The following is a 110,389-nucleotide window of genomic DNA, read 5'->3' as shown; positions in this document are numbered from 1 at the left end:
TTTTTTTTTCGATAGGGAAGCGCTTGACCACAATCTTGCCTGAGCCCTGATGTTAAGCTGAGATGTGGTCCTACATGGTACGCGCTTCCCTAGAAGGTACTTCACTCTACGCTTGAATACCCCCATATTGTACTCGTCGGGGAACACAGATTCAGGAAGCATGTTCCAGTCCCTCGCGGTTCGGATAAAGAATGTGGAATCGAACCGCTAAAAGGCACGAATGCTATACAGTCACGAACTTACTATCACAGAACATATACACACCGGCACAATTAGCGGAACAGAAAAAAAAAAGTGAGACTATGAGATAATAACGCATATATTTGACGAAAAATTAATTAGACACAAAATAACAAATCGATTAACATCTTTTAACAACGACTTTGAAAAGTCTTCGTTATTTTTTATTGAAAAATAAAGAAATTTGAAATAAGCGAAATTTTTAGATGATTATGAACCATCACAAAAAATAAAAAAAGTAAGCATTAAATGATTTAACAATAAAATTAAAGCAAAATTACTAATAATGAGTGTTTCCCCCTCTTGCTCTGATTACGGTTTCCATTCGTCTGGGCATGCTACAGATTATGTTATCGATGATTTCTTGAGGCAACCGCTCCCACTCCTCAAGTAATGCGTTTCCAAGTTCATTCAGATTGTTGGGGAGTGGCATTCTGGATTTAACCCTTCTTTTTAGCAAGTCCCAGACATGCTCTATCGGATTCATATTGGGGGAATTTGCTGGCCACTGCATCACCGGTATACCTACGTGGCTAAGATATGCCTGTACCGATTGTGCACTACGAGCACGAGCATTATCTTGCATTAGAATAAAGTCTTCACCAATAAATGGGGCAAATGGTACAACATGTTCTTCTAAAATGTCTCTGATGTATCGATCTGCTGTCATGGTCCCTCCTGTGACTATCGCTAACTCCGTGAGAGCTCCCAAACATATCCCTCCCCAAACCGTAATCGAGCCGCCACCATAAGCCACTGTGTGTTCAAAATTAGACTGTATGTGGCGTTCTCATTTGTGTCTCCATATTCGCTATCTCCCATCGATCTGTTTTAAAAGAACTCTGCACTCATGAGTAAAGACAACCTGCTGCCATTCGTTCAAATCCCTGACGATGTTCTCGCGCATCGGTTTCTGTTCCGCTAATTGTGCCGGTGTGTGTATATACTCAGTTACTATAGGTACTTACAAATATTTAAAGTTTAAAGAATGATATACGATTACTTCCAGTGACCTTCTTTGTGATTTACGAAAAAAAATGAGCAGAAACTAAATTCTACATTCAAAAAATATAATCTAGTTTGTTACGTCAGTTTTCAGTCGAAAAGTGAAGCGTGAAATTGAGACCCGAAATGTTGGGGAAGAATATGATTAATTTATTTGTTCGTGCGAAAAATAAACCAAAGTTCCATGTGCCTAAGCGGAACTTTGCTCAAGTTGGAGTAGGTATAGCTACACCCCCAAGAGCACCATGTTCCTACTTTGTACGTAATTAATTAATATCCGTGCATGAGCATAATATTTTCAATTAATTATACATAAGATAAAAATCGTAGCATAATGCATATTTTCCTAAAGTTACCTATATTTGCTAGCACATTGATCAGCTTCATAGTAATTGTATTCTCTTTGAGCTTCATGCCTTTTCCCATTAGTTAACTTAAAGACTCATATTATTATATCCTCTATGCTCTTATCTAAGACCGAATTGATTTTTGTTTTTACACGCTTTATATTAGCTTCACCTGTATGTTTGTATGTTTGTAACCGACTTCTTTGGGCGCGATTTTGGCCCACTTTAAATGGCCAGATTTCGTTCAAACTTTGTAGATTTATTGAGGACCGATGACAATACACTAATTTGATAAAATTTTCTATTTTTTAGTTCGGTTTTCTATAAAAAGCGTGTTTTTTAGTTTTTTTAAACTATTATTATTTTCAGGAAAAACTGTTACACATGGCGTTTATTACAACTTTTTGGCTAACCCCATGTTTATACTTCTTGACACAGATTAAAGTATGGCGTCGAGAATATATTGAAAATAAATAAAAGTATTTAGCATAATATTATGAGTATGTTTTAATTTTAATTTAAACTAGTGGTCTGCCTTTTACAAAAACACGCTGTTTTTCGGTACCATTTTAACTTAAAGCAATTACACGTGAGAACATAAAATAAAATAAAATAAATAAAAATAGCCTTTATTACTGATAACATCATTACATTACAATACATTATACATTACATATAATTTCTATCTCTCTTGTAATAAATAATTTTCAATATATTACAATGCCATTCATATTTATTTTAATACAATCAGTTTCATGCACATTTAGCAATTTCATTTTTAATTTCAATTATGATAAGATTACATGCACTTTTAATCATTAATAACAATATTTAATTAAATAATATAAATATAAATTAGATTCATTTTACATCGGTCATACATCGGTAACTTAATTATCAGTTTGCCTTTTGGCATAGGCCTCCCCTAGGCTTTTCCATCTATCTCTATTTGTGGCTTCTCTTTGCCATGTTGTTCCAGCTACCTTCCTAATATCATCCTCCCATCTTGTTTTCTGCCTTCCTTTCTTTCTTTTCCCATCCCGAGGATACCATTCAGTAACATCTTTTGTCCATTTTCCCTTATTGTTTCTTATCATATGGCCTACCCAGTTCCATTTAAGCTTTTTCACTGTGTAAGTGACATCCATAACTTTTGTCTTGCTTCTTATATTCTTAAGTTTAACTTTGTCTCTTAGCTTGAGGTTTAGGATGCTCCTCTCCATTTTGTTTTGGCACACTCTGAGTGCTCCACTCTGTTTGCTAGTGAGGGCCCAGGTTTGTGCTCCATAGGTTAAACTTGGTAGTATGCAAGAGTTGAACACTGTAGTCTTATCTTTAAGGGGCATATGTGGATTCTTCATAACTTCCTTTAGAGACCAGAATCTTTTCCAAGCTTTATTTATTCTGATGTTAATTTCTTTTTGCATTTGATTTTCCGGTGCAATGATCTGTCCTAAATATGTATATTCATCAACATATTCTATCTGATTTGAGTCTAACAGTATAGGTGTTTTTATGTTGTTTGTCATTAGTTTTGTTTTGTCTAGATTCATAGTCAGACCCACCTTTCTGCTCTCTCTGTCTAATTGCGTTAACATTGTTTTTAAGCCCTCTTGGTTTTCGCTAAGCAGAATCAGGTCGTCTGCGAACCTTAGGTGGTTGAGCTTTTTGCCATTTACATTTATCCCATATTCATCCCAGTTAATTTTACGAAATATCTGTTCTAGTACAGATGCGAATATTTTTGGTGAGAGGGGGTCACCTTGCCGTACTCCCTTTTTTATTTTAAAGGCCTCTCCTTTCCTTTCAGTCTGAATTTTTGCCGTTGATTCTTTGTATATGTTTTTTATTATCCTGATATATTTTCGTTGCACTCCTTGTGAGTGTAGAGCGTCCCAAATGTGTGAATGTTTCAAAGAGTCGAATGCCTTACTGTAATCTACGAATGCCAAGTAGTATGTCTTTCTGTATTCATTGCTCTTTTGGATAATTTGTTTGACGACATGAATGTGATCCATTGTTGAGAAGTCGCTTCGGAATCCAGCCTGTTCTCTCGGCTGATTTTCGTCCAATTTTGAGCTAATTCTGTTCAATATTACCTTTGCAAATATCTTATATAGATTGGAGATCAGGCTGATCGGTCTGTAGTTGTTTATATCTGCCCTGTCGCCTTTCTTATGGAGCAATATGATGGTTGACGATGTCCATTGTTGCGGTATTGTTTCTTTAGTCAGAATATCGTTGTATATATTGGTAATATCACTTATTATGTAGTCTAGGCATTTCTTCAAAATTTCGTTTGTTATTCCGTCCTCTCCGGGGGCTTTGTAGTTTTTCTGGGACAGTACTGCGGTTCTTACTTCGGATTCTAATATTGGGAGGGTAGCTTCTTCGTCTTCTTCCTGTGGGTATTGAGTATTTGTGTAGTCTGGATCATCATATAATTTACTATAAAATGTTGTTGCTATTTCCATAATTTCGGGTCGTTTTGTTGCTTTCTTATTAGATGTCTTGCTTTTGATGGATGGGATCCAACAGGTATTCTCTCTCAGTTCTTTCAGAGCTTTCTTTATGCCTCCAGATTTTTCAATGTGGAATTGGATAGTTCTGTTTCTAATTTGTTTCCTATGAGTCCTAATTTTTTCATTTATTTGTTTACTTAGCTGGGTTATTTGTGTTCTATTTTGTTTCTTATTTCTTAATAAAGTTTTCCTGGTCTCAAGTAGATGTCTGGCTTCGTCTCCTATTTTATCTCTCTTGTTTTTTAGAGTATATAATTTTCTGGATATTTCTTTCAGCGCTTTTTCTATTATATTATATTTTTCTTGAATATTTTCGCTCTTGTTGTTATTCAGTAAATTATCTTTTAATGTTGTCAACAAGTTTTCCGGGACGTTGAGAGGGATTTGACTTGGTGTAATTACTTTCTTAGTGTACTGTCTCCTCTTTTTTATCTCATTTAGGTAAATGGCTCCTCTTACCATACGATGGTTTGTGTTAAAGTTGAACTTATTAATTGTGGTTATATCCTTGAAGAATTTAGGTTTATTTGACAATATGAAATCAATCTCATTTTTCACGTTCCCATCTGGAGAAATCCAGGTCCACTTTTTATTTTTGTTTTTCTTATATAAACTATTTAATATCCAAAGGTTATGTGCCTGTGCCAGGTGTACTAGTCTTTGTCCGTTATCATTTCTTTTTCCTGTGCTGAATTGGCCTAGTATGTTATTTTCGTTTGTTAATCTTTTACCAATCTGGCCATTGAAATCTCCCATCAGTATGATTGCCTTGTGTGCATCTGCCAGAGTCCTGTCCAGGTCTTCGTAGAAATTATCCTTTATGTCTTTTGGTGCCAGCTCTGTCGGTGCATATACTTGAATTATTGACACAGTTGCATACCCAGGCAAGTTGATATTTAGTTGTGCAATTCGTTCTGATATTCCAATGAAGGACTGTATGTGTTGACTGTAGCATTTTTTAATAAGGAAACCGACACCGTGTAGGCCTGGTGTGGTTCCTATATGGTATAATATGTAGTTTTCATGTTGTTCAATCTTTTCTCCCATTCTCCTCACTTCGCTTAGGCCAATAATGTCCCACTTTATTAGATCTAAGGCATATTCCAGTTCTTGTAAAGATTCGTCTGTTCTTAGAGTCCTGGTGTTAAGCGTTGCTATGTAAATACTATTTCTCTTATCTTTTATGACATTTATTTCTTTTCCGTTGTTTTCGTGTGTATTGTCTTGTTTCTGTATGTTGTGTTTTTTGGGAGGGGGCAATCCTAGGGGGTATTGGTCTCTTGCCCCACGGTGACCAGCCGGGTTGGGGCGATTTTCCTTTTCCAAATGTTCTGTGCTTGTGATTGTTGTTCTTGTCCAGTTACCGATGTCTCGAGATTCCTATGCTTTTGGTTTTGTTGTTTCAGTCAAAGAATGCGATCTAGACCTCATGTATGCGAATGGGTCAGTTCTTTTCAGTTTTGCAGGGGCTACTATATTTTTGTTATTATCTCCTGACACTTGTTGATGTTGTTGTGTGGGTGATAATGATGTCTCCCTTTTTCTTTTTTCATTCTCTTTTGATTTTATTACAACTTTGTTGTTTTTAATGTACACATCATTTCCCTTTTCTTTTTCTCGGTGAAGTTCTTGTTGTAATTCTTTGCGTTTCTGCAAAGTTTCTTTAGAAAAATCCTCTGTAATGTATGTTGGTTGTGACATTTTCTTTTTATTTTTTAGAATCTCGATTTTTTTGTTGTATGTTGTGAGGGTAATTAATACTGGCCTTGTTTTCCCATTCGTTTGTCTTCCAATTCTGTGTAATTTGTTTATATCGTAATTATGAATTTTTATTCCCAAGTTTTCAAGTAATCCTATAGAGTTGTTATATAATTCAGTATAATTTTTTTCTGTCTCGTTAAATCCATGAATTATAATGTTGTTCCTTCTGGTTGCATTTTCTAGGGAGTTTATTTTCTTATTAAGTACTTCGATTTCCATTTTTAGGATCTTATTTTCTTGAATTAATGGTTTGATTTTATCGTCTATTGTCATCATAATTTTTTCTGTATTATCCTTTATCAGCGTAGCTTGTTTATCCATTTCTAGTTTCATCATATTGTAGAGTGTGGATATTGACATTTCTTCAGTCATCGTTATGCAGTCTATTTTTACGGTGCAATAACAAAACGTTTCGCAACTGCTTGAATTGGAATCCTAGTGATTGGAATGCAACTTTTTATGTTGGCTGCCCTTCAGATATGTCACTCGTGAAAGTGGATGACAGGCCGTATGGTTTATTGCTATGGTAACACTGCGTTCTTCCGTTAAGTTGGTACTGTGTAAAGTTATCTATGACTTGCTGGTATTTGTCACTTGTTCGATAAGGTTATGTTTACTGCGTGTTTCGTTTATCTTGTAATAATCACAATATAATGATGAATAATGAAACACGTGAGAACATAGTAATATCTTAATTTAAAGATAATATATTCAGCTCTACGTTCATCTTATAAAAATTGTACGACGTCATACAAAATTGTCGCTGAAATACGTTTTTTCCATCACAATAAACGCATAAAATGCAAAAAAATGGGGTCTAAACCGGTACCATTTTAGGAAAATTAAGAGCCTAATCTATCTTCTTAACTATATCTTATTGAGGGATATATAGTCCTTTATATATGGTGTAATTTTTATGAATCTAAATCAAAATTTTATTTCAATAATGAGCTAAATTAAAAATACTTGTCGATTTCTTCATACATTTTGTTCTCGCGGTTCGTCAGACCGCGCTCAGAAGCGCTCTTGGAAGGACGGGTGTATCGCTCCTCGTGCCAAAAATAAAAACGAAATAAAAAAGATTATTGTGCGTGCACTGTCTTTTTCGTGATTTGAAATATTTGATACTTTTTATGAGTAAACTGTATAAGTTTCATATTCCAATTATTTGTAATTTAAAATTATGTTTTTAAAATTACCTTGCCTGAGATCCTCTTTTTTATGGGTTGTTGAATAGATTGGTGGGGTAAAACAATTCAAGATGGCGTCGACGAAAATTTGGCTTTTTTTCGTGATGGGTGTCATTTTCATAGTTTTTGGGGTAGCTATTACCGAATATGAGGTCAAAACTGAAATCCAAGATGGCGCCGACGAAAATTTTACATCTTTTCGTCATAGGTGTCATTTTCATGGTTTTTGGGGTAGCTATTAAGTATTAACGAATATGAGGTCAAAACTATAATCCAAGATGGCGCCGACAAAAATTTTACATCTTTTCGTCATGGGTGTCATTTTCATGGTTTTTGGGGTAGCTATTAACCAATATGAGGTCAAAACTGAAATCCAAGATGGCGCCGACGAAAATTTTACATCTTTTCGTCATGGGTGTCATTTTCATGGTTTTTGGGGTAGCTATTAACGAATATGAGGTCAAAACTGAAATCCAAGATGGCGCCGACGAAAATTTTACATCTTTTCGTCATAGGTGTCATTTTCATGGTTTTTGGGGTAGCTATTAACGAATATGAGGTCAAAACTATAATCCAAGATGGCGCCGACAAAAATTTTACATCTTTTCGTCATGGGTGTCATTTTCATGGTTTTTGGGGTAGCTATTAACCAATATGAGGTCAAAACTGAAATCCAAGATGGCGCCGACGAAAATTTTACATCTTTTCGTCATAGGTGTCATTTTCATGGTTTTTGGGGTAGCTATTAACGAATATGAGGTCAAAACTATAATCCAAGATGGCGCCGACAAAAATTTTACATCTTTTCGTCATGGGTGTCATTTTCATGGTTTTTGGGGTAGCTATTAACCAATATGAGGTCAAAACTGAAATCCAAGATGGCGCCGACGAAAATTTTACATCTTTTCGTCATGGGTGTCATTTTCATGGTTTTTGGGGTAGCTATTAACGAATATGAGGTCAAAACTATAATCCAAGATGGCGCCGACAAAAATTTTACATCTTTTCGTCATGGGTGTCATTTTCATGGTTTTTGGGGTAGCTATTAACCAATTTGAAGTCAAAACTAAAATCCAAGATGGCGCCGACGAAAAATTTGACATCTTTTCATCATGGGTGTCATTTTCATGGTTTTTGGGATAGCTATTAACGAATATGAGGTCAAAACTATAATCCAAGATGGCGCTGACGAAAATTTGACATTTTTCGTGATGGGTGTCATTTTCATGGTTTTTGGGGTAGCTATTAACGAATATGAGGTCAAAACTAAAATCCAAGATGGTCGTCGAATTTCAAGATGGCGTCATGGTAATACTGTCGCGTTATGGAGCAAGGCGGCGATTTTGGTATCTATGAATCTCGCCCAAGAAGTTTCACTCCTGACACGTTTTCTCGGCACACACGTTCTTTTTTATTTTATTCTCTTTGTTTAAATGTTTTAGATAAACTTTTTTTTAAATAAAGTTTAGCGAATATATTTAAAGAATATATTTAAAGTTAATAATATCTGTCAGAATATTAACATTATTGCCACAGAGTTGCGTTTTATATTAAATTTCTAAATATGCATTTCAATGTTCTTTAAAATTGTTTTTTTTTTTAAGACTTTCTACAAAACTGTGGTTGTTAACGTTTTTGTTATTTTATTTAAGTTTACTTTAAAGAAGTAAGAAAAATATACCTAATTATCGACGGTTACATTGGGGATTTGGTAATAGCTGTCTCAAAAACTTTGAAAATGACACCCATGCCGAAAAGATGTAAAGTTTCGTCGACACCATCTTCGATTTTAGTTTTGACCTCATGTTGGTTAATAGCTACCCCAAAAACCATGAAAATGACACCCATGAAGAAAATATATAAAATTTTTGTCGGCGCCATCTTGGATTTTAGTTTTGACCTCATATTGGTTAATAGCTACCCCAAAAACCATGAAAATGACACCCGTGACGAAATGATGTCAAATTGTCGTCGGCGCCATTTTGGATTTTAGATTTGACCTCATATTGATTAATAGCGACTCCAACTCCTTGAAAATGACACCCATGACGAAAAGATTTCAAATTTTCGTCGGCGCCATCTTGGATTTTAGTTTTGACCTCATATTGGTTAATAGCTACCCCAAAAACCACCCACATTTGCAAATGTGTTTGCTACTTAGGAAAAGTTCAGATTTAAAGATATAGGTAATGTGAATGTGTGGTAACGAATTTAATTTATTTCATTCCGACTGTTTCTCGAAATAACATACATTTACTAAGAATTGCATACAATGCCGGGTTTAATATATTGCCGGTAACATAATATTATGTATGATAATAATTCTTAAAAAAGTATTTTATACATTTCTTAAAAAGCTTCGATATTGTATACAATAATACAATTCATATTCAAATTGTTGTAAAATAGTCACACTTTTTTAAGTTGGTTGAATACACTAAAATACTTATAAGGATCGTACCTACTAATAATAGTAACAAAATGAATTTTTAAAGTTCCCAGTAATCTTCTGGAATCAATTTCAATAAAAATATAAAAAAAATTAATAATATCAAGTATGAAGATGGTCTATAAAATGGAATGCGCTATGTTTACGTCTTTTACGTGAGCGTGATGTTCCCGCGAACCACGTGGCGACGTTAGATACCTAAATTTGAGTAACGCAGATTTGTGACAGCGTCCTTAAGACGTTATCACGTAAACATCTCGATCGTAAACCTACTTTACAAACAACCAATATTTTTTTTATATTACTGTGTTACATGACTACAATTCAAATTTCAAATATTTGAATTTGTTAGCATATATATTTTGTAGAATTTGATTGGCGGACTTGCTCACAGATAACTTTATTATGTTGGAGAAAAGCTGACCTTGCTACTTCGTTACGTGTACTTTTAAATTTGTTTCATCAAAATCAGTCCAGTAGTTTTATATAATATTGTGTATACCTCAGAGCAAGCCATATTGGTATACCTGTGTACCACACTGACCACTGTGTACCAGTTGTAACTAATTCCAATTTTTGGATCAATGTTTTTGGATTGTATGGTACCGAATCGGGCTCGCGATGTCTTTCGCACGTGAGATTAGGTTTAAATATATTTTTGTATCTATACATATAAATAATAAATCTGTAGAAGGGTCAATTCTGTACATTGAAAATATTGAAAAAATAAGTACCAGGGGGTGTTACTGGATCGATACCAAACCCAAATATGTTATTAAAAAAATTTTTGTCTGTCTGTCTGTCTGTCTGTATGTGAAGGCATCACGTGAAAACTAACGGTTCGATTTCGATGAAACTTGGTATAATTATACCTTATTATCCTGGGCGTAAAATAGGATACTTTTTATCCTGGAAAAATACGTAGAAAAAAATTAATCTTAATTTTTCAATTTTATCCATAGACGTTGTTCTGTAGAACCGCGAACACACGTTGCGTATTATTATAGGCCTAGCTCTTAGAGTATATATTACAATAGTATAGAGCGAGTGTATTGCACATATTGCATAGTGCGCATCGTAGGCAGATGAGCTATAGATACTATATAGATGTGTGTGTGACAAATAGGGATGGGTAGATATCAATTGCGTGTTAAACTATCGATAAGTTATGTAAATAAATATGTATCATAAGTAAATTTTATGTTCAATAAGTTATTAAAGGAAAAATATGTGAATAAAGTATAAATATGTAATTTTAAATTTGTTTACCAACTGAATAAAGTTTGTTTATTCCATTTGAATATTAAATATTATATAAGAAATTTTCTTGTATTAATTATAAGTACTTTAAAAAAATATGTTTGATTGGAATATAAGAAAAACGTGAGTACTTTTTAAATAATAAAGTTAATAAAATAAAGGATCGGGTTTAGTGCTATTTATTAATAATAAATCAAACAATAATAATAATGTTTGAAAAATGGTAAAAAATATTAAGGAATAATTAATAATTTAAAATGATAATATAATAAATAATATTAATAATTTCTTTATTTAATTTTATCCATTCTACTATCAAAATCTTCAAAATCAATTTAGCGGTTCAGAAAATATATCGTAACATTACATACTTTACATTTACACTATAATACATTCGCATTCATAATTTAGAAAGTGTATCGTACAAAACACACCACAAATTTATTTATAATACATTTTTAAAAGAGTTTTAATTTTAAAGTTAAATAAATAATTTGTTAAAATATAGTTCTTCTAGTAAACTTTATATCGAGTACAGCGTTGGTCAGGTCACATCACTACGATCACGTGGCGGCAGTGAGGCGCGCGAGCGAGCCTGCGCGTGTCCGCCTCCCACCTACTCTTCACCCCCGCGATGCTAGATTTATTTTCATAAAATTATGTATAACAATCGACTTACTGATGAAATGTGATAGTGGATTTCAATTTTGTGTATTTTCTAGTATCGTTTTTGCAAGATAGAACTGCACATTTCACCACTTTTATTCGTAAATATGAAAAAAATCCAGAGCAACGCACTTCGTGAGCACTCAACCACGACTGCGAGCGCTCGCGGCGGGAGCGTCGTGTTGTTCCCACCTGTGCCTACTGTTCCCACTTGGTTGTTCGCACTCTATAGATAGTATATATACTCTAAGGCCTAGCTGCTAAGCCTAGCTGTATTTGGGTTCAATAGATATTTATAAGATGTCATTGTCAGAGTTAGGTACTCAAAATGGAGAAATAAACCATCCACGCGAAGACCGACATCCGCGCGGACGGAGTCGCGGGCGGAAGTTAGTATAAAATAAAGCCTAAGTTACCGATGACGAATAGCTTTTTAACAAAATTAATAATCAAAATCTGCTCAAAAATTATTGCGTGAATCGAGACAACAGACAAAATAATAATGTTACCGCTTTACCACAGATAGCATTCCAATACCTGTGAATATTATCTGTGGTTTGTGTTAAACGTACTCTGTGGTAGTCAGTATAGGTTAATTGCTCTTAGATATTATTTTACTCTATGGTACAATCTGTCAATAGGTAATTGAAAAGTGAGGTTACCTATGTCTAAGTTTGTTTACTAACACCGAATCGAAAGATTAATTATGAAAGAATCAAAGGTCCAAGGCCAGACACCAATAGAAGATCTAAAAGAGCTACGTAACTATTTCGCAACACACAATGTGACCAGGGAGTATATAGCGCATACTTCAAAAGTACATTCCGTTGGCTGGTCATGCGATGGAAGGCGCTTAGCGTCAGGTTCTTTTGATAAGACCGTTGTTATTTTCAACTTGGAACGGAGTAGACTGGTAAGTACAAAGAAAAATCACTACTTGCTTGTAGAAAAATAATATGAGTGACATTAGAAAAGTTATACTTATCTTTTATAGAACAGACATGCATTTAAGTGTAAGAATTGAAAAAGTTGTGGTCAGAATTTGCTAAGGAGGCTCATTTAACTAGGTATGTATTTCAATTGGCATATTAGTTTTAGGTATTTCTTTAGAAATTTGCGGCACGAATTAAGGGGGGGGAGGGGTGGGAAAGGGAGGGGGGAGGTAAGGGGAGACCCCCTATAAAGTGGGGGGGTGCGGAAACCACCCCTTCTATTTTTTTCGATATTATATTTATAAATGTAGTTAGAAGTATATCGAAGATTATGGGCATTCTTGACTGCTGCGGCGCTGCAGAACGTGGCGCTTGCCCCCGTGTACCTCGTTGCAGGCAGGAGTCTTCACTCGCCTTCGTAGCTTCGGCTTTTTGGTCGCCTTTGGCGACCAGCCTCAGCCACTCCAGCTCGCTTGACTCTGCCTGCTCCTCAGCACACGCGGGCGCCACGCTCCTCCGCGCCTCCGACTTTTTTAATACTCTCTAGTGTATGACAGACAAGTACCACGTGGATTCGGGGTTGACAGATTCGGTTCTGTTACTAAGAATTTGTGTGCAATATCAAACAATAATTTTTTTTTTAATAATTATTTATTCTAATTATTTGTACATCTAATATATAATGTACATGTTTGATACAATTTACAAGGGTAATGAATGGATCCATTTTATTTTTTTCCACCCAGCGTCTCCACATATTAAATTCTTTTATAATATCATCGAATTTTGGGTGGTTTGAGTTATCTTTTTAAAAAATCTTTTTACAATCAAATCAAATATTTTCCATCAGGGGCAACAAATGGGTTGTCTGGGTCTGAGTGATTAACTTTTTTATGAACATACCAATGTTGCCCCAATCATATACCTAAGTACTACTCGCCAATAATCCTTATGAATTGTTGTCCCTCAGCAACATGCTTTTGAATGAACTATGAAGGAACTATGGTTTTGAATGTACATTTTGACATTTGTTATCTCTTTCAAACACAATATTCTTGAAGTTTTGTCAAGGTTTTTCTAACAATTTTGAACATAACCTCAAAGATTAAAATTAAGATTTCTGTGTAATTATACGTTTCCGCACGAAAAGCCGCTAATGTATGTTTCAGGCCATTATTATCGATCGGAAAAAATAAAAATCACGCCGAATTTCGTGCCGCAAATTTCTAAAGCCAACCCTAGTTTTACTTTAGAATAGAATAGAATAGAAACACATTTATTCCCAAAAAATGATACAGTACATTAAATTACAGACAACACTTGTAACTAAAAAAAAAAGTGTAGACGTAATAATATTACGTCTGCTATACTTTCTGCTATTTTTGTACTGATGTTAAGAAGTTTTCTATATTTTTTAATCATTTATATTGAACAGGTACAAGACTTCGTGTTCCGCGGCCACACAGGCTCGGTGGACCAACTGTGCTGGCATGCCTCACATCCAGATCTCCTCAGTACAGCTAGTGGAGACAAGTCTGTTAGAATATGGGATGCACGGTGAGACAATCCTATTAATATTATAAGCTGCACTTCGCGGTTTCACCCGCGTCGCTCCACTCCTGTTGGTCTTAGCGTTATTATATTATATAGCCTATAGCCTTCCTCGATATATGGGATATCTAACACCGAAATAATTTTTCAAATCAGACATGTTGTTCCTGAGATTAGTGTATTCAAACAAACAAACAATTGATCTGGTAGGCTATAGTGGAACAATGCGGGTAAAACCGCAGAGCACAGCTAGTCTTACATAATAAAACATGAAATAACTGTGGAATGCTTGATGATTGTTAAATCTGGCTATTGATACTATTGATGTAAACTGATTATTGCAAATAGCAGTTAAATAAGTATAGGTTAAAAATTAAAATTTGTTTAATATTAGTTCTTCTAACTTCATTATAAATTGCTCTTTAAATTTGATACATTATTAATTTGAAGTTCCTTGGTAAGTCTTCTCTGTAGAAACTGCTTTCTGAAAACAATGGTTAATAATTTATTTCTGTATTTTTTGATCATTCAAAAGCGTGAAATTTAAATCTATATACTATAATATTATAAAGCTGAAGAGTTTGTTTGTTTGAACGCGCTAATCTCGGGATCTACTGGTTGGATTTGAAAAATTCTTTCGGTGTTAGATAGTTCATTTATTGAGGAAGGCTATAGGCTATATATAATCACGCTATGACCAACAGGAGTGGAGCCACGGGGGTGAAACCGCGCGGAGCAGCTAGTAAAAAATATGAAGCCATACTTCATTATTATTTAATTTCAGGTCCCACAAATGTGCAGCAGCAATATCTACAAAAGGAGAAAATATAAACATAGCCTGGTCTCCAAATGGCTCCACTATAGCAGTGGGAAATAAAGAGGATCTAGTGTCCTTTATTGATGCTCGCACATATAAAGTTGTGAGTATTTTGTTGCTAAAATATTTTTGCTTCCACAAAATTGATCCGAAATTGTCAAATGAGAAAAATGTTTTAATTTATTTCTATATTTGTTGAACGAGAAAAATGTTTTAATTTATCTCTATATTTTCTTATTTGTTTTTTGTTCCACAAAATTGATTCTATATTGTCAAATGAGAAAATATGTTTCAATTTATTTGTATGTTTACTTACTTAGCAAATCTGTTACAAAAACATTTATTAAATATTACTATTTTATATCTGAATCCACCAAAGAATAGGAAGTAGTGTTTTGCAGGCCACTCACATATCTGATGCAGGTCAATATTGGAATTGCACCCTTGATTTGCTCATTCATTGTAAAGTCATGTGTATAGGCAAGCAGGGGCAATTTAGAGAACAGTTGAAATGGCTCTGACAGCCGTGCAACCGAAATTGTCCCTGCGACATGTGTGTGAGTCGCCCGCTTTACTATAATACACCTTACAGTTTAGCTTTTCTGTAAATGTGAATGTAAGTAATGTATTCCGGCTACTCACGTACCTGCCGTAGGGGCGATATTGGTACAATCTCGGTTGGTCGGCGGACAGAGCAATTGTTCTCTAAATTGCCCCTGCTTGCCATCAAAATTAAGCGGCCAATTAAAGGGTCCAATTCCAATATTGCCCCTGCAGCAGTTACGTGAGTAGCCGGCCTAAGCAATGAACACTTGCATTGCTAGTATTCAAGTATCAATTTATTTATTTATGTTTCAGGTGACAGAAGAGCAATTCAATTTTGAAGTAAATGAAATATCATGGAACATAACATCAGATCTCTTCTTCTTAACAAATGGACTGGGATGTGTTCATATATTGACGTAAGTTTGAATATTTAAACTATCTACTATATAAAAATAGTCGGGTTTTCCTTCCTGACGCTATAACTCCAGAACACACGAACCGATTTCCATGGTTTTGCATTCGTTTGAAAGGTCTCGGGCTCCGTGAGGTTTATAGAAAAGGTTCAAAGAAAAGGTGTCTCTGGTGGCGAAACGAAATTCGCCGGGTTTGCTAGTTTTTTAATATTTTTCATGGTCCATACACTGTCTGTTTACAAATTTTTGTCAAGTCTCTTTTAGTTACTAATGTACTACAAATACTTTATAGAACTTTATCTCTAACAACCTGAGAGATTCATAATTAAATTACTGCTTTATAAAGCACTAGTTATGTTGAATTTATTTTGATTTTTTTTCCAATTTTGTGACTTTCAAATGGTGGTAGTCACTTTAATTTTGTTTTAAAAGTAATAAATTTCGTTTAAAATACGATAAGAATTAACATAAGTTTAAATTATATTGATCTCGATTTTCTACGCTTTCGTTTTATTTCGAATGCTCAGGCGGGATTACGGGTTTACGGGTGGCCGAGAAGCTAGGCCCCGGAAAGGGGAAAGGACGCGGGTTCAAATCCCGCCTCGTGATCGAAATTTTTATGAATGTTATAAAACTAAATATCAAATGTTCTTCGTCCAGGTATCCATCCCTAGAACAGCAAACAGTACTGAAAGCGCACCCGGGCACTTGCATATGTATAGAGCATGCCCCCGGCGGTCGGTACTTCGCGACCGGATCTGCGGACGCGCTTGTTTCACTATGGGACACTAGTGAATTGGCCTGTTTAAGAGTGTTTTCTAGGTAATATCACAGATAATCCATACTTAATATTATAAATGCGAAAGTAACTCTGTCTGTCTGTCTGTTACTCAATCACGCCTTAACTACTGAACCAATTTGCATGAAATTTTGTATAGAGATATTTTGATACCTGAGAAAAGACATAGGCTACTTTTTACCCCGGGACATAGGATAGATTTCATCACGGAAATGGGAACTATGCGGGTTTTTCTTTGATTGCGCGGGCGAAGCCGCGGGTGGAAAACTAGTATAGGTAATAACCCCTAAAACACACATAAACACACACACACTCTCACACTATGTGCCATTTATGAATGAATACACGGTAAGTATACAAGCTGTGCAATATGAGTGTACTGTATTGATACAGTACACTCGTCACAGTACATTAAACACAACACATACTAAACTAGCTCTAAAACATTCAACAAACTACACTGGTAATAAAGCGAACAGTACTAAAAGCGCACCCGTTTGAATTTGCCGAATTTGCAACCCGAGTTGATTCTTGCCAAAGAAGTTTCACTTCTGACATGTGTTCTCGGCACTCGCGCTTTAATCATTTATTTATTTAATTACTAATTTATTACTATTTATTACAGATTAGAGTGGCCAGTACGAACTCTATCGTTCAGTTTCGACGGAAGACTGCTCGCGTCAGCAAGCGAAGATCACATTATCGATATTGGTGACACGGAAACTGGTAAGTATTGTTTTTTTTTTTGTATAATTCTGCTTGTGAAGTCTTTTTGAAATATGGATTTGTAATTTTTACAACCTATCTGTATTGATTATCAGGGTTTGATTTAACTTCTAGAGCATACAATTTTCTCGATTGATTAAGTAAACTTTTATATATAAGTAATATATTATATTTTATATAGAACTAATAACACTTGGTGATACATATCCAACGCGAACGGTGTAGGAACTCGGTCCAGTAGTTCCTAAGGTTAGCACTAACAAACAAACTCTTCAGCTTTATGCTGGTAATTAGTAGAAGTAGATTTTTTTCCACCAACTATTAGTATTCACCACTTATTATATGGCAACAAAATATTTTTTTTTCGTTTATTAGGAGAAAAAGTAGCAGAGATCCCCGTACAAGCGGCGACATTCACAGTGGCATGGCATCCCTCGAGATATTTAATAGCTTACGCGTGTGAAGACAAAGAACCGCCAGAAAGAAAAAGAGATACTGGCAACCTTAAACTGTGGGGATTGAGTAGTAACTAGCAACATTAGTATAAGCAGAAACTAGGCAACATTAAAAGACGTAATCCTTTTTTGTGTAAGCACTGACGGATGGATTATGAAATTGAATAAAAGTTAGATATAGTGCTATTTTCATCAGTAACAATACATTTGATGTTGTTTTTTTGTATTTATAATTCTAAATATTGATTTATTCATTAGTTTGTATCGAATCAATCTAATATTAGATAAATTTTGATGAGATTATTGAATAAACTGCTCTTGTTTGCCGATGGATTTACAAGCTTTTTTTTATGTAAGATTGTTTTTTTATCTGATTCGTATCTATTTGTTCCTTGACTATAACAGATATGTATAAATAAAACTGTATGATATAAGAAATTGTGATTAAATTGTAAGGCAGTTAAATAAAACAATACTTCATCTAATAAGCATTTTATTGATATTTACACCTACATAAATAATAACTTAATAACAACCAATCTACTTAAAAGTGATTAAGTTACAGCCCGTTCACACATGTCTCCGTTTTACTGTTCCGTTTTATCGTGTACGTTTTTTTTTCGTCGATGGCGTATGTAATTGTATGAGCGACTTCACACATGGCACAGTATACTGTATACAGTAAAAAATATCGTTCCGTAAAAAAATTACATTCCGTTTTGTCATCGAATACTGGACGACAGAACAGTAAAAATATACGGAAACGTAGAATTTTAACGGATAGGTCCTGTGTGCGTGAAGAGCGGTGTGTGCGGGGTGTAGAAGGGGGAGTGATGCGACAGGTTTTGACTCACATTTTTTATTGTACATTCAAAGAGAACGCGTGCGTGCATTGTGTGTAATAATTATTATAATCATTGATTTATAGAATAACGGCGGTATACTGCGAGAGATTTCTGTTCACACATCCGATCCAGTAATGACGGATCCGTTGAACGTTATACGGTGCCTATGTGTGAACAGACAATAAATTTATGACGTATCCGTTAAAAACGTTCAAGTTAAACGGACTCCCATGTGTGAACGGGCTGTAATACATAAAATATCTTCAAGGCATTCATTTTGAATTCCTTCACCAAGTTTCGGTTTGGAATCTTCCAGAATTTGTCATGTTTTGCATGAAATTCTTAGCGTCATCTATTTCTGATAAAACTTCATCTACAAAAGCGTCTTTTACATTATTGGGCATGTTTTTAGCGTTTCCAGCTATGTAAATGTATGCTCCTTCGTTGATAATAAGACTGCGTAGTATTTCTTTGTTTTGTGCAATTTTGTGCTGTACGTACCTGAAAAAATATGAATTATTTTTAGCGTTTATGAGCAGTTTTACGAAAACATTTAAGTGTAAATAGGTAGTTAATTGTAAAGAACTACATAATAAAGAATTATAGTATGCTTTATTTTGTTTTGGAAAGATTTAATGTTGACGAAAGTTTAACTCGTATATTTTAACTAGGTACCTATTCTTTCAAATAAAAGCAACTGGAATAATTTTGACATGTTCAGTATAGGTAAATAGTTTTAAAGTATATTAACGAAAAAAAAATCAAGTCACAAAAGTTTAATCAAAAATTTTATACAAATGTTTTTTTTTAAATTCAAGTTTTTTACGCTTTTTTAGCTACCTAGTTCAATTATAGATACTTCTATATTGTAACTTTTAACATATTTCGTATCAATTTTACCACATTTTTATCACAAAAACTCACTCTTTATCCTCCTGGTCCCTCGAAAAGGCGCAATACAATGATATCTTCCCCTCCTTTTCCCACCCCTCCAATTCCTCCCTGCAGTGGAAGTCCTTCTCTTTGTACCGACAGCCAAAGAAAAGGTGTATAATGTTTCTGTCGGCTATATCCAGATTAACTCGCTCTTGTATGAGGCTACGGAAAGGGGCTAACCCTGTTCCGGGACCGATTAGAATTATTGGAATGTTCTGGAATAAAATATATTTGGTTTTAAATGACTTTTGTAATTGCCTCTTTTCGATATTTTTACACTATTTAGGGTTCAACAAATTTAATAAAATTTTAAGTACAATAATTTTACGTGGTGTCTAATTAATTATCTATAGTCCTTTTCAGCTATGATGATTCCTGTGACACTTCATCGTGTTACGAATTACGTATTTTATGTTTAAAACGCCAAAAAAATTTTAGTGCATAATATTTTTATTTTATAGCGGCAATATTACCAAAAATATAAAAATGAAACATCTTAAGCTTATAAATCAAAAACAGTATTGTTTAGTATAATATAATGAAAAATAAAATAAAATAACACAAAAATATAATACATACGCAATTCGTGTACATGAAATGGATCGTTGAAAAATCATAGAGTTGGAAAATCATATAATCGGCGCCCATCTTGTGTTCGTTTGTCAATCGAGTCAATCGTATGTACGAGTGCGTCAGCCTTGTATACAAGTTGCATTTTTATATTGATACTTTACATACTATTCTTTTATTGTTACTAATTAAATATTTTTAAATTAAATATTTTATTTATTTTTCTCATCACAAATGTACAATCAACACATACATTGTTAATCTATATATCTTAATACTAACATTTGTGAGAGACTGGTGCCCGCGATAAGTACAAAATACTTGTGTTACGGGTCACCAGGCCCCCAAGCATTAACAATCACAATCTATCAGATAAACAATGAACGTGAACATTAAATGAGAAAGAATTAATCATAATTAAAGATGGATATATTATAAATTATTTTATAGATGAGATGAAAGGTTAAAATGAATTAATATAGTTAGTGTATAATGTGAGTGTTTGTGTATGTGTGTTAGTGTATGCGTATGTAGGTGAGTGTGTGTGTGTGTGTGTGCGTGTGTGTATGCGTGTGTGAGAGCGTATATATGTGTGATTGAGGGTAGGTGTAGATGCGTTTTTGCGATAGAGTATGCACGATTCAGTTTCTCTACTTTACCGAATATTATGTATAAAATTTTCTGAAGTTTGATAGTCTAAGTCTTTCAGCCATTTACATACCGACGTCTTACACCTTGATGTGCTAAGATAGTATATTGAAATAGACTTATTGATTTTATTGTATAAAAATGCCCCAAGAAAATAGTAAAATCTATGTGACAGACATGTATTAAAAGAGTTTTTTTTACAAATAATATCTTTTCTACGCTTGTCCCTGTTGAAATTCGGATCATATTTTAATTGTGCATGTTGCCTTATTATAATGGATAAGATAAAAGTCTGTCTGACAGTTAGTACATCCCAACGTTTGTATAGTTCGCAAGTAGGATAGCGAAATGGTAAACCAGCTCCAACTCTGAGTATGGCTCTTTGTGCCCTTTCAGCTTCTATGAGGTGTATCTTGCAAGCGCCTCCCCAGGAGCTAATACAATAATTAATGATTGAATGACATAGAGCTGAGTAAACCATTTTTATTGTCCGAAAATCAGCAATATGTCTCAAAATTTTAAATATATATATCAGTTTGCGAATCCGTGTGACTAAAATTTCAATGTGAGGCTTAAATGTGAGAGTTTGATCCAAGTAAACTCCAAGATATTTGATAGTGTCAGTTCTTTGTATAGAAGGACAAAAGCAGGTTCGGTAAGTCATAGGTGTGCATGTATGTGAGGTAATGTTGTAACTTGCAGGAGGAAGAAGATTTTTTTTCGACGCAAAGGCAATATATTTAGTCTTATCCACATTTAACGTTAAAGCATTACATTTTAGCCACTCACAAATCTGATCAAAGCCTTTTTGTGTACTTTGAAACACTTCTGTCCATGAGTCACCCGAGAATAAAATTGCTGTGTCGTCTGCAAAAGACAGTATTTTACCATGGTTCAGTTGAAGTTGGCATAAATCATTTAGATATACCAGAAAAAGGCTAAATTGTTATTGTTGACTTTTTGTTGCTGTTGTTAGCTAAGTATCCTTAGTTAATTTTCGGCGAAATGCCGAAAAAACTAATTTTGGTACTTTATTCAAATCGATTTCATTTCCATATAAAATATTATCGATTAACGGAAACAATTGATATGATTTCAGTAAAGACATCTCTACACGTGTCAAAAATCGATGTGTCACAGGAATCATCTTAGGTGGAAAGGACTATAGTTATGGTTTCAAAATATGACATTTTTTAAACAATAATTGGTGAACTGCTTTAATCTGGTAGAATAGGTATAATCTAAACAGGTAAAAGCTGAACAGATTTGGATGAACTGTAAGAATATCTACAGATTAAAAGGTTTCAGTTCAATGCAGTTTTTTTATTATTGGACAAACAATATTCAATTACAAAGTAGGTGTACAATTATATAATACTACTAGCTTACCGCCCGCGGCTTCGCACGCTTTCTCTAAAACGATTTGAGATTTAAACTATCCTATCTCTCAAGTTGGATCGAAATGCACATGGTGTGCGAATTTTATTATAATCGGTTATAAATTAAATAAACTTACAGCAGCAGGAAACCTAAAGACTCCCTTCTTAATCCATCCATACACCCTATCACCAACATTTAAAGTTTTAAGCCACTGGGAACACAGCCCCTGCCTGGGTTTCTTTATCTTAGTCTGATATTCCACTACTGCTACAAGAATGTCAATTTTTTCACCTGAAATGTAATAAAAATAATAAGATAATATTTATCTATACTTATACTAATATTATAAAGAGGAAAGGTTTGTATGTATGTATGTATGGTTTTCACGCATAAACTACTGAACCAATTACAATGAAATTTAGCACACATATAAAGGGTAACACGGATTAACACATAGGATAGGTTTTATCCCCGAAATCCCACGGGAATGGGAACTATGCGGGTTTTCCTTTGAAAACGCGGGCGAAGCCGCAGGCGGAAATCTAGTACATCGTAATTAGCTCGATATAGGATATAGTCGCTATGTAAGCAAGGCTCTAGTTTATAAATGAAACTAGTAAACATAATTTAAAGAAAGAAAAATTTACTTTGTATTGCATTTAAATCCTAACATCTATTGCATAATTCTACCGTAAAATAAACCTTTATATGATTACACCACTTTTTTATAGTTTTCGCATATTTTACACTATACCTACCTCGACTACAGTCATGTAGGTACAGTGTGTATAGGTACACTTTTCAGCTTAGGTACTCTGAATTATATAAATTCTCTTTTTTTCCAAATATAAAACGAACAAAAAATTATAATTTATTTACATAGATTTTATATTAAGCTTATGTTAAAGAAACAAAGTATTTCACAGAAATCTAATACAATACATTTTTTAACGTAATATAATATCAAACTTACCCTGAGAAGGCAAGCAACTACTAGCAATTGAGAACGACCTGGGTTTGATCGTAGAAAACAATTCAAACAGAACCTCTATAGTCAGTTTTGCAGCTGACTTGTGGAAGTCGTGGAGGACCTGAAATTAAGCAGATTATTTCAAGAAATTGTGCATTTTTGTGTACAAATTAAAAGTTTTTGAAGTAAACCGTTAAACTTCTTTAAGCGCGTTGAGAGTAAAATTTCAAGGGCGCGTCATGGCAATACCATCACGTCATGGATAAAGGCGACGATTTTATTGTCTTTGAATCTTGCCAAAGAAGTTTCACTTCTGATACGTGTGCTAAGCACACACGCTCTTTATTTGTAAGTGTCATAAGTTTAAGAATTATGATATTTTGTAATAATGAAAAATAGGGATGTTAGTGTTTATCAAGAATATAATTTATCAAGAAAAAGCTTATGTAGAATCTATGTTATACAATTATCCATATTTTTGTTACAATTAGCAGAAAATAAAATTGTTTATAACATCTTCTAAAGTTTTTTTTATTTATTTATATGAGATGGAATTATAAGAAACGCGTAAAAGATTTATAATACCTCCAAAATAGTCCTCTTAGGGCGCCTGCAATAATTCAGCCATTCCTCTTGCCCCTCAGTTGAACAGAGCTCAATACATTTGTCTCTCTCCAACTTATCATCTGATATTTGTGCGAGAAGAGAGAACACATATTGTGTGGGATACGCCTTCAAGTCCCAGTACTGTTCCGCTATTATGTATAGCGGTAGCGGTTGTTGCAAGAATGGCGGGACTGGCATTTCTAAAAATTTCAGTTTATTTAAATTATTTATTTATTTTATAATTTAATGTGAGACAATGTGGTTGCGTTTAATGTTTTTTTTTATGACCTAGATAACGAAGTAGCTTTTGAAATATAATCTACCTACACTGTTACGAACATGACATGATAAGTAATTAGCTGTTATAGTTATATTTTTCGAAAGTGCATTCAGTCAAAATTCAAATAATTAGGATTTTTATCATTATGCTACTTCTGTGTGTATAAATAATGTCTGCTCAATTTTATCAGTGTTTAGCGTTTTATCGATACAAGAATAAATTTTAGGAAATAGGGTTGCCAACAAAAAAAACACAAATAATAAATCTTAATAGTATATTTATTCTTCTTGTTGCCACCCGTCTTCATCACTTAAGAAGCGTCTTTTAGCCGCAGTATTCATGTAGGGGCGAAGCGCCCATTCAGTGTCCGCTGCATCTAGGGCTTCGAGTGTCCCTAGTTTTATTTCGTACAGCTTCATTTGGAATCGGGGACCCACTTCTGAGAGCTCTATGTCTTTACCTGCCTGTGAAGAAATTATTTTACATTACATTATATTTTCATGATGAAAAATTATTATTAAATATTGATATATTTTTTAAAATATTGTTATAGAAAGAAATGTGTTCAAAATATTATCCTACTAATATTATAAATGCGAAAGTTTGTGGGGATGGTTACTCTTTCACGCAAATACTACTGAACCAATTAAATTTGGAAGGTCGAAGACCTAGAATAATTAGAACATATTTTGCTACTTTTTATCCCGGACATCCCCACAGGAACGGGAAATATGCGGGTTTATCTTTGAAAACGCGGGCGAAGCCGCGGGCGGAAATCTAGTGTTATTAATTTAAGATATTTTGCACATGACACTTCGTAAAAAAAAAATGATTACATGAATTCTGTGAATTATACTTACTAGGGACATAGGTTAAGTAATGATGGAAATAATTATTTAATGATAACTAGCTTACCGTCCGCGGCTTCGCCCGCTTTGTCTAAAACCTAATAAATTATATACTAAAACCTTCCTCTTGAATTACTCTATCTATTAAAAAAAACCGCATCAAAATCCGTTGCGTAGTTTTAAAGATTTAAGCATACAAAGGGACATAGGGACAGAGAAAGCGACTTTGTTTTATACTATGTAGTGATTGTGAGAAAATGGTTTATATGTTTTGAGTGTTATCATTTAAAAATAATTTTAATCCGTTTAAAACGCTACTTTTTCATAAAATGTATAAAAACATACAGCTTACCTTCTTATAAGTATGTTGTCTAAAACATATGTAATCGTCATGATTAGCAAATGTGATCACTCTTTTGGAATCTGGCTTCGGAACTGGGAATAAATATTTCAGTATACTCATTGTTCTTAATCCTGAAATAGAATAATATAGTTTTATATTTTTATGAAAATTATTTACATAAATAGTGATTTATGAAATTTTGGCTAAGATAAGGATATTTGAGTTTTAAATTGCAGGCATAGCAATAAAAATATTTGAATACTTCTTCAAAATTTTAAATAAATTATGAAATGTGTGTGTGCTGAGTGTTGACAAATATATGTCCATAGTGCAAAGCATTCTAAACATTTTCATGTATTGGTCTGTCTCTGTGTCATTTCAAATAAAGAAAAATTTAAATAAACTATGTATAACAAAACAAACTCACCCAAATCAGTTTTAAAGTTATGAAACACTAGGTGCGGATACTGTTCGCTCATGGGACCTATATCTGGAATGTCGTGTCTCATCACCACGCCAGAGAGTGTGAAGGATGCTGTTGGCCCGTATGGTAAGTGGCATATAACCTGGTGGATTATGTTTTATTAATATTTGCGATGTATTAAGAGGATACTGATTAACCAAATAGCCAATTATCGGAATCGGTCCTAAGCGTAATATAAAAAAACTGACCAAACTCACAAACTCTTCAGTTCTAAAATGTTACTTTACACTTTATATACTTGCTTCTGCACGCGGCTTTGCCCGCTTTGTAAAAAACGTAACAACTTAGACACTGAAACTTTCCTCTTAAATCACTCTTTCTAAAAAAATATGGTTCAAAATCCATGCTTAGTTTCAAAGATTTCTAATAGATAGAGTATTCAAGAGGAAGGTTTTTGTATGTAGTTTATTATATGTTTTAAATTAAGCGCGTAAGGGCGAAGCTGCGGGCGGAAAGCTAGTTACTATTAAATAAGAGTTAAACAAAATAACTTACAAGACTATCAGGAACGCCCCTATGTTCATGCACCACAATGAAGTCGGTGACGTCGTTCGCGCGACACGCGTGTATTAGTTGCGACATTTCATAGCCACCTCGATTCATTCGCTGGCTGTTTGGGAATATCAACCTAGAATATTAAAAACATTTTACTTACATCCATCCATACTTATAAACTTTTGCATTAATAATATTTATAGAATGTAATAAGGAACAAAATTAATAACTCAGATAAATAGATAATTAAAAAGTAGACACAAATAACATTTATTTCTATCTGAAACCATTTAAATCTTCAGATAGGAATAAATCAAGATTTAAATATTATTAACATAAGGGTGATTATACAAAAATGGGGTAGCTTTTAAGGATATTTTGTTTACTATATTTTTTATATCAGATTATTACAAATTAGGGTGTATGTGATAGCTAATCTAATGAATATATTGTTCCAAATCGGGCCAGCCACTTTTTTAAGTAGATTGTGAGATATTTTAAATTTTCTGGATTTGGCCTCCAGGGGACTGACAAGGCTAACATAGTACTGATAAAAAACACAATTTTGTAATATTCTTAAAGAAATTCAATGAAAATTACTACAAATCTCTCAGTTTTAATAATGGCACATGTCTTTTAAGTATTAAATCACTTAGTTACATTTAAAAATGATAATTGATTATTATCAATAATTTTTTCCCAGTATCACAATATATATATTGTGACTAGCTGGTGCGTTGTGCGCGGGCTGCAAGCAGCCCGCGAGCTCCTTTTGCCCCAGGGTTGAAGCAATAGGGCAGTCATTAGAAAATGTGTTGGAATTCCCAGTCCATTTGTAATTTCCTGCTAACAGCGATTCCACAGTCAATCGGAAGTGCTTATAAATTCCCAATTCAAATATTTTCTATTCTGGAATGCTGTCGACCTTCGAGGGTGCGTGGTGCGCGGGCTGCAAGCAGCCCGCGAGCCCCTTTTGCCACTGAGTTGAAGCAATAGGGCAGTAATTTGAAAATGCATTCGAATTTCCTGTCCATTTGTTACATCTGCTAACAGCGATTCTACACTCAGTCGGTAATGCTTATAAATTCCCCATTCAAGTATTTTCCACTCCGGGAGGTTGTCCACCTTCGAGGGAGCGTAGTGCGCGGGCTGCAAGCAGCCCGCGAAGCATCCCAGGGCAGTAATTTTCAGTCATTTGAAAATGCATTAAAATTCGCCGTCAATTATTTGCTATTATCTGCTAACAGCGATTCCACAGTCAATCAGAAATGCTTATAAATTTTCCATTCAAATATTTTCTATTCCGTGGGGCTGTCCACCTTCGAGGTTGCGTGGTGCGCGAGCTGCAAGCAGCTCGCGGCTCATCCCAGGGCAGAAATCTTCAGTCATTTGAAAATGCATTCGAATTTCCTTTCCATTTGTAACATCTGCTAACAGCGATTCTACAGTCAGTCGAAACTGCTTATAAATTACTTATTCAAATGTTGTTAAATTTTTGAAACGTCTTATCGATAGCGGGCAGTGACTTTTCATAATAAACTGTTCAAGAGTTAACCTAACACGCTCGTCGCTTCGCTCCTCGCTGCCTATTTGAATATTTACGCCGGCCACTGCCGCGACTCGCTCGCTTCGCTCGCTTGGCTCGTACGGTAGGTAGTTCAAAAGTTAACCTAACACGCTCGTCGCTTCGCTCCTCGCTACCTATTTGAATAATTAGGCCTGCCACTGCCGCGACTCGCTCGCTTCGCTCGCTAGGCTCGTGCGGTAGGTAGTTCAAAAGTTAACCTAACACGCTCGTCGCTTCGCTCCTCGCTACCTAATTGAATATTTAGGCCGGCCGCTGCCGCAACTCGCTCGCTTCGCTCGCTTGGCTCGTGCGGTAGGTAGTTCATAAGTTAACCTAACACGCTCGTCGCTTCGCTCCTCGTTACCTATTTGAATATTTAGGCCGGCCGTTGACGCGACTCGCTCGCTTCGCTCGCTTGGCTCGTGCGGTAAGTAGTTCAAAAGTTAACCTAACACGCTCGTCGCTTCGCTCCTCGCCACTATTTGAATATTTACGCCGGCCGCTGCCGTGACTCGCTCGCTTCGCTCGCTTGGCTCGTGCGGTAGTTCAAAAGTTAATAAATATTTTCTACTCCGGGAGGCTGTCAACCCTCGAAGTTGCGCGGTGCGCGGGCAGCAAGCAGCCCGCGGTGCCGTCTTTTGCCGATGCTATTCAATTACCCTTCCTACTATGGAAATTTCCATACAAAATTATCGAAAAAAAAAATTTCGCTTTTTAGCAAAAATTTTTATGTGCCTGGAAGCGGACCAAGTTTTTGAACATTTTTTACTTCGGCAACCCCGACCTAAGTGCCACCAGTTCAGAGAGCCGTTGAATTTCGTGATGTATGGAAAATGGAAACCGGGGGTCGGAGAGAAATTCTGAGTATGCAGTTTTGTAAATCTGACTAATCAGAGCACAGAAGTCAATTTTCAGACCGATCGTGACGGAACCGGCGCCACCATCTTGCTTTGAAAAATTGGCCATTTTTTGAAAAAAAATTGCGTCCAATTTGAAATTTCTCGATTACCCTGGTAGCACCCCATCTTCCTGATCATTTTTTAGTTCTACACCCCCCACCTATCTCGCACTGTTTCGGAGAGCCGTCAAATTTTGCGTTGTATGAAACTCGGAAACCAGCGATGGAAACTCAATTATGAGTATGCCAACTTAATATGCGACTCGACTAAAGCCCCTGTGCCAAGTTTTAGCGCGATCGGACCAGCGATGGCCGTTTTAGAATTTGTATGGCGGCGGCCATTTTTTCCGCCATTTTGAATTTTTTTCACTATCTGTGGTAATTGCTCGAGGTCTACTACAAGTTTAGTTCGAGCACCCCAGATGTATCTGCTACCGTTTGCGCGGGCCGTTGACCGTCTTCGAGAGATGAGGGAAAGTTTAAGATTTCGGATTTTTCTGGATATCCTGGGAGCTAAGCGAGTACGAATGCGTCATTGGTGTATTTCTCCATTTCACCACCTCGTCTAAATTTACGATTTTATGTTTGCGCCAAAAATGGAAAAATTCCAAAATCGAGCGACCCACTATGGCTCCCTGGTAGCGCCCCAGGGTGGTGATCATTTTTAGTTCCGGGACCCCCCACCCAACTCGCACCGTTTCCGCGGGCCGTTGGATTTTGCGTTGTATGAAAGTTGGAAACCGGGGCCCGGAGCCACTCGAACGGGGCACCGATCGATTCGCCGGCTCGAACAGAGCACGTGTGCCAAATTTGAGACGTAAGGATTCATAAACGGCGATTTTGGCAAAGTACGGCGGCCATCTTGTTTTCGCGAAAATCCCCATTTTTCCACCTCCCCTGGTAATCGCCACCAGTTCCGAGCATTTTTTGTTCAGACACCCCCCCTCCAGGTGGCACCGTTTTTGCGCACCTCCAGGGGTCCACTTGGTATTCGAAGATGATCAAGATCGCTATATTTTTCCTCTGGTCACTCGGCGCACCTCTATACGATCACGTCAACATCCCCCCCACTTTCCACGTAGTTTCCGAGAAAACCGATGTCAGTCAGTGAGTCAGTGAGTGGTAGTGTAGCTTTATATATTATAATAATACTGGGAAAAAACAATGTCTCAATTTTCAAAACAGCCTTCTGACATTTAACGCAACGTGAATATTCTTACTCTCTTACTTAACTTACTACTTTGACTTAGTTTTACTTAATATTTTAAGTAATTCACAAACAATAGAAACAAAAAAAACGGCCAAGTGCGAGTTGGACTCCTAACAAACCTATTTTTATTATGTTTGTAACTTAAAATTTACACTTTTAGCAATTTTTCTTTATCTGTGTTATAAGACGTTGCTTTTTACCATATTTTAAGACTGTATACACGGCAAGCATCCTGTGTATTTTTTTATTCCCTTGCGAATATTTAAATTTGCGGAAATTTGCAGTATTAACGGATGTAGGTATCTTTTAATTGCGTTTCGTTATAAGTTTAATTTTTTTTACAGCCCCAAGGGTTCTTAATGTTGAGTATTCAATATAAATTTCAAATTGATACCTCCACGCGCTTCAAAAAAACGTCTTAACAGACAAACGGACAACAAAGTGATCCTATAAGGGTTCTGTTTTTTCCTTTTGAGGTTCGGAGCCCTAAAAATCTAACATTATTTATGTTAAAAGTACTAATTTTCATAAAATGGTTCAGGGTTTTTAACCTAAGGCTTGAATGAAAGTCTCATCTGAGTTTTCATAAGAGCCTTTTGACATTTTTATAATGTTATTAAAATAATTAACTTGTATGTTATTTTAAGGTAATTTTACTTCACAATATTATTACACAATATTTATCTAATAAATACATATAACAAGCTATGCCCTGAAAGCATCAAAATCAATAATTAAAATAAAATAAGATCTTTTAAATAAGATTATTAGTAGTTTGTTTCAATAGCTCTTTTCTTTGCTACTCTTTTTTAAATGTTTCTTCACTAGTCAAATTCAGTTTCTTTTAGCGTGGCGCATGATGTTTTAAACTGAAATATCGAATAGAAATGCTTATATCAATAGCAATCAAGATAAAAGTTCTCAAAAACGATAGAATCATCAGTACTATGGGGTCGCGTCAGTCCACTGGCGCGATATCTGACATAGGACTGATGCCAGCGGATTGATAAAAAGGGACTTAATATGAGATTATAATCACAAAATATGTTTTTTTGCCTTATTTCTTATATCAACAAACTATATTTTTACAAATCATACTTAACCATGTATGAATGAAAATAAAAATCAGTTTAACAATAAAATAACGACTCACCATAGGACTGAAATGTTGACTGGCGCAGCACGAATTTAGAGGACAAACACAACCCTAGCGCTGGTACAGTTATAATGACCATCAAAATATGGGATGCACAAGTAACTTCATTACCAACATTAATATTTAGACAGGGATTTGACCTCGACTTGGTGATATTTAGCGAGAATTTCAAATTTAAAAAACACACAACGGACTGACCAATAAAAACGATGACAAAGTTTATTTTTATTTTTTAAATAAAATGTTAAACATTTCGTTATGAAAGTTATACTATATAATACTATGTATATCAAAGATTGTCCTGAGTTAGTAAGTTTTCTCTAATCAATGATAATGTTTATAAAATAGTCACTTGATTGTTGGTTTTCGGAGTTGTGACATGCCAAAGTACTGATTATTTAAGTATTAATTTTGTTTTTTCATCAATTTGTATTTTAAATAAAGAAGTGAAAGTGAGTGACCAAATAAAGGACACTTTATTGTTTTAAAATAGATTGTTATTTGATTAAAATATAATAAGACTTTGTATAAATTGGCTGGTGACATTGAGTTACCCCATTTTTGTATAATGACCCATAACAGAACAATAAATAAATGGAATTACTGTAGCTTAAATTTTAATAATTTAAGTTATGAATACAAAATACTGCGTTTTAACTAAATATACAAAATATATTAAGCAACTTACCTCAATTCTTTTACAAACATCTTCAACCTTGCACTAGGCTCTCTTGAAGTTGTGATCATAATCTTAGGGTCTTCCACACCAGCATATCTATATTCATCATCTTGAGAATTCAATGTGTTCGCTCCTCCACTAAAACCACCGATAACCGCAGCCTTTTCCGGGCCTGAGAATATTCAAAATACAAATAACATACATAGGTACAAATTATAAATTTGATTGAATTAAGACGATAAAAACTGAATAATTCAATCAATTTAAGAATTTCAATCTCAGACAACGTAAATTGTAACGTTTAATACCGTTATACGAAAAAAATCACGACAAATTAATCCAAGTTTCGAGGTTATAATAACAACCACAATAAATATACATTTCCATTAAATACGTAAGCCTTTCACTTACCTTTATCTTCAAACTCTAATCTTTTCTGTAATGCGATAGCTTCCTTTCTCAAATCACCATGGATTGGAATGTTTTCTTCCAAGCATCGTTTCAATTGATCCTTCTTTGCTTGTATACTTTTCTGTTTTTCCTCAGCGGACTTTCTGTATAGATATTCACGGCGCAAACGCGCCTGTCTTCGCAACATATTTAATTTTATCACAAATTGTATGCACTTTGTATTTTTTAATCCCGATTCACTATAGAAGAACAGTTTATCAAAATCAAACAATTTTCGCACATGGAGCTGACATTTGACAATGACAAATGACGTTAATACATGCGGTTGGACAGTTGACATTTAATATAGTTGACATTGTCGCGAAAACGTTTAGAAATCGTATTATTCCTAAACGCACTTTAAAAAAACGACAAATACACGGAAATGATCAATCGATAATATAAGATACAAACTGAAAAACAAATTCTGTTTTTTTAATGTTAGAATTTCGAAAATTCTCTTTTTTTTATGAGTTCATAATATGGATCCGATTAGAATTTCAAATCGCGTAACTATTTGTAATTTATTATTTGTTTATGAATTGTTAATCGCGCGCGCACATAATTATTCCTTAGAAATCTTAAATTAGCATTGTAATGAATCACTCATACTTTGTAACTAGAAATAATGTTGCCAGTACATAGGTATAAAATAAAAAGCGTGCATAGAAAATAAAAAGAAGCTTTAATTTTTCGGGGAATTAACTTACCTTCATGGCATTCTGCAACATGCAGCATATAGTGAGGTTTAATATCAATCCCATGACTTGCCAATATATTAAACAGATCTGCAATGTCGTCCTTACTATTTCGAGGCCTAATGTTGAATACATCACCAGGATTATAATTTATATTATCATGAGTTACTGATTTGAAAACTGTTAATCTTACATCCTAAAAGATAAGGAGCACAATTAATAAGCATAATAAGTTTATTACTGCCTCCTGGCTGCAGACTTCTTTTCATTTTGCCAATTTGAGTTAACTTAAAGCTCTTGCAACACAAGAAGGTGTATTTGTTGCAAGTGTTCACTAAAATAATAATAAATATCCCCTCTTTTTTACTGACTTAAATTTAGTAGGGAAGAAATTTGTCAATTGTAAGAATATTGATGTGAAATGCATAATACATAAAAAACCAATAAAAGCTTACTTGAAAATGACTCTCATGAGTAATACGCTTGTTGCTTTCAATTTCCAAATGCAATGGATTCACAAAGTGATCAGTGTTGCTAGTACCAAAATAGATGTCTTTAGTGATTCCATTTTCTTTGATGGCAACATCAGTTTTAGTGAGGGATACCTTCCAACGAGGTACAAATTTTAATGCTCCAATATCTGGGGCACTTATGTCCGGTTTTATTTTGCCCAAGAAGGTTTTAAGCCATGGAATCATTACTGCGTCATGGCCTAAGTCATGTTGATAGTCGCATAGTGCTAAAAATATAATATGTATTTAGAACTAGACAATCGCTGAGCATGATTTAAGAATTAACTAATAGCTTTCACTCAATTACTTAGGAATGATGTGAGTTCCTACTTTTGATTTTTTAGTCATCTAAAAGTTATTGAGTTTCAGTTTTTCTCTTTACTATTAGTCAAAAAAGTATAGAAGTACAAAATCAATTAAAATAGCTAGTGAAGACGGATAAAAATAATACAAAATTTAAAACATAATACCAACTTGTAAATTTGAATCTTTCATTATAAAAATACTAGTTTTTCGTATTTAGCTTGTCCTGCGTTTTCAAATAAAAACAGGTCTATGTGTGGCCAAATATCATGAAAATCGGTTCAGCAGTATTTGTGTGAAGGAGTGACAAACATACAAACTTTTGCCTTTATAATATTAAATAAGATTGACTCATGGTTTAGTCTCTTAACTTAATTGACCATAATATAAAATAACTTTAGAATTCAATTACAATTTTTGTGTCTCACACAATGGAATATAGATCATTTACGTCTTACAGTATCACCTACATTGATAGCTAAATATTTTACTTTTTATCTAATCAATAAAAAGGAAGCCTTTTATTTATCTGTCTAGTTTTTTAAATAGAATTATCTATAAGCACAATGACCGGTGTAAATGTGATTTAGGCAGGTTTTTTGATACTTAATTATAATAGTTAATAGGATTTTTATGAAAAGGTTGACTTGCTAATAATTTAAACTTTTTGAACAATCATTTGGAGGATTGAATAACAGTAGATTACTATTTCACTGTATAATCAGTAATTTTTTAATGTGTTTGCAGTTGTGTTTTGTGTCATTTTTTAATTATTATCAGTAGGATTTTTTTTTGTTTTGATATAATTAATAAAATTGAACTACAGTAGTATCAGTAAAGAGGTAAAATGTTGCACCAACCTTAGCCTCATTAAATTAATTATGAGATACTAATAAATTAAGTGCTTAGAACAACTTAATACCTATTTCATGTAAAGCCTGAGCTCCTAATTGCAGTAAACGTTTATGCAGCTTCTTAGCCGCAAAATTGAACTTGGAATACGAAGAATCTCCCAAGCCAATTACGCCAAATTTAAGATTCGTGAGCGATTTCGCAGGCAGATTTTTCCGCAGCAGAAACTTCCAGAAGGTCTTCATATTGTCTGGTTCGTCTCCCTCACCGGTTGTTGAGCAGACGAACAAAGCGTATTCCTCATGAATAAGGCGAGAAACTGGATAGTCATCCATTGCCTGCACCGGCCCTTTCAGGTCTAATAATTTGGTGGTTCGCCATATTCTCTCGGCGTATTCTTGGGCAGTATAAGTCTGGCTCCCATACAATATCACGATCCTATTCGCAAGCGTCATTTTTGTGTTCGGGACTGAAGAAATTCGCTTTTAATAATGTTTTAATCAATAAAACACAACACTCGATGACAACACTGCACCCACCAGATGACAATTCTGCACTAAATCAATAATTATTGACATTATCAGCTGATCGACAGATGACAAGTGACATTGTAGACTTTACAGTTTACCTTGCAGTTTACAAAAAAAAAAAATTTTTATCGAAAAATCGTGGAAAAATCTCTAAAGGTAATTTAATAACGTTTTATGTTCCAAATTTTTTAAGAAATATTTAGATTTCGTATTTATGGTTACTTTTTAGTTATTAGTTATTACTTTAGTTATTAATGAATCATTTTTAGCAATGACAATATTTGAACGGAAGTTGATTCATCATATACCTACAATATGTCTTATAAAAAATTTCGAACATGTACAACATACGAACTGCAATAAAATTTCCATGTTCATTTCAATTAGTGTTTAATACATACACCGATACCTATACCGATAGACATTAAGCATGCAAGGGTCCAAGTCAAATGAAAAAAAAACATTGTTCTAAAAATAACTTACAACCCATCTCACGTAAACCACCCCAATTCATCCCTCATTCGAAAATCTCGTTCAATACGTGCGAAGTCTGCATCTCTCTATTGCTCTCATACAGAGCTAATATTCCCTCTCTCTTTGAATTGGCGCACGGCAGTCTCGCGGTCCGTGTTGGCGGGCTTAGTCGCCCCATTTTAAAAAGGCGGGAAAAATCAGTGTAGTGTCTAAAAAAATTATATCATAGTAAATTGAAGAAAATCGATTGATAACCACGAAAATGTAAGTACTGAATAATATTTAAATTTTTTGAATAATTATTTATATTAAATTCACCTCTGATATTATATTTTATATTCAAATAGAAAAGTTCGCGATAATATCTTCTCTCAAAAGGTTATCAGTGCGACAGTATTTGGTGATTATGCTAATAGTTCAATTTATGATTGGTCGAAGGTCATCCAGCCGTATATAGTTACAGCAGGAATTTGTTAATAATTATATAATAATTAAATATAAGAATATTTAATAATAATACACATTTTATATTATTTTTATAGCATAGAAAAATACGATGGTTTAAATAAATGACAAATTTAAAAAAAATAGCAAAATTCTAAGAAACTAATTCGTAATTCTTAAGTGCACCCGCGTGTCTTCACAAAATTTCGTCAGCTATGATCATTATAATAAATTGAGAACTAGAGAAAGCAATGAAAAATGTTCTCATTATTGCAATTTACAAAGAAATATCTTGTCATTATCTTACAAAGGCAAGATTTTACAATAAAGACTTGCAGAATAGGAGAAAGCTTAGCATTTTTTGGAGATGAAAGACCGTTTTAATTTGCGCATCCTTTCAAATCCACGTTGGGTTTAATATCCTTTCTAAAATATTATGTCGCTACGAAGTATTTCCAAAATATAAAAAAGTAAGGCGAGTAGGTATATTTTTACACAATTTTTTACTGAGAAAGTATAATAGAAGTATATAATATATTACTTACTAGCTTTCCACCCGCAGCTTTGCCCGCGCAGTCAAAGAAAAACCCGCATAGTTCCCGTTCCCTTGGGATTTCCGGGATAAAACCAATCCTATGTCCTTTCTCGGGTATCAAAATATCTCTATACCAAATTTCATGCAAATTGGTTCAGTAGTTAAGGCGTGATTGAGTAACAGACAGACAGACAGACAGAGTTACTTTCGCATTTATAATCTGTGATAGTATTAGTATGGATTACTAATATTATAAATGCGAAAGTAGGTAACTCTGTCTGTCTGTTACTCACGCCTATCTACTGAACCAATTTGCATGAAATTTGGTATAGAGATATTTTGATACCCAAGAAAGGACATATATACTACTTTTTACCCCGGGACATAGGATAGGTTTTATCCCGGAAATCTCACGGGAACGGGAACTATGCGGGTTTTCTTTGACTGCGTGGGCGAAGCCGCGAGTGGAAAGCTAGTTATATTATAACTTATTTTCCGCCCACGGCTTTACTCACGGATTAGCTAAAGAAATTCACATGGGAATGAGATGTTTTACCGTAGTTAAAATATCCAACTCTACAGGGTGGAAGGTTAAGATGGGGCATGAAGGGCAGGTACGGTATATGGCAATGAAAATAGTTTTTCGCGATTTCTGACTTTTCTAGTACTCATACCTCAGTTGGTCTTTTAGAGTGTTTTGATCCCCATGAGAAACTGGATCGATTGGCATCAAAAAATTTTTTTTGGAAACTGCCGATTTCCTTGCTGACCCGTACATTTTTTCAAAAATCTGTGAATGCAGATTAAAATTTCTCAAAAATTTAAAGATAGTCTCCTAAGAACGTTTTCATGTAGCTACAACGGTTAAGGTACCTGTCCTTCATGCCACATCTTAACCTTCCACCCTGTATACTCCTAATTATCGCGAGATTCAAAAATAAATACGGTAGGTATTACGGTAACTATAAAATTTGCCATCGAGCAATCTACACTAATAATAATAATATTATAAAGAGGAAAACTTTGTTAATTGTTTGTTTGTTTGTTTGTTTGATTGCAACGAATAGGCTCATAAACTACTGGACCGATTTTAAAAATTCTTTCACCATTCGAAAGCTACATTATCCACGAGTAACATAGGCTAGGTTTTATCCCGGAAATCCCACGGGAACGGGAACTATGCGGGTTTTTCTTTGAAAACGCGGGCGAAGCCGCAGGCGGAAAGCTAGTTTTATATAAAAGAAAGACAAACACACAAACACTTTCACATTTATATTATTAGTAAGGATAGTGCTCTTCTAATAATGTTTTCATAGTAATTTGGACTATGCCATTGCTGCTTACGGGATTCTATATTATTTTATATAATAAAAATAATAATTTATTAGTTAACTATGTAACATAATAATATTATCATTTGTCGTTTTTCTCTGAAATGGTTACCTCGTGTACTTTTTACTTTGGCCTATTTTAAGTAATTAGCTTTTAGAGAATTTGAGATATATTTTATATCTACTATTTATATTATCCAAAAATGTGTTCCATATTTTAAATAAGGTTGTGTTCTATATTAAAATTGAAGTTCTTCTTCTTCTCTTCTAAACATAAACAACGTATAAAATACATATAGATAGGTTATTGTGTAGGATTTTTTGTCTTACGTAGATTGTAAGTCAGAACTTCCTCTATTCGTTCTTTTGCAAGGAAATTCATAAAAGTTCTTGATATTAATATAATAATATTATATCAAGTACAATATTCTGAAGAATATCTAATATCTTTATATATTCTGTACGCACATAAGGTTCTGTAACCATTATAACCCCAAAGTCCAAACCCTCGCCCACGTGGTATCGATCGTAAAATCTGACCTCTGACCTCTGTAACACGTGCAGGGTCTCTTTACCTTTCACCTCGAAGTACTATAATATATTAAAAAGCCTTAGCTGGATAAGGGATTAGAGAATTTTAAGGCTTAGGGCACTTAAATCGAGATTCATTGTTAATCGATTTGATATGATTTGATGTAGTATTTTAATTGTGGATATTTAAAGATGGACATACCTAAATGATAATAACAAATGCAATACACACATTATAACTATAAAAATAACATTTAATTTTTAGGGTCTTTGAATATTTTTGAAGTGAAACTTCTTTATCGGGGTTGGAAAACAATTTAGTGTAACTTTTTTTCGTTACGCGTGACATTTTTCCGTTACGCGCCATCTTTTTCTTATCCCTACCACGCGTGATTCGACGTATTTCTGTAAAGTTGCATATTGTAAATTATTTTTTGAGAAATAAGGTAGAAAGAAGTTTCACTTCTTACGTGTGTATACTAATTACCTACTAGTACACGCACACATTTTTGAAGTGAAACTTTATCGGGGTTGTAAAGAAATTTAGTGTAACATTTTTTCGTTACGCGTGACATTTTTCCGTTACGCGCCATCTTTTTCTTATCCCTACTACCATGCGTGATTCGACGTATTTCTGTAAAGTTGCATATAGTAAATTATTTTTTGAAGAAGTTTCACTTCTTACGTGTGTAGGTACACTAATACACGCACACATTTTTTCTTACGCTTGACTTCCAAGAATTAACATGTAACTAACTACTTTATAATGTACCACGATTAAAAATATTGTTTTATGTTTGTTTGTACGAAATAATTTCCAATTCATTCGAACTGATTTTGAAAGTTATTCTTCCAGTACAAAGCTATTGTTCTTGATTGACGATATTTTATTGGTATTTTTATATCCCGGCTCAATCCGGGTGAGCGGCTTATTAAAATAGTTTCTGAGATTAGCGCGTTCAAACAAACAAGCAAACTTTTCAGTTTATTATTAATATAGACACAGTATAGATATGTTTGTATGAAACTACAACCTCCAATAATCCGGCCATAAATCATAATATAACCGCCGACCGCGATCATAAGCTAATTTTCTGCCTAATTTTGTGGATTACGCATATTACTTGCTCTGTGGATTACGCTGCGTAAAGAAGTCTTTTCTTTTCATACTTTATGTCATTGAGTATCCTTTATCTATTGTATCTGTTGTTATTATTGTATTGGTATTATAAACAATATAATATAGTACAAGACACAATACTTAGTATAAGAACAATAAAAAAAAACAAAACCATAATATGACGACATTACAGCATGGTATTTAAACAACTGCTGAAAAATTTATATTTCGTAACGCTTATTATTTACGTATTATTCACACCTTTAAAATTTTTAAAGAACTAAAGCCCTATTTACATGATAAAACGTGTTTAATACATATGTATTTACGTCATACAGCCTATTACTATTATATTATATTGAATGGTGGATTGATGTTGGTTATCCTTTACCGCAAAAATGGAAGATCAGATCCTGATGAAATTTTTCACAGAGATAGATCCAAATGTGTTTTATGTAAACGGACCGAATATATTTACCTACTAGGAAATTTATTATTAATTATTTATTTAACACTTACATAAAGTTAAACAGAGAACTTTAGATGAAATTTAACACACAAAAACTTCACAACTTGACTCTACTTAAGCTGTGGTAATCCATACTAATATTATAAATGCGAAAGTAACTCTGTCTCTCTGTCTGTTACTCAATCACGCCTTAACTAATGAACCAATTTGCATGAAATTTGGTATAGAGATATTTTGATACCCGAGAAAGGAAATAGGCTACTTTTTACCCCGGCAAATAGGATAGGTTTTATCCCGGAAATCCCACGGGAACGGGAACTATGCGGGTTTCTTTAACTTCGCGGGCGAAGCTGCGGGTGGAAAGCTAGTACACTATAAGTACATAAAGAATATCAATTAGTAACATATCATTTTCATGTAAATAATATCCCATTATATAACCCATTTTATGTAGGTAACTTAACCCTTGTTATCCGATTCTTTCGACCTTTCCGAAACAAGGGCAAGTTAACAATAGATTCTATATAGTATTTATTGATTTTATTGTTCTCATGATATTGGAAACATACCTACATGTTACAGTCACGAAAGAAAATCATTTTATTTTACACTAGCTTACCGCCCGTGCTCCCGCTTTGTCTAAAACCTAATAAATTATACTAAGTCTAAAACCTTCCTCTTGAATCACTCTATCTATTAAAAAAAATGTGTGCGTGTACTAGTGTACACACGTAAGAAGTGAAACTTTTTTATGACCTTATTTTTCAAAAATTAATTTACTAACTATATGCAACTTTACAGAAATACGTCGAATCACGCGTGGTAGGGATAAGAAAAAGATGGCGCGTAACGGAAAAATGTCACGCGTAACGAAAAAATGTTACACTAAATTTTTTTCCAACCCCGATAAAGAAGTTTCACTTCAAAAACCGCATCAAAATCCGTTGCGTAGTTTTAAAGATTTAAGCATACAAAGGGACATAGGGACAGATAAAGCGACTTTGTTTTATACTATGTAGTGATTAGCTGCGCTTCGCGGTTTCATCCGCGTGGGTACGCTCCTGTTGTTCTTAGCGTGATGATAATTATAGTATAGCCTATAGCCTTCCTCGATGAATGGGCTATCTAACGCCGAAATAATCTTTCAAATCGGACCGGTGAGGTTAGCGCGTTCAAACAAACAAACAAACTCTTCAGCTTTATATGAACCGCACCGCGAATGCTTGAACCAGTGCCTTACGCAGGAAGACAATAAGATTGCATCACAAGTAACTTGAGTGTAATGACCTCCGATCTCCTGTACCTTCCTAATTGACCAGGAATGATAAATTGTCTACAATTACATAAGGTTGTAAAAAGACTAACGGAACCGCTAATTTTGGCAAGTCTGGGATTGTCATATTTAATTACGTGTGGTTACTTTTTGTGGTTCTGCGAAAGTTTTTATTCACTTACGTAGTATTTCAATTTTGTATTCAGCGAAATAATTTATAATTTACGTAGGTACTTATAAGTTAAAAGAATTTTCATTCATTAGGACTTCTTACAAAATTACGTTGTAATCGTAATATTATTTAACCAATCTCCCAAGTACCACAGACTAATAATAATATACTATCTACGTATACAACAAGTAGGTACGTATATAAAATTGAATCCTGGATACCTAGCTTTTTTTTTTTTTTTTTTTATAGTGGGGAAATCTTCCAAAGATACCCACGGCCCCCGGGGAAGCAGCCAAGGGTTATGTCGGATTCTTACCGACTAAAACCCCACTGTGTTCCGTCGAGCCGCGCAGTTAGCCGGGGCCGCGGGTACTCTTAGAAATCGTCCACGACTCCGGCAGTGGATACCTAGCTACGGCAAGGTGTATAAAAAAGTTTAGAACTTTCAGATCTACTTAGTATAAATATTAAATTTCATACAGCTAGTTACCGAGTAGTATGTCAACTGAAAATTTTATGATTTATACGCCGCGGCCGCGCGCGTATCTACTTGAATTAAAATATGGAGAACGCACGTGACATTATCTAATTAACATTTTTTAAAATTAATCATTGCAATACGATCGTTTTTTTATACACGTAAGAACATTAAAATTAATGAATGGAAAGACAGATTTAAATTTTTTTCTTAATAATTTCCCCGAAGTATTGCAATATCATCAAATAGAATCAAATGGTATGACCTATAAAAAGAAATACTCTGAGGCTTATGCAGTTCCGCTAATATATTGCATCATGTGAAATATGTAGTTCAAACAAAGCTTACATCAGCATTTATTCTACAACATTGTCATGTCTCGGGAGGATATATAGTGTCGTTTTTATATGAATAATTATTTTTACTATTCATTCGCCCCGGCTCCGCATGGAAGTGATTTTCGTAATGTTATAAATTTCAAAAGCAAACGGAGACAAATCCAAGAACCATTTGACATCAAATTGAAAGGACAAATATTACAAAAAAAGAGTATTTTCTTGAACCCTTGTGGCTTATAGATTAAATTGAAACATATATTCGAGGCCTCTTTTCACCCCTTCTGTTATCTTCCTTTATTAACCTGTCTGCTTGGTGCTTGCTTGCATGCTTGTATGTTCAAGAGTAATAGCTACTTAGGTTATAGGTATGCATTGTTGTGTAAACGCGTGCATAGCTTTTATTTTCAGAAGGTTCGGCAGACTGGTCATCGATTGCAAATACTTATAAAATTAGGTAAAAGATTAACACTAACTTCATTTAATGAAATATGAAGGTTTTAATACGTCAAATTCTCGTTTGTCGGCTCTAAGGAAACCGATAATCTAATTTAGTCTTCGATACATAAACTTATGAAAAAGGATGTACCAATAAAATAGGTCACAGTCGCGCAAGTAACTTATCAACAGAGAAAGAAGTCGGTAATTTAATATCGTCGCGACACAGATGACGTAATTGAAACTCGAAGGACCTTTTCGTAAATTCTTGTAAATATAAGTCAATTTTAAACCGTATATTAAAATCACCAAGAATAGAACTAGTTATTTGGAAAGTTTTAAATGGTTTTTTTCGTTCGTTTTGTAATGTATTGCACTTGTAGTCTAGATGATGAAGTCGTCTTTATTCGATGCAATTTATTGTAATAGATGAAAGCGTTGCCACAATAGAGCGGTGGGTTGTTATCACTGTAAAAAAATAATACTCTGCAACAATACTTTATTTACTTCGCCTTACAATTTTCTTTTTTATTGTTCAATCTTAAGTATTTTCAGACTTTCGACGATTTGTGTATATTTTCTATCGTAAACACGACTAGAAATATTAAACTGACTATAATCGATCCCAAGACGATAAAAAAAATAAAAAGTTTTAAATTTAAATTTAGATTTCAATTACAGAACCAATTTTCGAGAATTCGAGCAGACAGCACTTAATCAAATTACTTATTAGTAAATTATTATACATATAGCTATCGATCATTTTTAAACTAGTGAAGTAACCAAACCATTTGCCGCCAAAAATAAATAAGATTTAGACCTTAATCTCGACTAATTAGAATTAAACCAAAAATATATAGACTCTATGTAAAACACCTAAATCAGTGACGCAAAAGTATAGTTTGAAATGGCCCAGTTTCGTCAGATCGATCGAGACAAGGTCACAACAATTATCTTGAAGACAATAAACTATCGTACAATAAATAATTATCTGTACATAATAATTGATTGTATGAATGAGTTGTGAGCTTTAAGAATTTTTTTATACATACAATAATTATTTCAATCAATTAGTATAAAAATGATTTATTATTTGTTGAGGAGATGAACTTACTTATGATGTGCCTTATGTAGGTTTCTTTTAAGACTACATAATATAAAAAATATATCTGTGAATGAGTTGCTAACTGCCTACGATTTTATAAATTATTTCTCCGATTTAACACATTAAAAAAAAATTCGTCAAAAAATTACTTTATGGCAAGAAACTGACTATTCCTAATAATTCCTGATATTATCAATTTGCTAATAAAAAAAAAATTACTTGGCGCCACAATCAAAGCTTATTTTTTACCAAAATAACTACATGAGGTCAAACATTATCTGTTTGTATATCATTGTTATCACCAGTCTTTGGAATAATATTTACTTCGAATACATACATTTTCTATAAACAATTATCTGTATTGACAAGGCCAGGGTGTCATAAAACTTATAAAGGCATCGGAAACTGCTAGAGAGCGCAGTTAGAATGTAGAGACATATATAAGTATATTAAGAAGAGCTGGAACGTCAACACATTTACACATTGCACATGTTAGGCCGGGAGATACTGACACCAAATTTCGGGTCATTTGTAACAGGATGGCGGTCTAGAGGGGTCTTACTTATCCGACGAGTGTGACTTACGCCCACGCGACTAGTCCGCCGGTACCAGCGTTCTGACCATCATTTTTCTTTTTGTCATTGCGTAATAAGACCTCTGTAGAACCGCCGTTCTGTTACAAATGACCCGAAATTTTGTGTCAGTATCTCTCGGCCTATGTATGTGTCATATTTTGCAATTGTTTATAAATACAGGGTGATGTAATTGGTGTAGTACGAATATCTAAAAATCTATGAAGAATTTGGTGATACAGTAAATGGAAGAATTATATACTATTTTACAGTATTTAATAAAATCATTTAATTTTTTGTTCATTTTCATTAGAAATGTCAATTTTTCTCACCAAGGTGGAAATTTGGATGATAAGGATCTTGTTAGAAAAATATAAATTTTGACTAAAATCGGCATTTTTTTTTCAACAATCAAATTACTAATTAATAATCAGAGTTATCACCATTTACATTAATTTACAAACGATATCGGTTGTTCTTACTTAAAATTGAATACCAATGTCTTATTGCGGTAGGTATGTGTTCTTTGGAAGTGTTCGTAAAGTTGTTGATCCGTAATTAAATTTTGCGGAAAATCTTTTAGAGCGCTTAGTTGTGACATATCCTAAGCATATTCAATAGAATTAAAAGACGAGCGAATATGCAAGCCAGTCTAAAACTTGAATATTTTGGTCTCGAAGAGCGGCCGTTCCCTGTCATGTCGTATGCGAAGGGACATTATCATTCATGAGTAAGAATTTCTGGTCCATTTTTACTTTGTATGAAACAATACTTTTTAATTAAAGGGAAAGTAGCATCACAAAATGTGAACTTTAACTTGAAAACTGTGGAAGAATTATTTAGAAAGGAAGCAAATGCTATTAGTCTGGATATGTTAAGTGACGTTTGGAGAAAGACGCGAGAACATGAGGAAAAATATATTCAATTAGAACCAAAAGTAGATAATTACACTGACTCATTTATAATAACATTAAGAAATTCCGACGGCGAAACATCGAGTTCTTCGAGCGATGAAAGTTTCAGTGAAGTAGAAGATTACGATTATGATTAAATAGATTCTTCTTCTTCTCTATAGATACTGCTTTTTGAATTGGTGGTAAATGTTAAAACTGTTAAACTGTTATGACGATTCAAAAGTGCTTCTAGAAAAAGTCTAATTGTATAAATGTTTGAGTTTGAGTTTAAAACCAATAGTGTGAAAATTATACAATAAACATGTAACACATATTTGTTAGCGCGTATTGGTAGGTATTACGTATACTTACTACAAATATAATATTTCTTAGATATTTTTACTCGACCAAAGTCAGGACAAGACTGCTCCGCAACTGCAGATGGTTGTTTTGGTAATGATTTAAATAACGTCCGTTATTTAAATCATATTAGATACATATCAAAACAACCATCCGTGTGTTGGGACTTGGGAGTGAGCGCACGTGTTATTTGTATTGTTTTTATGACCTGAAATTTAATTATTATTTGATAATTGAATGATTATTAATACTTTTATCCAATTGATTATTTTTAGAATAAATAATTAAGTTCATCAATTGATTTACTTTTAAATTATAATTTTACAGGTAAATTATGAAAGCTTTCATAATTATATTTGCATATATTTATCTACAACGCACCCATTTTACAATTCAAGTCTAAAATGAAACTAGAGTCGCATTTATTTTTGAACATACTGTAAGTGAAATTGCATAAGTGTGAGTACTGTGAACATGCCAGCTTTCCTTAATTGACCTGTACTTACTTCTTTTCTGCATATATTTTACCAGAAAAATTTTGGGACCTAAATGTAATACGTCAAATCCCTTATGCTAAATATTTTATTAGAGATTCACTTTATTCGAAAATGAACTGTATGTATGTGTTCATATAGTTAATCTGCATTATATTATAAAAGTACTAGAAAGCTTTTTATTCCGCCGTCGTAGTCCATTGTTTCCAGGAATACCATCTCTTAATTTTTAACTCAATAAATATGTTCCACTTTTTCGCTAAAACGATTGAATTATTGATGTGTGAAATTAAAAATAGACCCTAGAACAAAGCCATAGGTTACTTTTTATTGCAAAAACAAAATTTCAAAGGGTTTAAAAAGAGGGTTGAAATTCGTATAGGGAGAAGTCGTGCCATATCTCTAGAGGGCATGCATATGAAGCAGAGGGTCGAAATAAAGTTTTTATAATGCAAAAACTTTTTACGCTTTTCCTAGCAAAATTGTAGTTCCTTTAGAAATAATGTGTAAGCTGTTTAAACCCTATGCCATTTTTTAAGGAAATTTGAAACTACATGTATATCGTTCGATAGGTCAATTGCATGATGTATCTTTCAATGAGTACAGCATAATATTTTACTTTTATGTATACTATTATACCCCGCGGTTTTACCGACATTCCCCCGCTCCTATTAGTCGTATCGCCTTACACGATAAATGAGCTATCTAGCACTGAAATAAATTTAAATTTAAATTCCTGTTCAAACAAAAATAATACATCTTTATATATTAGTACTTTGGGTAATAAAAATGTGTATCTTCTTCAAAGTCCAATATGAAGTAAACCAAATCAAAAAAATATTCGCAATGCCGTGATAAAGTGCAGCGAACTTCCATTGTTCCGGAACAGAGCAAGGACTTATCAGTCAACCTCTGACTCCGATAAGTGAGGATCGTCAATTGGTGACGCTATCAAACGCTGCGGTGAAATCTGTTCCCCTTTAATTAGAGACTAGACTTAAGTTTATAAATACATTGTATGCTGAATTGATATTGTATCTGTAGGTATATAGGAATAATGATTCGTCTTCTCTTACGCGTGTATTTTAAAGTTTTGCTTCCAGTTATCGCTATATGATATCATTATCGTTTTTTCCTTATTACAATGTTTAGTTTTTGAATGAATTTTTCTGCGTGATAAGCTCAGTGGATTGCAAGAACGAGTTATAAGAATAAGACACTTTTATTTCAGCTACGAACTGCATTTTATATTATATAATAATTAATTCCTGTTGTATATCTTACAGACCTATTTAGTAAAGTTTATACCGCTGTTTTAATATATTTGATTACTACAATGCAAATTTGCAACGACTTCCTTTCCACACTTCATACCGTCATACATTCTATAAAGTATAAAGCTTTCAGCATAACATACCTTGAATAAAGCTTTATACCAAAGCCAGTATTTATGTAATAAAATATCATGAGCAAATACAATTCTACTTTATTTCACCAATTCTGACCCTAACAACAGCTATAACATATAAAAGGAGACCAAGTGTACGTCCTTGTGTGACCCCATTCGCTTACAATAGCCCCTTTGAATGCATTCCTTTGAGTGAACTAAATAAAAGCCTGGGAATATGTTCCTTATGGCATTCGCAGATGGTCATTCAATTGCTAATAGGAAATTTTTTCTTGATGGAATTTTACTGTGTATCTTTAAGACATCTATTTAATATTTATTTACATATTAAGAGGGCTTATTCAATTTAACGCAAGTCAAAATCTCCGCGATCTATTACGATAGATCGCGGCTTGCGCTATCCTTTTACTATGAACAGCATAGGTCCACAGGAGAGCGCCGAGCAACATGTCCTCTCTCTGGGAAGGCTCGCTGCCGACTGATTTTAATCGGGTCGCGCGCAGTGTTTTATAGTACTTTAAAAAAAATTGTAGAAAAATAATAGAGGTACCTTAGTTGATTTTTTAAATTTAATCTTATAAGTAAGACGTTCTTTTATTGCAATATGTATAAATTATATTCAACTAAGTCAAATATCTTGGTGAAAATAATCATTTTGTCGACTATAATTTCTAAAAAAATTCACATTGCCATGGCCAATTTCGGTGTTGCCAGTGTTGTCAAAAATATTAGAGAAAATTTTACACACGAGATTAGAAAAATATTTAGACTCATTTAATTTTATTTCAGTGCGTCAATACGGTTTTAAGCCAAAAAGTAACACTCTGTCAGCGACTATAGACCTGACTACTAAAATAAAACAGAACATTGACGCAAAAAATTTAGTTTTGGGAGTATTTATTGACCTACAAAAGGCCTTCGATACCGTTTCTCACGAACTTTTAATAAAGAAATTAGCATCCATTAACATTACTGGTAAAGCACTAGACATGCTGAAATCATATTTAAAAAATCGATCACAAATCGTTAAAATAGATAACTACAATAGCATTCCCTTACCAATTACGTGTGGCATACCACAAGGTTCGATTCTAGGCCCATTGCTTTTTTTAATTTATATTAATAATTTACAAGATTTAAAACTAAATGGTCATCTAACACTTTATGCGGATGACACCTGTCTGTTTTATTTTGGTCCCTCTATACATGACATGATAAAGCAAGCACAAAATGATTTAAATAAATTAAATAAATGGTTTCAATACAATCTACTAACAATAAATATATCTAAAACGTGTTATATTAAATTCAAAGCTCAGAACAAAATTATTCCACCACACGCTCCACTTAAAATTAATGGTGTTGTATTAGAACATAAAACCCACGAGAAATACCTAGGTTTGCGAATCGACAGCTCTCTAAAATGGAATTATCACATCGACCACCTAAAAAATAAATTATCAGCACTTCTTAGATCTCTGCGTAATATCACTTCTTGCATTCCTCATAAATTACGCCACACCATTTACAACACGTTAGTCAAACCTCACCTAATGTATTTAATAGAAGTATGGGGTAGCGCTTACAAAAATAAATTAGCGCCACTACAAATTTTACAAAATAAAATTATTAAAACCATTTTTAAATATCCTTTTTTAACTTCTACAAATAAAATCTACGACGATACTAAAATAATGAATTTAAAACAATTATACTTTTATAATACGTGTATGTTCATCCACAAAGCGCTACATAAAAACATAAATACAAATATAATATTCTCAACATCAAATCGACACTATCCTAATAGACGAGCTAGCTATCTTGCCCTCCCGAAGATCCGAACGAATTATGGAAGGCGAACGGCAACATACGAGGGAGCACGTTTCTATAACGGATTGCCAAGCAAATTAAAAAGTGTAAACTCATTCATTGTATTCAAAAAACAATTAGCGAAACACATCCTGGAAGACCACACGCTCAAACTTTGAATGCAATGAATGAGTACCTAACGTAAACTTATGTTTATAGTATGTAACTTACTCTAAATTTTTATCTAACGAATGATATTTTTTATAAATACCTATGTTTAAAATTTAAGTTTCTCATGTAAGTGACTTTATGTCTTAATGGGAATAAATGTCTTTAAACCTTACATTGTTCGGATTTTAATTTCGTAAGTTAGGAGTCCAAAATAAAAAAATCTTTTAACTAACTATTTTAATAAGGATTTTTGCAGTTAGTTAAAAAAAATGTGTGTTAGATCTGTCAGCAATTTCAGATATTTTTAGCTTCGAAATTGACACTAAAAGTGAAATCAAGTAATCATCGGCTCAGTTATCTTGATGGTATTCACAAATACTGTATTAATTGAAAAAAACTCTTAACTAACTATATAGACAATAAAATTTCCTAAAATTATTAGTAATTCATATGTTTGTAAGATAAGTGGTTGATGGACAATCTGGTTTGAAAAATCACATATTTGAGCCAAACAGCGCACGGACCGCGTACACGGCCTTAATAAACAAAATTAACGATTAATTATTAACTCAATTGTACTTTAGCTCAAAATATAAATTATAATTAATTATCTTAACATGCATTATTGGAATATAGGTATATCAAATTCAAAATCTATAAATTTGAAGAAATAAAAATGTTATGCTTGTTCTTACGTAGAGCGTGCGACGTGCGTAGCATAGTGCTACGATATTCGATGCCAGTGAATACCCTTGAAGCTTTCGTTTATTTTAATAAGCCATTGGGTTTATTATCTATAGATTTGTGGATGGATTGGATTTGCCCTTGGTGAATATTATTGTTTCTATTGTTGCATATAAATTTGAATATAAAGTAAATAGTGATGATATACCGTTTAAAAACAATATCGTTGCGTCGATTTTGGTATAATTTTACCTACTAGATATAATGACAAACTTTCGCAGATTGCTATATCTATTCTTATAATATATATAAATCTCGTGTCACAATGTTTGTCCTCAATGGACTCCTAAACCACTTAACCGATTATAATAAAATTCGCACACCATGTGCAGTTCGATCCAACTTGAGAGATAGAACAGTTTAAATCTCAAATCGTTTAAGAGAAATCGGGCGAAGCCGCGCGCGGTAAGCTAGTATTCTATAGTTCTATCCATCTATAGTTAATATCTATCAGCGAAGGAAACCATCGCTGAAGAACAAATTATGAAAAAATATAACATGATAAGTAGTGATAACGATAATGATGATAGGGAATTACTTTAAAAGCTTTTTCTATAGGATGGATAGATTAACCTTATTTCTGTACGGTTATGTGACCGTAAACTTCTGAAATTAAATGAAACGAATTTATTGGCATGAAAAGTGGTTATACAGTGCTGGTATGAGTAAAACATGATCTGCACTCTGCACAATAAGCCATGCACAGCTATAGTACTTAAACTTGTACTCTAGATCGTGTTCCTAAAGATGCTGATATTGTTGTTATGTTAATTGTTTAATTGATAAATATTATTGTCCACAGGTCACCCAAAGCGAAATCCGGTGAGGAAGAGTGCGATACAGATGCTCTTAAATCTGACAATGAGCAAGATGACAAGGGCGGTGCGTTGGAAGCGAAGATGTCCTTGCTAAATGGCATCACAGTGATCGTTGGTTCGATTATTGGGAGTGGTATCTTTGTGTCACCATCTGGTGTCTTGAGATATACGGGATCTGTGAATGCTAGTTTGCTAGTGTGGATCATATCTGGAGTTTTTAGTATGGTAAGTTTGGTTGGTCAGTTATAAGAATATCTTTGTCGGGGATGTTAATTTATCAGTTAAAACAATCTGTCACTTATTCTTTGATGAAGATAAGGACATGGTTAGTCTATTAATTATTTTGAAGATTCGATGTACATAGCAAATAAAATATTTATTTCATAAACTAGATCATCGCCCGCGGCTTCGCCCGCTTTGTCTCAAACCTAATAAATTATATACTACAACCTTCTTCTTAAATCACTCTATCTATTTAAAAAAAATCCGTTGCGTAGTTTTAAAGATTTAATTTTATATGACCACACAAACGGACATAGGGACAGAGAAAGCGACTTTGTTTTATACTATGTAGTGATAAGCACGTACGATTACCCTTCCGAAATATCTGTGAGCAAAATATAAAGATTTATAACAGATTTAAAAAACGGGAAGTCGATGAAGCTCACGTGATATGCAGAATTATGTAAAAATATGTATGCAATAGTACAGATATAATAAAAATGGTAATTGAGTTTTTCATCAGACATAATCTTCTTCAAACGGCATTAACCGATGACAATATATTCGTCCTTTTACTGTAATTAAACATTTTATTGCCTCTTGTATTTTGCATTTTTATAACAATTCAAAGATCGATTCTAATATACCTGATACATTTATGACATACTAGCTTTCCACCCGCGGCATCGCCCGCGTAGTCAAAGAAAAACCCGCATAGTTCCCGTTCCCGTGGGATTTTCGGGATAAAACCTATCCTATGTCCCGGGGTAAAAAGTAGCCTATGTCCTTTCTCGGGTATCAAAATATCTCCATTACAATTTTCATGAAAATTGATTCAGTAGTTTAGGCGTGATTGAGTAACTGACAGACAGACAGAGTTACTTTCGCATTTATAATATTAAAGTATGGATTTGTATTCATTATGCTAATTAATAAGACGAATTTCACCATTCTCTTCTACATTTCCTTGCGTACATAACAAGTGATTATGTAAACGATATACTATAAGATCAAGGTTCATAGTGTTGTGTTATGTGACCACAGAATGACCTTGGGCCAAGTGGTCTTTCTAAGTTTAAAAATATCCTGTGGTATTTAGGGTTGTAATTAATAGCAGTATATTCTTTAACGTCTGGAATTAGCTACTCTTAGATACTCTTAAACATCAGAAGTTGCTTCATTACCCCTATATATTGCAAACGTATCTACTGTCGTCGTTTAGCTGTGATGTATTATGTATAATTCATTTATCTCTTGGTCAATATAAGGTCTTCAGAAAGATCGGACACTTGCTTGCACTCCACTTTGGTGTCCCTCTTTTAAGTTTTATCTGATTCCCTACGCTTGGTATTCTTAAAGGTTTACCATGTACCATGTACATACATTAGCCATGGTATTAGAATAGTCTACTATACAATATATAAGTATTGTATAAGTATGAAGACCACCTATTGTTTAACGAAGCGACACATTTTGCTATTGTTCTCAACAGTGTTAGTTAATTAGAACTTAGAAGTAGTAGTCTGTAGTAGTGTAATCTATGATAATTTTAATAGCATTAAACATGAAATCATGAAGCTCTTAAGAGGCGAAAAATCAGATAATGCGCAGATTTGAACTGATACTCAATAATGGCATAGATAAACAAAAATATAGAAAAGTTGTTCCTGTTAGATATAATTTTGATTGAACCAATAATCGAGATGAAGGTACTGCAACTAATTGAGCTACTATTAGTAGTCCTATTTCCTAATTTTATAACAACTGTTCTTGTAAGTAACATAAAAAAGACGCTTATGGTATTGCAGTTACTTTATTGACACCGATCTTTATCGTTGTCAATACAGTAATAAGAATACATCAAGGGATAAGTGTACAAAATTTTAAGTAAATCTACCCGTTTAAAGTGGGGCAAAATCTAGTCTAAAGGAGTCGGTTACATACAATCCCCGTCATGCCCGTTCTTCCATCGATCGTCGAGGCGCACAGATTCTAGGCATCGCCATATGGTGGATGTTCCATGTACCCGGACTAAGCGGTCTGATTCCACATTCTTTATCCGAACCGTGACGGACTGGAACACGCTTCCTGAATCTGTGTTCCCCGACGAGTACAATATGGGGGTCTTCAAGCGTAGAGTGAACAGGTACCTTCTAGGGAAGCGCGTTCCATTTTAGACCACATCTCAGCTTAACATCAGGCGAGATTGTGGTCAAGCGCTTCCTTATTCCCAATAAAAAAAAAATACAAACTTACAGGTGAAGCTAATAAAAGCGTGTTAAAAATTAGTAGAGAATTATTCTAAAATCAGGTCTGTCAATGAAATGTTTGCGAATAACTTTCTAAGAGGCTGATAATGACCTAGTTTCGATCAGCGAATTGTTATGAAACGATGAATTAATTATATTAGGTCTGGTTCAAGGAATTTTTATCTATTGCCGACACGCCTCTCTCGCTAAGAACATTTTCCTTATTAAGAGAGGGATTAATTATTCTGCCAATTTGTGTGGTCTTGAAGCGTTGATCAATCATCATCATTCTTATCGATTTTGTTGGTTTTATAAAAAATATAAGAAGATAATCAGATCACCCATCTTCTCATATTACACTCACTTCATCATAGAAGTGAATAATAATTAATACCTTCGAACTTTGGCTAATGTTAGTAGGATCACTACTTACGTAAAAATCCTCATTTTAACCATTCTCTATACCTAAATTAGAACAATTCTTCACTACATAGTATAAAACAAAGTCGCTTTCTCTGTCCGGATTTTGATGCGATTTTTTTTAATAGATAGAGTGATTCAAGAGGAAGGTTTTATTATATAATTTATTAGGTTTTAGACAAAGCTGGCGAAGCCGCGGGCGGTAAGCTAGTAATATAATATTATGGAGATTCCCCTTCTTTTAAATTAGTTACAAATCTATTTTTTTTATATCCTTACATAATATTTACAAATTCTGTATTACTTTCACAATGTTCCTCATAAAAATTTAATTACCCAAGGGAATTTCTTGACAATAGCTTAAAAATTGTATTTAACGAACACTTGGTTTGCTCCCTTAGGATTATCTTGTCACCTGTGTCTTCATCAATAATTTATAAGAGCCTCTCTTTTTAAAGTTCGTTTCATTAAAATTATCATGACCATCAATTTCAGGTCGTTTAATTTCAAAAAAATACAGTTAAAAATGTTATGTTTCTCTTGTTTTATTACATTTGGTTAAAACATTTGAAAGCAAGCAACTTCCCTGTCGAAACCCCTTAAATGCAAAGTATCTTAACAATACATTTTCGTTATATTATTTTCTTGTTTCATCTTTCAAATGTAAATTGTTCTCAAGGGTGTCTTGACAAGGGCTTATAAATTCTAGTTGGAACTTGATTGTAATACTCATTTAACAAGTACTGTTGGGAAATCAGATTAAAAGGCTTCGGTCTTCTCTTTATATTGCGTAAATATTAGGTTATTTTGTAACTATAAATAGATGTGTCAACTTTATTCACGAAATATATACTAGCTGTGCCCCGCGGTTTTACTTGCAATGCTCCGCTCCTTTTGGTCTAGGTGTTATGTATAGCCTTATAGCCTTCCTCGATTAATGAACTACCACCGAAATAATTTTTCAAATCGGACCAGTAGTTCCTGAGATTAGCGCGTTCAAACAAACAAACAATCAATCAAACAAACAAACAACCTCATCAGCTTTAAAATATTAGTAAGTATATATTTATTACATAGAAATGGTCAGTGATAGATATTTGTGTACATTTTACTGATAACACTACCAGATGCCCACACATAACACAATTAAAGTACTTTGGTTTGAGAGGAAATGCAAAAATATGTAAATAAAACGTTATTTTAATATTGTTTCTATAATGTCGTCGAAAACTAAAAAGAGCTTCAGCTTATGTTATTCAGAGTCGCGCATCGTTCTTATTTTATCTTTTCTTCTTATAAGATGCTTATTGTTTTATGATGATCTTCTTTTATAATGTAAAGATCTCTATCTCTTTTGACATTATTTATAAAAGAAATATCACCACAAAAAATACCACTACTTGAGATGCGATCAAATCAGCAAAATGCGACCTTGAAATTCTACTCTCAAGTCTCAACGCACCTAAAGAAATTTTTAATTAAAAAAAATATTCCCTCCTACTATAAGGGCCGATTTTTCAATCCTTGGTTAAAACTTGTTCATCGAATAACGTATGAAACTACCATTTCAAAAATGTTTAATTGTCCGTCTATGACAGTTTACAGGTGACATTTTAAAATGTTCGTGTAATACTTTATTGGACGGATAAATTTTAACCAAGGATTGAAAAATCAGCCCTAACTACTTATTAAATTCTCTATCTAATCTACAGGTAGGCGCCTACTGCTACGCTGAACTCGGCACCATGATTCGTCTCAGCGGCGCTGACTACGCATATATCATGGAGACGTTTGGTCCATTCGCAGCTTTCATCCGGCTTTGGATTGAGTGTATGATCGTGCGACCGTGTTCTCAGGTGTGTATTTAGTTATTTACTGTTTAGTACTAGATTTCCGCCCGCGTTTTCAAATAAAAACCCACATAGTTCCCGTAATTCCCGTTTCTGTGGGATTTCCGGGATACATTAAAGTAGCATATGTATTATTCAAACTCAAACTTAAACATTTATTTATACAATTAGAATTCTTATAGCGGCGCGGCTTCGCCCGTGTTTTCAAAGAAAAACCCCACATAGTTCCTGTGGGATTTCCGGGATATAAAGTAGCATATTATTCAAACTCAAACTCAAACATTTATTTATTCAATTAGACTTCTTTTAGAAGCATTTTCGAATCGTCATTACATATATTTAACATTTACCACCGATTCGGAAAGCAGTACCGGCAAGAACTCCATAGTTGCTCTTTTAAAATCATGTCAATATTACAATTTAATTTTACATAATATTTATATAACTCATATCTAACTTCATAATATGCCATAGAAAAATTATTCTAGCTCTTCAGCTACCTACATACCAAATTTCATTGTAATCGGTTCAGAGTATTTTCGGTAAAATAGTAATAAGCATCCATCCTCACAAACTTTCGCATTTCGATTTTCGTTAATGCTCCGTTCCTATGAGTCTTAGCGTGATGAGATATCCCTAAAGCCTTCCTCGATAAACGTACTATCTAACAGTGACATAATTTTTGAAATCGGACCCGTGGTTCCTGAGATTAGCGCGATCACGCAAACTCTTCAGCTTTATAATATTAGTGGAATGGAAATGGAAACAATCACCGACCTCATACATGACATAAAAACATAACTAAATTGTACAGCTCATGAATAGTTACTGCATCTAAGTAAGAATTCGTTCGACTGTAAGGGATTAGCGTAGGTGTGACGTCAGACAGTAAATAGGTCAATGGTTTGATGGGTAACTATTATCGATGCTAAGCTATAGCTTAGACTTTAGAGAATAGGATTTATTTCAAAGAAATTTGGTGTGTAGGTAGCTAGCTGTAGGTAGCTGAAGACCCAGAATAAGTCATAGGCTACTTTTTATTCCGGAAATCCCACAGAAACCGGAGCTATACGGGTTTTTCTTTGAAAATGCGGGTGAATCTAAAATTAATATTAGAGATAATCCAGCTAAAAAGGATCTTTTCCTTGGCCATTATCTACTTTCAGGATTAAAGAATTATTCAATGTTTAGACGCTTAGAACTCTGTTGATGAAAAATATTTTCAATTTATATTACCTAAGTACCTACCTGCTAGACTTCCGCCACAGTTGACAAATACATACTTCCGACCGCGGCTTCGCCCGCGTTTTCAAAGAAAAACCCGCATAGTTCCTGTTCCTGTAGGATTTTCGGGATAAAAAGTAGCCTATTTCTTATTTTGGGGTCTTCAGCTAGCTACATTCCAAATTTCTTTTTAATCGGTCCAGTAGTATTTCGTGGAAGAGTAACAAACATCCATCCTCACTATTATTCGGATTATATTTGTGGTTTGCACGACTTTTGCAAAATATGTCTGTAAGTAGTTAACTTTTTAGGTTACGCAGTAACTATTTAGTAATCTGCGGTTAGTTATCTTTTACCTAGAATAGGTCGGTCGAAATTCGACTTTCTGTCTAACAATAATTCTGACCTGCGTTTCACTGCACTGCACAATGCAGAATACGTCTGAATGTTATGCAAAAATAACGATGTTTGCATCATCTCAATAGATAGAGAGATTGGTGTGTTTGACTGTTACCATTTGTCTCAAAATTTAAGCGATCGTTCAACATTGTTCGCGATTAGGATGAAACATAATAATTAAATCCAGGATAGAAATAAAAGATGATATCTCTAATGCATTTATTGACATCGTAGTCACCAGCAGAATTTATCTCCTACATAAATGCAGGAACTGCCTTCAATATCAGCCTAATTGAATCCGGGAGTCGAAGTTGGATTTGCTTTATTGAACTGCAAATTGGTTCCTTTGTATTGAAATAAATGGACTCCAGGCGTTTTATTGGTGTTGAGATATCTGATCTTTAATGATTGAGTTCGACTTATGTTTGCATGTGATTTTGTTGGCAAGGATTGATTCTAGCTTATGTTTCATTAAAGACTAGCTGCTCCCCGCGGTTTTACCCCCATGGCTCCACTCCTGTTGGTCGTAGCGTGATGATATATAGCCTATAGCCTTCCTCGATAAATGGGCTATCTAACACCGAAAGAATTCAAATCGGACCAGTAGTTCCTGAGATTAGCGCGTTCAAACAAACAAACTCTTCAGCTTTATAATATTAGTACTATAGATGTGGGTTAAGAAAAAAAATAGTTAGGGGTTTTAGGGTTAGGTTTGAAATTGATATAGGTCAATATCTACTATAATATTATTACAAAGTACGCGGGACAGGATTTCTTGTTATTGTCGTAGTTATACAGTAATTCTGTGTAATCCGATGAAGCCCGATAAAAACGAATTAATAACTGGCACCTTTTCTCAAATCAACTACTTACTAACAAAATTGTATATTAGGTATTAATAAGTGAGATTTCGAATAAATGGCTTATTTATTATTTATTTATTATTATTTCTCAAATCAATCATTTTTATGGGCACTATAGAAATATAACATTGACAAACCTTTTACAATATTAATAAAACTTTCCCAATCGTAATATTAAAAGCATTTAAGATTGATTATAGTCGTGATAAAAATAAAACGGGTGATTTATTGAAACTCATAATCCATTCATAAATCGATATCCAAATCAATGAATACCTTCTGAACTTACAGAAATAGGCATCTAATCAGTCCCATTGTAGGGCAGAAACCTTCCAAAGGCCAAGGCTTAGTTTCCATTTGTCCTTCAAAGGAAAAACGTAATTATCGTTACGATAACAGTCCATTAACAAAATTGGTTATCGATAATCGTTTTAATTCAAGTAAGAGGAAATTTAAGCTTTGATGTTTTAACTTTTGAGTCGTCAATATTTCCTGAGATAATATTGGTTATCATTAAACAGTGTGGAAAGTTTGCATTGGCTCTCTAAGAAAAGTACTTGGAATATTGGTGTTAGCAAATTTTGCTGAATGGAAACATTTCTGCTTATATTTTTAAAAATGACAGATTATTAATTAGGCATTTAAAGATTTTCGAATATTCACTTCCATACCCGGGAATCGAAGTAGTTAAAAATCCAAAAAATAAAATAAATACTCGCTACATCATTCTACAAATAGATACAAACAATCTTGAAGATAATATTTCTCGTAATAATAGTTCGTCTAGAAGTAAAAATATGCTGGATTCGAACATTTCTATTATATCATCGAAGACATGTAAACATCAGGACACAATTTAAACACTGTTTCAATAACTTGTTCAAAATTTATTCCTTAATTATTTAGTCAGTCAAGTTATCAATTAATTTTGTAACGCATTTACAGGCAATAGTAGCGCTGACTTTCAGTGTGTATGTACTGAAGCCGATATTCCCGGAATGCGACCCGCCACAAGAGGCCACGAGGCTGCTCGCTGCTTGCTGTATATGTAAGTTATTTAGCTATTGGTTATATTATCTGCTACTAAAAACCGGCAGTAATGTAAATAAATTCCCGTGATATCCCTCTCTTTCCTTTTTGAGGACAGCAACACATCCTCTTCCCAGTGGAGTGGATGCTTATGGGTGGCGTCTGCTCGTTTGATATCCTAATGCATAAAAAAAATACTAGCTGTGCCCAGAGGTTTCACGGTCTTGGCGTGATGATATAATATAGCCTATAGCCTTTCTCGATAAATGGGCTATCTAACACCGAAAGAATTTTTCAAATCGGACCAGTAGTTCCTGAGATCAGCGCGTTCAAACAAACAAACACACTCTTCCGCTTTATAATATTAGTATAGATTTGACTGAATGACTAGCGCGCTCATTGAATGACGACGATTAACCAAACCAACTGACTAAATGACGTTTAGTCAAGACGTTGAACGCATTCAACAACTTGACGAGTTGTCATTAAATGAAATGTCCTAATTCAATGAAGGCGCTAATCATTCAATCAAATGACAAATTCAACCAGATGACTGCGGCATATAAATGCTTGGATATTTCTCTTATTTAAGAGTTGCAAGGCGCTAATGATGATATTATCTGGCCACCGATTGACAGCCTTGGAATTCCTTTTAAACATTTTTCCTAGATTTTTGTAGCATTCCGTACGTAAAAACATTTTTGTATTAACACTAAAAATAGCCTTAATTGGCTTAAAATTTGCATACCTTCTTGAATATATATTTATAAATTGAATGCCATAAAACCAAAAATATAAATACCTTCTTGAATGCTTAAGAATTTGACTTGCTCAGTAATTACTAATCAGAGCATTCTTAGAAATATTTAATGCCTAGACTAGAAATTCCGCTTGTGATAAGAATACCATGTGTTCATGAGTTTATTATAAACAACCATCTTTTTAACCGACTTAAAAAAGGAGGAGGTTATCAATTCGGCCGGTATGTTTTTTTTTATGTATGTACACCGATTACTCCGAGGTTTCTGAACCGATTTACGTGATTCTTTTTTTGTTCGATGCGGGATGGTGTCGAATTGGTCCCACAAAAATTTTATTCGGATAGGCCCAGTAGTTTTTATTTTATTAGCATTTTTGTCTGTATTTGTAAATGTTGCAAGTGCAAGTTTTAAGTCGGTTGTTTTTAACGCAGTTATGTCTTGTTTGTCCATCTGTTCCATCTAACCTATTGACGTACAAATCATACAATAAACAACATACAGTCGCCTATTTGAACGTCCTCAAAAAAAGGTCTGAATGTTGTTATAAAAATATTCATTGAAATTAGCACGATACTAACTTTTTGGCAAAAACGTTCAAAATCTATGTATCGCTCACACGAAAACTCTACCATCTCAATACACGCGCAGAGTTTTGCTTGGGAATTGAGCGCGATTGTGTCTTTTGTTTTATTATACGTCGATTATAATTAAGTTTTTTTTTTATATGTAATACCTTAGATTACAAAATAAAGTGTAATACTTATTTGATAATATTTTTATTATCGATATTAATCACTATATGGCAAAATACATAGTTTGCTTCACGACTTGCTTCACAAAGTCTGTCAACTGTCTGTCTGTCCCTATGTAGGTATGCTTAGATCTTTAAACTACTAAACGGCTTGTTATGCGGTTTTTAAATAGATATAGTGTTTCTTTTATCTTTCTGTATGTTCTAACCCTCAAAACGATTACAGTACTTCTAACGTTCGTCAACTGCTGGTCAGTACGAGCGGCGACGCGCGTACAAGACTGGTTCACTTACGCTAAACTCCTGGCTTTGTTCATCATTATTGCCGCGGGGATATATCAACTTTGTTTGGGTATGTAACAGAATTATTAAGTGTATTATATTATATTTTTAATAAGATATTTATCTATACGATAGTTATTTTTTGTAATTGTGAAAAAAAAATTCAGAAATTCACAATTATCTTTAAGTTTACACATTGTCTTAACAATAAGCTAATAAAGCTCAAGTAGGTACATAATTCACAATTGTTGTGATAAATTATTTTGGAGAATAACTAATAGGATGAAACTCACTCATGAACTTTGAAATAAATAAATAAATAAATAAACGTTTATTGTCAACATAACACAAATACACCAGAGCATGAGATTTTACACAATATAAACACACACACACATATACACGAAATATTGTTTCTACTTGTTTTTGAAAAAACTTTTCGCAACGTTTTTCATGAATGCTGTGCTAGGTCATTGATGTTATTTAGGTAGGTAGCCTTTCTTGATGAATGATTTGTCCAACAAAAAATATTTCAATTTAAACTGTAGGTACGTAAGTACCTACTTGACTGTTCAAATTGAAATATAAGCGTGGTCAACCTAACAAAAATTCGGTTTTATACATATTATTTGGATAGTTTGTAATGCAAAAATTAAAAAATAAACAATAACAAGTACACACAAAAACAAACACAACAAACAACAAAAAACGCAAGTTGTCGACCCCTATATATAGGTACATTATACTCTTTGTTGTCGACTGTGACAAGTACCTACGAATGCCACTCGGAACACTTCTAACTCATAAATTTTGTATTAAAATTTCCCTGCCAAAAAGTGCTCATCGCATCTTTTGAATTTTCCCTTCAAAAACATATCTTTCACATTATTTAAAATTCTTCTATAATAATAACTACATAGAATACAAAGACACCGCAAGGGTCGGAAGGCGTCGGCGACGGAGATCTTATTAGATGATTGCTTTTATCCGCTCCTGTTACATTATTTAATTTGCTAAATGCATACAATGTTAGTTTCGATAGCCATGTCAAAGTCAAACTTATGAAGAAACATTATTTTTAAGTAGATTTTAGGTCATAGGTATTGTTTATTAGGTAGTATGTTTCACATAATATCGTGATATTGTTTATTAAAAGTCGCGCACATATCACGATGATATTTTCTTAGCAATATTTTCATGTTTATCCATGCTATATTATAATATTTGAGTTTTATCACGATTCCTACAGTACAACGTTAAGTTTATCTATAGACTATAACTACTTGCGATTTCCGGTTTCACCCGCGTGGCTCCGCTCCTGTTGGTCTTAGCGTGATGATATATATAGCCTTCCTCGATAAATGGGCTATCTAACACCGAATAGATACGGGAAGGTCGTAACACAAATTTCAATCACTGGGTATAACTCCTCGACTTGTTGATTCAATTTTGTTGCTAAACAAAATGTTTACCATGAGGCTTAGAGCCGGCAGCTTTTCTTCAGAGAAAAGCCGACAAAAAGCCAGGGCAAAAAGGTTTCTCAATTGAAAACAGATAAAATATAGGTAATTTATTCTTGTTTGATTTTCGCCACTGCTATAAGAAAATCTACCAAAGATACAATTTATCCAATATTCTTCTCTTTTCATTAAATACACTTTATGTTTAAAACATAGTGTCAAAAATACTTATAAAAAAGCTCAAAATGACTTAAAACCTCGCTTCCAGGACACACGGAAAACTTCTCGTTCGAAGGAACTACAGACGATGTGACGTCCATCGCTTTGTCCTTCTACTCCGGTCTTTTCGCGTATAACGGATGGTAAGTTTTATTTTTATATTGCACTAGCTGTGCTCCGCGATTTTACCCGCAGTGCTCTGCTCCTGTTGGTCTTAGCGTAATGATATATAGCCGATAGCCTTCCTTGATAAATGGGCTATCTATAACTAAAGAATTTCAAATTTTAAATCGGACCAGTAGTTCCCGAGATTAGCGCCTTCAAACAAACAAACAAACAAACTCTTCAGCTTTATAATATTAAGTATAGATTAGGTAATAGGTACAATAACATTGATTTTTCTATGATGTTCTAGGTCTCGTGTAAAGAATAACTTATCCTAACCTATTCAGTTTTCACGAAGAGAGAGTTTCTAGAAAAAAAAATTTCAATGTAAAAAATTCAAATAAAACAACCTTGTATGAATACACCTTTGTGTTAAACTTTATTTTTGTTAATATCCGCCTTCCTATCTATCAAAAAAAAAACAGAAAAAATATCTCTATTTAAACACCCTCTATAAGTAAACAAATATAAGTATAAAAAATCGCTCCAATCAAATAAAAACCCTTATTTAAAACGTGATTTAAAGCCGTTAATATTATCTTTCCAGGAACTACCTAAACTTCATAATCGAAGAACTAAAGGACCCAGTTCGCAATTTGCCCCGCGCCATCGCTATTTCTTGTACATTAGTTACAATAGTGTATACTTTCACTAATGTGGCGTTTTATACTACACTGTCGCCGACTGAGGTAAGAAATATTTTTTTTTAAATAATAACTAATTAACTGACTATTTCCATTTACATAATTTGTCGAAAAAAATATTATGGTAGTTAAAAAGAGAGCACACGTGTCAGAAGTGAAACTTCTTTGGCAAGATACAAATGTAACAAAATCATCGCCTTACTCCATGATGTGACGGTATTGCCATGACGCGATGTTAAAATTTTACACTCAATGCGCCAAAAACAGTTTCACTTCAAAAATTAATTGAACTTTTGGAACTTTTGGAATTTTTTTCACGAGCATACAGCAAAAAATAATTTAATTTCAATTTTAACAATGTTCCGGACTGCGGACAAGGTTGCAAAATGAGATTTATTGTCGTCCCAATGTACCATTCACTTGACCGAAGTTTGAAAACTTTTGGAATTATTGTGAATTGATTGTTTTGACTGACTGCAGTATTAAATTATTATTACAGTAAGGTAAAACGTAGCTTTTTTCGGAAATTTTAAGGCCATTTGTTATGTCAAGAAACTAATAATTTTTTAACTGCTTTACGCGGTTTTCTAGCAACCACAATGTAAAATTAATGTTAAAAATAACCAGTGCAGATTTTAACAAAGGCTAGGGATGTGATACAGTATTTTGCCATATCGATATTATTCTGTTTCCAAAATGAAAGTAGTTAGGCTTAGAAAAAAACATTCTAAAAACTATATTAGTTATGACATAAATTTGTTCATGTAAACATAAAAAAATTTCATACAGAAATATCATAAAGATAATTAAGAAAAGACGTTAGAGATTTAAACAGGGTTATTGGTATGGAATATCGAGAAGTAGTTAAAATGAAAAACTGTGATAGTACATATTATAAGCTTTTTATTTCGTTACTTTTACAAATATTTCATACAATTTAACTTAACACTTAACACTTTATATATATATTATGTATAATACAAAACAAAATATAATAATTATACAGGTATTAAACTCAGCGGCAGTAGCAGTGACATTCGCTGAACGACTGTTCGGTTGGTTTGCACTCGCGATACCAATGTTCGTGGCTGCGTCCACTTTTGGCGCTGTTAATGGAGTGCTGCTTACGTCTTCCAGGTGAGTTATTTAAATTATAAACTCATTATCATTAATGTAATCATCATCATCATCATCATTATACATATAGATATTATGATACTTATACTGTCAGTTTAAACAAAGATCAGTCTCGAACGTGCAGGCTGTTGAGGTGACGTAGCGCACCGAGCAACGCGAATTACTTGCAACTTGAAATTTATCCCATTTTTTTGATGTCTGGTAATAGCTGTTTGCCAGACAACAAAATTATATTCACAACAGTTAATGTTATACAAACTGGTTACCTACGGCTAGCACTTGGCAATAAACCATATTTTTGTGTTTCAACTTAATTTTGTTATTGTATTGTTAGACGTAACTTTTGATTTAATATTTTTGTGTATGAATAGTTGTTAATATAGTTGTCACTATTTCCTATCTGAACATGCTTAGCGTTTGACCCAACTACCCTAACTTTGTTAATAGTCGTTGACTTGCTAGTTGCTGCGATTTGTTATCAACTGTTTACATCAATTAGGCAGTTGTGTAGAATCGCAGTACATTCTTATTACATTGAAACTAATATTTAACCCGGCCTCCTGTGTAATTTCTAAAAGTATTATGAGAAAATAACCCTTTCTTTAGCCAGTTATCTATTCTGTAAGGTTATTTTACGCGGGCTTGTTATTAAGTATATAGAAAATAACCCTTTCTTTAGCCAGTTGTTCATTCTGTTAGGTTATTCTACGCGGGCTTGTTATTGTAGAGAAAATAACCCTTTCTTTAGCCAGTTGTTCATTCTGGTAGATTATTCTACGCGGGCGCTGCGCAAGGCCAAATGCCGGGCATGCTCACGATGGTGTCGTCCCGCGCCACGCCCGCGCCCGCCGTGCTCGCCGTCGCGCTGCTCTCGCTGCTCTACCTCACCGTGTCCGATATACAGGCGCTCATCAACTACGTGGGCTTCGCGACTTGGGTGAGTGGCTGGTGGGGAAATATAGGTCATTCTACATTGATGCGGTGTAAATAGCAGAAAGTTAGAAAAAAAATGTGTGCGTGTACGTAAAGTGTACACACGTAAGAAGTGAAACTTCTTTATGGCCTTATTTTTTAAAAAATAATTTACTATATGCAACTTTACAGAAAAACGTCGAAGCACGCGTGGTAGGGATAAGAAAAAGATGGCGCGTAACGGAAAAATGTTACACTAAATTTTTTCCCAACCCCGATAAAGAAGTTTCACTTCAAAAACAGATAATTTTCCACTAGCACGGGGTAAAAGATAAGAAAACAAGTTATTCCACACTAATAGGCAATAAATTCCAAAAAATGATGGAGTGAATAGTGAGAGAAAACAAAAATATAGTAAAACGGGTTAGGTGTATTCTACGCCTTTTTTAAATGTGTGTTCGAAGAAGGATTTTTATCATTTTGTTTGCTTATTCAAGTTTGATATTCCAGCTAAGTATCGGAGCAGCTGTATTATGCCTACCAGTGCTACGCTACACTCAACCAAATTTGGAGCGGCCCATCAAAGTGAATTTGTTCTTCCCAGGTAAACTTTCTTCTATAAAAAGATATTTTTTATCATTGTACTCCAAAAAGCATTATTTCATAAAAAAATAAACATATTCTTTATTATAGTTGGTCATAGATAAAATCTATTTTTTTCAAAATTGCAGTTCTAAGCATCATAACTCATGTTTAAAATATACACAATATTAAACATTTTTTTTAATAACGTGTTCATTCTTCGTTTTAATTTTTCAGAATTATCTCACGTTCTTCCTTCAAAACAGCAGTTGTTCATAGTTTGTCACGTTTTTCTACACGCTTTCCACGTTCTAGTTTCATTCTTTCAATGCGTGATAATTTGGGTTGTTTTCAAAATTAAAATGCATAATGTTTTTATTATTGTGGCTAAATCTATCTATATTTCTCCATCATTTTATTTGAAAATACAAAACGTTAATAGGTACATAAAATGTTACACACAATTCCACACGACGTGCGCACGGCACAGAAAAAAAATCACCCGTTCCTTTTCCAAACATGGAAATGCGCGTTATAATTAACAAAAAAGAGTGTGTGTACCTACTTATGTACACGCGTTAGAAGATAAACTTCTTTGGCTTATGGAAAAAATACTAGATTATACAACTTGAACTAACTTCATGCTGTTAAATTTAGGTGTCGGTGTGCGCGCGCATCGTAAAAATTCACTCTCATCACTTTTCTCCATCGCGCCAAAAGAAGTATAACCTAAAAAAATCTGTGTAATAATTAAATAAAAAAATAACACCTTCCATTTTCGAACATTCCAGTATTATACATAATATGCACAATACTGGTGGTAGCCGTACCCGCGGTCGCGTCTCCCGCTGAGACCGGCGTCGGTTGTCTGATGATACTCACCGCTGTACCCGTGTACTTGCTGTTGTTGGAGCCACGCACGAGGCTCAATGGACTGGGGTATCTCACTGGTATGTATTCAATATGGTATATAGTATGGTAATATGGTAGGAATAAATACAAACCAGTGAGATATCACTGGTATGTATTTATTTCCTAGCGGTCCGCCCCGACTTCCCCCGTTCTACATGTTTACGTTTACTCTCCATAAGAACCTCATACTTCAAGGAATATTGTAAAAAAGAATTAATGAAATCGGTTCAGACGTTCTCGAGTTTTGCAAGCAACGCATTTGGCGATTTATTTTTATTGTATAGATTGATTAGCTGTGCCCCGCGGTTTTACCCGCATTGCTCCGCTATATTGACCCGACTTGTTAGTAATATTCGTGTAAGATTTGAAGTAAATCCTTCGGACAAACATGGGATTGACATTAGATAGACCACGTGATCTAACGCGACGTATGTCAATCCCATACATTTTTGCGATTTCTAACTTCGTTATCGTTTTGTAATTGTTACTTTGTCTAAGGCCCCAGTTTCGACATTCCTATAAATATTATTACGGTTTAGCTAACGTGTTGGAATGTCACCTTGTTTACATAATATTAGTTAGTACATTTAAAAAAATATTTTATTCGTTACAGAGGCCGCCACTTGCTTAATGCAAAAATTGACTCTCTCAGTACGACCAAAGATGAAGGTAACGTATAATTAAAACCAAATGAAATAAAATGAATATTTTTATTTTATAATAATTGTTTAATTTATATTTTCTCTTTCAGTAAACGACCAAAGCTGACATATCCGGACATTGCACACATCTCAATATTTACGTTTTCTGAACAAAAAATATTTAAATAAGACTTATCGAATATCGATAGATCTGTGTACATCACTAGTTGAGCTTTGTAAGGGCGGTTCTACATTAAATACATCTGAGTTACTAGTTGAAAATAATGTACAATGGCGGTTCTTTTAAATTTGACAGTGTTGCTAGCAAAAAAATATTTTAATTTAATAGTGTGGTACTGGCATTATTTAAAAATGTGCATTTATATTTTAAATCCCTGAGCATTTTTGTAAATAATATATTTTGACGCATGCTAGAAATATTTTCAAAATGTAAATACATCATGCATATGAATAAAAGAAACTGTTTTATACATAAATCGCTCAAATAAGGGAACAAAAGAACATCGTAGTCGAACAAAGTCATTAAATTTTTACTGGAAATGTAATTATTAAAAATGAAATAATCGATTTTGCATTTAAATTTAAAAATTTAATGTCAAATGTACCACCAACAGAACAGTATCTCCATCTATGCTACAGTAAGGCTACAGTAAATAAGCTAAACGAAATATTTTTATAATTTGATAAATAAATAGGTTTAATTTTTCCCACGGATGTTTCATAAATAAACAAAATGTCTTGCCAGTATCGATAAATCAATAGGAATACAAGAAAGTTATGTGGATTTAGTTTTTGTATGAATACAAATGGATGAAGTGTGTCTTGTATAGATTTAAAGTGTTAAATGTTATGAATGTTACAATGTGTACTTTTTAATTTTCCAAAAATACGGATATTTATAGAAAAATATGAAATTTTGTCCAATAAAAAAAATACCACCGAAAGAGAATGCATTAAAACATATTTTAGAAAATTTTTGTAATAGTGCTTTGCGGATTTATGGCGTGCTGTGAATAGCAAGAATAATAATTATAAAGCGCCCATTCACGGTACTTCCCTCATTTATCGCCCAAAATAAATTAAAAATATTTCCTTTAAAAATAATAATTATAGGGCGTGCCCATTTTTACTATAAATAATCAAATTATGGATCTAATATTTTTTTAAACCATGTTTAGTTTATAAGCTTTTTTGTGTGATTTAGAAGTGTATTCTGTGTATGTAGGTACGTCGAAGCCGAAAACTATTTCTAAAGGACAATACTTGAATAAGCAGTAGCTTTTATATATTCATAAAATATTTACCAGGAAACAATTTTTGGTAGTAACATTAGATTTTTTTGTGTTAAGATGATGATTTTCAGTGACTTTTTATATAATTTACAAATATGGCTGTGTTTATTTTAACATTCCCAAATATTCTCATTGAGATCTTATTTTTACGGTTATTAATTTTATTCGAATGCTATTTTATAATATTTTTGTAACAAAGAAAATATGAACAGTTCATTAATTATACTATAAACTGTTTATGTTGTTATTTGTATATTTTGTACATAAAACTTTTCATACGAGACATTCCAATTTTTAGCTATATATAGGTTTTTTTTTTATAGCGGGTGCTTTAGAAGCGTAGTAGATATGCCAAAATTAGGAATTGAAATATGTTTAATTTATTTAAATTCCAATCAACTTTTCCTATAAAATATAAACGAATATATTCTTACAAATATTTTAAGTTTCATGTGGAATACTGTATTAGTAGCGAATATCGAGCGTTGCATTGTTATTGAATAGGTTTTAGAAAACGTACTATTTGTAAGAATGTATCTTCAATTATTGTGTAAAATGTTGTTGTATGTCGTTGTTTCCTTGAGCAAAAGGTTGTCTCGCAGACACAATGTGACAATAATATATTATTCAGACGAATTTTGTGTTTTATTTCACCTAATAAAATAATTAGTTATTATATCATATCTTGGTTGGTTCTCTACCTTAGGTAACCTGGAAGAAACCGCTTTTAAGCGATAAGGTTACCTTTTGTACTTTATCTCGCATCCATACAAATATAAATATACTGTACATTGTAAAATATGGTGTGGTACATACAATAAATGTTTAAATAAACAAAAATAACAACACTCATATGAGTGGTGTCTTTCTTCTGTCTTCATAAAAATAGGGAAAAGTTAGGTAATAATATTATGAGTATGGAACGAACAAGGTAAATCAGTAGTTTTATTAAAAGCCTAGTTACCTAGTGGCTAGTATGACCTGAATGAGTCTTGATGAGCATGTTTGATGCGACAGAATAATATATTTAACTACCTATCTGCCTAGAATAGAAATTCAATTCGTATTTTAAAATCGCAATGCTTTGTGATAAAAAATATAGAGGCACTGGTATCTCTGCCTTTTAATTATATGGCAAACTGATTTAAAAACATAAAAGTGAATGTCAATTGTCACTAAAATATGTCATTGTAATTTGTCAAACACATAGTAAACATAACCTCGCGGCTCGCTAAATTATTCTCAAATCTCAATTCATTTCAATTTAAAAGAAGCTTACATATTTTATTTATCATAAAAATTAATGTAAATTGACATTATCAATAAAACATATAGTTTACGAATTTTTATGGTGCTATATTAGTAGAAACATGGTCAAGTTTGGGAAAAATAAGTTAAAAATATTGAACAAGTTAGCTAAAAAACAAAATGCAAATCCAAATACTGGGAACACAAATAAGATTTTAAAGAAGAAAATAAATGCGGAGAAAAAAGTAACATTCCAAAAGGAGGTTTTATTGAAGGAAAGTGTTAAAAGTGATGTTCTTGTGAAAAATGTAACTAAAACAGGTTTGTTCAATAATTTAACGAAAAATGTAGAAAAAGTGAAACCAAAGCAAGATGAGCCCACAAAGAAAAAATTAAAACCTGTAGAAAAGCAAAAGAAGCGTCAGAAAACACAGATTAATGATACTAGACTGTTGTTAAACCTAATGAAAAAGAAGAGTTAGTTTGCTAACATACAAACCATTTACATCTCCCGTCATCAGATTTTAAGAATTGTGTTCTAAGAATAAATGTTAATTGTAAATAAAAATGTTTGTTTCATTTAACTTCCATTGTGTCTCTTATCTTAGATTATTTTTTTTAGTTTTTTACTGATAGGTAGGTACCTACATACATACAGGTAGAATGGTTCTCAATCATAAAATGATTTCACATATCCTGTCATAGAATCTTGAATATAACAATAATAAAATAGAGTAGAATAAAGTTTGCTACGGGGCCCACAGCCCACTTTCTTGCAGTGTTGCTCTATGACCTTTTGACCTATATCTATAGACACTAGACATTGGTCCACATTTTTAAACTAAATTGGTTAAGCCTGTGTAACAAATGAACCTTCTAGGTGTACTGCACGGTTTCACCCTTGGATAAAAATAAGTATTTCTAGTGTTTTCTGGTACATAAGCTACAGCAAGTATCATCAAAATCTGTGGATTTCGTCTGAGAGTATCAAACATTCTACTAACTTTCGTGTTTATTACTCTGAGAGCTGTACACATACAGTTAGTTAGTACCTAATAAACAATGTCTTGGATTTGAGTATAATCTATTTTTGTGATCCTTAATTTCTGTTTTCTAATTCAAGGTCATTTCATATATTTTCACACGAATAGTGTAATTTGCTTTTTGCATACAGGCCAGCCCAGCAATATTAAATAACAGTATTTTATAGCACAGGGTAAAATAATAAAAGACAAGTTTCATAGTAAATATTTATTGTAAGAAAAAGAGAAATTGTATAATATAACTACAATCTATTCAAGCTTCGAGTTACAGTCATACTTCAATTATCGCATTATTATAATCAAGCCACCTTTGTCCCACGAGACTTACATACCATAATTACTAGAGAAAAAAGATAGAGTAATAAACTCTAATCTATATGAAAGATACCAGTAACAATACAAAATTTGGTATAAATCTTGATGAGTTGTTAGGCATTTTATTTTGCACCTAAAAAAGGCAGTAATTATTTGTATACTAGCGCTCCGCCCCGGCTTCGTCCGTGGTACATATTTCGCAATAAAAAGTAGCCTATGTCCTTTCTCGGGCATCAAAATATCTCCATACCAAATTTCATGCAAATTGGTTCAGTAGTTTAGGCGTGATTGAGTAACAGACAGACAGGCAGACAGAGTTACTTTCGCATTTATAATATTAGTATGGATTTTCTTTTTAGTAGTACATATTTTTAAATTCAAACTTTCACATTAGTTTGAAATTCAACCTTTTGGTTTTTTTGAGTTAAAAATTTTTCTGAATAGGTAGGTAGGTACCTATATATATTTTATAGTTTTTCTATATTACCACTTGATTATTCATCAAGATTTATACCATGTCATTTATTTGGTTGAAAATCTATTTTCTATCTTTAGAGACGAAATAAAAAAGAGATTTTCAACAAAACGAAACTATTTTTACTATTTATAATATATAAAGAAAATTACTTTAGCATTGTATTGAAATACTACAAAACCTTAATATACATTTTATGACCCTAATAAAAATAATTTTCTTTGTCCAATCAAATTATAGTTTTCTATCTCACTCTTAGCTTATATTACATAAGAAAGTGTGAGACATATTTTAATATAACCAATAAATAAATTGTACATTTATTCAGTGTTGAATATTATACTGTACATTTACAGAATTTTTACATTAAACATAACATAATAATTTACGTATTGGTATCTAAAAACAATAATATGTTTATTACGTATTTACTACATTTTTACTGTATTGATTATCTAGTCTATTTCAATCTGTAATTGCTTACATCTATCTTTTGCTAAATTATGAGCTTAATCACATTGAGGTGTTATTACTACGTATAGAGAGGACACGTCGAACAAAATTTGTGCGACAAGCGCGGCGGCTAGTGAGTCATACACTTTGTAGATATTCTGCCTCTAAACTTATAAATTCAAACCAATCAATGTAAGAAATAAATATTGTTTATCTTATTTAAAAAAATATGAATAAACTTATCAATTAAAACCAATCAATGTAACAAAAAAAAAAAAACATGGTTTGAGACGATTGACTCTAACTCGTGTTACAAATAGTGTAGTAGCGATGTCCTCTCTAGTACGTAGTACATAGTAACTCAATGCTTAATCATAACTTTTCCTATTTTTTATTCTTTTATAATTTTTAAATTCAATCAAATCCAAACTATTCTTTGTATAAAACAATATTTGTGGAATTTTTCTAATAATTTATAATCTATTATTCTTTTACGTATTTTGATGTAAGATCTATTTCAGCAAATATTTATTATCTAAATCTAGCTACTAGTTGTATTTCTATATTTTATTATTATGCGATATACTACTTCTATTTATAGTCAATTTAATTTATGCAATTTTTAATTCTTGACCACCGAGCGGCCCAATGAGACCACGACACAATAGATTTTCTATATGTGGTTTTACAATTTATTTTATTACATTTGAAATAGTCGGATTGTTTTTGCGCGTTCTCCCCGTGTTCAAATAAATTTTATGTTGTCTAAATATTTTTAAGGATAAAAACAATGTTTTGATATTAAAGCCAGTCGTCAGGCAGTTACTTTAACAATTTTATTTTATTTTTAACTATACTTCAACTATTATAACGAATATGTATAATTGTATATTTTTAATTTAATCTGATGAATTTATGAAGACGCCGACAAGAAATTTAGAAACTTCTCGTCGAAGTCTGATTTGTACGTACGTGTCGTTGTAAATTGTACAACCAACAATTTTATTAATTCTGTATTACATATACGAACTTTATAACCGATATTCGCAAAAGAATGACTATATTTTGTCATCAAAAACCATATCGAAATTTTATAACAAACAAAAAAAAGCAGCTTCTAAACTTTGCCTCGCCCATATACATTAAAATAATCGACTGTTCATATACTTTATTGTTTTTCTCGTTTATTATTTAGCATACATATTTAGAAGCGTCTAGGTCTTCCTCTCCCGCGGCCTCTGGGCGACGAGCGCGGCGTGTTTTTTGCATTGTTAGTGTTTTTGTTCTCAGCTGCATCGCTACTCTGTTCCTTGTTCTCTTGCGTGTTCGTTTGTTCGTCTTGCTTCGTCTCTGGCGTCTTCGGCTCGACTTTCGGTTGCGCTTGCTCTGCTTGTTGCTCCGGTTCTGGCGCTGAAAGTAAAAATGTTCAATTTAAAATACATTTTAAAGTAATTTCACGCTATACAGAGTGAAAAAAAAAACACGAAAGTGGAAAATGTTAAAAAGGAGTAAGTAAATGCATATTGCACAGAAATCCGAAATCATTCATTCACACATACACTTCCGTAACCATTCACTCCTTCACACACACCTCCGTAATAATTAAATCTATATTATGACGATTCAAAAGTGCTTCTTGAAGAAGTCTAATTGACTCTAGCTCTAGCCTCGCCGCCATCTTTCTTTTGTTCCTCATTCCATTCATTCATTCTTGCACACACCTTCCAAATCATTCATTCATTCGCACACCTCCATTCATATCATTCATTCATTCATTCTTACACACACCTATGAAATCATTCATTCACACACAGACGAAATCATTCACTCCAACAGACACCTACTTCAAAATTCGCACACACGAAATCATTCATTCCTACCCACAGCACCCCAAATTATTCATTCAATCATTCATTCACGTACCTTCCTTCTTAACCTCCCGCAGTATCTCATCTACCGACTGCTCCCAATCTTCAAGCTCGTCGGCTGCAGGTAACTCAGTCTCGCCATCTTTCTTCGGCTCCTCTTGCTTCGACTGTTCTTCTTGCTTCACCACCGGTGTTGGTTCTTCTTCTGAAATTGATGTGGTGAAAATTTACTATTTTTTTTTCAGACAATGTACAATCTATTGTAAATTTTAGACAAGCAAATTTCTAGATAGATCATGAATATGGATGTTAGAAAATAAGAATAAAATGTGACATTTATATTTAAATTTCCAAATTACAAAAAAGTTATTTTGGGGCTATTTCATATATTTTATGTTAGTTTTCATCCTGTACTCAAAAGTTTTTAAAGCAGTTATCGCTTTCTGTTCTATTATTCCATGTACATATATTTTTTTTTGATTTATATTGTTACAAATTGTAAATAAATAACCGTCTCACCCTTAGCCTCATGTCCGTTCTCAGCGTGATCATCCTCGTCCAACTCGGGCGATGTCTTGCGCCGTTTCCAATTGCCCGACTCTTCGCTGTTGTGAGGACGTTTCGTGGTTTCTGCGGTCGTCTGTTGATAATTATAAGAATAAAATTTATTACGCTCACCAAATTACCGCTCCCATTGATTTTTTTTAACAAATATAAAAATAAATATTTCAAGACAATTTCACACACGGCACGATCTGATCCCATACTAAGCTTTCGCTTGTGTTATGGAAAAAAAAATACTTGTATAGATAATCAACACCCAGACACAGAGCAAACATCTATGATCATAACACAAATATTTGCCCTGGGTCGGAATCGAACCCACGACCTCTGTATTGGAAGGCAGGGTCACTACCAACTAAGCCAACCGGTCAGTCTATAAAATAAAAAATAATATTATGCATATAATATGTGTGGCGACTGGAGACCTAAAGTTACATTATTACTAAATAGTTTATTATTTTTATAGTCTGTTGGTGTATGAAATTATAATCTTACATTATTGTATATTTGATTATTTTTTAAGCTATTTAATATAATGCGTTTTTAGTTTGTTACAATATATTGCTACATTCTAGGTGTTATTCTTAGATTTTCGCTTATTTTATGATTATATGTTTAGTAAAGTTAAATTTGATAGCTTTTAAAATGTGTTTCTGTTTCTCAACATAATTTTTTTCACATTCCTTAAAAATATGAGTATTACGAATTATTATTATTTACATATTACATATCATACATACTTAAAAATAAACTTACACAAAAATACTTATAATTATGTGCTTAAAAATATAAATAAAATTAGCAATTAAACAAACGATCGCAAAAATAAACAATGTGCTCATTTTGATTTTTTACAAGAATAATTTAACAAAAATTCTCCTCAAATAGAAACTGAAATTAATATAATGTAAAATAATTTAAAACACATTATGATTATTTAAAAAAATACATCTATTTCCTTGAAACACAGTTCCAGAAACCAAAAAGAGCACATACCACAAAATAGTAAATATAAAAAAAAAACGAATACTAGCTCTAAACGAATTATTCCTCTTCCTTTTCATTGGTCGACTGAAAATATTCTGTTGACCGCCATACCACGGATTACATCCAAAATTCGCACCGACATTATTTTGTCCATTCATAAAATTATAATATTGTGTATTTCCATAAAAGTGCATCCAATAATTTCTAAAATAATTGTTGTAGTGTGTATTGTATGCATTCATATTACTATATTGTGAATAATATTGGTTATTCATCCATCCACTTTGACCATACGAATTGTTCATCCAATATGGGTTACATCCAGAGTTATTGTATGTTGAATTATAACTATAATTCCACCAATCGTTCATATTCCTGGCATATGCAGTATAACGATTATTTGCATTTTTTCTGTTATTTATCTTTTGCTTCGCCCAATTAACATATTTGGAACCAGATTCAGTGTTATTCTGTGGTATTACCTATATGTAAAATGCTGTTATTTACATTTACAGTTTTCACACATTTAAAATATACAATGTCTGACAGTTTAATAAATGATAGGTACACATATGCTTACAAACAAATTAATACAAAAAAAAATTAAAATTATTATATTTTTATTTATCATTATTTTACGACATTATAATTACACATATTTTTGAATAAACATACATAAAAAATAAAACTTAATATTAAAAAAAGTAAAATACCTGATTCCTAGCTACAGTATTATTCGATACAATACTTTGTTCAGGTCGCGCCGGATTCATATTATTATTTACTTGCACTTTTTCAACCTTAATATTTACATTTTCTGTGGTTTGTTGCTTTGCCCGTTTATTTCTCGACCTCACACGCTATAACAGAGTGAAAGGGAAAAGGGCAGAGGAAATTTGGAGTTATCATTTGTATAATAATAACTCAAATTAATATACCTTGTTTTTTTTAATACACATATTCTACACGTCCTACGTACAAGTCTGTATGTGAAAAACGCAATTTTTACAGGAGAAAAAATAAAATGTAATTCATAAGTTAGTCGCGTTACGATGTCTTATGTTGAATATACATAATCGTAAGTCAAATTTTATGTTTCATGTTTTATGTTACACAATTACTATATATAGAAATTATTAAATACAAATATTGCAGATGCGGTAGGAATTCAAAATGTCAATATTACTTAACTGGTAGTAACTATGTTTTATATACGACATTTACATAGGAAGTATCATTTTATCACATACAATTTTTTTTTTTTTTTTTTTTTTTTTTTTTTTTTTTTTGTATAGGACATTATTACACAAATCGACCTAGTCCCACAGTAAGCTCAATTAAGGCTTGTGTTGTGGGTACTAGGCGACGATAAATATAATATTTAATAAATACATATATAGATAATAACACCCAGACCCAAGAACAAATAATTGAGTTCATCACACAAATATTTGCCCTGACCGGGGATCGAACCTGGGACCGTCGGCTCAGTAGGCAGTTACTATACCACTGCGCCAACCGCGTCGCCATTCAAATTAATATTGCTCTCGATTTAAAAATTTGCATATAAGTAAATCGTAAGTCAAACTTTATTTTTCCTGTTGTATCTCACACAATTATTAAATAATTAATAATAAGAAATATTGCAGATACGGCAGGAAGCCAAAATGTCAATATTAACTGGTAGTTACGTATATGTCAGATCCGACATTTTACATAGGAAGTATCATTGTATCACAAACATAATTATCGTATAAGAGCCAGCGCGCACGAGCAACTTTGTCTCCGCAACTATTTTGTCTCTCCCACCCATGGGCTATTATGAAAGTGCGCGCACGTAGCGACGCAACTCCCCATACAAATTGATGGGAGAGACAGAATAGTTGCGGAGACAAATTTGCTCGGGCGCGCTGGCTCTTATGGTGGCCGACGATACTCCTGAGCCGCGTAATAATGCGAAAGTGACAGATATGTCTTTTCTATGGAGTTTCTTTGCCCGGATTGTAGTTGCCGAGTTATACGCTTAGCGTATCTCTGTAGCGTATCTTAGTAAGGTACGGAGTGTATGAAAATAGCATAGGTAGTCGTATAACCACGTATCTATCCGATACAGACTTATTCGTAGAACGTTTCGCAATACAAGTTATTTTTGCTTTAAAAAAATAATTTACCAAGAAATACAGAATATAAAATTGTCACAATACCTTCTTTTTTACAACAATTAATGGACTTTCCGTTTTAATTATGTCTTTAACATATGTATCCAATGGCTACAAACAAAACATTATTTTCATAAGTTTCTTCTTAAAATATATATTGATAAAAACATTGATTTTGTGATTATTAAATACACAAAACATTATAAAAAAATAAAGTAAATTACTTCCTCTTTCTTTACAACCATTGACATATCATTCTGTTGTTTATTATATCCATTTGTAGGTTTAGTTCTATCACTTGTCGACTCATAATCATCTAAAGGCTACAAAAATATATAAATTTATATTAATAGAAATTAATACGGTTTCTTTAACAACAAATTTAATTATAAATACCTCCTTTTTAATAGCAAGCAATGCATTATTGTTATGTGACATATTTTTGTTTGTATCAACCAATGCTGGTTGTACATTATCTTTATAATCTTCTTCTATAGGCTATAAAGAAATATAAAGTTATAAGCAAATAAAAAATAACTACGTTAAAAACAACCGACTTCAAAAACGGAAAATTAAAAATTAAAAAAAGATTTGATATTATTAATTACTACATAATATTATTTAGAAGTGCTTTTTACTAAATAGGTTTGATGTCGGTGCTAAGCAATTCACATCCTCCTTTTTTGAAGTCAGTAAAAAAAATGTAAAAAATATACCTCTTGCTTAATCACTACATTAGGTACTATACAATTGATTTGTTCGTTATTTTCATAATTTTGTACATCATTTCTATTTAAAATATCACCTAAATAATTATTTGTTGAAGTACTTGGTACAACATTTGCATTCTCATCACGTTTTGCGCCCTCTATAGTATTATTTGTATTTGTTTCATTGCTTTCATTATTACAATTTGTATTAAAGCTTCTTGCGTTATCTCCTAAATTACTATTTTCATCATTCGATTTCTCACTATCAGTACTAAAAACGTTATTATTACCATCTCCATTAACATTTTCAGAAACATCTTTATTATCAATATTACTATTATTTCTCAATTCATTTTCACTGGGAATCTTTTTAATATTGGCCACTAAGTCTTTTAAACTAGTTATTTGTTCCATTACATTTTCATATACAGATATTTGTTGAATTTTCTTGCTAACAATATATAATGTACTATCATTTGACATTATTTCACTAATCGAACTATTTCCTTCAGACATCGAACTAAAACGTTTTAATCGTAATTGTTCATTTTCAAATTCATTAGCAATGTTTTCATCAATGCTATTTGGATTACTATCTTGAGAAAATACATCGTCAGACATATTTTCTTTACGATTTTTTTCTATTAAAACATTTGTTACATCACTATATGTTGTATTACTTTCTTCTGTAGTTACATTATTTACGATATTTTCATTTACGTCCATATTTACACATTTCTCAATTGTATTTTCATTCATACACTTATTTAAATCATCTTTTAGTTCATTATTGTTTAATTCATGATCACATTTGTTACTATTAGTTTCACAAACAGCAGATTCTTTTCTGTTTTTAACATTTTCTACTACATTATTAGATTGTTTTATGTGTTTTTTATTCGGACACATTTCAGACAACGATCTCAATAACGACATATAGCTATCACAGGAACTATCCGAATGTACTCCTTCCACACTCTACAAACAAAAGGAAGGGAGAGGACAGGGCGTTTAGTGGAGTCGAGGATTTTGTATTAGTATTAAAGTATGTACTATTCAAAAAAGAACAAAGGCCACTATTGTGTATTTATCTAATAAAAACATAACTTTGAACTGTTGGTATAAATTAAATGAAATTAATCAATTTTTAACACTTCATATATTAGAAAAGTTAAAAAGGTGGCCCTTTATTTTAATTTGAATGATATATATAAAATAATATGCAATGTTTCAAGTCTCTGTAAATCCATAATATGAATTATGAATATTATGTAATAAATATCAAAATATGTGACCAGTCTTATTTTAAAAACATTATATTATAGATAAATTTTAGCTTAAACAGTAAACTCATAAAAAATATCTACTACATACAATTTTTATAAATTATTATTCTATTAAAAACTACATACTTCGTTTTCAGCAATTAACCTTTTTTTCAACACAATTTCCAAATAGAAATACTAAAATTTAAGAAATACATCTACCTCCTTTGCTTCTGTAGTATAATTTTTAGCGTGCTCATTTAAATGATTATCATTCATATTATCATTTAGTTTTCCACTCTGCAACTCTGAATTATCCATACACTCTCTCTCATCGCTTTCTGACTCCTATAAATATACATAAAATTATTCCAATACTCAACACTTAATTTATTAATAAAATAAATGTGTGCGTGTACTAGTGTAAACGTAAGAAGTGAAACCTCTTTATGACCTTATTTTTCAAAAAATAATTTACTATATGCAACTTTACAGAAATACGTCGAATCACGGCGTGGTAGGGATACGAAAAAGATGGCGCGTAAAGGAAAAATGTCACGCGTAACGAAAAAATGTTACACTAAATTTTTTTCCAACCCCGATAAAGAAGTTTCACTTCTATTAGCCAATGCCTAATTACTAAGATAACGACCGCCTTAACGCGTTAACGCGTGAGCGTAGAACCGAGGAGTCCTGGGTTCGATTCCCGGTGGAGACGATAATAAAGAAATGTCTCGGTCTGGCAGGACACAGAAGGCTGATCACCTACTTGGCCCTAAAGAAAATCGATCAGTGAAATAGATGTATCACATAATGCATCTGCCCTTTACCCCACTAGGGGACACGGAACTTCACTATCTACTAAAATATAAGTCAGAAACATTGGTTCTTTTTGTATTGCTGATAAAAGATGGGAACACCTTTTTAGAATCTAGTTATTTTTCTTTTCAATCATTTATGCAATACATGAAACTTTAAAGTTAAATAATCCTTTTAATAAACTAGCTTTCCACCCGCGGCTTCGCCCGCGCAGTCAAAGAAAAACCCGCATAGTTCCAGTTCCCGTGGGATTTCCGGGATAAAACCTATACTATTTTCCGGGGTAAAAAGTAGCCTATGTCCTTTATCGGGTATCAAAATATCTCTACCAAATTTCATGCAAATTGGTTTAGTAGTTATGGCGTGATTGAGTAACAGACAGACAGACAGAGTTACTTTCGCATTTATAATATTATAGTATGGATGCAATTTTTTGTAAATAACAAACATAATACAACGTTTTACATCATCCAACCATCCAAAATACATTTCGCCAAATTTATTACCATTATAAAATAAATAATTCTCAAGTACCTCATCAGTAGAACACTCGACATGCACATAACCGTTCTCAATGAGCGTTTTAGACAACTCTAGTACCAATAACATAACTCTCTCGTCAATCACACTCGCTGTATCTTCCTCAAACTATGAACAATAATGTTTTGTATGTATTTCTATAATTCGGGCTGCGAAATAAAATTCTAACTACTTTATGAATAATCAACTTATAAATATATACATAGTTTTTAAGATTTAAAAAAATGTGTACATGTACTAGTGTACACACGTAAGAAGTGAAACTTCTTTATGACCTTATTTTTCAAAAAATAATTTACTATAAATATATGTAACTCTTCAGAAATACAACTTTACATAAAGATGGCGCGTAACGGAAAAATGTCACGCGTAACGAAAAAACGTTACACTAAATTTTTTTCCAACCCCGATAAAGAAGTTTCACTTCAATAACAACAACTATAGTATAAAAACATAATTACAATATGTTGTAGGTATTAATAATTATGTAAATTTGATATTATAATACACATATAGATTCATTACTGTTTCACAATGTTTTTTTTTTACTTATTGCATTATTGCACTTAACAAATATTAAGAATAAACATACGAAATATACAAATATACTTTTGTAACATATTCAAACAAAATTTAATAAATTTCCATCTGTTTAGCAACATTTGACAAAAATTCTCTAAACCCACATAAATTTAATTGAAAGTCTGTAATTTCAAAATAATATGCTTTCTCAAACCCTTTTACCATTATAATCACAATACGAGCATACAAACAATCTTTATAATAAATATTTTGTCTTTCCATTTGTTCATGTAATCTTTGGAACGGCTGAACAGATTTCAACTGGACTTGGACATTAAAGAGTTTCTAGGGCAATATTATAGTATGTGAGATTTTATCTCTATGTCAAGACATGAGCGTAATACATAGTTGATAAATATGTTTCATATTACCGCATGCCATATTAATTTCACGTTTTATATTAGTTGTAGTGACATAAAGGTCTCCATGGAAATGGAGACCTTTACACTACAACTAACTTAACTTGTCTTGGTCTTAACTTGTCTTGTCTTAACTCCTCTTAACTTGTCTGGCCGGCCAGGAGTTGTATTTTACTTGGAAGGGAAAACATTTTCACTTACACTATTTAGAGAAATGTAATAAATGAGACTTTTGCATGTTGTAACGAGGCAAATCTATTATGTACCTATTTAATTGAGTATTATGTGCTTTTTATGTCTTTCTGTCAATTTCGTCTGTTCAATTTCGATTAATTTATTCTAAACAGCTGCAGCCGGCCATTTTTCTTGTGTACCCGCATAAATTAATGCTTTCGTACACAATTTATAGGCACAATCACATCTCATCTTGTTACTTCATCGCGACGAGGTAGGGCAAACCAACAAACTGTAGTTTTTATTATTAGTTTAAATATTTAAATGTTTTTTATTTGTTATTTTTCATATCCCATGAAATCCGTTTCAAAGATTTACAGAAACAAAGAGACGGACAAAAAATAAAAATTGAATAAAATATCTGGTCTTATATATATATCTAACTTTGGATTTCTGAACAAGAAATATGTATCTCAATACATTTTCTATGAATTAAAAAAAATGTTAATTTGACATCACAGACTTACAGAAAAGTGTACCATTTATTTTTGTCATATTTTTATCAACTTTTGCTAAACAGAATATCAAAAGAACCATATAAATTTACAATTTAAAACCAATTAAAAAAATTATAAAACGAAATTTTTATATTTGTTTGATTAGTCAGCCACTTTTACAATAAACAATAAAAAAATAATTACCTTTCACAATTTATGTATTTTTACATAATTTGTTATATTTCACATATTATACCTTACCACTATCGTCATTCCTTATTCTATGAAGACAGTTTGTCATATTACATAGTTATTACATACAAAAATTGTAATTTCAATATTCCTGTAAAAATATTTATAAATAAAACAGGTAATGAACTTCATTGGCTCCAGATATAGGTAAAACGTCACACTGATTAATCACATTACCATAATTTTCATCTGTTATATATATAAAAATTTCATTCAATTTTCATGGTGACAGTGTACCCTATCTACATCTATATAGATACACCTATCTTTATTACTTTTTGTAATAATCACATTTAAAATATCATCTATATTCTACTTATACACATACTATTATAGGTATCTATACAAACTATATCATTATTCGCACGGCTGCTGTTAAAAAAACTTATTCAGCCTAACTAACCTTAAACCGTATCTTAATTTACATGGATGGTAAGAAAAAAAAACCTATCAAATGTCAAACTGAATGTTCATGAGCCTAGCCAAAAAAAAAAAAAAATCTAACGTCATTTTGTATCATCATTAGGCCGCGTTTCCATCTGCAAGAAAACTTCCGCAAGAAATGTCCGACAGTCTGTCTGACAGCAGCTTGCAAGTCTACTTGCAGGTGGAAACGCGGCTCTCTGGCTGGAAAAAAAAGCCTATTCTGCCAAACTAATTTCAAACCGTTTTATTTTTTCAATTTGACTGGCTGGCTGGAAAGAAATAAAAAAAAAAATCTGTCACACCAACCTCCTTGCCGGCGCGGTCGTGCAGCGCGCGCACGAACAGCTGGTGGTGGCGCCACGTGCGCAGGTGCAGCTCGGCCGTCTCGCGCGTGTCCAGCAGCTTGCGGCACAGCGCGCACTGCACGCAGCTGAACGGCCGCAGGAACGAGCGCCCGACGCCGCGCTCCGTGCTGCCAACGAACATACACATCATCATCATTAACCTTTAGGCTGGTTGCAGAGCTTGACCGACCGTCAGTGCGTACCGTCGGTCCTGACGATACGCATCAACAATTGTATGACTATGACACTAATGCGCATGACAATACGCGTGCGTATGGTCGGTCTAGCTATGAACGGTTTTATGAATTTCCATACATATGACAAGCGCGACTGACGTACACACTGATGGTCGGTCAAGCTCTGCAACCAGCCTTAGCCACACCCTGGACACTCCATACAAAATTATCGTTTTGACAGTCACACTAGCATTAGACATTTGTACAGAGTGCAAATGTGTGTGTTAACGCTTTAGGGTTGGCACATTTGTGACTTGCGTGTTCATGTCACATTATAATAATAATATGTTGTCAAGCGTAATTTTCGCTCCATATCATCCTTGCGGTCAACGCCAGCCTCATGATCGTGCGGGGTGACGTTATGTTACCGACTCTTTTAAAATCGAATTTGACCCACTTTTAACAACCAATAACAATACAATAATTTCATGAAAATAAAAATAAATATTGTTCAAAAATTTTTTTTTTTCTAAATTTAAAAATAAATTGAATAAAAGTGAAACAATGAAACAACATACCTATACTCCGGGAACCTATCGCTGCTGACATTGGTCAGATCATCGTCCTCCTTGAAGTCAATTATGGTGTCTTCCTTGTCCACCTGTTCCTTTTCAGCTTCCCCTTCCTTCGGCTCTTCAGAACCATCGGCTTCTTTCTCTTCGCCTTCCTGTAATAATAATGTATGAATTTGATATTAATTAGTGTTTTATAGTACATATACATATGCTTTATAAATATAAATTTTTAAAGAATAGAAAAAATTCGATCACAAGGCGGGATTCGAACCCGCGTCCGTTTTTTTGCAATTCTAGTAAAGTGACAAATGATAGTGAAAAATTTAATGAACAGTTGGTTATTTGCTTACAATTAAACACCAAGCGAATAAATTACTGAACTTCTGGACAAGCAAAACACACCTTATCCTTATCTCCATCCTTTTCCCTCTTTTCCCTTTCCTTGTCATCGTGCCTCTTGAAACGCTGTCTGTCGTCGCGCAAGTACAGTTGTTCAGTATGCAGAGTTGATATTACCATCACTGTAAAAACGAAATTAGATTAATATAGTTAATTACAAATATATAAATAGAAATCTATAAAATGCCGTATTCTACGTTTTTATAAAACATTATCTTTTATTATCTTTTATTTTCTTATGTTAAATGTTATGTTTAATTTATCTGTGAAAATACTTCACATTTTTTGGCAATTTATCAAATTAAATCGACTATTCATTACAACTTTTTTACAAATCCAACTAGTTTTTGTATTAACTTCCATTACATTAGATTATTTACCTACTTGTTAACTCTCTACTGTCCATAACATATGTATATAACCAAGAAGCGCAACTCAGGGTCCCAAGACACAAGTATTTCACTTTGTTTGGGATCCACTGTCGTACTTTAATTGTAAAACATAAAATGGACAAATAAATTTATTTCATTTCATTTCAGTTCTTAACAGAAGGATTGACGTTAGAGATATATATCTAATTAATTTTCCTGTATTAACTTAACTTTCATAATTATCCGAGTTATCTCTACTTATTAATCTTACCTTCCGGCTTCGGCTTGCCCACCACCTCTTGCTTATCCTGCATCATGCCCAAGTGCTCCGGAGTGAGCCTGTGCTCATCTAACTCGATCCTCGTTGGCATTTCCTTGTGACAGGACGTGCAAGTTGGATGCAAGTACTTCTTCAGCTTGCGATGGCCCACGGTTGTGCGGTGAGCTGAGCCGTCTGCTGCATACATGTCACACATTGCGCAATAGAAGTCGCGGACTTGTTGCTGGCCCGTTTTGCGCGTGCGCTTCATTTCGCGGATCTGTAGAATGAGGTTGGTATGAATATAATGATTCAAAAGTCTGGTCAAATAAATAAATGTTTCAGTGTACGCGTGATATAATAAAACGGGTAGGTTTTAGAACATTGAAGTTAAGCTATCTTTCTTGTATTATTTAGTGTATATTCTGTTCTATATTGTAATCTTAATTTTGGTTTTGAAAGAAGTAAAGAAATAAAATATGTAAAAAAAACACATTCAACTCGAAGCTTTTATTTTCAATTTTATTAATTTTAATTGTATGATGTGGACAAAAATAAGTTATAAACAACAGACTAACCTTAAACTCCTGTCTCATAGTGTCCGCAGTGAGTGCATAGCTCTCCGCAGTCTTCTGCATCATGATGGCATGGGCCCGTCCACTCAAGTGGTTCTCAAACGAGCGTCCATCCCACATGCTCTTGTTGCATATGTGGCACTTCAGCAGTTGGGGGTTGATGTCATCATAGCGAGTCTTCTGTGGCTCCTTCTTGTCGTCTTGCTTGTTATCTGACTTCTCCGTGGAGTCAGAGTCTTTCTTGTCTTGCTCACTAGATTAAACTTAGGCATTTAGTAGGTTGTTTTATTTTTTAGGTGAAGTCTATAAAGGTGGTATTTTTAAATGATTCTTGATAAAGAAACAAATGTAATTTTTTGCTAAAGTCTATTCTAATAAAATGAAGTTTAAGGCTGATTAAATGTGCTAATTCAAGAACTAGGAATGAGTCTAATTTAAAGAATATCTTTAAAAAGTTCTTATTTTCATTTACAATCCAATTTCATGAAACAGAGCGTGAAATGGCCGTCAGTAAATGCTTATGCATTACCTGCATTACCATTTTCTACGAAAAACGATAATCACAAATCCAAAATAATAAAATTACTTTAAGTCAATTTGATTAATGTTGTCAATCTTCGTTGCGTATCGTCCCTGTAGAAAAATATGGACCATTTTATGTCTGATCGTGCGGGGTGAGGTAAGTGTTTAATTTTGGCGGGAGGCGGAGTGTCCGTTCTGTAGCGTTTAGCTACTATTATGTATTCTGTGGTTATACGGAGTTTGACGTTAAATGGAGTGTCGTTATATAGAGTTTACACTGTATTTACAAAATGATTAATTTAAAATATAGAAGGTTCTTTGCTGTTGTTCTTTGGTCTTCACTTTGATGCATTTATTTATAGAAAATAATAATTATAATGATATGATAAATGATGTAAATTACTATAAATACCATGGAATGTATATGGTGAAATGAACATAATTTCTATTCGTTTTTATATAATAAATTCTAGAACATTTCTCTTCTGTTAGTTTAATTAAATGTATAATCAAATATACTAAATAAGAAAGTATAATCATGTATTTTTAACTGTGAATTTGAGATTAATTTTTAATCGTGTGGCCAAATGGAGACTAACCGTTTAAGAAAAATTCAGTTTCATATATTGAAACTACCGCAACAGTTATTCTGTGAAGACATACGTAAAGTTGGTAACCCAAAAAAAAAGAATTTTGTTGCACAAAGAAATTTAATGTTTCCGCAATGGAAACAAAACAGTATGTGGCTAGCACGCCGGTGAACGCCTCGAACAGTATATCTTCATATAGAATAGGTGTCTAGGGCTTTGGATACAGTCGGTAGTCACACCGGAAGGAAATGCACAGGGTGCCTTACCTCTCCTTGGATTTACTTTTAGAATCGGCCTCCTTTTTCGGGGAACTCTTGTTTTGTTGCCTTTGCCCATCATGGGGCCTGAAGGGTTTACGATTGCTGTTGATACGCTCACCAGCGCGATTGTAATTTCCCGAACGCCGGAAATTACTCTGATTGCCCATCTAAAGGGAACAATTGAGATTCCATGTTAGTAACAAGTGTACGCCTCTATGGGCCTCACGAACATTGTTTATGCAATAAACAGACATTTAAATTAAAGTAGACATCGAAGACCTGTAGGTATAGAAGAGTGCACAATTATCATTAGTTAATATAATGCAGAAACTATTGCAGTAATTAACTTAAAATTAAGTGATTTTAAATGGGCAATTAATAATAAATTGATGTACTATTATTGCATTATCTCAAGGAAATTGACTGATGTTTGTCAGACAATGGAGACATGATAATTTCTATTTTGCTTTACTGAGTCTTACAATGAGAAAATTATTTTTTCGACAAAATATAGTGCTGTTGTTATTCTGTTGCGAATCTTACCCGATTGGGCCCATATCCGCGATCGTAACGTCCCATAGAAGGGCCGAAATCACGTCGTATGGGCATATCTAACAGAGACGGAACAGGATTCTGCCTCGGTTGGAGGAGATTAATGATGTTGCTCGCTAAAGCAAGGGTTGCTTCAGTTGATCCGCCGGCAAGCGGCAGTAAGTTGGGAATATCGGAGCCTGGAGCTCCACCCTGCCATGGTGATACGCCTGGACGGAAGCTCTTCCCACGATCATTTCGAGAGAAGTCCATGCGACGTCCTTGCGGCGGTCTTCGGTTGGCCATTGCGATCTGCATAGAATATGCGTGTTATTTTCGACAGTTTGATGACATGGCTGCTTATAAATTTTCTTACTAATTAGTAATTACGTATTAATCTATTATATTTTTGTTAACTATACACACAGTTGATTGTTGAGATGTTTTTTTCAGAACTTAGTAAAAAGTAAAAACTACAAAGTAAATTACTTTTTATCTAGATCTAACATTCTAACAATAATGAAAAAGAAAGAAAAACTTACTTTTTATTACAAGAAACTCAACCAGCTATGAAATCAATGAAGTTGTTGTTTTGGTTATTGTTCTATCCAAACGAACGCCTCAAGAAGAAACAGAAATAATTCAGTGTTCAATAAAATACAGAAATGCGATACGCGACCGACGCCAAAAAAGAAAATGGCATCCGTTGAAATGGCACTTTTTGCCGGTGGCGCTGATAGCTTGACGCATGTCACTAGAACATAATTTCCAGTGGCTGGATACAGGTAAATTTGAAAGCTGAAGACTTACATGCACATGACGTGCTTACATGCATTTTATCTTGAACATAATCTTTGAATCACTTTATATTGTTTCATTATTCAATGGTTTAGATTGAACGACATCAAAAAAAAAAATGTGTACGTGTACTAGTGTACACGTAAGAAGTGAAACTTCTATATGACCTTATTTTTCAAAAAATAATTTACTATATGCAACTTTACAGAAATACGACGAATCACGCGTGGTAGGGATAAGAAAAAGATGGCGCGTAACGGAAAAATGTCACGCGTAACGAAATAATGTTACACTAAATTTTTTTCCAACCCCGATAAAGAAGTTTCACTTCAACTATCTAAATATTTAAAATTTAAAAACAAGAAATGAATGACAATAAACGAATGTTTGCTAAAGGTTTGCTGCGTAAAGGCTGCGTAGGTTTGAACAAAGTGAAAAACTATGTAAAAATCAAAAAACATTTGCAAATGCATTTATCTTGAAGAAGTATTTATATTTTAGCGCATAATTTATATTCATCCCCTTTACTTTAGAAATTTTTCAGTAGTGTTACAGGTGAGAATTTGGTTATTATTACTGGCTTAGATATGATCTAAATCTAAGATTACCGGTCCCGCATAATTTTTCGTCTTTTCAATTTTCCAAATAGACATGTCTTCATCACAAAGAAAAAATATATCTTTTTAATTTCCAAATGTCAAGTGTCAAATCATTAGTAAGTCGCTGTTGTTGAAAATAAGTGGTTGTTGAATTTGTAAAGGAATTCCAAAAATTAAATCTTATTTGATTGTACGATACCCATATGTTTTTAATAACTTAGCCGTATTAAGTGATTTTAGTGTTTTTTGATACAGACCCAAAATGTCTCAAGGAAAAATAGTACTGATGGCTTGTGGCAGTTTCAGTCCTCCAACTTATATGCACTTACGTATGTTTGGTATGTGTCGAATTTACATTTTTTCATGTGTGCTTCTCTTTACCGGCGCGGGCGTTTCTGGAAGAAATTTCTGGAAACCATATTTTTATCTTTATTCCATACTCACGTACTTTTAAAATATACCAATATCAGTGTTATCATAATTTCTAGTGTAAATATTGAGGAAAAAACTTTAAGCGTGTTCCTCGTTCTAGAAATTTTTATTTTTTTTCCGTATCGATAAATTATGTTATGTTTTTTATTGACTATTTATGTGCGGTGAATGTGTTACACAATGTTTAAAAAATAGAAGTCAAGTAGAGGACAGAACAAGCTTTAAGAAATCCATACTTGTAACTTGTATTGTATTACTAGCACTGGGCAATGTTCCATCTTATCATTTATGTAAAAAAAAACGAGTGAAAGAATTTTTAAAATCGGTCCAGTAGTTTATGAGCCTATTCATTACAATCAAACAAACAAACAAAGTTTACCTCTTTATAATATTAGTGTAGATTAATTTAACCTATACTTAAATGTGTTATTATTATATTATATGTATTTGTTACAGAAATAGCCAAGGATTACATACATTCACTAAGCTTAGGCACAATAGTTGGAGGTATTGTGTCTCCTGTACATGATGCGTATGGCAAGAAGGACCTTGTCGCTGCCAGTCATAGGTAAGGTATTTATATAAATAGCTTTTATATATATTTCATATACTTACATATTATATAAAAGTATATACTATATCAAGTGACTAAAATCTTCAATATATAAAGATGAATGCCTATTATACTTGGTCACGCTCACCACATCACACGTGAACAGCTGGGCTTTTGATTTGATAATTCTTATTTTGATCTGTTGGTTATCGTTAGGAGAAGGATCTTATGAAAGAAAAGAACAAAAAAATTGCGCCTGAAATTAATAAAATGCGGCTATTTAAACTTCACGGTTTTGACAATTTATGCGAAGATAGGACAAATTGTTTTGGGCCAGCTACTAGTATGTAATAATAGTTCATAACAAGATTCTGTGGACTATTAAATTTTTAAATGTTTCTAATAACTTTTAGTAGGAAAGATTAGGTTGAGGTATGATGCAAGTTCAAAAAATATCTAATAACCTTGCTTGTGATTTATTAAATCTGTCAATTTCAGGACAGCTTTCATTTAAAATCTTTCTTAATTGGCTTCTACTAAATATAAATATATTCCAAAAAAAATTTTTTTAATATTACAAATCATAGAGATATTTTACATTAAAATTATATATAATATTTATATGTATATAGCTTTATAAACAATAGCATTTAATCTTGCATCACACTTTGATAAACTATTCAAATACTATAATTAATAATTTATTTATAAATGAAACCAAATACTTATCTTTTGTTTACATATTTAGTGATGTCATGTTATGTAAAGACTTATGAGTCGTACATTATTGATATAATCTTTTTTACTTCCGTAGTGTAAATTAGTTTAATTTACAGATATGATTAATATTTTAAAATCACTATGATGTTTTCTATGATGTTTACTTCCATATTCTCCAAAGCTGGCTTGATTCATTCAATACCTAGGCATGACGACAGTATCCATAAATGATCGTATTAGTGTTTTTAAGGGAAAATGTATAATAAATAAATGAAATATAGTGACTTAAAAATCTTAAAAACATTAAGATTAATAAGATTATCAATAAAATAAAACCTTGAAATTCTGCAGTTGGCCATTTTGACTAAAACGCGCGTGACGTCACGCTTAAGTAAACAACTCACGTCAGATGTATTTTGTTGTTATGAATATGTTGAGAATACGCATTTTTCTTTATTTTCTATTGTTTCACGTATGCTTTAACGACTCAGAACAGAAATAGTTATAATTGCGAATTCACGAATACGTGGTTTCGGGGTTCTCCGCGCCAACTTATAGGTACACACATTATCGAAGAGGATTTCAAAATCTTTCGTCATGCCTATTGCATATAAATTTAATCATATTTTCTTATCACAAACAAATTTTTCTTTTAATTCGCTCCTCACAACCCTGATTTTATCAATTTAATAAAGTATGATATAATTTAAGTTATATAGTTACTTTTTGTAAACCAAGTTTGATCCAAATCTGTTTAGTTATTTTCATATTTATTGGTACAGTCATACATTTAATTTGTTTTGGTTATTATCAGGATGTAATAATAATAATTCATTTATTTCTTCCTTTTACAATACATATGTAAACATTGTAAAGACTAAAGTCACCAAAAAAGAATTTCTGTAATGAAATTTAGTGATAATAAGATAATGATATTTCCGTCCCATTCTTATTTTATTTTTTTCGTGCATAAAATTAAATAAAAAATATATTTATACACTATTATTCATATTAATTAAAATTGGTACTAGATAAAAAGATTTTATTGTTCCATCATTTATCGAAAATAGTTCTAGTTTGAAATATAATTTTCAGGGTTGCCATGTTAAAATTAGCGTTGCGATCGTCAGCATGGGTCAAGGTGTCGGAGTGGGAGACGCAACAAGCGGGATGGACGAGAACTAGGGCTTCTATGCAGCATCATCAAGTTAGTTTCTTGATAATTTATTAATAAACTAGCGGTCCGCCCCGGCTTCGCCCGTGGTACATGTTTACGTTTTCTCTCCATAAGAACCATCCTCGTACTTCAAGGAATATTAAAAAAAAAGAATTAACGAAATCGGTTCAGCCGTTCTCGAGTTATGCGCTTACCAACACATTTTGCGATTCATTTTTATAGTATAAAGATTAGGCTAAGGCCGCATACGACGTTAAAAAATAAAAAGCCGCGATTATCGCATTTCACAGTTTGAAGATCGATTTCAAAATATGTGTTTGGTTTCTTAAATACAAGTGAAAAATGAATTGTTAAACTTACTACATATTAATTCTACTCATGGTTGCCGCCTCAAATGCGTGCAGTTTAGCTGTATTACGTCCTTAGCCTTATTTAACAAATCAACATAACATGTGTGTACATAGCTTTATGCATTATTTACTATCAACACGCAATACCTTGGAAAGTTATTAATTAGATTTTGATTAAGCAAATTGCATAGTGCACAGTGCAATGAATAAATACACCTCAATATAGAAATGAGTCATCCAGATCGATAGCCTTTTAAATGTCAAGGCTAATCTACAAGGACAGAATACCTAGGTCATAATATGTACCATCTTTAATACAAGGTCACTTGGAACAAAGCATTGCAGTTGCAGGATTTTTTGTTATTATCTTTTATGTACATATATTGTGTATTTTATTGAAACAGGTAGGTATTTAGGGTAATAGGTAGTAGGAAATTAATTATTCTAATAAATGCTTTGATATAATCTATAAATACGTGAACATTAAGGTCATAAAATCCCGTATTCGATTTTTTTCCTTAGGGCTGTCAGAATGTGTAACTGAAGTCAGAAATATCAGATAGTTTGTTGTAAAATGAATTAATATATTTAAGTTTCTCTATATATAACATTCATAATATTTTCAATTTCATCATAACCTTTTATAATGAAATCTACATCTACACTAATATTATAAAGAAGAAAACTTTGTTTGTTTGTTTGATTGATTGTAATGAATAGGCTCATAAACTACTGGACCGATTTTGATGAAATTTGGCACAGACAATCTTTAGACCCTGAGAAAGAACATAGGAACATAGGAACATTTATTGCGAAATATGTACCACGGGCGAAGAATAAAGTCGTTATTTATTAGGTGATTTACAAAATAGCTTCTTAGTATATGACATTGTATATGCTACAACAGTTTAATCCTATCATGATAACATTAAAAACAATCATAGAATATATGTTTTTTAATTCCAGGATATATTAAACAACCACGCGCACCTAACAGATCCGCCATCTTGGTTGCCGGATGACATATTAAACGTCAACAACATTGACGACTACAACTCGAACCAGTTAAATGGCAACACTGATAATGTCACTGTCAAGCTATTGTGTGGCGCTGATCTATTGGAATCCTTTGCTACGCCCGGCTTGTGGTCGGATGAAGATGTAAGAAATTTAAAGATTTTTTTTTATTGCAGTTGCCAAAAGATTATTGTCAAAAAACAATTATGTAGAGACTTTTTTTTATGAAAACAGTAGAGGGTGGCATCATTCTATGTTTTTATTTCATTACATAAAGTAGGAAAATATGTATGCTGATAACTTGATAAATATTTTCAGAACATTTCGTTTAATTGAGACTAAAAATTTTACAAACTACCAGTACTAAACATTTCTTTATGAAACCTTCGGTTTAAATTAAATTTATGGAAAATTATAAATATATCGATTTGAAATTTTCAGTTGGAAACAATATTGGGACAACACGGAATTGTAGTCGTATCAAGAGCGGGTAGCGATCCGGGCAGGTTCATATATGAATCGGATATGCTTTATAAATATAGGGTGAGTATTAGTGTTTGTGTATTATATAGTGTAAAGTGTTTACATTTAAATACAACAGGGCCTGAGGCTAGATTGTTTATATTAATTTTACGAAAAAGTTAAATCAAAGAATCGTTTATGTAAACAAAAGCTTAATAAAATATTAAAGATCATCATTTTGATTAAAAAAAAAGTGAGTTAATATTGCATGTTTGTGTTCGCAAATTACGTGTTTATACCGTGAATATAACGATTATTTAAAGGCAATTAAATTGTTGTCAACAAGCAATATGTAATAGCATTATGTTTTTGTATATTTATGTTTTTTATTCCAATTGCAGAGAAACGTAATCCTCGTAACGAACTATATAGTGAACGAAGTGAGCTCGACGGTGCTCAGGCGGCTCGTGCGTCGTGGGGAGAGCGCCAAGTACCTGACCGATGACGCGGTGCTCGCTTATATACGGCAGCACCGGTTGTACGGGGCCACGGCGGGTGTTACGTGAGTTTGGGGGTCATGGGGGTCACAGGGGTCGGTTGGGGGTCACAGGGGTCGGTGGGGGTCAAAGGTTTTGGGAGGGGTCGACGGTGTTGGGCGTTGTTTCTAGCTTGTTACAAGCTTGTAGCAGTTAGAGCGTGTTGCAAGGTGTTACGGGTGTTGGTATGACGTCATAAGATGCTATTAAATATTATTACACAAAATATGAATAATGACAGTGACCCGTTGTATATAAAAAATATTAATATAACCTTTATTTGATGCTAGAATAGTTAAGTAAAATAGTTAAAAGTTTATTTTTTACTCTCATTTCCCTTTATACAATACTATCTCATGACATGACTAAAACATGACACCAAAAGTATATTTTTGTTCGACAGAAACTAATAAAACATTCCCTCTACGCACGCTGCCCGGACACAGTGAGTATAACACAGACATAGCATACGATAGATCACCGCAGGACGTCATCATGAAATCACCCGAAGTGACCAGCTTCAAGAACATACTCATATCCATACGCGACAAACCATCGATAATAGACGAAACCGTGACCATAAAACGCGCTAAAAAGTCCATATTAGCGCACACAGATACAGTGACGCCCATGGACAATCTGAAACCCAAGATGGCGTACATAGACAAGGTGTCGCCGAGCTACGTGCCTGGGAAGGCTGTCAAAATCGTCAGTGACGTCACACAGCACACGTTCGATAAGGTGAGTACACACGATACCCACTCGCTTGACAGTTTCCTAAACGACAACGACTTGAGCCAACGCAGACTAAGTGAAGGCAGCGTTGACAGAAAAGTCCCCAAGAAAAGATGCTCCTCTTCTACTATAAGAAAGTTGAAGCCAGATGACATGAAGAAAAGTAAGAGCGAAGTAAGTAAGCTCTGTGATAAGGTTAAGAGTATAAAGTTGAAGGATGAAAGTAGGAATTATAAGACGCGCAGTTGTAACGATATAGTCAAGCTCATATTGACTAAGCACGGTATACATGTTATAAGCGATACGGAGGCGATTGTGTGAGCTGTGTGTAATTAGCCTAATTTGGCAGATTTATACGGGTTTGATCAATGAAATATGGATTCGTAAAAAAAAATTCGTATTAATTTTTATTTATACGTATCACGTACCAATTGATTTACAAATTTTTATAGGTATATTTTATTACATATTACTGAATATTTTGTATGTTGTTTTACTGTATAAGTTGTCTGACTTTCTGTATTTACAAAACTTGTTACAATATTTACCTATGTTTCCGTTAAGGTACAAGTCCGAGACGGGCCACAGACCGCAAACTGCAACAGTAAACTGCAAGCGACACCACTTGTTTCTATGAACATCTATGAAATTGCTTCTAAGCGCGGCGACACTGCTGCCTGCAGACGCAACGCGCAGTGATTCATAGATGTTCATAGAAACAAGTGCTGTCGCTTGCAGTTTGCTGTTGCAGTTTGCGGTCTGCGGCCCGTCTCGGACTTGTACCTTTATACCTATTATTGTTATTAAGTACAGAGATACTAAGATATAAATTTAATATAAGTTAACTGTTATTTTGTTGTCGAAGTGTTGTTCTCTTTCCAATTTATTTATTTTCTGAACAAATTTTTTAAACTATGATAATATAGAAGAATTTTTGAAAGAATTTAGCACAAAAACGAAGTCAATAAAGTGAATATATCTTATTAAATAAGTAATGAGCAAATATAAGACTCTTATTATAGATTTTTGACATTTTGTCGTGTACGAAAGGGATGGAGATATGTTACGTATCTTGCATCCTTTTCACACAATTTCATTATGTCTGCAAGTGTATACCTTTTAAGGTCATGAAGTGAAAACTTCCTTTATTTAATATCTTTATCTGAATTCTGAGTATTATATTGGTAAATACCATAAGGATAAAATATATGGATATTATGTAGTATCGAATAACATAAGTCTAATTTAAAGAATTTCGTAATGAATATAGAATGTAAGTAATATAAAATCGTAAGATAATTTTCTGTCTCTATGTGTGAAATAAGTACGGTGTTTAATTTTTTTTCATATATCATAAAAAGTTATTTAATATAAAAGTTGGATAATATACTGAAGTCATGTAAACAAACACAACAACAATTTGGGTTGTAAAGAGTCAATAATATAAAATTGAATTTACACAAAATATCTATAACGATAGAAGAGAATAGAAAGAAAGAATAAGTAAGCTAGGCAGCTATTTTACTTACATAATATATTATTAATCTCTTCATTGGTCGTTAAGTAAACTTTAAATGTCTTTTGACTAGTTTTGTTAATTATAACTTTTAACTTACAAAATGGTTATATTTTAATTTTGTAACATTACAAAAATGCACAAAACATGTGAAAGAAAACTGTACATTATGTACAAATCATGTTTTTACTTACTAATTTTTTTTTTATTTACATCACTACAACGTTATAGAGAATATACCCTAATGGACTTACCTAACGCTCAAATGTCTATTTACACACAAATCTACTATGTATTTGTATTTATAATTATAAATGTCAATCAAAATAGTCCTAGTTATTAATCACAATAATTATTATTAATTATTTAATGTGTTTTGTATGAGTAAATTCAAGTTGCTTCTGCTTAATTTATATATGCAATGTTAGTGTCAAAATTTTTATACCTCCTGTGATAACTACGTATTTAGTGCCAATTACTTTTGTAACCGAATTTAATGTTTGTTTGTGAAATTTATATAGAAATATTAAAAATATCTTTCATAATAATGTATAAGTAATATATCAAGTTATTTTTAAAGTTTTATTAAGTATATACTTACGATATTTAAACTTTGTGTACATTATATGTATGTTAACTTATTTAATTTGATCTCTCGTGGCTAAAAGTACCTCTAAGTATTAATTATATTGTAATTGTAAATGCGAAGTTTCAACATATTTATTTTATTATTACGTAAACACACGTAAATGTTCACAACACAATTTTTTGACGCCATGTTGAAATAATGGATTTTCAAATTTGGCGCTAATTTTACAAGTGTCAATTTGTTTCGTTCGGAAACGTTCGCATTTATGATTGTTGTCGTTGTATGTTATAATAAGATTTAATTATAGTATATTATAATGTTTTAATGTATCAATGTCTATCTATGTTACCAGTAAAGCTTCCATGGAATACGAAATTTTAAATAAATATTTAATGTGAAGAAGCATTTTTATTGTAGAACCCCTGTTTTATTATTTCTATTGAGGCTTTACTTTCTTCCTTTGTAATCATTTTGTTTTTCAATAGATTTTAGCCCTTTCCTTTTGTAAAATTTTCTTTGTAGGCATTCTAGTGAATGTGTATATCTTTTAATGTTTTATTCTATTGCATGGTTTATGGTGTATGTCAGGCATGTATTGTGTTTTTGCAATGTACCTATAAAGTAATTTGCTAAGTGAAGATGAAAAATATAAATAATGCATGTCATGCAGCATGATGGCATGTAACTGAAAACATCTTATAACATTCTTGATTTGTACTTATTAGTATGGACTTTTTACAATAAGAAGTGACTTATAAATTGATGGAAAAATATTAACCTACTATAGGTTCATAATATTAACTAGATATTTATGAAGTCAATTTTAAAACATAGAGAACATTAAAAAGATAAAGATGGCTTATGGTCTGGTCTGAGTAGTTATCACGCACACTGTGTATAATATAGTTGATGAGTGTATATAGCTGTGCCTCACGGTTTCACCCGCATTGCTCCGCTACTGTTGGTCTTAGCGTGATGATATATAGTCTATAGCCTTCCTCGATAAATGGGCTAACACCGAAAGAATTTTTCAGATCGGACCAGTAGTTCCTGAGATTAGCGCGTTCAAACAAACAAACAAACTCTTCAGCTTTATAATATTAGTATAGATTTTTGCTCAGCTTATTATTCAGGGAATAAATACTATAACAGTTAGAACAAAGTCAGAAGAGAAAGAAAAATTAGTTTCATTAGGAGTGACGTAGGGGAAGCATTTTTTATATCATAAAGCTGTCTCCACATTAGGCTTAACATAGCATTTAAAGATTCCTTAAGATAAACCTATAGCGTATCTAAAAAAAAATATCAAAAGAAAATCAAAAATATCAAAAAAAAGATAAACCTATAGCGTATCTAAAAAAAAAATGATTTTATAACTTCGTAATTTAATTTCCTAACTTGTAGATGTTTGACGTCACAATATGACCAATGACCATGCATATTCATATTTGTAACGCATTGTAATTAGTTCAGATATGTAACATACACCCTAGTTTTTATCTTAGTAAAAGCTACGGTCAATAGTAATGCTGTATTTTAATAAATATTTTTATTTTCACACAGGGAGGCGGCTGTCCGTTGTAGCTGACGTGCTGCGCGACTTGCGACCATAAATCGCCGTACGCGCAAATATAAATAATAATTCAATGCAAATTGTAGGGTAGTTGGATATTTGAAAGATAAATTTTGACGGTAGATGTTTTTGAAAGACGGTAGTTGAAAGTATTGGTTTGAAACCATTGTATTGTAAATTTGTAAGATAGCATTCTAGAGAACATTGTGAAATTGTTTACGGATTTGATATTGAATCTACCGTCAAAACAATATAAAAATCTAGTTTTACGATACTTTGCTAAACTGTTTCGTTTTTGCAAGCGATAAAAAAATCAAATCTACCGTCCAATGGTAGCAATGTTAATGCAACAAATTGCAGAACCTAATTACTTTATAATTGTGTTTATATGCGTGTGGTAGTGTGAAACATGGGCTGGCTCACTTAAATATATAAATGAAAAAAGACGTGTGGCACTCGGGGACTGCCGCGGTAAAGCTATTGCATAGCATGCTTTCAAGCCACACCTCCGTGCCCGTCGGAGTGGGGAGCGTGAGGTTTTTCGTTACGGAATTTCTGGATTCTGTCCCCGCGCTCAAGGCCCGCGATAGAAGCTATGCAATAGCTTAAAAAAAAGTAGTATAATAAGTGTAAACATCATATGAGCGCACCTTTATTAACAAGAATGAAATAGCACGTTGATCGTGATGAAAGAAAGAGACAAAGTTTAATTTGTTAAGTTTAGTTTGAAGGTGAGAAATTTAAATGTCTGTTTTATATCTTAAAGGGGGAAATATGTAATACATTTTTATTCGTGTTACAAGTTTCGTTGATAATCGTTTTTATTTTTATTTTGTTGAACAAATTTGATTGATCATTTGTAGATTTTAACGTTGTGGTTGTTTATGGTTGATTTGAAATATTGAACAGAAAGACTTTAGTGCATTTAGTAGAAGTAGAATTATTCATAAATATCATTCGTGTAGTTCAACATTTTATGTGTAGATGGCGCGGAAATTTATTTTAATGTTTTTTTTTTGAAGTGAAACTTCTTTATCGGGGTTGGAAAAAATTGTGTAACATTTTTTCGTTACGCGTGACATTTTTCCGTTACGCGCCATCTTTTTCTTATCCCTACCACGCGTGATTCGACGTATTTCTGTAAAGTTGCATAAAGTAAATTATTTTTTGAAAAAATAAGATCATAAAGAAGTTTCACGTCTTACGTGTGTACACTAGTACACGCACACATTTTTTTTATATTATTACCTAGTATATTTCGTGCAATATTCGTAGTTATATCTATTTTATTGCTTTTATCATATTGGTTGTATGTTTTTAGTTTTTATATTACGGTAAAAATCTATACACTGTTTTTAAAATAATATATCATATGCGAAAAGCTTAGATTGATGATAATTGTATGGGTGATAAAAATGAAGTGAGATCTTTTCTAACGTTTAAAATGGACGTATTACCTATGTGATACGTATAGATAGGGAGGCGAAGAGGGGAATTTTCTGCAATACTCGAGCGTGGCAGTTTAAGATATGAGAGATACCTTAGACCTAATAGAACAACCTTGTTAACTATTTAGCTCTTTAAGTAGTGACGCGCGCCCAGGATAGACGATCAGATTAGTAAAAAAAAATCGATAGTCTGAAATACTCGAGCGCGTCAGATTAAGATATTGGGGGTTGATTTTAGTGTTTTAAGACTAAATTTAACTAATCTGACGATAAGTCCTTGACGCCGCCAAGTTATAGGGTCGCGAACTTGTAAAAAAAAACGTTAATCCGGCATTCTCGAGCGCGATTGTTTTTATTTTTATTTTGAAGAATATAATCTAAAACTTACTAAAATTACAAAATCTGCCGGTTTCCGCGTGACCGGAAGTCTGGAGGAGCCATTTCGTGTTCCGAAAAACGCGTTGCAGTATATAAGTCGCGAACGATACATTTTACAAAAAAAAAAAGTTTGAATAAACAAAAAAGGTAATTTTATTTTACACAAAAAAGGTCTCTTTACATTTTTGTCCAAAGTTAAAACTTTTTGACTTGAAGCATCATAAAAACTCAAACTCCCGGTTTTTTGAGTATATCTCGAAAACTGAGGGTGTTAAGAAAAATTGATATGAAATAACGATGATTATAAAAAAGAAACTCTCAAACCTTTTTCGGTCAGATTAAGAGAACCCACCAACATTTTTGTCAGATTAAGAAAATATGCTTTCAGGAGACCGAGATAAACCTCCCCTATGAAAATCTGACGCGCTCGAGTATTTCAAAAGGACTTTTTTTTCTGCATTTTCAAAAATTCATCGTAACTTATCGTCACGCCGAAATCGTCAGTTTTTCCTTGGGGCCTACTTAACACCCCTTCCGAAAATCTGACGCGCTCGAGTAAATTTTTTTTTTTGTGCATTTTTGACGAATTAATATGCCTAGCCCCACCACGCAAACCGGCAGATTAGTATACCGTTGTTATCAGAGGCACTTGGGGCATACGTAGTATGAATATCTGACGCGCTCGAGAATGCCCAAGTAACTATTTTTTTTTAAATTTTTGAAAATCCGTACACGCCAAACCCACCGCTAAAATGGTTTTTACCATAGAAGCTTTTCTTTTCGAAATTATTTTATCTATCGATTTTGATAAGTCTCGACGGCGCCGTTTAATTACGCCATTTAGCTACCTCGCCTCCCTATCTAGTATATATTTTATTATATTGTAATATATTTAATGCAGGAGGAATTGGGAAGGTGCAATAAAACAATATGTAAAGTATAATAATGTTATACATGTTATGTATTAGCTTAAAGTATATAATTATTGAGGGAATAATGGAATTATTTTCTACTCTAAAATGGATTCTAAATAAAAATATCAATATAAATATTCATATCCATAGACTTTTGCATTAATACCTAAGGTTTTCATTGGTAAAAACTAGTAATTAATAATTTTATTAATACGCAAAATCAGTGTACATGTGCCTTTTTTAATATGTGACAGTCCTTAATTAAATTTATAACTGCCTACCATCACTTGTAGATATTGCTTCATGATGATAATATTATGTATGTTTGCTGCACGCCAACAAGATTGTGTTAATGTGTGAGCGAGTTACAATATTTGTGCAATAATCTTTCTATTGATGTAAGAGGTGTTAGAATCAGTCTGGTATTTATGGAAAGACGACTTCTATAATTTGCTAAAATTATGGCGCCATCTAGTGGTAAGCGAAACCTATGAAATGGGTATGCTTCTAATATTAAAAAGTAGAAATGAATAGGGAAGAATCCGGCCATTGATATCTCGAATCTCGATGGTTAAGTATAAGGAATTCCGATAAAGTACTAAGATGCCCTATAACCTGTTTTTAATAGTAAAAAACGTTGTTTGTTGTTATTAATATAAATTAAATCTTTGCGAAATCCAGAATCCAGTGTGAACGATTAATTATTATAACTCTTCGAAGAGGTAATAATTGTTTCGTTATTACCATACATAATGCACCGAGTAAATATTATGGCTTATGAACTTCGTAAAAATGTATCCAACACGAAAACGCGTAGGTACTTATCAATGTAGATGTTAAATAGTTTTATGTTCCTAGCCTCAAATAAAAAGCTATTTTATGTAATGTACGTAATTAGATCTGTATTTATTATAATGTTGCCAGTAAATTAATTCATTTAAATATTTTTATGTTTTATTGAAAAACCCACAACTTGCCTTTATAAAAAAATGCTTCATGTAGGTATGTATAGTCTTTATGTTTATAAATGATGAAAAAAAACCAAACATTTAGATTATATAATATTTATTGTATAGCAATACAAAAGTATATCCTAAACTATGTACAAATCACACACAATAGTGAATAGACCATTGGGCTAATACATTTATTCTATTAAGACTAGTTCTTGAATTAGGGCGTATTCAGAAAGAAAGCTGGAAACTTATAAGCGCTTATCGGCGCTTGTCAGCGCTGGTAACCCACGCAGGAAAATATATGAACACGCACCGATAAGCGCTGATCGGCGCCGACAAGCTTAAACCCGCGCTGGGCGCATATAAAATTTGTCTTGGTCTGCTTCAACCTGCTTCCTTTGTGTCGAACCATCGCTGAAAAGCGCCGGTCAGCGCTTATAAGTTTCCAGCTTTCTTTCTGAATACAGCCTTAATTAATAAATAAATAAAATAAATAAATATTATAGGACATTATTACACAAATCGACCTAGTCCCACAGTAAGCTCAATTAAGGCTTGTGTTGTGGGTACTAGGCGACGATAAATATAATATTTAATAAATACATATATAGATAATAACACCCAGACCCAAGAACAAATAATTGAGTTCATCACACAAATATTTGCCCTGACCGGGGATCGAACCCGGGACCGTCGGCTCAGTAGGCAGTTACTTTACCACTGCGCCAACCGCGTCGTCATTCAATTCGTAGTTCCTACCACACTTGGCGAAAACTGTCATTTTTCAAAACATCAAAAGAAAAACAAAAGCAAGGAAATAGTTGTGACACAACTCACACACCAGTTTGAAACACAAAATCATATCCTTACCATAGACATGCAATTTTTTCACTGATATTATCTGTCTTACCACAAAAAACTTTAGACAAGGTTTAACTTTAAGCGCAGGTTCCCTTTAATCTGGTTTTGTCGTATTTTACATAGACAACTATAAGAGATCCCTGTTTTAAAGTTAGACTGTGTTTAAATTGTTTTGTGGCAAGACCATATATTTCTATTGGTCCATTATTCATATAAAAACACATTTCACTTTCAGCTATTCTTTTTAACTTTCGGCGGATCGGGGCACTGGCACCACGGTGTTGCTGTTTTATTGCACAAAAGTTCCACATTTACCACTGTTATGGGTAAATCGTCGATAGCAACACTGTGCGTGCTGTGTATAGTGTAAGAGACGTCGTGTAGACCGGTGATTCTATCTCTGTGACGGGTTACTTCTCTCTGGTTGTAGCATTTCCTCATATCTCGCTTGCGATATGATTTATCGTGGATATGTCTGGAATTTGTAAAGATATTTTAGAATTATAGTAAGCTAGCTTTCCGCCCGCGGCTTCGCCCGCGCAGTTATAGAAAAACCCGCATTATTCCCGTTCCCGTGGGATTTCCGGGATAAAACCTATCCTACATCCCGGGGTAAAATCTCTATACCAAATTTCATGAAAATTGGTTCAGTAGTTAGGCGTGATTGAGTAACAGACAGACAAACAGAGTTACTTTCGCATTTATAATATTAGTATGGATGGAACTTGTTGCTTAGTTATTCCTTATCTGTATTGTAATTGTTTAAATATAAGTTCATGAAACATGCATTTACTAAAAACAAATTTTGAAAAAAACTTTTCAAGGTATTATTTTACAAAATATGTAATTAAAACTAATCAATAATGTAATATTTGAAAAATGTAAATTGCAATATTCACAAAAAACGTTGTGATAACATGGTGATAACAAACCATTTTGATAACAATAAAAAAAGTTAATTACAGCAACTACTGCTATCAATGTGTTTTCATTTGCATAAATACTCACTTAAATGTATTTTCCGTGCCCGTTGTAATATTCTGTGGCCGGATCACTTTCAGCCCCGCATCTTTCAACCGTACATAGAACTCGTCATCTTCCAGCCCCCAACCCCAATAGTTATTAGACATACCCTTAACCATTTCAAAGTGTTCTTTCTTTATCAACAAAATGCCACCAATAAAAGTATCATAATGGTACTTAGGGTGTGTCTGCGGTGACGAAATGTGTAAGGGCCCTAATGCTGGATAGCTATACTTTAAATTATCATTAATAGGTAACAAATCCACATCATGCATAGCTATATATTCGTATTTCTCTTTTGTATAGAGAAATCCCACATTTATTAAGGACGCACGATTGAATCTATTCACGTCTTTTTGTTGGATTACAAATATATGAAACGGTATGTGTTGTTTGCCTAGGAATTTATACATATGCGGTACAAACTCTAGTAATTCTTCAAATCTATCTCTGAATGGAACTATGATGGCTAGCTTCTTTTTGTCAAGTGTTCTTGACGATAGTCTTAAATTTTGCGGTTCTGAAAAAATACATAATAATTAATCGCTGAAGTTGTAGGATTGCTAGGCTCAATATTGAAATTGGTTACAGTGAAATAAATTAAAATAATCAAATTATTTTAATACTTTACAAGTACAAAGATCAACAGGTCATGTGGAATAAAAATGAAATATAAGGAAATCATTAAATTGATAACATGTTATCAATCCAATATTTTATTGGACCATATAGATTTTATGTATTCCATTAGATAAATAAAAATCCATTTTATGTAAAAGAACTCTTTCGCGATAGACGACCTGATCCTGGGGACTTCAATTGTTATGATATGGGTCCATCAATTACAAAAGGCGAAATCTGCAACGTTATCTCGAAGGCAAAAACCGGAAAAGCCGTGGGACCGGATGAAGTACCAATCGAACTTATAAAGGAAATTGAGGAATGTAATTTAGATTACATTACAAACCTCTTTAACGCTATCTATGATTCAGGTACAATCCCATCAGATTGGCTCAAATCAACATTCGTAGCAATTCCCAAAGTAAAGAATCCCAAGAAATGTAGCGAGTACCGAACTATCTCACTTATGAGCCATGTTTTGAAATTATTCTTAAAAGTAATTCACAATAGGATCTACTCGAAATGTGAAGCGACGCTTTCGAACACCCAATTCGGTTTTAGAAGCGGTCTTGGGACTAGAGATGCTCTTTTTGGCTATCAAGTGTTGATACAGAGGTGCTGGGATATGAACAAGGATGTATTTGTTTGTTTTATCGATTACGAAAAGGTCTTTGATAAGGTACAGCACGTTAAGCTAATGGAGGTGCTCGAGAGAATTGGTCTAGACTATAAGGATTGCCGTTTTATAAGAAATCTGTACTGGAACCAATGTGCAAATGTAAGAATAAATGGCAAATTATCTTCACACGTAGAGATTCAGCGAGGTGTACGTCAAGGTTGCATTTTATCTCCCTTGTTGTTTAACTTATATGCCGATTCTATATTCTCAGAGGCTTTAGACAACAACCCGCATGGCATCACACTTAATGGGAAACTGCTTAACAACATGAGATATGCAGACGATACGATACTAATCGCGGAGTCAGTCAGTGGCCTACAAGATCTGGTCAATTCAGTAGCTTCCGTGAGTGCTGACTATGGTATTAACATCAATGCAAAAAAGACTAAGTGTATGACAATTAGCCGAACACCAGAGCTTTACACACAACCTTTATATCTCAATAGTCTAGTTCTTGAACGTGTTTCCAAATTTCGATATTTAGGCACAATGGTTGATGATAGAGGTGACCACAGCCTTGAAATTCGTTGTAGGATTGAGCAAGCACGTAGTGCCTTCACTAAGTTAAAACGAGTTCTATGCGACAGACGCCTTAACATTAAGCTCCGGACACGTATTGCACGATGCTATGTCTTTTCTGTACTCTAGATAGGGAGGCGAGGTAGCTAAATGGCGTTATTAAACGGCACCGTCGAGACTAATCAAAATCGATAGATAAAATAATTTCGAAAAGAAAAGCTTCTATGGTAAAAACCATTTTAGCGGTGGGTGTGGCGTGTACGGATTTTCAAAAATGTAAAAAAAATAGTTACTTGGGCATTCTCGAGCGCGTCAGATATTCATACTACGTATGCCCCAAGTGCCTCTGATAACAACGGTATACTAATCTGCCGGTTTGCGTGGTGGGGCTAGGCATATTAATTCGTCAAAAATGCACAAAAAAAAAAATTTACTCGAGCGCGTCAGATTTTCGGAAGGGGTGTTAAGTAGGCCCCAAGGAAGCTCCCCTTAAAAAAACTGACGATTTCGGCGTGACGATAAGTTACGATGAATTTTTGAAAATGCAGAAAAAAAAAGTCCTTTTGAAATACTCGAGCGCGTCAGATTTTCATAGGGGAGGTTTATCTCGGTCTCCTGAAAGCATATTTTCTTAATCTGACAAAAATGTTGGTGGGTTCTCTTAATCTGACCGAAAAAGATTTGAGAGTTTCTTTTTTTTAATCATCGTTATTTCATATCAATTTTTCTTAACACCCTCAGTTTTCGAGATAAACTCAAAAAACCGGGAGTTTGAGTTTTTATGATGCTTCAAGTCAAAAAGTTTTAACTTTGGACAAAAATGTAAAGAGACCTTTTTTGTGTAAAATAAAATTACCTTTTTTGTTTATTCAAACTTTTTTTTTGTAAAATGTATCGTTCGCGACTTATATACTGCAACGCGTTTTTCGGAAGACGAAATGGCTCCTCCAGACTTCCGGTCACGCGGAAACCGGCAGATTTTGTATTTTTAGTATGTTTTAGATTATATTCTTCAAAATAAAAATAAAAACAATCGCGCTCGAGAATGCCGGATTAACGTTTTTTTTTTACAAGTTCGCGACCCTATAACTTGGCGGCGTCAAGGACTTATCGTCAGATTAGTTAAATTTAGTCTTAAAACACTAAAATCAACCCCCAATATCTTAATCTGACGCGCTCGAGTATTTCAGACTATCGATTTTTTTTTACTAATCTGATCGTCTATCCTGGGCGCGCGTCACTACTTAAAGAGCTAAATAGTTAAAAAGGTTGTTCTATTAGGTCTAAGGTATCTCTCATATCTTAAACTGCCACGCTCGAGTATTGCAGAAAATTCCCCTCTTCGCCTCCCTATCTACTCCTTTACGGTATGGAAGCTTGGACACTGACAGAGACTATGTCCAAAAAACTGGAAGCGTTTGAGATGTGGGTGTATAGAAGGATGCTTAAAATATCTTGGACAGAACGTGTACGAAATACCACCGTGCTAGCTAGAATGCAAAAGACAACAGAGGTACTGACAACAATCAAGAAAAGAAAACTCGAATATTTCGGTCATGTGATGCGTAACAGCAAGAAGTATGAACTCCTTCAACTAATCATGCAGGGCAAAGTGGCAGGTAGAAGGAGACCTGGCCGCAGACGGATATCATGGCTCAGAAATCTTCGTCAGTGGTTTGGGAAGAGCACTAAATCATTGTTCAGAACGGCGGTTTCCAAAATTGAAATAGCCCTAATGATCGCCAACCTCCCAAAGGAGAAGGCACTTTAAGAAGAAGAAGATTAGATAAAGATTTTATGGATTCTTATAAATTAAATTTATCTCTGCTTTGGGTTTGATTTATATTAAGAAAAGGAATGCTGATATTATTTTCCATGGAATTCCCCAGATAACGTACAAGATTTTAGTGTACTTATATTTATTAAAAAAAAAAAAATATCATAATTAGCGCTTCATCAATTTAGACTTTGGTCTGTACTAGCTATCACTACGGAATAACAATAGAGTGAAAATGTTTCCTGAATTAATGCATGCTTTTTTTTATTCATACTTGTGGGACCGTACCAGAAATATTGAAGTTTTAAAGATTTTTTCTTACCTGGTGGCGGGATTGGTAACGTAGCTATGAAACAGCCCATTAAAAAGGTAAATCCAAGGCAAATGATCAGGCATTTTGAGCTACTAAATTTGTAGCCCATTAAAATTATAGTTCGAACCATATACGATATGTGATATAAATATAAATGCACTAGAACTTCCTAGAACTCATTAACTCATTTTATACTTGTTTATGATAATTATTTATTTAAAAAATACATAAAACACTAACGTTGATCACATCTATATAAAAATATTGACATTTGACAACTGACAACTGACATTCATTTGGACAGCTGACGTATGGACATGGGAATGGCTACATAAGATTTGGGCATCGATTAAATATTTAAATATTATCTATATAAACAAAATTATTATATTACACCACTATTACACAATATAATCAAGAACAAGATGTAATCTAGAGAGTAATTTAAACAAGATTTAAACGATATGAGGTTAATTTTGTTAACTTGTTAAGAAAATTAAATACCTATTAAGTTAAATTCAAGTCTGTATGTAGTTATTTGTCAAGGGATAATTTTATTCAAACTGATTATTGAAACATAATATTATAATATTTGTATACAAAAACAAATAAAAAATAAAATGAAGGTATTTGGTAAGAAAATAAATGCGCGGTCTTGGTGAACTCGTTTCGGAGTGGCTACTCAATAAAAACAAGCTTTTCAAACATCTAATTATTATGAGATAAAAAAAAATCTTTATTATGGACACGATTTTTAAAATTATAGGTCCTGAGAAATATTTATTTGAATTGGGTAAGTACTTACTTAAAAATGAAAAGGCGAAAAAAATTGCTCGTAATTTAATACACACACATTATCACATACAAACGATCCTAAATAAAGTAAATCTTGTTTTGTGAGAAATAGATTTAGACTATTATAATTTATTGGAATTTTGAGGCTTGACCTATTTTATATTATATTCGAGTTATTTTTTTATCTACACTAATATTATAAAGAGGGAAACTTTGTTTGTTTGTTTGATTGTAACGAATAGGCTCATAAACTACTGGACCGATTTTAAAAATTCTTTCACCATTCGAAAGCTACATTATTCACGAGTAACATAGGCTAGGTTTTATCCCGGAAATCCCACGGGAACGGGAACTATGCGGGTTTTTCTTTGAAAACGCGGGCGAAGCCGCAGACGGAAAGCCAGTATTATATAATTTGAATACAGAAGATAAGCAGACCGATGCGATTTGACCGCAGTCCCACGGCCCTTTGGATCGAAAGCTGTGAACGCGGACTATAGTGGTAAATTACGACTTTCTAGAAGATGCATCGTCTATTCTCGTCTCTTCCCATGTTGTACCTAATTATCTGGAAAGACAGACGTCCATATTCCACTCTTTGGCAGTTAGCAGATCGCAACAAGAAAGACGACGCAAAGCGTGCTGTGCGAGCAGTCGGAATTTCCACCAAAGCCACTTAGTTAGCAATAACATAAGATTATTTATCTATATTATTTTCCCGGGTAAATCCGGGTCGAGCAGATCATAAAATATGTAAAC

General features: G+C 33.2%; 7 protein-coding genes and 1 long non-coding RNA gene across 13 annotated transcripts; 4 read left to right on the top strand and 4 right to left on the bottom strand.

Moving 5' to 3' along the window:
• Positions 1–846: 846 nt before the first annotated feature.
• Positions 847–2,086, top strand: LOC123702904. Its single transcript, XR_006752932.1, has 2 exons — positions 847–1,503; positions 1,962–2,086. It is a non-coding gene; the product is annotated as an uncharacterized LOC123702904 (long non-coding RNA).
• A 10,002-nt stretch (positions 2,087–12,088) lies between these two features.
• On the top strand, positions 12,089–18,164 carry LOC123702890 (THO complex subunit 3). The gene is made up of 7 exons (XM_045650736.1): positions 12,089–12,353; positions 13,808–13,929; positions 14,708–14,843; positions 15,599–15,702; positions 16,360–16,521; positions 17,124–17,224; positions 17,600–18,164. The coding sequence occupies exons 1-7, from the start codon at positions 12,147–12,149 to the stop codon at positions 17,755–17,757; spliced, it is 990 nt and encodes a 329-aa protein (XP_045506692.1). The 5' UTR covers positions 12,089–12,146; the 3' UTR covers positions 17,758–18,164.
• Positions 18,156–34,955, bottom strand: LOC123702882 (NADPH-dependent diflavin oxidoreductase 1). 2 transcript variants are annotated; one of them, XM_045650722.1, is made up of 9 exons: positions 34,480–34,955; positions 33,198–33,481; positions 32,755–32,938; positions 23,614–23,834; positions 23,032–23,149; positions 22,195–22,349; positions 19,449–19,675; positions 18,770–19,025; positions 18,156–18,238 (listed from the first exon to the last, which is right to left on the bottom strand). In XM_045650722.1, the coding sequence occupies exons 1-8, from the start codon at positions 34,862–34,864 to the stop codon at positions 18,812–18,814; spliced, it is 1,788 nt and encodes a 595-aa protein (XP_045506678.1). In that variant the 5' UTR covers positions 34,865–34,955; the 3' UTR covers positions 18,156–18,238; positions 18,770–18,811. The 2 variants fall into 2 exon arrangements, with proteins under 2 accessions (XP_045506678.1, XP_045506675.1); XM_045650719.1 differs by having other exon boundaries at positions 18,156–19,025.
• LOC123702889 (U3 small nucleolar ribonucleoprotein protein IMP4) lies at positions 24,175–32,485 on the bottom strand. The gene is made up of 6 exons (XM_045650735.1): positions 32,006–32,485; positions 31,604–31,766; positions 26,085–26,217; positions 25,533–25,671; positions 25,115–25,236; positions 24,175–24,378 (listed from the first exon to the last, which is right to left on the bottom strand). The coding sequence occupies exons 1-6, from the start codon at positions 32,343–32,345 to the stop codon at positions 24,193–24,195; spliced, it is 1,083 nt and encodes a 360-aa protein (XP_045506691.1). The 5' UTR covers positions 32,346–32,485; the 3' UTR covers positions 24,175–24,192.
• Positions 34,956–35,293: 338 nt separating the features above from the next.
• On the top strand, positions 35,294–67,798 carry LOC123702901 (large neutral amino acids transporter small subunit 1). The gene is made up of 13 exons (XM_045650750.1): positions 35,294–35,677; positions 50,901–51,141; positions 55,520–55,663; positions 59,089–59,191; positions 60,911–61,036; positions 62,695–62,788; positions 63,358–63,499; positions 64,461–64,591; positions 65,360–65,528; positions 66,014–66,107; positions 66,877–67,035; positions 67,611–67,666; positions 67,749–67,798. Coding segments are annotated over exons 1-13 (1,464 nt in total). The 5' UTR covers positions 35,294–35,675; the 3' UTR covers positions 67,752–67,798.
• A 3,637-nt stretch (positions 67,799–71,435) lies between these two features.
• LOC123702879 (zinc finger protein on ecdysone puffs-like) lies at positions 71,436–88,976 on the bottom strand. 2 transcript variants are annotated; one of them, XM_045650715.1, is made up of 11 exons: positions 88,832–88,976; positions 88,302–88,601; positions 87,765–87,925; positions 86,390–86,639; positions 85,824–86,091; positions 85,185–85,303; positions 84,786–84,934; positions 83,994–84,159; positions 74,873–74,993; positions 74,409–74,558; positions 71,436–73,895 (listed from the first exon to the last, which is right to left on the bottom strand). In XM_045650715.1, exons 2-11 carry the CDS (start codon positions 88,593–88,595, stop codon positions 73,690–73,692), a joined length of 1,884 nt encoding a protein of 627 aa, XP_045506671.1. In that variant the 5' UTR covers positions 88,596–88,601; positions 88,832–88,976; the 3' UTR covers positions 71,436–73,689. The 2 variants fall into 2 exon arrangements, with proteins under 2 accessions (XP_045506671.1, XP_045506672.1); XM_045650716.1 differs by lacking the exons at positions 87,765–87,925; positions 88,832–88,976 and having other exon boundaries at positions 88,302–88,451.
• Positions 88,977–89,791: 815 nt separating this feature from the next.
• On the top strand, positions 89,792–100,167 carry LOC123702885 (nicotinamide/nicotinic acid mononucleotide adenylyltransferase 1). 4 transcript variants are annotated; one of them, XM_045650728.1, is made up of 8 exons: positions 89,792–90,024; positions 90,575–90,686; positions 92,487–92,598; positions 93,885–94,079; positions 94,377–94,478; positions 94,799–94,959; positions 95,380–95,674; positions 99,337–100,167. In XM_045650728.1, exons 1-8 carry the CDS (start codon positions 89,949–89,951, stop codon positions 99,355–99,357), a joined length of 1,074 nt encoding a protein of 357 aa, XP_045506684.1. In that variant the 5' UTR covers positions 89,792–89,948; the 3' UTR covers positions 99,358–100,167. The 4 variants fall into 4 exon arrangements, with proteins under 4 accessions (XP_045506684.1, XP_045506683.1, XP_045506682.1 ...); XM_045650727.1 differs by lacking the exon at positions 99,337–100,167 and having other exon boundaries at positions 89,792–90,015; positions 95,380–96,015; XM_045650726.1 differs by lacking the exon at positions 99,337–100,167 and having other exon boundaries at positions 95,380–96,015.
• A 3,624-nt stretch (positions 100,168–103,791) lies between these two features.
• Positions 103,792–109,103, bottom strand: LOC123702892 (beta-1,4-galactosyltransferase 7). Its single transcript, XM_045650738.1, has 3 exons — positions 108,845–109,103; positions 104,912–105,446; positions 103,792–104,378 (listed from the first exon to the last, which is right to left on the bottom strand). Exons 1-3 carry the CDS (start codon positions 108,963–108,965, stop codon positions 104,135–104,137), a joined length of 900 nt encoding a protein of 299 aa, XP_045506694.1. The 5' UTR covers positions 108,966–109,103; the 3' UTR covers positions 103,792–104,134.
• Between the last annotated feature and the right edge of the window lie 1,286 nt (positions 109,104–110,389).

The sequence above is a fragment of the Colias croceus genome, chromosome 24, assembly GCF_905220415.1.
Source record: "Colias croceus chromosome 24, ilColCroc2.1".
Classification (NCBI taxonomy): domain Eukaryota; kingdom Metazoa; phylum Arthropoda; class Insecta; order Lepidoptera; family Pieridae; genus Colias; species Colias croceus.
Note: the sequence above shows the minus strand (reverse complement) of the source record. Positions and strands in the feature narration are given on the sequence as shown.

Bases quoted from the DNA above. Each gene is read 5' to 3' on its own strand.
- LOC123702890 (XM_045650736.1), top strand. From the start codon at position 12,147: ATGAAAGAATCAAAGGTCCAAGGCCAGACACCAATAGAAGATCTAAAA. The intron at 12,354-13,807 runs GTAAGTACAAAG...TATATTGAACAG, and splicing joins ACTTGGAACGGAGTAGACTG to GTACAAGACTTCGTGTTCCG. The intron at 16,522-17,123 runs GTAATATCACAG...TATTTATTACAG, and splicing joins TGTTTAAGAGTGTTTTCTAG to ATTAGAGTGGCCAGTACGAA.
- LOC123702889 (XM_045650735.1), bottom strand. From the start codon at position 32,345: ATGTCAACTGTCCAACCGCATGTATTAACGTCATTTGTCATTGTCAAA. The intron at 25,672-26,084 runs GTAAGTTATTTT...ATAATCCACCAG, and splicing joins GGGGCGTTCCTGATAGTCTT to GTTATATGCCACTTACCATA. The intron at 25,237-25,532 runs GTGAGTTTGTTT...ATTCTATTTCAG, and splicing joins TAACTTTAAAACTGATTTGG to GATTAAGAACAATGAGTATA.
- LOC123702882 (XM_045650719.1), bottom strand. From the start codon at position 34,864: ATGACGCTTGCGAATAGGATCGTGATATTGTATGGGAGCCAGACTTAT. The intron at 33,482-34,479 runs GTATTAAGTTGT...TTATATTTTTAG, and splicing joins TCAGGCTTTACATGAAATAG to CACTATGCGACTATCAACAT. The intron at 19,676-22,194 runs GTAAGTTTATTT...ATTTTATTCCAG, and splicing joins TCTTTAGGTTTCCTGCTGCT to AACATTCCAATAATTCTAAT.
- LOC123702901 (XM_045650750.1), top strand. The intron at 64,592-65,359 runs GTGAGTTATTTA...TCATTCTGGTAG, and splicing joins GTGCTGCTTACGTCTTCCAG to ATTATTCTACGCGGGCGCTG. The intron at 66,108-66,876 runs GTAAACTTTCTT...CGAACATTCCAG, and splicing joins AGTGAATTTGTTCTTCCCAG to TATTATACATAATATGCACA.
- LOC123702879 (XM_045650715.1), bottom strand. From the start codon at position 88,595: ATGGCCAACCGAAGACCGCCGCAAGGACGTCGCATGGACTTCTCTCGA. The intron at 87,926-88,301 runs GTAAGATTCGCA...TGTTCCCTTTAG, and splicing joins GCGGATATGGGCCCAATCGG to ATGGGCAATCAGAGTAATTT. The intron at 86,092-86,389 runs GTTAGTCTGTTG...CTCATTCTACAG, and splicing joins CTATGAGACAGGAGTTTAAG to ATCCGCGAAATGAAGCGCAC.
- LOC123702885 (XM_045650726.1), top strand. From the start codon at position 89,949: ATGTCTCAAGGAAAAATAGTACTGATGGCTTGTGGCAGTTTCAGTCCT. The intron at 90,687-92,486 runs GTAAGGTATTTA...TATAATTTTCAG, and splicing joins CTTGTCGCTGCCAGTCATAG to GGTTGCCATGTTAAAATTAG. The intron at 92,599-93,884 runs GTTAGTTTCTTG...TTTTAATTCCAG, and splicing joins CTTCTATGCAGCATCATCAA to GATATATTAAACAACCACGC.
- LOC123702892 (XM_045650738.1), bottom strand. From the start codon at position 108,965: ATGGTTCGAACTATAATTTTAATGGGCTACAAATTTAGTAGCTCAAAA. The intron at 105,447-108,844 runs GTAAGAAAAAAT...GTATTTTTTCAG, and splicing joins GTTACCAATCCCGCCACCAG to AACCGCAAAATTTAAGACTA. The intron at 104,379-104,911 runs GTGAGTATTTAT...TACAAATTCCAG, and splicing joins GGCACGGAAAATACATTTAA to ACATATCCACGATAAATCAT.